A 144179-nucleotide genomic window follows, 5' to 3' on the forward strand; every position below is an offset into this window, starting at 1 on the left:
CCATTCTCCTGACTAAAAATTCTTATCTTTATTAAAAAGCAAAATCTTTTCATGGAAGTACTGGATAGTTTTGAAAATCAAATAGAGCAGTTGCCAAGAATAAGATACAGAGTTATCATTCAGGCAAAAAGAAGGAGAAACAATCATATTTGTCACAACATCACCAAGCAAAAAAGGAAGCATGTTTGTTCATGACTAAGTTCCATATCTGGGATTCACCAAGGACCAGAATAGATTTAAGAAAAGGAAAATCAGAGAAATAAATGATCCAGCATCCTTATGTAGAAGCAACAGCTACTTCCACATATGTCCCCAATGATTGCTATTTCCTATTTTTTTATTAAGATCAAACAGAAGTAAAGAAATAATGTTAAAAGGCGAATTCTAAAAACAGCTTTTGAGCCTCTAATGTGCTGGCTTCTTTCACATACTTTATAAAATTTCATTCTCAGAACACCTCTGAGTGTTATGTATTATTCTTACTTTATAGTCAAGGAAATAAAGGCTCAGTGATATTAAATTGTCCAAAATCATAAACTTGGTAAGTAACAGAGAGATCCAGGATTCAAAGCTAAGGTTGTCAGTCTAAACCTTAACACCACTCTATCTCATTTCTAGTAAAATCAGAAAGCTATAGAGAAGCAAATGCAAACGCACACTGAACAATTCCCCCAAAAAGGGCCAAGAAAGGACTCACAGTGGCTCACAGGAGAAGGTTTTGCTCATGCTCGTTCCAATTTCATGTTTAGTGGATTTACGCTGGCAGCTTGAAATCAGCCATCAAGGCAGCAGTTATGCCACCGAACTCAGCAAAAGCTACAAATCAGGACATTTTTTACTCAGATAGCCAACTTGACCAGCACAAACAGCAGAGCCCTTAGACATTCATCCTTGGAATCCAAGAATGCCTGACACCAGTGTCTGTGAGCCACTCACAGGTTTTAAATGACTAGTTAGCCCCACTCCATCGGCCTGCAAGGAGTGCCAGTCTCCCATCACCCAGCAATGATTCCTGCCATCAATATCACATTGAGAAAAAAATCCATCAGATCCCTTCCTGAGATCTGGTCTCAGTGGAGAAAGGACTAGCAAGATATGGAGGACTCTGGCTTACAGAAAGGAGGGACAAAGAAGACTCATGTGACACACAGCCTTTCAAAAGGGGGACCCTGGGGCCACCACAGATGCACTTTGCCTGCCTCAGGGCTGCCCATGGCCAACTCTGGCTGCATGACTTGAGAGGGAGGATCAGAACATATGTTTCATGTACTACTTCTTCATTCAATTATGCCTTTTAATGATACCTTCATCTTCCCTCCATTTTATCGGTAGAAAAACCAAAGTAAGAATAAGTGTAATCACTGAGGCCAATTGAAACAGATACAGAGCAAGATTTAGTTAGAAAATGTGATGCTGTGTTCCAAAAGGTTAGAAGGCTTTGGCAAAATGGTACTACTTTCTCTTCTGGTAAATAGAGGAAATGTCCTTCCCCAACCAAGTAGGGACATCCTGGCTTTTGCTGGATAAAATGAAAAGAATCTTTCCAGAGACCATCCAACCCGGCCTGAAGATATGAACCAGACTTATGGGAAGGAGAGGGCTGTCCTGCTCTCAGCAGCTCCTTCTTGCTGCACGAAGGGGAAAGAGAGAATCAAAAGAATTTGGTTTGCTAAAAGTGGCCAGGGATGTATTTCTTCCTGACACCTAGTATTATTCAAATGACAGCAGAAATGACCGAAAGCATTTATCACATTCCCTGACTCACTTTAATCTCCCACAACGAGTAGCTGCGCCCAGCGTGCTGGGCAGGGGGGATAATGAGGCAGCAGACCAGGCTGCCAGAGTGGGGCATTGATTTTAGGTGCCAAAAATAGAACCTGCTACGGTTTCCAGCCGGCTGCCCCATGTCTAGAAGTGGATTATCAGCTGAACAGCACGAGCACTGGGAGATGTTTCCAGGCAATCAGATTGGCTTATACACAGGGCATTAATTCTCCAGAAATATGCCATGTTGACCAATCAAAATGGCTTCCTCTTTAAATAAAGCCTGTAGTCTCTAAGGCAGCATTCACAGCCTCAAATAGCAATAATAACCTCTCGCTTGCAGGGCATGTTCCAGGAATTAGCACCTGGCTCGGGTTAATGGTATAAAGCACAGCTTCTCCTAACTGGTCATTAATCCCAAGTAAATACCCGGCAACTCGATTTCTGTGGCTTTAGGATAAACCTGAAATCAAATGGCCTAGTCGCACCAAGCAGATTTAATGCAGGAAAAGCTAATGACCACAATAGCCTCCCCCTCTGGGTCCAGGGGGAGGGGGGAGCTAATCTAAAAAGCATTTTCCCTTTCATGATGTTTGGTGAAACCTCACTTCCAAGCAACAGCTGAACTCCCTTAGTAGGTAGAGATACCTCAAGGACCCACAGTCAGTAAGGAATGAGCCGTGAGCTGTTTTTCTAGTTAGTGAAGACAGATTTTGAACCAATTCATTCATTCATATCCTCTGACCTCTCCCCGCTCTGAGCAAATCGTATGTGTCTAAAGAGTGGCTAGTTCTGCTCAGGCTGCTGTCTGACTAAGCAGTCAGCCAAGTTCACCCGCAATGGAAGGCCTGGCTGGGCTCTGGCCCTGGGGTAATGGGGCCAGCACAGCTACCCAGCTGAGGCTCAGAGGTGCTTAATCTTTCGAGAATGCATTTCTTTTAATTCTGTAATTCTCTGCAGTCATCATGCCTGATGATTTTCAAACTATATCTTGTGACTTTTAGGGTTTCAGAGAGGACGACTGTGGACTTTGGAGGGGTGTGGAGACATTTTGGGGGAGGAGGGTGCAGTATCAGACTCTGGGTTTAAGCTGCGATTGAATCTATACCCGTGTTGAATCTTTACCCGTGTTGCAGATTAAAGGTCTTTGTAAATCTTCGTTAGTAAAAATAGCTTTGCTACTAAAACTACAGTTCAAAAACATGATTCTAGCCAGCTTTCTCACCTTATAGATGAGGAAAGGCTTGCCCATATTCCGCAGCTTCGGCAGCCCTCCAAGCCCATAAAGCTCGGTGACACCCCTTCCCCACAGTTTGCACAGCTTTTATTACTCGCTGCACTTCATGGAAGTTGACCGCACTGCCTCATTTGGCTAATTACTGTTTTCTCCAAAAAGTTGTATCCTCCTCAATGATAACAAATATCTCATCCTTTGTAGTGCCTCACCCACTATTTCATACAGGATAAACATCAATTCCTTGGGGAAATAATCAATTAATAACGGTAGTGAAGGTGTTGGTCAAAGAACTGTAACATCTAGCTAACAGTTTAAACAGTTTGTTTTGCAGTCTTGTTGACTTGGGAGTTTGGTTTTGTTCATATGATGTTTTTGTTTCTTTACATTATCGTGAAGCATTGATAACGGTGAGCTACAGATCTGCTAACATTTGTTCGTTGAGTCAGTGATGGCTGAATTTACCAGTAAATGCCCTCTCCAGAAGTCATATTCGGGGTTATAATGGGCAGTAGGCAGGTAGAAAAGCGAGAAGTTGTACCAAAACCTGTTCTTAAAAAAGAAAATGTTTTTGTCCCAGAAGCCGACTAGCATAACTTCATGTAAATCTCTGTCAAGAACTGAAAAAGTTCTAAGAATTTACCCTACTTGCAAGCCCACATATTAACCCGTCACAGGTTCATGGATGTTGGCAGAAAACATGAAACTCCTGGCTCATTGATAAAGTCCTTTATTATCCATGGCAAAGCAAGCGTCGTAAGTATCAGCCTATTTGTATGGGAGCAAAAGACCCTCTTACTCCCAAGTCCCACAAGAGTGACATCAGTGGGACCAGAGAGATGCCTGCACAGGAAATGGGTTGCATTACAAGACAGAAACCCCCAGCTTAGGGAACCCCAGTCTTTTAGAATGGGCACTAGGCATGCCTGCTATTTACTTTAGTAGTAGATACTATTTCCATCTTCCAAGGCTGAGCTCTACACATTCTTGAAAAAATAATCCAAGACAAAGGACAATCAGTACCTCTCCTCCTAAGACATGCAGAAGCATGAGAAACCCATGAAGAATTCTCTCAACAAAGTCTCATGAACCAAGACTAGGACCTATGGCTATGCCTATCTGTATTTAAACCTAGTGACAGAATAATTTTCCTTTGATGACATAGGGGCAATGATATTTTATCCAAAAAGAAATAAGTACTATCTTAGCTCACTAGACAGCTCTGAAGGTAAATAATATTTGCAGTTATAATAACACAAATTCTGTTTGTTTTCAACTTTTATGATTAACCCATAGCAAAATCATGAAAGTTTTTTGATTACTGGAAAAAACAGAAAATATCATTGACCAAGGTACTTCTGAAATGGTATATTAAACTAACATTGAGATATACATGTACTATCAGTTCAAACACATTGAGAAAGTTGAATAAAATACAACAACTTAAGTTTTTGGAAACATACCTACACTAAACACCAAGAAAGAAAAATCCCCAAGTTCTGGAAACAAAAGGACCTGGAAGTCACAACAATAAGAACTAAAATCAAAAGTGCTTCACAGTTTTCTAGAAATCAAAAGAGGCTTTAAAAACTAGGGAGGGGCACCTGGCTGGCTCAGTCCATTGAGCATCTGCCTCTTGGTTTTAGCTCTGGTCATGATCTCAGGGTCATGCTTAGCATGGACTTTCCTTGAGATTCTCTCTCCCTTCCCTTCTACCCCCTTCTGTTCATGCTCTCTCTTTCTCAAATAAGTAAATCTTTAAAAACAAAAACCCACAAAACCCTAAGGAATGGGAGACTGAGTCCTGCAGAGAAAAAAGCCCATGCCATTACCTTTAAGAGCATAGGGACCGAGAGTTATGCTACTTGCATGAAGCTAAGAGTCACAAAAACTTGTCCTACTTGTAAAACAGGAATCTTAAGAAATACCACTTGACACTGAGGGATGTGACAAGGAAGACTTCTATCCATTTAAGCCCATCTTAAGGAAAAGTGTCTGCATTGAGGCCAATACCATTTGCAAGGTGAGGTGTCTAAATTCATACTCAAAAGATACATGAATTACAAACCAAGGAATTTACATTAAAAACTGATCCAGATTTTATCAGAAACTAGTATAAAACTTACAGCATTGTAAGGCTGCTTCCATGGGTAAGATTTATAGCTACTACTTTCATGGAAAAAGGCCATCACTGAATCTGATTTCACAACCAAATATTATAAGTAGTGTTAGGAAATAAAATGTAATTGGAAACAATTAGGAAATGTAAGTAGATGAAAGAATGTGCAGCCAAAAAATTTTAAAAAATAGTCAACCAATATGAAAGAAGATCTGAAAGTATTATGTTTAAAAAGTTTTAAAAAGATAGAAGACAAATAGAAACCTAAGGCAAACACAGAATAGTATGAAAAAGTTGGCAGAGTTTTAAGAAGCAGAGGGAATTCCATAAATGAACAATACAGTCCGTGAAATTAAAACATAATAAAGGCTTTATCAGTACAGACAAAAATAAAATTAATGAATTGGAAGAAAAATCGGAGAGAATCATCCATAATTCAGCACATAGGAAAGATAATTAAGAGATGTATGGGCTAGAGAAAAAACAGGCACGACACACATCAAAGAAGCATTCCTGATGGGGAAAATAGAGAAAAAGAGAGAATTGTTATTCAAAAAGCTAATGAAAAGGAATTTTCCGGAATTTAAGAAAGACACATTAAAAGAAGCGCACCAAATCCCCTGCAGAATAAAAAAAAATAAATAAATTACACTTAGCCATATTATAGTGAAGCTGTAGAACATCAAACACATACACAAAATTATAAAAATAGCTGCATTTGTTTGGGTACAGGCTTAGCTACCAACTAAAGAAAGAAAAATTCAATGGCTTCAAAAAGACTGGAATTTATTTTCTCAAGTAATGATCTGAAGCACCTCTGTCCAAAAGAAGTCACATATATAATTTTAAATATTCTAATAGCCAGCTTTTAAAAAAATGAAAAGTTATGTCAACCTTAATATTTTAACTGATTTAATGCAACACACCTAAGTATTATTTTAATATGTAATCAACATAAAATTATAATAAGAAATTTCACATTGTTTTTATTAAATCTTTTCAATTTTTTACCTTTATATCAGGTCTTATTTTGGACACTATATTATTATTGGAAATACCTGACAGTAAATAAAATTTACTGTCAAAAAAGTAGATTCGCAACTGCTCCATTTTTTAAAGTTTTCAAGTTCTAAATCAAATATCAGTGTTTAAGCTTGTTAGTTAAGGGTAAAGGGGCACCTGGGTGGCTCAGCGGTTGAGCATCTGCCTTCAGCTCAGGGTGTGATCCTGGAATCGAGTCCCACATTGGGCTCCCTGTATGGACCTAGTTCTCTCTCTGCCTATGTCTCTGCCTCTCTCTCTGTGTGTGTCTCTCATGAATAAATAAATAAAATATTTTTTTACAAAAGGTAAAATTTCTTTCTTTACATGTATTAGGCACATTTCAAGTATTCATGGGCACATATGGTGGGCAGATACCACTTTCAACAGAATAGTTTTAGAAGTAAGTGCACTAGGATGAGCTGCAAATCTGGTCCTGGACAATTCTTCACAGTTCTGCAAGTGAGAAGGGGGAATGTGGCTAGGTATCCATGTATACTTTGTAAGAGCCTCTACAAGAAAGGGGTATCCTCACATCCCTTTGAACAGTCCCTAGAAGAGTGTGTGGCCATAGTAGGTGCTCAGATAACATTTGTCAAAAGAAAGATTGTATAGACACCTTCTTACCCACCACTAAATTATAGTCAGGTTAAAAAATTCTACTTTCTCGGGACACCTAACTGGCTCAGTTGGTAGAGCATGTGATTCTTCATCTCTCGGGATCATGAGTTGGAGCCTCTCACTGGGCATAGAGATTACTTGAAAATTCTATTTTCTTGGTCATCCTAAGGAACCTACTACTCTACTATCTCATACCTAGCAGGGTTAGACAATTTTCTTCTCTGTCAAAACCCGTAATGGCTCTCTTAGGCGCACAAATAAAATACAAATACCTTACTATAGCTCATAAGACCATCAATAATACAACTACTATAACTACTTTTGGTGTGCGTGTATGTGTGTGTGTGTGTGTAACTACTTTCTGTAACAGGACAGAGCCTGCAGTTTGGGGAGGATACTTATTTAAAAAGATAAGAAATGCCCTTCTTCAGTAAGAGAATTCCAGAAAGTAGGTGCATGTGTAGACTTCTCATATCAAATTTGCCGATAGCATAAAGATCATGAACATACAGGAATCGAAGTTTCCTACAAAAAATTCCAAGTAGCCCTGTTGGATATTACAGATTTGGTTTTCTGATGGAGACTACATTATCAATTGTGCCAACTCAAATCCACACATGAATCTGGTTATACCCACTTAATAGCAGTTTTTATCTATTTTTAAATAGAATATTCATCAATATTAATATTAAATAATTTGATTAATATTAATTTAATATTAAACAATTAAATGATTCATGAAACAAAAATAGGACCTTAAACAAGAGAAGAACTGCCACAATACTTTTAACTCTCTCTCCCCCAACTGGCCACAAACCCTCCTTCTGAAGTTCAGCTTCTAAATAGTGCTCCCAACACATTACATGCTTTCCCATATATATATATATATAGGAAGTATATATATATGTATATATATATATATACTTGCTATATATAGTTATTGCTCTTGCTAACCTATCTGCCTAAAATTTCCTTTCTTGACTGATTGGACAAAATTCTATCTTTTCTTTTTTCTTTTCTTTTTTTTTTTTTTGGTAGTCAGCTCAATTATGTTCTCTTTCCCAAAGTCTTTTTGTGGTTTATCAAATCTGAAGTAATTGCTGTCTAATCTATTATTTATAACACTATTCTATGCATTTTTATTGAGGCATAATTGACATATACCATTATCTTAGTTTCAGATTACAATATAATGATTCAATATTTGTATATATTACAAAATTATTGCCACAGTAAGTCTAGTTAACATCCATCACCAAACACAGTTACAAATTTTTTTCTTGTGATGAGAACTTTTAAAAACTACTGTGCTAGCAACTTTCAAAAAAGCATATTTTTAAAACTTGTCTTTTTCCCATAGTTTATAATTTGTATGTCTGTCTTCCTCTCTAGATTATAAATTCTAGTAGTACAGGTAATATATTTTAGCAGTCCCTATGCCCATAAAGAGCAGATAATAATGTCTACATTATCTGCACACTAAGAAAATGATAAGGATCGAGAAGCCATGTAGATTGAAGTGTGTTTTAGAAAGCACAAAGTGTTCTAAAACTGTGGATTATGTTATTATTAATATAATATGGGGGATATATTAGATATACCAAAACATCCCTTATTAAGTGAACTGTATTTCCTACAAAAGCACTGAATATAGAAGGTACTACTCCAAGAGTGTCTGAGGATAGAATTGATCTGAAGAAATGGCCAGTTTCTCTTGGGGGGCAGAGGGGATGGATTTTGTGTGAGATCAGAAAGCTGAATATTTCTTCATGTGACCCTTCCTTGTAACCCTCTCTCCACATAAGCAGCCTTCATATCTTCAACAAAGTTACTAAACACCTGGAATGATTGAAAGTAAGATGATAGGGTTTGGGGCCAGGGGATCCAAAGTGATGGAATGTTTTGCTCAGATCTGAAGGGCAACAGAACCCTTAGGGGACCTTTCCGTTGCCTTAATGTTGGTTTTAATAGTAGTCATGATGGCATTGATACCTACCCAGAAACTAGTTCAATGCTATTCACATAAGTGGCTCATATTTTATTAAATGAGGAACAGTCATTCAACTAAGAAATATGGAGAAACTCCTGAACAAAGTGGTTTCACTAATGCACTCATTTTCCAATCTTCCTGCAGTGAGGCTCTTTACAAATAAAATCTTTGTTGATGTCCCTTACATAAACAGTAACAAACAATGAACAGTTCCCTCAGAAGGACTGATCTCTATAGTTTTGTAGATTATCACTTTATTGTTTGGGTAATAGGATGTAAATACAGAAGTTTCAACTAAAGGATCCTTATGAATGTCACTTATATTTATAGCAGATGATTGAGACAAAGTTCCATAAATCTTGTATTGCTCTGAAAGATTAAACAGGTTCGGAAAGTAGAAAAAGGATTTGTGACATTCTTTAGCGAGAGCTGTGGATCTGATGAGTCTTTCCCTGCAAAATGGGGAGGAAGGGCAAGACTGGCAAAACAGATGTTAATAATTAATCCAAGAAGTGAATAAGATGGAACTTTGAAAGCACTTTCTAGGGATGCCTGGGTGGTTCAGTCAACTGAGCGATCAACTCTTGGTTTAGGCTCAGGTCATGATTTCAGGGTCTTAGGATTGGGCCATGCATGGGTTCCATACTCAGCAAAGAGTCTGCATGTCCCTCTCTCTTCCCCTCTGCTAGTCCCTTCTGTTCTCTCAAATTAAATAAATAAATAAATAAATAAATAAATAAATAAATAAATAAATAAAATCTTAAAAAAAAAAAAATAAAAGCACTTGCTGTACATTCCATGCAATCCTAATGAAGCTAAAGTAACTATCCTATGGCAGTAGGAAGAGGGGGTGTCATTAAGATTTCTATATACTTTTGTGGTCTTTCAAGAAAAAAGATTAAAACAGTTTGTCCTTGAATCAAATATGGACTATTCACAAGAAAGAGATCTGGCCCATAGCTCTTTGAAATCCTGCCCAAAATGTTTCAATGGGAACACAAGAGAACAGCAATTGGGATAAACCACCAAAGAATCAGGTGATGAACAGTATGTGACAGCTTGAGAAATAGAATTCATCACCTGTGTTTTAGGAGTTGCCAACTACTGGCAGGTCTGAATAATCTCTTAAAGTACCAAGAGGGAGTCAACTCCAACCATTGGCCAGGTCTAGGGAGCCTTGAAATAGCCCAGTCAAGCAAGCCTGCCTTATCCCTTAACCTATTCTCTTGTTCCCCATCCAGGAACCCAAAATAGCAGAAGTTGCTAGCATGTAAAAGAGTGAGTGTAAAAGAAAGAAACCAACCCTAAAGGAAGCTATAACCAACTACACACTGAGGGAAGGGAAAGGGAGAGGGAGAGGGGGAGGGGGAGGGGGAGGAGAAGAAAAGGGTAGGGAAAGGGAAGGGAAAGGAGGACACTTAGTGGAAGATTGAAGAAAATTGATTAATATCTTGGATCTGATGCATTCCAGTTACCAAGAAAAAGCAGTGTTTGTTTGTTTTTCCCCTGTGATCATATGAATGTCAGTTTCCTAAGAATGAGCAGAAAAAGGTGAGATATGCAAAATTTTCCATCTAGAATCAAAGAAAAATAACTTACCCATGGAATGATTGTTAATGGAGTTGGTAAAAATCAAGAAGGTATTTTGATTACATCATAGTTCTACATTCACCATACCAGTAACATTTGCAAAAGTCCTAGGGCATCTCTTTAAAGCCCCCAAAAGATTAGAATCCAGAATATCAGGGTTTCAACAGAGGCCATTTAACACTCATCATTTATTCAATAATAACCATTATAGAGTGCTTACTTTGGGCTGAGCACTACATTAGAAGCTTCTACCTAAAAAATGAGTGGGAAATATCAGAAAGGGAGACAGAACATGAGAGACTCCTAACTCTGGGAAACGAACTAGGGGTGGTGGAAGGGGAAGGGCGGGGGGGAGTGACTGGGTGATGGGCACTGAGGGGGGCACTTGATGGGATGAGCACTGGTGTTATTCTATATATTGGCAAATTGAACACCAATAAAAAATAAATTCATAAAAAAGAAGCTTTTACCTATACATGTCCTTCATCCTTGTGGCAATACACACTCTCCAGTGCTGTGAGAAGCCAAGGTTTTTTCACACACACAATCTCACTTATTCCCTTCCAATACACTGTGAGGTAGTCAGGACCAAGTGGTCATCTCTATTTTTCTCTAGGAAAAAAAAAAAAACTAGAGGAGTTAGACAACTTACCAAAAACACAGTGCTGGTGGCTGTTGGAGTTGTTCCTCCTTATCAGGGCACATGACTCTCTCTCTCCCAGGCTCTGTCCAATACAGGGAGCATACTCAACTTTGTTGTCTATCACTTCACATGCTTTTTGTGAATATTCTCTGTAGTAGGTGCTCATAACTGACTGCATTCTTTTCATTCTACCTTGCTTGATAGATCTTCATTTATAAACTACGTCCCTCATTTTCTTTTTCTTTGTTGCCCATTGGGTTAGCATTAGTGCAGAAGTTTGGCTTTCTGCAAAGTGATCATGATAAAAAGAAAAGTCTGGAGGTTATATTTTCTCTTTGTAAGGTTATAGATGTGTTTTCTTTGTTTTGTTTTTTTTTAACCCATATTTGGATATCAATTATTTCAAAGGACTCTTTAAAAGAAGGTAGACATCTAACACAATGCAAATTCTTAGAAAGCAATCATTTCAATTCTAGTATACATCAATCACTCTTAAGTTAGGAAACTATTCGTTCCTGCATTTGCCAGTATATTATATACAATAGGTAATATATTCGTCTACTTGGGCTGCGTATTAGAATATCATAGACATAAACAGTAGAAATTTATTTTCCCACGGTTCTGAAGGGTAGAAGTCCAAGATTAAGATGTCTCTAGCAGGGTTTGGTTGTGGTGAGACACATTTTCCTAGCATGTAGATGGCCACCTTCTTACCATATACACACATAGCCTTTCTTCTGTGCACATGCAGAGAGAGAAGGACCTCTCTCATCTCTTGTTCTTCTTTTAAGGACAAGAGTCCTATAAGATTAAGGCTCCACCCTTGTGACCTCATTTACAAGTCCTGTCTCCAAATACAGTCACATTGGGAGTTAGGATTTCAATATATAAATTTGGCAGGTAAACAATTCAGTCTGCTTCCAGACAGGTAGGAACCAACCCCCAGTGCTGCCCCAGAATGTAGTAAATCCAAACTAATATCCCAAACACCCAAGCTGATATTCAGAAAAGGACTGACCAAAGAGAAAAAGAGAGAGTTCGGTTTTCAGATGGGGAGGGGGAGGGAGAGAGAGAGAGAGAGAGAAGACCCATGTTGTACAGGTGCAATCTCACCATAACTCTATAATCAAGAACCTTTCTCCCCTCTGAAACGTGTCTACCCAAATAGCCTTCCCTGGAAGACTGTATGACCTCATAAATAAGTGGGCAAGCTCTGGACACAGACTTACTGTCTCTATGTTGCAATCTACCATTTAGATTAGCTAGCTGCATAAATGGAACTAGTTGCTTAATGTCTATCACTTTTTACTCGTTTGTCTCTCATTTGTCTCTCAACTTTTACCTCTTTAATGAGGATATCAAGGGTATTTATTTGACAGAGCTGTTGTGTGGATTAAGAGACTTAGTATGATTTTCTCTAATCATCTTTCCCACCTCACCCTGAAATGCTCCTATAATCAAGCCCTCCTAGGATGACGCTACACCAGCACTTAATTGACCTGCATGGTAACTCTTCTGAAGTAACCTCCAGATCCATTCTCACTAAGATTTGACTCTACAAACAGAGAAAGGACTGATTATGTGCAACCACTCACCCTCAGTAGAGGGGTGGCTGGCAGAAGATAGACAGAAAGGCAAGAGCCCTTCTCCAGCTATGATTACTTCATAATTTTTAAAAAATGAAAGACATGACTTCTACAAGGGGCAAGGGATCCCCATATGTTATTTGTCATTTTCCCCAGGGCCTACCATGAATTGGAAATATGTTTTAAAAATTTTGTGTTGGGACACCTGGATGGCTCGGCAGTTGAGCATCTGTTTTGGCTCAGGTCATGATCCCAGGGTCCTAGGACTGAGTCCCACATTGGGCCTCCTGTGGGGAGCCTGCTTCTCCCTCTATGTCTCTTTCTATTTCTCTGTGTCTCTCATGAATAAATAAATGAAATCTTTAAAAAATATTATTGAGGGAAGGAAGGAGAAAGGAAGAGAAAAAGGGAAAGAGGAAGGTAGGAAGGAAAACAGATTTTTTTTTTATCTTAGACACTTAATATCTAACATAAAATCAAATGAGACACAAACTTGCCAACCTTGATTGTCTCATCTAGCTCCTCATGTAGTTCTTTTATCAAAGAAATTTCTAATTTTTTTAAAGTAAGATCCTTTTTTGCAACAAGTTGGAGACATTTTACAAAGTAAAGAAAGACTTCCAGTTTCTGGCCCAGCTCATAAAGACTTTGGAAGTCATTGCTCCCATTCTCACAACAAGGAAAATTCTGAACAAACTGCAAATCAATAAACTTTCTTAGATCCATCAGAAAATCAGGGCTTCAGGGAAAACTGCTGCTACTAAATTTGGAGACAGACAGAAAAATACAGAGAATTATAGCTAAACAGAACAGAAGCCCACGAACAGAATCCCATACAGAATCCAGTATTGATAGGAACACTTTAAAGTATAATTGACAAATTACTAGAGGCTGAGTAGGGCCTAGTTTGAGAGTTGTGAACTTGGAAGGGGGTCAATCAGAGGAAGCCCCCAATACTTTTATGAGTTTTACCACTAGGAGCCCTACCATGTGTTCAGTGATTATAGCTTTTGCTTAAGTGAGATGAGTGACAGGAACATTACAAGTGACAGGAAAGATATGCTAAGAAAGGAGAGAAAATGGGATCATACAAAGTACTTGATTAAAATCAAGGCAGAAAAAGAGTGGGAGGAAAAATGAAACAAAAATCAAAAGCAACAAATAAAACACAAATTACAAATATGGTAGATATTAAGCCACCTATATCAATGGCACATTAAATACCAATCATGTAAATCAATTAAAAGACAGAGGTTGTGAGAGTGGATAAAATAATAAGATCCAGTTTTATATTGTTTACAAGAAAATTTTAACTATGAAACACAGATAGATTAAAAGTAAAAGGATGAATTGGAAAAAGTTATCTTCTGTTCTGTAGGTTTCTTTTTCATTTTGCTTCTTTTGCTGTGCAGAGCTTTAAGTTTGATATAGTCCCATTTGTTGATTTTTGCTTTTGTGGTTGCTTTTGGTGTCATACCCAAAAAGTCATTGCTGAGACTCATATTGAGGAGCTTTTTCCCTTTGTTTTACTCATGAGTTTTATTGTATCAGGCCTCATGTTTAAGTCTTTGGTCCTTTTTGAGTTAATTTTTATGAGTGATGTAAAATAGGGGTCCGATTTCATTGTTCTGCATATGTTTATCAAGTTTTCACAACAACCATTTGTTGGAGACTATGCTTTCCCCATTAAGTGTTCTTGGCTCCCTGTTGAATACTAGTTGTATATGAAGGGATTTAGTTCTGGGCTCTCTATTCTGTTCCACTGGCTAATGTTCTTATTTTTATGCCAGTACCATCCTGTTTCAATTACTATTGCTTTCTAGTATAGATCAAAATCAGGAAGTGTGCTGTCTCTAGCTCTGTTCTTTCTCGGGATTGCTTTGGCTGTTCAGGGTCTTTTGCAATTCCACACAAATTTTAAGATTTTTTTCTATTTCTGTGAAGAATATCATTAGAATTTTGATAGGGATTGCTATGAATATATAGATAGTTTTCGGTAGTATGAACATTTTAACAACATTAATTCTTCTAGTCCATGAATACAAAATGTCTTTCCATTTGTTTGTATCTTCTCCAATTTCTTTCAGCAAAAGCTTATAGTTTCCACTGTATAGATATTATACAGCCTTGGTTACTCTTACCCCGATATTTTCTTGTTTATTAGGCTGTTGTGAATGGCGTAGTTTTCATTTCTTTTTCAAATGTTTCATTATTAGTATATAGAATTATAACTGATTGCTGTATATTTATTTAATGTCCTGAAACTTTACTGCATTTGAAACCATTTGTCAGATAAGAGGTTAATATCCAAAATACATAAAGAACTCATACAACTCAATCACAAGCAAACAAGCAATCCAGTTTAAGAATGGGCAAAGGAGATAAATAGACATTTTCCCAAAAACATCCTTAGTGACCAACAACTACATGAAAAGATACTCAATGTCACTAATCATCAGAAAAGTGCAAATCAAAACCACAAGGATATATTATCTCACACCTGCACACCTGTCAGAATGGCTGTCATCAAGTAGACAAGAGATAATAAATACCAATGAAGATGTAGAGAAAAGGAAATGCTTGTACACTATTGGTGATACTTTAAATTGGTACAGCTATTAGGGAAACCATAGGGAGGTTGCTCAAAAAATTAAAAATAGATCTACCATATGATCTGGCAATTTAATTTCTGGGCATATACCCAAAGGAAATGAAAACAGGATATCAAAGAGATATACGTATTCCCATGTTTACTGCAGCTTTATTCATATTAGCAAGGATATAGGAACAACCAAGTACTCATGGATGGATGAATGGATAAAGAAGGTGTGACATATGTATAAATATGTGTGTGTACCTATATGGAATATTAACCAACTATGAGAAAGAAAATCCTGCCATTTTCAACAACAGGATGGAATTTGGGGACACTTTGCTAAGTGAGATAGTCAGACAGAAAAAGAAAACAGTGTATAATATAACTTACATGTAGAATCTAAGCAAGTCAAACTTGTAGAAACAAAGAGTAAAGTGCTGGTTACCACGGTATAGGGGTTAGAAGATAAAAGATATGTTGTTTTAAAGGTACAAACTTGCAATGTAAATAATCCTAGAGATCTAATGTCTAGTATAGTGAATATAGACAACAATATTGTATTATAATCCTCCAATTTGCTAAAAGACTAGATCTTAGTTACTCCAGCCACTAAAAAGAAATAATTACGTGATATAATAAAGGTGCTAATTATTACTATAATGGCGATCATATTACAATATATAAATGCATCACACTAACATATTATACACCTTAAATTTATACCATGTTTTATGTTAAATATATATCAATAAGAAAAGGAAAGGTATGGAGAAAGATATACCATGCTAACACTAATCAAAAGAAAGCTATAGTAAGTATATTAATTCCACATAAAGCAGAGTGATGAGAAATTATGTCAGATATTCACTTAGTTGGTAGAATATTAGAATTCTAATCATAAAAAAAATTCTAGTGCATTTCAAATTAAGATTGTATCTTAACCCTACCTTGTCCTAATACTTCTTTTTTTTTTCCTGCTCACCTTAAAAGCATTTTTTTAGTCTCAAAGTGCCAAGACAAAGGTACTAGATGGTTTGTACTGATTCCCCAGTACATATATTATGATTCCATTTCCAAACCAGTCCAGATTAGGGTGTCCAAAAATTTTCCAAAACATTCTGATCCTACATAGCTAATCTAGGGTCGACAAGAAGGAATATGAATCATGCCTACCACCAGGTTGTAGCTAATACTCTAGCTAGAGGCCCAGTCTCCAGAATCTGAAATCTGCTCTGAATGTTTAACTTCATACAACCACTGGACATATCAGTCAGCCACATTCAGCTGATGTATAGGACCTGTTGAACTGACTATAGAGAACTCAGATCAAGGAAGGATCCAGGCTTTGTGGGACCTGAAGCTTTTACCACTTTGAAGGCCTCCTTTAAGAAAAAAGCATACAAAATTAGGGCACACAAATAAATAAGGAAATAAATTATAACAAATTATAAGATTTTTTTAAGTTGTCAGATGCCACAAACATCACAGAAATCCAAAAAATAACATATTTTCATTAGTTAACTTTGTAGCATACATCTATAATATTTTCTCCCACAGTTCTGACTGCTTACTCTTTGATCACCTCTTCATATGATAACAATGTTAGAAAAAGAATTTTCTATAAAGAGAATAAAAAAAATAATTGAATCTTTCATTTAGCTTTGGTTGCTCAAAATTCCCTTTCATCACCAATAGTTTAGAAAAGTTTCAGCATCGTAACTCCATATTAATGATGTCACGTATACGTTTAAGATCTCCAAGTGTGGAGAAACTTCTTCAAGCTTCCTTTATATTGAATTTGTAAGATTGCAGGGCATTTTAAGTTTTCTTGTGTAGTGACTACCTTAAATCCTCCTTTAAGTGACAACCTTCTAATTACCCAGTTAACCCTGAAGGCAGCACAGTTGGTGGTAGTGTTCCTAGAAGCCTATACTGGGTTGACTTGACAGTGACTTAACTGAAGGGAAGGAACAGATAATCACATAAATGTAGTTTCAACTAAATATGTCTTCAACTCAACTTCCCTTAGGGAGATCCTTGAAATACCCAGTCAGTGGGGACAGTGGTTTACTGGGAAAGTTGAAAAAGAAAAAGACTATTTGCAGTTAAAAATATCTTACTTTTACAAATTTTCCAGAGCATGTAAACCATGCAAACACAGTGCTGGGACCTCTCTCAGAGCCTTGGATAGGCTGTATTAGCTTTATGGTGTATCCTTCCCTAGGTCAGAATTCAGGATAATGTAGTTTTAATGGAAACTGAATAACGTGGGGGTCTATTTCTGTGTGGCCAAAGGGCCAAGGGTGGAGCCAAGGATGTTTTTACTCTTGATCGCTTGCAAAGGTCTATCTTTATATTCTTTAAAACATCCAGGTCTACATTTTTATTCCTTCCTATTTATAATCACTCTCAGTCTCTTCCCTGTGGAGCCTTTTAAAATCCTTCCTACTATTTCACTTTTCCTAGAATGGGGCAATGAGTTTTGTTTTAAAATGCAGACTGCTGATCTCTAACTGAGGGGGAGAAAAAGAGCAAACAATGGAAATGAAAGGTCAAAGAATCCCTCAGGTGAGTCACAAAGCTGTTTGTGTATTTTTTAAACTTTATGTCTAAGATTTGGCTGAAAAGTGACAATTGGGAATGGTGGAGCAGGAGGGTATGAAAAAATCACAATTCTGTGATGTGACTTGGGCTCCACATCCTGCCTGTCAGTGACTTACAGGATTGACGAGCAATGGAGAGTGGTTGAAATTAGCAAATCCTGGCCCTGAAAAAGGCAAGATTGAGGTAATGATGGAAAATGACAAATAGAGCCATTGAGGTAGAAGGATTTGTAGGGACAATTCTAGATCATGGCCCCACAAGTTGTCCCTGGGTGGGTCCTGGATTAACTGCAGGCGGGAAGAGGGCAGAAGAGGCCAAGTTGGAAGCCTTGATGTTTTGAGCCAATGGGGAGAAAGTGCTAGCACAGGAACAAGCACTCTTGCCACTAGAAATAAACTAACTAAAATCAAATGCCAAAAATTCCCATCCTTAAAAAACTGTTAGGTTTTTTTAAGGTTTGGTAAGTAAACTCACCTTCCCCAACCTCTGTTTTAATAAATGCCTATAACCTTGAGGAGGTCTGAACTCATATTCACTACAGACTCCCCACAGACACACTCTAACTTAGAAAAGAGATTCTAAGAAAGGCAAGATCTCAATGTGGGTGTGATTAATGTTGTCTTTTTTTTCTTCCCTCCCAGCTTTGTTGGAAGTGTGGAGATGCACATTCTAAACAGAGAATAGTTTCATGGGATCATTTTCAGGGTTCTGGCATGAGAGATGAAATTACTTTAAGGGCCTGATTTCAGCATAGCTAAAACTTGCTAGGGAAGGCAATTCAGGTCTCCACAGTCACCGAATGCCACACTGACCCAGATTCAGAGCAGAGTAAGCACCTGAGTGTCACCAGGCAGTTTGCTGATTGAACAGAGATTCTATTTTAACTTTTTTAAATTGCCATTTCTTTAACCACACAACAAAAAAAAAAAGGCCCCAGGGCATGCAAAGAGTAAAATCCACCAATCATTAAAATATTTAAATTCACCAGCAGCAGTGATTAATAAAACATTCAAATAAAACAATTTACAAAAAAATAGTCTCAAATTGTCTAGTCTAAAATACCACGGGCAACCCAGCCAGCTCATTTTCCTCACCCCTTTCAGCCTTTGCCCTCCCAAAGTTTCCTGTAATTTAACAAAAATAGGCTAAACCCCTGTTCTAGAACAGTTGCTCTATGGTTGGAAAGATGATCACATGCAGTTCTCACTTTCAGCGTATTTATAATCAATAATCAAGACATTATATTCCTTCTTGTATCATTTATCCCCAAAGTCTATATATATAAAAGTAGGGTCATAAACCAGGGCTATTGGACAAACACAGCCTTCAGGCAGATTTTTGGTTAGCCCACACAGTTTTCCAAAAATATTTTAAAATATTTACCAATATTTTTCAAACCTAGTGATCACACACACACACACACACACACACACGTGCACACATACACACACACACACGATTGGGTTCAATTTCTGCCCCATAATCTGGGTTCAATTTCTGCCCCATAATCTGCCCCATAATCTGCCTGACTACCAATTAGATGAGAACTGGAGAAATTCACCAGTCTTCATAATTCCCATTTTTTCACCATTTAACAACCTCCTTTATTTTGGAGAGTAATCTGGCTCCTTCATAGATTTGAATTTGCAACCTGTGCTGGAAAGATGAAAACAAAATGCAGTCGGGGTTCCCCAGAATGGACAGGCAGTTGGTGGGTAGGAGGAAATTGGGATGCATGGGAGGAGGCAGTGTGTAAGTCAGGTGTTGACAGACAGGCAGGACTGTACAGGTAGGAGTGAAGGAAAAAGATGTCCCTAAAGGAATGAACCATATTGGTAGCATGACAAAGGCAAGAAAGAGCAAAGATTATGTCTGGTAGTCTGGTATGATTGCATGACTCATACATTGAATAGGAAATAAAAAAGCAGGAAGCATAGGTATCAGCCAGAGAGTAGATGCCTCTACCTCAGTCTGATGCTCTAAGTTTCAGAGTAAAGAAGCTATGAAATCAGAACTGTGCTTCTGGATAACTTTCCTATTAAACTCTAATAATCTATAAGAATCTCTTGAGTTACTGTGACAACTATCCCCAAACAGTAGAATTCTTGTCCTTAATTGTATTCTATGTCCCTTTTTCAGTATGAATTCATCAATAACATCACATTCAACTGGCAGTTTAGAACGCAAGAAACCACTTTTCTCCAGGGTATGGATAGAATATGGATGTAGTGGGGAGGATATTGAACTTTCCTGTCAGAAGACCAGGGCTCTCTTATCAAAGTCTGCCACTTACTATGTGCTCTTGGGCAAGTGGCTGACCTTTCGTGACATTTCCTGTAAAATGATGGTGATAATAACCTTCTTCATAGAGGTATTGTTAGAATTAAATGAAACAAATTGTATAGTACTTGAAAGTACTTTGCAAACAATGTAATGCAAATACAAGTTATATTATTATAGACATCAGGTTGGTCGGATTCTAGTCCTTTCCCTAAATTCTTTGTCTTCCATGCTCCCCAAGAAGACTATTTGTCTCCTGTGTGTTCAGCCCCTTTATTTTATTAAGATAGGCTTTTCAGGATCAGATTCAGTTGGGTCACTTGATGACATCCCAGAGTTTGGACCTGAATTCTGGTCTCAGCTGGTTTCCAGTAATCTAAGCCACTATCCTTCCTTGCACTTCCCTATGGATCTACTCAAACTCATTCCTTACAAGTTTCTAGTATAACTTAAAATACACAACTCTCCTTTTCTGGACTCTGGCTTTATTAGCACAATCCTTGTTATTGTTAGTAATACTCAAGTTTCTCTAACCTCTTTTCAGAGACCTAAGATAAAGCACTGGATAAAAAATTATTCTGATAGATGATAGATAGATGATAGATAGATAGATAGATAGATAGATAGATAGATGATAGATAGATAGATAGATAGACAGATAGATAGATAGATATTAACAAACAAATAAACAAGGGAGAGAGCTCAGCCCAGTTTTTGGAAGAGAGACAGTAAGCAGAGATGGTTAGGTGAATATCAGGATGCCAGACATGTGTGTGCCCAGAGTGAAGTTGCTGATACCACCAAGTTTGTGCTCAAGTAGATGATGTTGGCAACATGGAGCTAGAGATTTGGAATTCAGGGGGACTTCTGGAGACCCTCTTCATACACAGCTGAGGCCCGCAGTGGCACTCTATCAAGTTAACCTAAACAGTTCCTCTTCTTCCCCCAACTACTTCAAGGAGGGCTTCCTTGGGCAGGCCCAAAGGGGAAAGGAAAACTGAGACAAAAGAAAATGAAGCCCTCCCTGGTAGCTGCCCATTGGCTCTTGGGAAATATACAATAATCTTGGGTATCATTAGCAGGTGCTGCAGGCGTGGGCAGGGGCTCCCCAACCCTGAACTCAGGCCATGGTGGGTCAATCTGAAGGTGCTTGTCAATACCAGGCAAGAATAAGCAGAAAGCCTCTCTACCTCCACAAAAAAAAACTTTTTAAAAATAAGAAAGAGCAATCAGTTATATTATCATTCATGCAAGAAACTAAGGCTGCACAAGCATGAACAAAACCACAGATGGAAGAAACAGATCTAACAACAATTCCGTATATTTGAACTTAGGCTGGTAGGGAAGGACACGCACATATACAAGTAAAATTAAAAATAGAGCAATTTTCAAACTGAAAGACATATAGAATGCCACTTAGGTGGGAGAAGATTGCCTTCTGTATGGCAAGGCTTTGTATCATAATCACAGCTCTACTATCTGTGTTGTTCCAGGACAGAGGATGCTAAGAGGTCAAGTGGCAATAGATACAAAGCAAACACTGAGCCAGGTGAAATCAAGGGATAGGGTTGTACCCTACCACCTGCTAGTGCTATCAATGTTTTCAAGCTTCAGTATCCCTATCTGTAAATGGGACAGTAACTATTTAAAGGAAGATTTTGAGAGTTATTTTATACAAAAGCTTGACATATTATCAGTATTTATAATGTCACCTGTTTCTGTTAGAATTTTTCAGGCAAGTATGAAAGCGTAGATTTTTATTGCAATTACATAGGATACTGTTTTAGGAAGTGGGGCTGACATAAATCTTCTTGCACCAACTACAAAATCCCACCCAATTTCTGGAAACTAAAGAAGTACAAATTCAAGATGGCAACTGAATTGCACAGGAAACACCAAATAACACGCTTAAGCTCATAAATTCAAATCTCAGAAACTACAAACAAACCAATCTCCTGCTGGATAGTTTTACCTCCAAAGAAAATGCCTGTAGTATGGACAATCAGAAGCAATCCCAGAAAGACTGAAATCTCTTGCAATTTTAACAGGGCAGGAAACCTCCAGAGCACTGAGAAAGGAGAAATCCAAACTGATCAGCCCAGAGGCCCTAGTCCACTGGGTTCTGAGCCTTCCTCCTCACTGTAGTAACCAATCAAGTGAGCACAGAGCCACTGTGATTCCAGGGTTTCCTCCACCTGTGATCACATCACTGTCTACATGGAGAGAAAGAATGAGTAGCAATCAAGATAATGCAGCCTGAGTCATTTCTAGCTGGTGCCCTTATAAATATGCTTCAGTTGTCCAGAATAATTGCTTCCGGTAAAGGCCAAACATACAATTCTGACAGGGATGTCCTTATGAGTTTGTGTTGCTTGTAAACCTGTCAGAATAGATGCCTCCTTGTATTTCCATCTTTAAACCAAGCTAACAAGTCAGGTTATTTTTCAGGAAATTATTCCATGTGTTCCATTCAAAACCAAGCTTGAAAGCTCTATGAGCTCCCAGGTACCTATGGTTTTAATTAGGCTGGCTTCATGTTTTCCTCCAACATGGTAGGCATTCAGTCTCCACTGTTCTCTCTTGCCCAAACCCACTCCCCCTTTAGTATATTCTATTTTAGTAAAATCTACTACTAGATACTTGGTGCCACGGGAACCTGAGAGTTGTCCTCTGATATTCTCTATTCTGAAGCATCCACAACCAACTGGCCAGCTATCCTAACACTCTAAAGATCTCAAGCCTGTGACAGCAGCTCCATGTGCATGGTCACTGCCCATTCAGGCCTTCAGCATGTCTCACCTGGGCTAAATCTAAAGGTCTCCTCACTGCCCCTTAATCTCACCTCTTAGAACCACCCTCTCTCAACAGACTGATCATTAGAAAACTGAGACTTGATCAAGCCACTGTCATTCAAAATCATTCACTGGATCTCATCACCTTCAAGAAGAAATTCAAGCTCATTAGTATTACACACAAGCCCTTCCAGTGCATCACTTTGTCTCTGATCTATCTCTGCCCCCACAGATCCTCCATGCTCTGTGGCTGTATAGACCTACTTATCAATCAGTCAGGACACCAGGACCTGTCACCGTGCCCCCACCACACCCCCTCCCTCCCACCCACCATTTGAGTGGTTTCTCTCCCTGGAGAGCTTTTCTACACATCCTCCCTCCCATTCTTCACTGATTCACTTAGTTAACTTCTAATCATCCTTCATGACTCAACTGAAACATTAAATCATTGGGAGGCTTTTTGCTATCTTCCCTTTACACTCATGCAGAATTTGTTTGAAAGCTAGATGAGCCTCCAGGGACCTGTAGCTTTAATTAGGCTGGTTTCATGTTTTTGTTGTTCATATAAGTTAAGGTCTTTCAGTTTTATCACTATTGACATTTTGGGCTGGATAATTCTTTGTAGGAACTGTCCTGTACATTTCAGGGTGTTTTGCAGCATCTCTGGCCTCTACCCATGAAATATTGGTAGTACTCTCTGCCCAACTTGCAACAACCAAAAATGTCACCAGATATTGCCAAACGTCCCTTAGGGGGAAAAATCATTTCCATTAACCACCAATACAATATTATATAGATACCACTCCATTGCTCTATTAGAATTGTAGCTTATTTGACCATCCTCCCCATTCAGAAAGACTTCTTTGTTGGCAGAAGCTTCCTTTTCTTCATCAGTATAACCCCAATGCCTATCATACCAGTGCCCATCACATAATAGGTACTTGATAAATATTTGTTGAGTGAAATCAATGAATAAGCAAATGTTAAGCAATCATCAGATGGCACTGCTCTACATTCTCAGATTATACCTCTAAGAAATCTCATGATATAAAGTATGCAGCTAGGGGCAAAGAAAACAAAATTCTGAGGTCTTAGAATCATAGACAGAATAAAAAGGGATTTGGGAGTCAATTATCTCCACCATTAGTTTATTTGACTTGAGAAAGCAGAGGCACGAACATATAAAGTGGCTCTGCATATGCCACATAAGGTATATGCAACCGAAACTCTGAGTCTCCCACTGACCCTGGCAAAACTACTTGCTTCATGGTACATACAAACAGGAAAACTCATCATATAAACTTCATCTTGCCAGTGTATAGAATCTTTAGCCAGCATCTTTGAAACTATCCTGACAGCATAGCTGAGATTTATCTATGATAATTCTGAGATCCACTTGGAACTCTGGTTAAAACTTCAGCCGCTTTTGGGCCTCTCACTTTGCATGGGTATTCATCTAAACTGTTTATGATATTCCCATTTTAAACCATCTTGTTCTGAGTTCTTCACCCCAATAGTATGTTCTGGTTTAAACATGATACTCAAAAAAAAACAACAACAACAACAACAACAAAAAACACAATACTCTAGGATACTGAAGATGAGAGGCAAGTGCTGAAGATGACATATTCCAAGACTCGATTGCTCAGCTGGAGGAAAATAAACCAATCTAAACAAAGCCATAAAATGCCCATTAGACTAGAGATTTCCACCTCCCACATCCATAACAATGATATGCTGCCTTGAGAAGCTCACTCATCACCTCAAGCTGTGAGAACAGCTCAGTTTCTGCTTTTCCAGGACTCAACATTGCAGACCAAGTCCAAGTTGTAAGAGTGATATACCTTTAAACTTAAAATGGACAGGTAGCACCATTAGGCATTTTCAAGGCCATACAATTCATATTCTGGTAACCATGGGGATGAGGTAGCTGTAGCATTCATAAAGTGCTGACAGCAGAGCTGCTTACCCAAGAGATGGGTCCACTGAACGGTGACCTCTTTTATTTCATCTCCTCTGTTGTAAAAGCTTCCTCTCATGTGTGCTAGCAAAAACACAGATTGTCTTTCATTTGTGCTTATACAAGCTCCTTGAAATGGGAGGAGAGAGGTTTTTGTTACCTAGAGGGTTTGACTGAGATGAGATAATATATTTCCTCCTCTTCATTTCTGGGACAGAAAAAAAAAAGTTAGAAGATTATGGCTATAGAAACCCAAGTGCTTTTTGAGAGAAGATAACATAAAAAAATGTAGAACTAAAGGAGCCTTCCAGACTGTGCATGGTTTAGTGATGATGAAGATGAAAAGCAGATGATACAGAGCTTTTCAAATTGCCTGGGTCTTGTCCAAATCCTAAAATGGGCTTTATGGCCCAGCTGAGGCAAGGCCATCTCAGTCAGAACTCCAGAAACTGTCTGAAAAGGATTCACTAATTGCCACTGCAATGTCCAATAAAGAGTAAAATTGACCTTGGAAACATCCATGGTGTCAGTATTTCTGAAACACCTCTCTTTTTCAAACACTTGCTATTCTGCTAATATTAATCCCTGTGGTTCCAAAGCTGGCTCTACTTGAAAGGGGAGTCCCACCTATGATGTATTAATACATAATGAATCTTTATAATCTTGTATTAGAAAGTCCTTGGAACCACCTGGCATTAGAACTAATTACCCTGAGGCAGGAAATCAACCCCTTACTAAGTAGAAATATGTAAGTAGAAATATGCCCATCTCTTGAGAGATAGACTGATAGGTACAGAGTTCTCTTTGAAGTTTGTTTTCCTTCTTTGGATCTTCATGCATTCATCTTTATATTTTCATCTCTTTTTATGGTATCTTGCTGGACTTTCCCTGATATCAGTTATTCTTGCTCAAATGAGGACAAATAAATTGAGGTATGGGCTTGTTGTGTAACAGATAATATAAGACCCTTCTGCAGTGTAGCTGATCCTTATCTAACCCCTTTTCTCTTCCAACTCCACACATCCCCAAGGACCTCAGGCATTATCTCTACACTGATAAATGCCAAATGTGTATATTAAGCCCAGATCCCTTGTTTCAATGTACATGCTTCTCTATCCCACTAGGATGATCAAAGGACACCTCAAAGTCAACACATGTAAAACTAAACTCACTTATCCTTTGGATTCCAAATTTCTGTGCTCTGTAGCTCAATGAATGACATGTTAATCCATTTTTTGTGTCCAAAACAGAAAACTAGGAGTCACCTTTGACTCATCTTCTCCCTTATGCCACATCCAACAACAAATCACAAGTCCTGTAAGTTCCCCCTTTTTGATGTTTCTCCAATCTGTCCCATTTCTACTGCCATTAAGTTCAAGCCACCATCATCTCTTGCTTTGTCTGCTGTTTCCCTTCCTTCATCCTGACTACCTCCAAATCAGCCTTCATGGTAGAGCAAGGGCAACCTCCCTAAAAAACAAGTCTAATTGCCTGCTCTGCTTCAAACTCTTTTATTACTCATTACTTTCTGTAACAGTCCCTTCACAATTGAGCTCCTGCTTTCCCTCTCTGCCTCAAGCATTACCTCTCTTCACCTTTAACTCTATGCCTTAAACATATTGTACCACTTGTAGTTTGCCAAAAGACCATATTTCTCTACTCTTAGCATCTGTAGATAGTTGCTCCATTTACCTGGAAAACACTTTCTTGCTACACTCCTCCTCCCCTATCTAGGTAATTAAAAAACATTCCCCAAGTGCCTGTTCAAATATAACCTTTTAAAAGAAGGAATCTGCAGACCACTGATTGTCGCTGATGCCCTCACCTCCAAGGCTGGACTATCTGGCACTCCTATGAAGCATGCTCTATCACATAACCTATGGAGATCTCCTTATGAGCTAAGACACTGTACTAAATGCCTGTATGGGTCATACCAGAGATTCTAAGCAAAAGCCTATGGGTCAAAATTTACTATATGGGTATTTAGTTTGATTGAACTGAGTTTAATATGTTATTAAACATGATTTTTTAAATCAGGATACTACAAAGGAAAAATCTGGATTTATAGCTTCCTTTGAAAAATATTAAATCTGGCAATTCCTCATTTCTAAATGTGGCAGCAATAAGCTATACTTGAATTGTGGCCGTTCCCCTCAGTGGCTGTGTTGGTTTGTTAGGGCAGCCATAACTATGTACCACAGACTCTGTGTTTTAAACAACAAAAATTATTTTCTCACAGTCTGGCAACAAAAAGTCCAAAATCAAGGTGTCAGCAGGTGTCTCTCTTTGGCTTTCAGAGAGGCACCTTCTATTTTATCCTCACATGGAATTTCCCATGGTTTCTCCCTGTGTGTCCAAATTTCCTCTCTTATAGAGAGGAAATCAGACCAGATTGGGGCCCATCTTAGAAGCTTCATGAACCTAAAGCCCTATCTCCAAATACAGTCACATCCTAAGGTACTTAGGGTTCAACATATGAATTTGTGAAGGACTCAATTCAGTCCATAACAATGGCCTTATACTTCCAATTATATGCAGTCCTTACCATACCCTATGTCAATCAGACAAGCAGTTGTATACCCAGCCCACTTGACTCATTTGAAGTTATTATCTCAGCTCCTATAGTCATTCAGGTTCATGAGCCTGTTATCTTCTCACTCATTTATAAAACTTTTTGAAATTAATCTCACTGTTTTGTGAAATAAGTTCTCTGACTTCAGGTCTCAAGCTCTTAACTTATACATTACACTAACTTCCACCATGCAGTATTAATGCATTTTCCTTTTATCCCCCTAGATATGAGTATCTTAAAAACAAAGACTTGATCTTATTCATCACAGCAGCCTTAGGACCACAAGGTAGCTTAGTGGCAAAGAGCAAGCTCTGAAGCTGGGGTGTTGGAGTTTGAATTTTGACTGTCCTCCATCATAGCTGCATTACTTTAGACAACTTATTTAATTTCTCTGTATTTTATCTGAAAAAAATAGATAATAATGGTGGGGTTTTTGAGAGAATTAAATGAGTTAATATATATAAAATATTCAAAATGCTACCCGATACATAATAGTTACCTAATAAATGTTGACAGTATTATTAGTGATGTAATGGCTTTTTATAATATCTCCACCTATTTATTCACTAAATATTTTGGGGGCACATGTTATATGCCAGGTACTCAACTGAGCATAAATATCATAAATAATGAGAGAAATTGAGAAAGAGAGAGATTATTAAATATGAACTCTGAACTCAAAGAAATTAATTACAGGTTTGAGTTCAAATGACTATTCAAATATCCAATGAAGCTCTTAATAGGTATTTGCCACATACCCATTGGCCTTTAAAAGACATTCATTTATTCATCGAACACAACCCCAACATCTGGGAAAAAATAAGTCGAAGAGAATTTCACCAAGGTGGTGACATAGAAGTCTTCTGAATTTGCCCTCTCCAATGGATGTGCCATATATCCAACTACACATGGAGCAATTTCCTTTGTGAGAAATTCAGAAACTAGTTGAGTGACTTCTACATATCAGGTGACTGGCTAAAGATCCACACTGAAATGCGTAGGAAGGGCTGAAACACACTATCACCAAAAACCCCAACCCCCAGCATGGTACCATGCAATCGAAAGAGAGCCCCCAACTCCCAGCCTCTCCCTGGGGAGCAAAGTGTTCAGGCCACACATCTAGTACCCAAAGTTTTGAGGCTGCTACTGAAAGATGGGCTTTCAAATCACCTATTTCTAAGAGCTAAAAGGACATACATTCATGAGTCCAACAGGACTATGGCAAACAAAAATAGCTTTCAAATCAGCACAGAAGCACCCTTACAGCTATATACCTGAGCAAGTAAAAATGTCCATTTCTCAGCTTCTCTTTGGAAGGGTTTGAATTCATACTTTTGCAATGGCTTCCTGAGGGTTCTGCTTCTATTCAGCCTTTAATCTAGGTTATGACTGTGATCCTTCACCAAAGCCTAAGAGTTGTGGGCACTTCCCTCCATTCTCCCTCCAACTCACTCCACAATAAAACCAAGTCCCAGCATTCCCCTGGAAGGAACTTATCCATACATCTAGAGCCCCAACTTTTACAGCTGCAACCTGAAGAAGAGTCCCTTCAATCACCTATCTCTGATAGTTCATAGCACCCAGCATTCAAGGGTCCCAAAGGACCTTATTAAACAAACAAGCAGCAGTTTTCATATAGGTGTGCAAGTACTCTTTGCAGCTCTCTTCCCCAGACTCAGCATATATTGAGCAGGCTAAAATATCCATTTCTCAGTTTCTCCCTGGAAGGGATTTCACTGCCTATTTTCCCAGCTACTACCTGAGATTCCATAATCCTACATGGGGAAGTTAATGAGGATCCTCCTAGGAGACTTACAGAGGTGATGGTAATGGTTTCCCTACCCCATATTTCCCCAGATCACTCCAACAACAAAACCAAGCCTCCAGCCTCTTCCTGAAAGGAACTTATCCACACATCTAACACACCAACTCTTATGGCTGCCACCCAAGGGACTGGATCCCAAATCACCTAGCTCTAGGAGCTGACAGAGCTTAGCAGTCATGAACTCCCCCAGGACCACACAAAACAAAGAAACAGTTCTATTTGGGTGCACACACACTCCCACCGACTATTCAGTCTGGCTCAGTACAGAGTGAGTCTAGGAAAAAAAAAAGGGGGAAAAAAAAGGAAAAACAGCTCCTGGTTTATCCCTAATAGGGACTAGACTGTAAATCTAACATTCTGCAGCCCATCTTCAGTCTGTACGTTGGGCTTCCAATTATCATGTATCAGCGAGGTAAAGGGATAGGCAATTAGTAGCCCTCCAGGAACTACTAATGAGCATTTCCCATGCCTTTGGGACTCTGATGGGCTTTGGCACATCTTTAACTACAGGAGACACTAAGAACAAAATTGGCAGCTTGGACAATCACAAATGCTTGAGAGACAACCAGGAGCTTGGGTCACCCTGACTGAGAAGTCCATCTCCTACACAAGACCAGTCCTTCAACACTGAAGAGGTGGTTCTTTTATTTTATGTGCAGAAACCAACACAGAGAATTGAGGAAAATTAAGAACCAGGGGAATATGTTCCAAATAAAAGAATAAGATAAATCTCCAGAAACTAATCTTAATGAAACAGAGACAAGTGAATTTACCTGATGGCTCAAAATAAAAGCCATAAAGATGCTCATGGAGATCAAGAAGAGCAATGCTGAGCAAAGTGAAAATTTAAATAAAGAGATAAAAAATGTTATGAAATACCCCCCCCCCAAAAAATCAAAGTTGAATACAGTAACTGAACTGAAAAATTCTATAAAAGATTTCAACAGCAGACTAGACAATGGGGGGGGGGGAGGATGGGCAAAACAAAGATCAAAAAATAGAATTCACCCAATCACAGTAAGAAATAAAAAAGAATTAAAAAGAGAGACATAGGCTAAGGGATTTATAGGACACCATCAAAAGGACTGGTATACACATTATAGGGATCCCAGAAGGAAAAAAGAGGGGGGGGCAGAAAACTTATTCAAAGAAATAATGCCAAAAGAGCATCCCTAACCTGGGAAAAGAAACAGATATCCATGTCCAGGTAGCCCACAAAGGGGAATACACAAAGGGAAAAGCATAGTCTCTTTAATAAATGGTATTAGAAAAACTGAATATCCACATGCAAAAGAAACGAGACCCTAATCTTACACCATACACAAAAATCAACTTAAAATGGAATAAGAGTTGAAGATAAGCCTTGAAACCATAAAACTACTAGAAGAAAACATAGGCAGTAGGCTCTGTGACATCAGTCTTGGCAGTGATTTTTGGGATTTGACACACACACACACACAAAAAGGCAACAAATGCAAAAATAAAGTGAGACTAATCAAAACTAAAAAGCTTCTACATAACAAAGCAAACCATCAACAAAATGAAAAGGCATCTACGGAATGGGAGACAATATTTTCAAGCCATATATCATCCAGTAAGGAGTTATTGTCCAAACTATAACAAGAAATTCCTATAACTCAGTTGCAAAACGAAACAAATAACCCCAGTTACAAAATATGCACAGGATCTGAAGAGACATTTTTCCAAAGACCTAAATGGACAAAAGATATACAAAAAAGGTGATTAACATCCAAAATCATTAGGGAAATGCAAATCAAAATTACAAAGAGACTTCACACTGTTAGAAGGTCCATTATCTGAAAGATAAGAGATCACAAACTTTGATGAAGATGTGGAGAAAAGGGAAATTTTGTGCACTGCTGGTGGGAATGCAGACTGGTGCAGTCACTGTGGAAAACAGTACAGAGGTTCCTAAGAATTCAAAAATAGAATTGTCATATGATCCAGCAGTCTCATTTCTGGGAATATACCCAAAGAAAACTAAGTCATATCTCAAAGAGGTATATGTACTCCCATGTTCATTGAACCATTATTCACAAAAGCCAGGACATGGCAACAGCCTAAGGTTCCACCGAAGGATTCATAGAAAATGAATACACCCACATATGCAAGAATATGGAAGAGAAGGAGGAGCGGGGAGAGGGGAGGAGATGATCCTACCATTTGAGATAACATAAATGAACTTGGTAGGCATTCTACTAAGTGAAATAAACCAAACAAGAAAAACAAATATACTGCATGGTAACATTTATATGTGGAAGCTATATTTTTAAAAAGTCAAATTCATAGTAACACAGAGTAGAATGGTGGTTGCCAGGGGTGGAGGAAATAGAAAGAGGTTGGTAAAAGAGTACAAACTTTCACGTATAAAATAAATAAGGTCTGAGGGTATAATGTGTAACATGGTGACTACGGTTATACTTATTGTATAATTTAAATTTACTAAGAAAGTAGAAATTGTGTTCTCAAAAAAAAAAAAAAACACACACACACACACACACATAAGTATGCGAAATAATGATGTGTCAACTAATGTGATGGTGGGGGGAAGCTGGGTGGCTCAGTCTGTTAAGCGTTCAACCTTAACATGACCTCAGGTCTGAGGTCTCAAGATCCTGAGATCTTGTTCATGACCTCAGGTCTGAGGTCTCAAGATCCTGAGATCAAGTTCCACATTGGACTGGGCATGGAGCCTGCTTAAGGTTCTCACTCTACCCCTCCCGCCCCTCCTTTCTCTCTCAACCACTAATAAATTTTTTTTAGTTAATTCAATGATGAGACTCCTTTCACAATATATACAAACATCAAATCATCCCGTGTACATTTTAAATATATTACAATCTTGTTTATAAATTATACTTCAGTAAAGCTGAAAAAGACGAAAGAAAGAACAAGGAGTCGGCAAATTCTCTCTCTGAACCCCAAACTAGGAAATTTTATTATTTTATGAATAATTTTTTTCATTAATGTTTCTTAAATTGCTAAATCGACAGTATTTTGATGTCAATTTTCTCCTCTCTGGTCTATTTCTAATCAAGAATTATCAGTTCTCTTTCATGTAAGTGATTTGCCTTCTGGTTGTGTGGTTGTCTTTTACTGAAATGTCAGAAGAGACAAAACAAAAGGCTATGTCCAAAATGAAGGTTATAGGAATTTCCTATCATTAGCCTTGCCTTATCCTAATCCTAGGATACAAATCTTCTTCCCCACCCCCTTCCAAACTAATAGTGTCTACTTGGGATTAAGTTTCTAAACTCTGACCTGCGATTTCAGCTGGCCTTCAGATTTTTATCTAGGCCATGTGTTCAGTTGGTTAGAACATGCTGATCATGAAGCCAAAAGCCATTTTCAGAGGTTCATCCTAAGAGATGACTCTGCAGTCATGGATGGTTTCCCTTCCATAGCCAGTGCTCTCATAAATGCCTGTTCCTGATATCTGGGAGATTGGTATCACAGTGAAGCACAATTACCATTAAAAAACAAACGCAAAAACACAAACAACAACAACAACAAAAACAGAAAACCCTGGTCATATCATCTTAGTCAACAACAATTACAATGGCTATCACTTACCACAAACTCACTTTGTGCTGGACACTCTGATAAATGCTTTTCATATATGATTTCATTTTATCTTCACAACACTATGAGGTATTATTCCAACTTAACTCTAGAAAACCAAGACAAGTGATTGGCCAAAGGTCAGAGTGGCAGAGCTGAGTGGACTCCACATCTGACGGGAGACTTCAGAGCCCTTGTGATATCCTCACAGCACCTTTTTTTACATTATCAGCACCACAGGGCAGCAGGAAACAAAGAGATCCAGGACCTTATCTTTGCTGTGTCTCAGAATTTTTGTATGACCCTTGAAAAGACTTGCCCATTTAGTCTTGGGAGCTGCAGCAAATGGATTCACTGTGGGAACATAGGATGCCGCCACTGCTTTGACAGTCACAAAGATCACTCTTCCAGTCTTGATGTCTCTGACATCTTCCCTAGCTGCACACTGAGGTTCTGAATATTCTCTTAAGCTTCTCTGCTTGAAGAACCAATTGGACACGTTTCTCTTTCAGTCTGATGCTTACCCTTCATCTCCACTGCCAAAACAGCACTGGTCTCCTGCATATCTCACACTCCCAGAATCTCATCCTGGAAAGAGATTGGGCAAGTCAGTTTCTCTAAGTATCAGTTAACTCCTACTGAATAAGGGATTTGGACTAGATTAACTGTAATGCACTTTTGAGCTCCTATGCCTTTTCATTAATAAAATGATTACTAGAATTCTTACAGAGGAAGCCTTCCCTTCATGGAGAGAAGTGTACACATATACTTCAAGCCCTAACCCCAGATCTTACTTGGTGACAGCAGCTATACATTTGCCTACCTACCTGTGAAGTACATAGTGAAAATGGAAGGAAGTAAGGGAGGGAGGGAGGGAGGGAGGGAGGGAGGGAGGGAAAGGGAGGAAGGGAAGGAGGGAAGCAGACTTTGAACCCTGCCAGGATCATCTTTTCTTTTTTTCACCCAAATTTCAAAAACAAGCCCTATTGTTATACTTTAACAGGATGACTTTTGTCTTGAATGAATGCTCCCCAGGAACATAAAATGGAATAAAAAATAATGAGAAGGCGGGAATCAATTTAAAGTAATTCTGGTTTTATATGATTGTATTTAATCAATTTTTTCTACTCATTATTGTACATTCAATTCAAAGTTTTCATGACCAAAAGGGGGAAAATGCTGGAAGGGATTAATTTCCCCTTGTTCTGCTAATGAAACAATTTTCCACTTGTCATTCTGAATGTCTCAAGTGAGGTAGCATTTTCCAACCACAATCAAGTAGAAGTGGAATTGATTGGGGTGTAGGGGAGAAACCAGGGTGCATGACGTGCCCTGTCTCCACAGAGCTCCACCTTCCACAGGACTCCAAACTTCAAGTGCATTCTGTACTTTTGCGTCTATAAAAGATATCTGAGAGACCTAGAGTCTCCCTTGGCAACTTCCTCACAGCTTTCTGGAGACAGATCTAAAGGCAGTGACTTTAGAAACTCTGGCTCTGTCACTTACCAGCTTATGAACTTGTCCAAGAGATGTAATGTCTCTGAGCCTAAGTGTGTGTCTTCAGACCAGGAGTGATGATGGTAACTATCTCATAGGGCTGGTACAGGAATCATGTGAAATAATGGTATAGACCTGCTTCGCAGGCAGTAAGGCAGAATGATCAAGAGTCTGGATGCTTGGACTGTGCCTCCTAAACTTAACTCCCAATTCATAAACATGGATATAAACATAGGTGATTTTGCTTACTTCTCTATCCAGTTTTCTAATCCATTGAATAATAATTGCACCTATCACAAAGATTAAATGACATAATGCCATCAGTTCCCAGCATAGAACAAAAGATCAGTAAATATTAGTTGTTATTCAGCACAGAATCTGGAAAGGAGCACTGAGGACCAGATGGGTCAGCAGGATTTCTGCAGGTGTTCACATGTCCTCAGTACGTATATTAAGTGGCAAGGCGGGGGAGGAGAAAGAAAATAAATATTTTCTTAGACAGGGTAAAGAGGGAAAAATCTAAGAGTAAATTGCCCTTAATTAATGTGCTTGGCCAAGGACAAAGAAAATAAAACACTTCTTGTACCTAATGAGGCTTAAGGCACCCAACTTCTGTCATTCACTACCTCTTAGCCTTGACCCTCTCTCTCTCTCTCTCTCTTTTAGTTCAGTGGATTTTATTTCTACTTCATTCTTGAAAACAATCAACTGAGGAAATTTAGAAGGAGTCTCTCTATGAGTTTTTAAGAGTGCATCAGGGTCATAAAAACAGAGTGGTTCTATCTATATGGAAATGTAGATTTCAAATATATCCATTCTAATAATCAAATTATAAGGGAAATGGTCCTCTAATAGGGAGCTAATAAAAGTTGATTCTTAAGGCTGCCTGGAGCTGCAAGCAATAAGGAACAGATTTATAATGTGAAGCTTTGTTGTTTTCTTCTGTCCCCCCACCCCCATCCTCATGATCCATGCCAATCACCCAAGCCTGGATTAGAAGGAAAGAGATCAAGCAATCCAAGGGCTCATTTGACCAAACTTCCCCACAGCAACCGTACACACACACACAAACACACACACACACACAGTTATTTTTAAAATATTCATGTAAGGGTTTGCCTAAAGATGCTACATTTACTTCCCAGTCTGGCTAGAATTTTCCCCTTCTGTACATTGCATAAATGTTTCCTATGGAATTATTGATTAGCCATTGAGACTGTGCTTTGGATAACGCGAAGACTGTTAATAGAGCACAGGAAAGCAAATTTGGCATTACCAGCTTTTATGTAATACAGAGAAAGGGAGAGGCAGATTTTTTTTTAACCTCTTAATTTTCTAGATGCTTTCTCTGAAAATGTGGTCTTTTAGACCTTAACCAGCTTAAGGAGAGTCATACATCTGTTCTGCATAGAAAGCAAGCATGAGAACAGAGAGATGGAAATAGATCCCCAACTCAAGGGTTATAATGAATTGTTTCCTGGATGAGGAAATATAATCACCAGCCACACGCCTCTGGCTGTGACCAAAACACAGATTCTTCTCACTAGATTATGGTCATGCTGGTAGTAAGTCACCACAGCCTGAGTGGCAGTGCAAATAGGGGCAACCATCCAGCCCTTCCACCCAAATGATCTTCCTAAATGCCAAGGATAGAACTCATGCACAAGGCCATGTATAAAGCATCTTCAGCCTGGGAAAGACATTTTCCACTCTGACTTGTCATGTGATAAAACCACCCACCATCATCAAGGAGGAAAACATCACAGGTGTTGTGTTATGGTTCATGCTCAAAGAGTAACACTTTAATGGTGAATTTCAACAATAGTGCCCCAAGCTGTTGACACCAGAAGGTAGGGATGGCATAATGGTGTGGCAGAGGAACATTAAGACACTGTTATCAAAGCGTTCAAGTGCCAAAAAGAACACAGGCATATTGCTTAGGTTATTTGGAGGATAAATACTACCCCAGTAAATATTTGGGATGAGCACACAGTTTTTATTTTTCGGTTTTGTTTTTAATTTTGAATTTAGGTCAGGCCTACCTTCTCCAAATTCCCTTCAGGTTCAATCAACTTTCTTAATCTTATGCATGTCCAGAATTCACACATTTATGTCACCTATCCTTTCCTTTAAGAATTTAAGTTGAAGACCTTGGGAGAGATGGGCTATAGCTATATACTTTTAGAACAGACTTAAAAGAAGCTATCCCTTCCCCTGAACGCCGCTGATAAAAGAATTAGGATTAGAGCTTGCTTTCAGCAAGTACATGAGTAAAGATTAAGACTGACTCATCAAAGCTTGAAGCAAGAAGTCCTGTGACATCTACAGATGAGAGGATCAGCCTGCAAAACAGTAGTTACTCATGTGGCCCTGAAGCAACTTGCAATGTGACAAGTCCCAATGGAGATGTGCTACAGCACCAAACAAATACACACCAGATTTTAAAGGTTTATATTTTTTTTTAAAAAAAGGTAAAATATCTTATTAATAATCTTTACTCTGATTACAGGCTGAAATGACCATGTTAGACACCTGGGTGGCTCAGTGGTTGAGCATCTGCCTTTGGCTCAGGGCATGATCCCAGGGTCCTGTGATCGAGTCCCGCACTGAGCTCCCAGCAGGGAGCCTGCTTCTCCCTATGCCTATGTCTCTGCCTCTCTCTCTCTGTCTCTCATGAATAAATAAATAAAATCTTTTTTAAAAAATGACCATGTTTGAGGCATATAGGGCTAACTATATGATTATTAATTTTACCCATTTTTATTTTTAATGTGACTACCAGAAAATTTAAAGTTATATTTGCAGCTCACATCATGTTTCTATCGACGGCCCTGGTCTGGAGGGAGCCATCACCATTCCCTTAGGTGCATAGACTTATTGGTATGTCTGAGAATGTCTTTAGTGAAGAGAAATTAGAGACTAATATCAAAAACCATTATGTATAGCTTATAGCTATAAGCTATATGTACATGTGGTAAATCATATATAGTAATCACTATACAGAATGGATTCAGGTATCCTTAAGGAGTTTAAAAAAAAATACTCTGTAGTTAGTATATGTAGATCCTTCTAATGGATGGATTCTACTGAGCTAATTAGTAATAATTATAGAATCCTAACTAAGTTCATTTACTCATCAGAGTGTACATGTCATCCTTCTTTGAGGATTGAGAACAGACCTCGGCTCTTGAAATAACCCTGTGACCATTCTGCAGAGGCAACATTGATGGCAAAAGGGAGGAAGCCCTGAACTTCCAGTCTGATGACGGAGGCTCATCTCCAGGCTTTACCTGACTAAGTGTGTGACCGGAGGCACTTCATTTGCCTCTCCGAGACTCAGTCCCTCCACATATAATAAAGTTGGGGCGGTGATGTCTATTCCATCAGAGTTTCTATGAGGATTACAGTGGACAAATGTTTAAAGATGCTTTGTCGATGGTTTGATTTTACCTGAAAGTTGGTTCTGTTAACGTGAGCTGGAGTTTCAGTCACACCCTCCTGCAGGAGCGGAGCCTAAAGCATGCCTCTGATCACACAGCTCTCAGGTGATGGTGTTCCTTTGCAAACTGCACTCACTCTGGCAGCCTGTCAGCCAGACAATGTCTGTGCGCCACCAAACGAAACCTGCTAAGAAGTTTGAAAATGCTGTAAGGTAACCAGTTGTTCCATCTTCGGTGTCAGACAACGGATGAGATCAAACTTTTAAGTTGGACGATATTTTGCAAAGTGGATCAGGTTCTGGTGGTTGTTTTTACATCGTTCAGCCAGCCTGCCTGCCTCCTCTAGGCACACCAGTGGCTCTGTCTAAGACACCATGAGCCTTTCTCTCGTTTCTGTTTTCAATCTTTTAAGCTGTGGATACTCAACTTTCTCTGCATTCCAGTCTCCTCCCACCATTAAAAAAAAATCACCTTCAAGTTAACTCTAGGTCCTAGCTTCTTCACTATAAACAATTGTCCCCTGAGACAGTAATCATCTCTCCATGGAGATACCAGTGATTTTAATAATCCAGTTCTATAATACATCATTTATGTGGCTGCTGCTTCTTATTCCTGATTTCTCCTTCATAGTTCTGGTATAGATTTCTTCCTCCTTTCTCTGTCTTCATGATCCTCAACTCCTTAAACACATTGGTTTGATTCCTCGGCAAGAGACAACGTGCCTCCTACCCACAAATGTACCCAGTTAGTAATACTCATGTTATAGGAATTTGCTGGTATGCCTAGTAGTTGTCCCTCTTCCTGGAAGTCTTTCCTGAGCCTTGTAAGAAGCTGAGCAACCTTACACAATTTATGTAACCTCTTTGTGCCTCCAGATTCTTTGTGGAATGGAAACAGCTCTAGCATCTACCCCAAAAACTTGTCATGAAAATTAAACATTTCCTAGCATGTTATAATCATTCAATAAACACTGGACACTCACGTGGTATCAGTTGAATCCACCTCAAAATTTTATTGAATACTCCTCTCTAGTTACCATATACTACATTTATCCCTAACATGACCATGCTTATTATGTTGTAACATCCTTGTCTGCCAAATTAAAAATTACATTTATCATTTATTAAGAATTTGCTCTATATACTATAGGCACTTTGCTTCTGTTGACTGATTTCATCCTGCCCAGCATTAGGCAATAGATCAAATCATTTTCATTTTCTCAGAAGAAAGTAAGAGAGATAGAGCCATATGCCCAGGGGAACACTTAGTAAATGAGAAAAGCAGGACTTGAACTTTAAGCCCACATTCTCAGCAACTTACCACACTTGACCACCTCCCTTGAAAGCCCATGTCAGTGTGCCCCAGTGGCTAGTACAGTGCTTGTAGCATAAGTTTGCCTTCATTCCTTGGTTCATTAATATAACACCTTTCCAAGGAAACGCATAAATATTTTCACGTTTCAACTAAATATATTAAGACACACAAAAATGACATGAGTGTCACATGGATCTGTGGTAGCTTTTGAAGCTTTTGAAGGGTTAAGCTGACCCAGCTTTCTCGTTTTAGAAGTGTTGCCATTTCCTCTTCAGGAAGGAAAAGACATAACAGGAATAAATTGTAGGCAGATGTCTCATTTCTCCAATTTATTATTCTGGGGTGAAAATATTGAGTGACATAATGCATCACAGGACTGTCATGACTAAGTATGGGACAATACATCAAACAGGCATGGCTCTTGGAAAAACTACCAAACAGACCTCTGCTAATGATGGATTAAGTTGTTGGGATGTTTTAAGGTTATTAACATTATGGGGGATGGGACAATTATTTTAGGAAAGATTGCATATTCCTAAGCAGAAGTAATATGTGTTTCAAGTCAGGCTCAATGTAGGATCTCTGAAAAGTCACAGAATACAGATACCCTTCAATAATAAATGTAATCTGTTGGGTTCTCTGCCAACAAATAGTTTCTGAAGTGAGTATTTCAGGGTTTGTGGAAAGAAGGGAGCAGCAGAAAAATGGGCGCTGGGTAGGCAAGGAAAAATGGACTAAGGACCTTGACTAATATGTCAAGGAGCTTGGCCTTCTTCCTATGACAGCAGAGAGTCATCACCTTTTTGGGGAGAAGGAATGACATTGAGGTGCCACATAACTCTAGACGAAGTAAGGGGGCATTGGGAAAAGAGAAATTTAGGGGCACTAGGAATGTAAAGAAGAGAATAGATTTAAGGAGATATAAAAGAGGAAGAATCAACAGGACTTAGTAGCCACTTGAATAACAGCAGAAAGGAGAACAAAACAACAGGTGGAAGACAAGAAAAGAAGCAGGAACACATTTGGGAGAGAAGGGAAGATAATGATGTATTAGTGTGGTTGGGGCAGGGGGAGAAGGATGGATGGAAAGAGAAATGCACTTGAGGACCAGTCCTTGAATATGATAGCTTATGTGCTCCTAGACTGAGAAAGAAAGATAACCCCTGGGGTCTCTGACCATGTTGGTTTTGCTGCACTCACAGCTGACCCCATAAATATCTGTTGTTGGTGCTGGAGACACTAGAGGCAGTAAGGAATTGGAAATCAATCATACATTATCTGTGGGTTTTTTTAAGATTTTTAAATTATTATTCAAAGAGACAGAGAGAGAGAGAGAGAGAGAGAGGCAGAGACACAGGCAGAGGGAGAAGCAGGCTCCATGCAGGGAACCCGACATGTGGGATTCAATCCCGGGACTCTGGGATCACGATGTGAACCAAAAGCAGGTGCTCAACCACTGAGCCATCCAGGTGTCCCCATACATTATCTGTTGATATCACTTGTACCTCTGTGTATGCGGCTTTTCACTTTTTGTTTGTCTAGGCCTGGCTCCCACCTATGGAGTTAACTCCATAGGCATCGCTGCCAGGGATTCAGTCCAGGGCCTTTTGCATCCCCTCAAGAAAGCAGCTTTGTTCTTGTTCTCCTTTCTGCTCTTATCCAAGTGGCTGCTAAGTCCTGTTGATTCCCTGTGCTCTTTTCAAAAGAAAAGTAACCTACAAAGTACAGGGACAAGTGTTCATGATAGTAGTCTGCTCTGCTTCAGGTGATGTGGGTAAGGGGGAAACAAAATAAAAATGTTGCTGAAGGCATCACAGGAAGAGACTATTCTGAATGCCCTGAATGCTTTCTAAACGGGAATTCCTTGGGTTTTATCAGACTTAGGACAATGTGATGTCTTCTTCAATCCTCACTAAACAAAACACAGTCTCCCTTCTGAAGACTCCCCACTGAACTTATGCAACACATGTTCTCCAAGGGTTTAAAGAGAGACCTCTGGCAGTGCTTCTCTTAAACTTCCCCCATTGATGAAAGTTAGTGAGAGATAGTGTAGAGTCAAAAAGACTCAGATTTAAATCTCAGTTTTACCCCCAAGGCCTATGGGTACCAGAGCATTATACTGAACTGCTGTGAATCTCAGTTTTCTAACAGTTAAAATGGAGAGAATATCCTTTACCTTCAGACTTGAGTACTTAATAGATATTGAGTACTAGTAGGCCGACCTAGAGTAAGTGCCTGAGAATTCAAAAATTCAAAACTGCAATTATTAGTACCTGGAAGGGCTGGCTGGCTGGCTTAGTCAGTAAAGCATGCAACCCTTGACCTCGGGGTTGTGAGTTTGAGCCCCATGTTGGGTATAAAGAATACTTTAAAATAAAATATTTGGGGATCCCTGGGTGGCGCAGCGGTTTGGCGCTTGCCTTTGGCCCAGGGCACGATCCTGGAGACCCGGGATCGAATGCCACATCAGGCTCCCGGTGCATGGAGCCTGCTACTCACTCTGCCTATGTCTCTGCCTCTCTCTCTCTCTCTCTGTGACTATCATAAATAAATAAAAATTAAAAAAAAATTTATAAAAAAAAATAAAATAAAATAAAATAAAATATTTGTAATCATTATTATCTGGAAGATGTAATTATGTGAGCAATGACCAAGCAATATTCCCCCTATATTGTAGGGCTGTAAAAAAAACAACCAACCAACCAACCACAGACCTAGAGTCAAGAGAGCAGGGTCTCTCCCTCTTGCTCAGCCTCTCTCTTAAATAAAGAACTCACCAGAAATGTGTGCTGGGCAATGTGAATAGAAGCATAAGGCACAGAAGCTGCTCAGCATGGAACAAGGTGCTACTTCCTTCTCTTCTACTTGGTTCTCTCATTGGAACCCAAATTATCATCGTCACCTGATTCTAACAAATGCTATTCCTCACAAGTTATCTACTCTTTTTTCTTTTCTTCTTCTCATTCTCCCATTAGTTATAGAATAAAATGTTCTACCCAGGTCCTGTCAACTAAAGGCCAACACTTTCTCTGGTCACTTGGCACTTCCGGTTCCCTACTCCAACCAGCTGGTTAAGCTAGTGCCCATTCTAGCCTCCACAACTCTGCATTTGAGCTGCCTCAGATCTCATGGTTCTTCCTTAAAATAATAAAAGATATAAGCTATTTGACATACATTACCAGTAATCGTGACAACACCATCACTATCTACCTCTTCCTCCAAGGAAACCAAAACTTAGAAAGGGCAAGTAACATAGGTTCGGGAAGTTAGACAGACAGGTCTAACTCAGGGAGCTGAGATGCAAACATTGTCCACCTGCAGGGCTCCCATTCTTCCCACCTACAGAAGCTGCATGCTGGCAGCCCACACATGTGTTTGGTTTTAGCCCATATAATCCTAGCCTTATGGTATTTCTCAAAAAAATAGGAATTCATTTCCAACATTTTTTAAAAGGTAGATTTATTTTTAAAATCCCCCTTTTTTTTTAACTTAAAAAAACATATCGGAAGAACTGGCAACACTGAGCTTGTTTTCCTCTGGGAAACTATTTGGTGGAGCTGAGAAGCAGCAGCTCCCTTCACACAGACAGGATACATGGCTTCCAGCTGGCCACAGTCCTCACCACTCCCTTATGCTTCTGCACACCTCACTCCCTTTGCTCTTGAGTTTCCTGTTTGGTCCTATAGGCTTTTGACTTTGTCCTCTGTGTGAAGTCCTGGTCCTAGGGGAGAGCAGGCCTGCCTCCTGTTGTGGGTCTCACAATGAGATACCCCCATTCCAGTCTCTGCACTTGGACCTTGTGCCTTCCCCACCATTCTCCTTCTCCTGTGGTGACTTCCTGATTCTGTCTGCTTGTCTGACACTTCGACGCATGCCTAGCCCTACGTTGTCATTGCTGAGATATGCTAAGCCCCACATTGGCCTGCAGTCAGGGTCTAATTCCCTAACTTGCTCTGATCATCCATGTTATATTGAGCTCCCATCTGAATTCTTCAGTGAGTCTGCTCTCTCATTCATCTTTAACTAATCCCATTCTACCAATCCAGTCCAAGACTCCCCTGTCATCCCAGACTGCTCCCTCCTACCTGCCCCCACATAACCAGCTAGCAGTTGCTGGCTGGCTCGGAAGTAGTTTCCTTCTTGTCAGCTCTCCTGTCCCCCACCCCCATCATCTTGGCTTCCCCAGCAATGCCCTCACAGCAGAGCCAAGAAAGGGGCTGAAAGACAAGAAAGAATTGATAAGTGTTCCCTGAATAGTACAAGCCAAGGAGGTTTTCAAAGCCCTCTGGACTTTCTGCATTAAGGATATTTCATAGAGAACTTGACAAAGACTTGCAAAATAAATTTCATATAAGAAAAAAAGTTGAAAAGGGCAAAAAATGCTGCAAGTCTGACAAGAAGAAAAAGAAAAAGGTACACACCAAAATATTGGGACTGAAAACCCTGTTGAAAGCAAGGCTGCCTCTGACCTCCGTGCCTCCCTAAATGAAAAAGCAAACTTCTCCTCCTCCTCCCTCATCCCTGAGTTTGTCAAGCATGATTGATGACATGGCTTTGGCTAAGGACACTCCTGAAACGTTCCCACATATAAAACGAGAGCTCACGTAGCGCTTATCTGCAGAAGAAAAGGCACGCTATTGTAAAAGATAGAGGCCTGGCAATTAAAGAGAAAAGAGTGGAAGGGAACGGGTTTGCTGGCAGGATGACATGCCACCTAACTGATGTCCCCCATCAGACTTCACTGTGACAGGCGCCAATATTTAAACTTTGCAAGCAAGAATCATAAGGACACGGTCCTCGGTACTCTCCAAATAGACTCTGTAGTGTTGAAGAAAGAACCCAGTGATCTCCCTTTCAAATCTAAGCTATCACATATGTTCCTACAACCACCTCCTAGATTACAACTGGACCCTCATCTTCACCACTGAATCTTACCCATCTTTTAAGACTCAATCAAATTCTACCCATTTCTCAGTTATCCCAACCTCCTACACCCTCTCCCTTCTCTAAATTTAATGAAAAATGCAACCTATGCCCACATCATTCACCAACCAGAGGGTAAGCATGTTAGAATCAAAGAAAAGCCCTGCCATTTCATTCCTACTCCTGTGGTCCTGTTGGGTAGCATTCAATAAATATTGAAACCAATACGGCACTCTGTGGTATTCTTCATTACTTCACTTTGAATATCTTTGTTAAGTCCAATAAGATTACACGTCCCTCGAGGCCAAGGATAATGACACCTGGTATTTCTTTGGTAGTCTAGATATTATCAAGCCCACAGTAGGAAAAAATATATTTACTTGGCAGAGCTGGTTGATTGACTAGAAGGAATTTTGAGCTTTCAAAACAAGTTACCCATTGTAGTGTGAGACATCCTCCACTGAAATAGGAAATATCACTTTATGACTAGCACAAAATTATGCAGGCTATGGACAGCCGCACCATCGTTCAATGCCATAATTTCACTAAGCTCCAGGGTAAAGCCCTGAGTTTGCCTCTGGGATTTTCAAATACCACCTCAAAATGAGTGACTGGCATCTGAGCAGCCATCCTAGGAATCTTACTTCAGAGTTCCCCAAGCTCATCCTCGAAGGGAAGAGCACATCACACTTTTTCAGTTCACACGTCAAAAGGCAGTTTTGTTTTTTAAATGCTTATGCTATGAGTTCCACCTGGGACTTGCAAATCCATATGAGATCTTGATTTGCACATCATTGTTGGATAGAGGACTCGGTGATGAGAGCTCAGCTGTCAATGGAAAGTGAAGCAGAATGTCAGCCTGCTCCTTCTTCCCGGCTCCCCTCCACCACCCCTTGAATCTCCTGGGCAGATTCAGGGGGAAAGTGGTGAAAATAAGCAGAGAGGATTTGAAGGCCTGGGATAAGAATGCATGTGGAAAAAGAAAGACTGTCATTAGGTTGTTTTGCTGTCTGTAATAACTGCTCTGAGACCATCAGCTTTAAGTAATAAGTTTTTGAAAACCAAAAATTTTAGATACAATTTTGTATAAGCAAATCATTTGTGTGCACAAAACTCTGTATTTTCTTGTGCAAACAGCATTTTCACATGCAAATTGGGCCGTTAGAGCTTGAGCTAATTGCGCCTATGCGTGGAATTCAATGCTTTTTGCAAGCACAAGTGGGAAGTGAAACTGGTATAGCTACAGAGAATGTCTGAAGATGAGGCTGGCCGTCAGCAGTACCGTCTGCCTTCAACTGAATGGCCCGGTCTCCCTGGAATGCTACAACACTCTTGAGAGGCCCAGTTCATTTCAGACAAATTGTCTGAAATGAATACATTTTCAAACAAGTTGCTAGTTAATTATCACCAACTGCCCTCTGCATCAACTGGGTTCATTCCAGGCTCAAACTCCACATGCCACCTGAGTTAGTACTCTGACGTGGCCCAGAAGAAATGGCCTTGACGGGCTGCTCTGGAGTAAAGGTAACTGCTCCAAGCCCTTCCTCCATCTTAGAATTTGCATTAACCTGGAAATGCCAGCATGCTGAAGTCAGGTACCAGAGGAGAGTGTATCAAAGGCACTCTTTACAAAGGAATGGGCAGGGATCAGGAGAGGCAACAAGGTTTTGTGCAATAGCTCAGGATTAGTAAGTGGTTGCAGTCTCTAGACCTGCAAGGACAATGAAAGGAGTCAGTTAAAAGAACCTGAAGAGACAGCTTTAAAGAAATAGCCACTCAACAGGACCTGTGACCTGTCAGTTAACGAAGGCAGACAACCCATCATGACCCCAAAGGAGAAAGCCAGAGGGATCAATACTATGACTTCATTCCTTGCTCTCCTTCTGGTGTCCTGCCAACATCTCCCATTGACCAAATCCAGCTGGAAGGCAGAAGGCTAAGGCCTCTCTTGATAGTGTCTATACTGGTCAACCTCCCAGACATGAGATGGGACCTAGAAAAGGTATGGAGGGACAAACCAAAGATATCCTGCCCAGGTTCCCCAGGGCCAAAGATTCTGCAGCAGACATTTTTCTTTATTTAATATTTCTGTATCTCTAGGCCCTGGGCTCCAGAACGTCTCTGAGAGCTGCATCACAATTATACCTTACTCAGCACTATTCCCTAGCCTCAGTGGTAATTTTCATGATTAACAATAGTCTGTCCTATAAGGATCATTCTTAAGATCTCAACAATTTTAGTTTATAATGCTAATGTGGAAATGGCTGCAGGGTTCATAGATGGTTATGGAATTGATCAATTTTCCTTTATTCCCTAATCGTGGTCCAAAGCCATTGCCTGGCTAACAGAAGCCAAATATGAAGAGGGACCTCTTCTTGTAATTCCTCATCTCTTCTTCTCCTTGGTACGTTTTCCTATGAATCCTGTTCTCATTAGTTTCACTTTTTAAATGCCTGTTTATTTTTTAAATCATCATCACCACACAGTTCAGATTTAATTGTGTAATAGTTCTTTACTGTGTGCTGTTTTTTTGTTCCCAGTCTAACCAAGAACTCCCTGAAGGAAGAGGACGTGTATGATATTTATTGAGATATCTATAAGGGTCTCAATAACTACTTTTCCTTTAATTCCTCAGTAATGTGCAAGTCCTGATAATGAGTGTTCATAGGACATTTTCTTTCTATGTACCTAGAACTCTGACAAATTGTAGACTACTTGTAAGCAAAACCAACTATGCTTTATCCCAGGACCTTAGTGCAGACAAAGAAACTTTCTATATAGTAATAACTATAGTTGATCCTTGAACAATGTAAAAGTTGGAACACCAATCCCCCAAAACACAGTCAAAAATCTGTATACAAATTTTGACTACCCCCATCAAAATTAACTAATAACCTACTACTGATGAGAAGCCTTACTGATAACATAGTCAATTAACACGTTTTATGCTATGTCTATAATATACTTAATTCTTACCATAAAGTAAGCTATAGAAAAAAAATGTTATTAAGAAAAATCATAAGATGGGGTAGCCTGGGTGGCTCAGCAGTTTAGCGCCACCTTCAGCCCAGGGCCTGATCCTGGAGACCCAGGATCGAGTCCCAAGTCAGGCTCCCTGCATGGAGCCTGCTTCTCCCTCTGCCTGTGTCTCTGTCTCTGTCTCTGTCTCTCTCTGTCTCTCTCTCTCTCTTTCTCTCATGAATAAATAAATAAAATATTTTAAAAAAGAAAAAATCATAAGAGAAAATATGTTTACAGTATTGTACTGGAAAAATCTGCATGTAAGTGGACCCACACAGTTAAAACTTGTGCTGCTCAAGGGTCATTTGTACCCATGAAGGTTGCACAAAACAAGGCAGAGAACAGAAGAGAGGGAGAGAAGAGAGATAGCTAAACATGCTCCTTGTCTGTAAAGACACTTTCTGCCTTAGGTGCATGGGCAGTGGTCAGATACAAAGCAAGCAGATTGCTGGAGAACAACTTGATCTATAACCTAACCCAGTGGGGTCACCTAGGTGCTGTGAAGATAATTGGCTTCTGGGTATTTAGAATATTGTCTTTGTCCTTCCTTTTATAGATGGTTCTATACATCTTTATGTATAAAAAGCCAACTTGATGTGGGTGATACCATAACTCTGATATGTGCATCCTAGAAGTTATAAAGAGATGGCAAATATATGTATAAACACCTTTGAGAAATTATGTAATGAAGAAAACTTCCTGACAAATTAGTCAGGGCATCAGAATGCAAAGCTAATGATGTATTATTAACATCAGCTCATTGATGTAAACACTGGGCAAGAATGGTACTAGGTTGAAATTAATCGGTCTAATACAATCTGGAAATTTTAGGGAAAAAATCATTTCTTAAGGAAGATATTTTTCAAAATATATTTATTAAGACATAGCTTCATCTCTCCGTTCCACTTTGGGGGCCCTGCCAACACAAGCTCTGAATTAAATAGCAGTCCTGAGGGCTAGCTGTTCCTTAAGGCACAAGATTTGTCAGCACTGCCAGTATGTTTTCAAGCAAACTACATTTGAAGATAAAAGTTTCCGAGGAGGCAAAGAGCTGCTCATACAGTGATTCTCCAGCCAGTATTCTCTGAGACAATCAGTATTTCATGAAATTGTACTCATTTCAATATATTCAACAAATTAATCATAGAACAAAATGTGATTTTATTCATTCACTTTCTTAAGATTCTTTGAAACAAACTATAATTCAGAAAGCAGAAATTTTTGTCAGATCATGTGTCAGAAGTAGTTATTACTGTAACAGAAAGTTCACCCAACTTGAATAGGACACACATACCACCACTCCCTATAATTTAAAAACACAAATTGGATCACACTCTGTTAAGTTTCAAGTGTTGGAAATGAAAGAGTTAACAAAACAGGGAACCCTAAAGAACTTTTTATTTCAATACCGTAGGGCGACTCTGCCTTCACATAGAAAAGTTAATTCTAAGTCTACCTCTGCTCCTTCTATGAGAATGACGGCACCCATTGTACTAGCCTTCCGAAATCAATATCAGCCATGGACTCTCTAATGCTGCGCACCCTGCTAATTCAATCTCAAACCTCCAACCCTGTTCCATCTTCTCCAGGACCTGCAGGGCCTCATGACATGGATACAGCCTCTTGCTGCCCCTTCTGGGAAAATGTGTGTGTGTGGAAGGCTGTTGCTGTTGTTTGTTTTGTTTTGCCATTGTTTGGAGAAGGGAGATGTGAGGATCAGTGGTGGACTAGGCAAAGTAAGGAAGTGGATCGTTATAGTTGCACAGTCTGGCCCAATATGGTAGCCCCTAGCCACATGGAACTATTTAACTTAAATGAAAATGAAAATGAAATAAAATTAAAAATTTACTTTTTCAGTTGCAATAGCCACATTTCTAGTCCTCAACAGCCACATGTGTCTAGTGCTGACATGTTGGATATCATAGATATAGAACATTTATTTCTATCATCACAGAAAGTTCTTTTAAAACAGCACGGCACTATGGTATGTTACTAAGCCTTCTGGAAATCTATCCTCCTGGCTCAAGTTTCTTTACCATTTATATAGATAACAGTTTATATTCTGTCTGGCATCTTCTTCCTTCACTGTGTCTCAAATGACCAACATGTTTATGAGCAGCTAATGCTTTTATAGTTTCCTCTGTATGAAATTTGCTCTTAATATTACCTCAGATACTAATTAAGTAGGATTTGAAAGTGAGAACACATCGGCACTGTTAAGGTTAATAGCTTAATCCTTTAGCATGGGAGACAATTTCAAAAGCTTGTTTGAAAGATTTTTATGAAAGCAGAGGCAATGCACTGGTTCATTATCCATGAGCATTGTCTATTCTGCTCTCCTTAGGAACTGTGCCATCTATATGTCTTTCAAGTAACAGATGCTTAGAAAATGTTTATAGGGCTTACCATTGTTTATCAGAAAAGTAAACTGCTAATAAAATAGATTTTTTAATCTATTTCTCAAATAAATTTGGAGTATACAGTTGATTTTTATTTGGGAAGAGTATATAGGTAAAAGATAAAAATAGTTGATGGTGTATCAAAAAATAATTTCACTGGTTGCCAGGAGCTGGGGGATGGGGGAAATAGAGGTCAGTAATGGCTATAAACTTTCAGCTATAAGATGAATAACGCCTAAGGATCTAATGCATAGCATGGTACTATAGTGGAAAACACAGTTTTTTATAATTGAAATTTGCTAAGAGAGTAGAACTTAAGTATTCTCTCTCTCACACACACACAGATTGTAAACCATCTCAATAATATTGTTTGAGGGAAGCCTGGGTGGCTCAGTGGTTGAGCATCTGCCATCAGCTCAAGGTGTGATCCCGGGGGTCCTGGGATCAAGTCCCACATCGGGCTCCCTGAGAGGAAACTGCTTTTCTCTCTGCCTATGTCTCTACCTCTCTCTCTCTGTCTCTCATGAATAAATAAATAAAATCTTAATAATAATAATAATAATTTTGTTTGGATTACATAGTGAAATAATATTTTACAACATTGATTAAATAAAATGCCATTAATTTTTTTAAGTAACGTCAAAACTGATTGTTATAATAATTCTAATTCTTGTATTTACATGATTAAAATATTTACAAACAAAAATTCAAGGGCATGAGGGGACCGGGAATGTTGAATCAATAGTTTGGAATAAAACTATTCTATTTTTGGTTGTTTTAAGACATTGCTTGTTTTTTTTTTTTTTTTTTTTTTATAAGAACTACCTGGGGAGCTTGCAAACCTGGGCATTCTGTAAGTCTCAAATGACCATATAATTTACTGTCCAAACCAGGGCACTTTTTAAATTTTTTTTTTATTTTTTTTTATTTATGATAGTCACAGAGAGAGAGAGAGAGAGAGAGGCAGAGACACAGGCGGACGGAGAAGCAGGCTCCATGCACCGGGAGCCCGATGTGGGATTCGATCCCGGGTCTCCAGGATCGCACCCTGGGCCAAAGGCAGGCGCCAAACCGCTGCGCCACCCAGGGATCCCTAAGACATTGCTTGTTCTTTTTGAAACTTCACCAACACATGGAATACATATGATATGTTAATCGTGATGAAAGTGTCAGATGCTTTCTAAGATATGCATCATAACTAACTTAGACAAGCACAATGGTGTATCAGACAAGAGAAATGAGGAAAGAGGTGGATTGAAGGTGCATATTCCCACCACACAAATACACACATAACCCAAATTGATGCACCCAAGCTGCCAATTTGTGACCTCCATATCTTAGAGCACCATTCATTGTCCTGTATTACCCTTGTTCTGCAGTTAACTAGCATCTGTATTAGTTGAGAACAGGCTTCATGTCCTATCCATCTCTTGTATCCTTCATTGCATCTATCACAGAGATAGGTTCACCAAATGCTCGCCAAGGACTGCTAATTGTTGGCTGATGTCATAGGCAGAATAGTGCCCCTCCCCAAAGATGTCCACATCCTAAACCCCAAAACCTGTGAGTATGTTACATAGCAAAGCAGAATTAAGGTTGCAGATAGAATTAAAGTGACTAGTGAGCTGACCTTAAAATAGGAAGATGATCCTAGATAATCCTAAAGCATTCAGTGGAATCATGAGGGTCTTTAAAAGGAAAAGAGAAAGGTAGAATAGGAGTCAGAGTCACAGAAGGACATGAAGACAGAAGCAAGAGTCTGAGTGACATGATGTGAGAAAAGTCTCGACCAACTTTTACTGGCTTTGAAAATGAGGAAGAGGACCACAGCCAAGGAAAACAGATATCTCTTCTAGAAGCTGGAAAAGGCAAGGACATAGACTCTCCCCCTAGAGCCTCTAGAAAAGAATAGAGCTCTACTGGCACCCAATTGTAGCCCAGTTAAGACCCATGTTGGACTTCTAAACTATAGAATTGTAAGATAATAAATTTCTGTAGTGTTAAGCTACTAAGTCTGTGATCATTTGTTATAGCAAACATGGAAAACAAATATAATTGAGAATCTTTTTTCCCTTTGATTTCTTGAAAGAAATGTCAATTCATTATACTTATTTCTCTTAACCACTACTAAATATTCAGTTGTCTGAGGAGAGTAGAATGTTGACAGAGGTATATGCCAAAAGAAAATCTGGAATTGTACCCAAAGGAAAAGCTGCCTCACCAATTTAAAATAGTATCTCATGTCCTACGTCCAGTGATTTGCTTATTTAAGAAAATTGTCCATCTAAAACTCCTTTGAGGGTGGGAACTCAGTGCCATGTAAACATTTGTTTGCTACCATCTCTCTCCCAGGGCCAAGCATCAGCTTTGCACATGGCTTATTCAATTGATTGTTATTAAATAAAATTGAAAGAACCATGATTAGCAGACCAATTGTTGACTAGTAGTTATTTGGACTTGTCTCCAATGCAAATGTCTCCTCTGCTTTTGGCTCAATGTAATCAGGCTTTTTTTTTTTTTTTTTGCCTATTATTTTTACTATCATTATTATTATCTTAATCAGAAATCCTTGAAGTGTTTCTGCAGACTCCAAAGAGTCCCTCATTGATATGACAATTTTCACTTGAAAGCTGGAATCTGAAGCTTTTGCCTCAGGGCAGGGAAAGGAATTTGGCAGACCTGGTTGTATTATTTTCTTAGCTTCTCTGGAGATAAGAGGGAACTGATAAAGCTAAAGAGAACTGATAAACCAGTTACCCAAGAAAACTATTTATCAGAGAGAAAAGAACCTGATAATCAAAACAGACAGGTGAAATTCAATATTGAGATAGAAATTTCTTCATGGTGTGGCATATTGTACTAGGTAGGGTCTATGATCTCTTACAGCAGAAGAATTCTTAGACTATCTGATTCTTGACATCATTCTGGCAACCTATACCTTCACCCTACCTTTTCCCATGTAATACCCCCTCTCTCATGGCTGTGGCTTACACCCCATACCTCACCTAGTCAGGGATGGGACTGTTTCATGACACCACCAGCCCTGGAGTCCTTTCTTAGTCCTTTTATTCCTGCTCACATTTCTAAACATCACCTCTTGCTTTGATAAAATCAACCTGGCACATGGCTTATAAAAATTTCTAGCCTCTACTCATGGAATTATAATAATAAGTAATGAGGCTGTCCCTTGTTACACCGCCTCTGCAGGTACGCATGGATTGTGCATGGATCACTCTCTTTGGCCTAACCCAGTCAGAAGTCTAAAGACAAGAGAGCTGGGTAATCCAGCCATTGAAGTCAGCCTCCCAGAGCAAAAAGCAGGGCGGAAAAGAAAAGAGTGGATTCAAAAGGGTGAAGCACAGACCTTTTTGTCATGAGCTATAAATTTCCACTTTTGGTCTTTATTGAAACCCTAACTCATCTTGATTACATTTCTACCATGTTTGGGGCACATCTTTCTCTGAAATAACATAGAATATAAACATTCTACAATTATCCCCTCCTCTTTTCTCCCTCCTGTTTTTCTTCAAGGGCTTACTGAATGGCTACTTTCTTCTGGATTTCTTAAGTCCTTTTACACCTACAACATGAATAAACCTGTCTCCCTTCACCAGTATATTAGATTCTCCTTCACATGCTGTCTACTCAACATTGACAAGTACGTTTGGCAAATGGTAAGCATGCAATAAACATTAGCGATCTTTATTTTTATTTCTCTTCTAAGCAATCCATGTCTGATTAAAAAAGAAAAGCCTTTGGGATAACAAGGACATTTGTAAGATTAAAAAAACATATATCTGGTTAATCTAATTAAGATTTTAAATCTAACTTCCAGCTTATTAAGAAACAGAGGAGATAGAGAAACAAGTTTAACATCACAAAGAAAAACAAAAGATCATACAAATTAAGAATGTGCCTCACTCTACAGGAAACCTGCTTAGTTTCTTCAACTAGGGATGAAAAGTCAGCATGGGAAAGAAAGGGAGTAAAAAATGGGGGGTGGGGGAATAAAAGAGACTTTCTAGATGAAGATTCAGCAAACTTTTCCATAAGAGCCCAGATAATAATATTTCAGGCTCTGCGGGCCATGTTCGATCTGTGGTAATTGCTCAACTCCAAACACCATAGATGGTACTTAAACGAATGGCCTGGCTCTGTTCCAATAACAATTTATTTACAAAATGGGCTGCAGACCAGATTTGGCTTGCTGCTGACCCTTGTTCTATATTTAAAGAGCTTAAGAAACATGACAATTTAACCAAGTATAAAATGGGCACTTTTAACTCAAAAGTTTTGAATAAGGTGCGGGAATCAGGGAAAGGAAATGGAAAGAAGTCAGAGGTTTCAAGGGCCTTGGGAAGCCAGCCAAGAAATGACGTCTACATAGTACTTTGCTGGAGGAAGAGCATACACACAAAACAACACCACCCAGTGACTATATTTGTTATTTATGTGTCTAGTGGCCCTGCTTTCACTTAGCTTCCTCTAACATCTTTCCATTATGGCTCTCAAAAACAGTAATGACAGCCTGTACCTTTTACACAGTTACTAAAGATGTAGAAATTTGGACGATGTACTGAAAGGGGACATCTGCTCTCCCCTCAGTCCTTCTCTCCCAAACCCCATCCTCAGGGTGATGGGTGTGATCTCTTCATTCCCTTAATCAATCCTCAATACCACCCCAGTTCCTCTTTATATAGTCAAAAAGAACCAGTTAAAATGGACACTTTTTCAGAACAGCAGTAACTTATGGAATCCATTAAACTCATCTGTCCAAAAAAGATTAGGACCCCAAATGGTGAAAGTCTCTTTTGTTCTTGCTTAATGTTGACCACAAATTTTAACATCTGGGTGTTTTAGTCAGTTCAGGCTGCCATAGCATATATCATAGACAGTGTGGCTTCAACAGTAAACATTTATTTCTCACATTTCTGGAGACTGAAGTCTGAGACAGGGTACTAGTAGTTCCCATGTCTGATGATGGATACTTGCAGGTGGCTATATTCTCACTGTATCCTGACCTGGTGGAAACCAGAGAGAGGAGACAAGCTCTCTCACATTTTTCCTTATAAGGGCACTAGTCTCATCATGAGGGACCCATCCTCATGACCTAACTACTCCCAATGATGCCATCCCTAAAAACCATTGTTCTGGGGACTCGAATTTCAACATACAAATTTTGGAGGGACATAAACATTTAGTCCTTAGCATTAGTTCCTTAGCCTCATTTTTGTTTCATTTGTGAAAGAAAGAGTTTGGAGTGGAATATACGGACTACATTCTTACATTCACTAGAAACTTTTAACTTCCTATACATACAATAAGAACTTGCACTTTCAGCAATAACCTAAAACTATACTAAGGTGTGCTAAGATTTTTATGGAACATTCATATATGAGAAATAAAAGGATCCAGATTTCTTTAATTATTTAGAGCAACACGATAAACATGTCAAAAAATGTTAAATAAAAACAAGATCAATGAGTCACAACTTAGAAAAACTTTGTACCTGTGAGCTCAGAATCAAAGATGCAACAAGAAAAGGGAATTGTTTCCCAAACAAGAAGCTGTTCTCAGGCAATTGAGAAAATAACTCAGTAACATGAACAATCTGCTTTGGAGGAAACATCCTTTGCTCTATCTAGACAAAGAATGAGAAAGAAAGAATAAGAAAGGTAAAGATAGAAATCATTCAGTCAAAGGAAAATAGAATCAAAATAGAGGAAATCACATCATAAAGTGTTTGGGGCAGGAAATGCATCACTTTTGTCTCACCTATTTATAATGACCATACATTAACTATCGGTGGGTTTTTCTTTTTTTTTTTTTTTTTCCGGTGGGTTTTTCTACAGACATTTTCAAGCAAAGTGAATCATGTTTCTAAAGTTGTCTGTCTGTACAAGGTCCATATTGGTTAGAAGCAAAATACTATGCGGATCTAAGACATAAATGAGTATCATTAGTGATGCTTTCTGTTAATTTTAAGATTAGAAACAAACGCTATTGGATGAGTTAGCCTTCCATTCTAGGAGACACTGGCATGATTCAGCAATGAAATATCCATTTTTCCTTTCCTTCTATAGATTATCTTCCATCCACATCTAAAAGCTGGCAGAGTATACAAACACACGCACACAGATTTTAAATGAAAACACTTTATTTACCATCAATTAATTAACATATCATGTATTATTAGTTTCAGAGGTAGGGTTTAGTGATTCATCAGTTACATATACTTAATGTTTTTAAACACAAAGTGGATGGTATGGTTTATATACCTGTGCTTGATTTTGTTTCCATTATTCTTATCTACTCACTAAACCAGGTCCTCTCTCAGGGCACCTGGGTAGCTCAGTTGGTTAAGCAACCAACTCTTGGTTTGGCTCAGGTCCTGATCTCAAGGGTGTGGAAACTAGCTCCTCATCAGCCTCTATGCTCAGTGGGGACTCTGCTTGGGATTCTCCTTCTCCCCCACCCTCTCCCTCCATCTCAAATAAGAAAATTAGTAAATCTTTAAACCAGGTCCTCTCTCACTTTCACACCCCATAGTCCTTGACCTCTCCTTATGCCTCTGCTGGCCCTCAGTAGAACTTGGCAGTAATCATTCAAGGCAACACCTGCAATGACACTGCTCTCTACCAAGACATGTACTATTGTCTCAATGGTGAAATCATTTTACCATTGGGCTACCACCTTGTTCCAGAGGCACCCATGCCCAATTCATCACTCAGGATGGTATTCTTTTTGCCCACGAGGAATTAGTCAGATCCAAACCATCATTTTATCCCTGCTTTCGCAGACTACTCTTAGTACCATGTACATTAGTTTGGATCTCCTGAGAAGGAGATGTCAAGACAGGATCAGAAGTATAAGAGATTTATTAAGGAAGAAACAGGATAAGGTAGGAGAACCTTCAGATTAGAATGCTGGTCTAAAGCGGTGGAAGGAGGGTTGGCAAGAAGAGCCTTGAACTTCTGCATGGTCCTAAGAAAGATTCAAGCAGCCTGTGAGGATGTCCAGAAGCAAAAGTCCTCTGTTGGAAAAGTCCTATAATATTTTCCAGAATGAACTTACTTTAAATCCTTTGCCATCCTCACTCAGTAGCTGAGAGCAGCCCACAAATATGTAGATTTGGCATGAATGTGGCAGTGGATCAAGAAGAGTCATTATTCTGCCCACAACAAAAGATCTACGTGGCATATACTCACCTTTTTTTTTCCCTGACTTCCCCTCGAGATCATCAGTGTCATCAAAACATGCAACAAGTTTCAGAAGTAAGCCAGATGAAGGAAGTGTAAGTGAGGTGGTATTTCGGAGGTACCTGAAGGACCCTCTTGCATGCATCCAAAAGTCCTTAATCATATATTTGCCTCATGAACTTCTATTAACCCAAGGTAAAGATAGACATTTTTCCACTTGAATAGTGTGAGCGTACAGTTCATTTCTTAAGCATATTTACATTTTATGGCTGATCTCTCAGTGAACTAGGGGATAGTTAATGTAGAGGAAAAAATCTTTAAAAATTAATGACTTTAAAACTAAGCTCAGTTTTGCACTGCCACAGATATACTATCCAACCTTGGGGAAGTTAAGTAATATCTGTGGACTCATCAGGGGTTCAACATTGAGTTAAGAAAACTAAGTTCCTGGTTCTATGCTAATTTGGGGGGATAGAGTCCCTGCCCCTTAGGAGTTCGGTTAAGAGAGCTCTGAATCAAATGTTCTCTATACCATCCTCCGCTTTAAAATGAACGGTATTATTTCACAGCTTTCCTTAAAAAGGAATTTTAGCTAGTTGGTGGGATAGCTGTCTATAGTATGTCACATGAAATCACTTGGAGATTAGATAATTTTGTTAAGTCTTGGATAATTGACTATTATCATCAAGGCAAGATTCTCCAGAAATCAGTCATAAATTCTTTTTTTTTTATTTTTTTTTCAGCCATAAATTCTTAAAGAGAAATTATGTATTAATTCATTTCTTACTGCAATATTCTGAAACAGTAAAATTTCTAGAACCAGGCATATATCACTAAGGCTTAAGAGTTCTGCCCATCATATAACAGAATGTTCTTCAGTATGTCTGAATCCATTTTTCTTTCTCCCCCAATTAGCAACAGAGCATTGGAAATTCATTTTTCTAAGCTTTCAATTTTTTTCATCCATAAAATGGGGATAAATATATTGGATACCGCACCGGGATATTTTGACATTTAAATGAGATACTACATGTAAAATTCTTAAAACAGTAGCTGCCAAAAGCATTTATTAAATAGTCTATCATTTTTCTCAAAAACTGCTGAGTATTTGCCTGAAGAAAGTGATATCTCTTAGCTGTATATATTGTGTTTGATTGGGTTCTCTGGAAGCAGACTCAGACAGTGATGTACATGCAGAAATTTTATTAGGAGTCTCTCTGGATCACTTGGGAAGTTAAGGAAGTGGGTATGAGCAGAGAAGGAAGCTGAACTGTAATGCATTAGCAACAAAGAATTTGGGCAAATCCAAAAGGTGCTCTGTAGCTGGGACCACCCTTCAGAGCTTCACATTGACCAGCCATTAGATGTGCACTGCCCCACATTCTGGATGTGACCTTAGAAGAGAAACTTGTGTCCTCTTTGGCTGAGGAAACTTCCAGAGAACAACTCGGCTACTAACACTACCAGCTTTTGGGAGAGTCAGTCTTGTAGGATAGATCTGGGCAGCATGCCACAGCATACACTGCAATCCCATTTATACCTCTTAGATCTAGTTTCTTCATGTACTAAGTCCTTAGAACAGACCTTCCAGGATTATGGTTGATCTCTTTCCCTAAAGAAATTTGTAAGAGGAAGACAAATGGGATATACTACAGTCACCACTTCTCAAGTGAGTCTCAGACTTTCCACTGATCCTCATCATTTCCCCTCTCTAGGACCCATTCTAGATTTCCCTCACCCTTGGCCAGTACCTCTCCAGAGTTAGGGGGCTTTTAAAGTGGAATAACCCAGAGTGTCAACCCTCTCAGCCTGTGACTACTGCACATGACCATTTGTCACTGAGATTGAAAACAGGAGAGGAGTGCCAAGAAATACATTCCAGAAGATCAATTGGATGCCAAACATATTCTTTGCTGTCCTGTTGTGTAACAACCTTACCCCCTTCTGATAATGAAGGAAAATTGCCTATGCCAGGATAGTCACTCCTTTCTTGCCTGTTGGTATCTTGTTATGAGGATCCCAAAATAATCAAGCAGAAGTCACAAAATAAAATGTAAAGGAACCTTTTCAATGTCCCCTGTTGTAAATGTTCTCTGGACCAGGATCTTTAAAGCCACAGAGCACATAGTTGCAGAGACAAGCAGTACAGATTCCTTAAGTGGAACACTGGGAATGATGATAAACTGCCACTCTCACTTCCTTCCACTTACCGGTTTCTAGACTCATGTCTTTTACCGTCTAATGGCATAGCACCATATAATGGTCATTGCCTCCAAATCACTGGTTCGTCTCTTCAAAAGATAGTGCCATGGTAGGAGCCCAGCTTTGACCTTATGGCTGACAAATTAGACAATTGGCAGAAATTGTAGCTTGACGAAGGCAGAAATTGTAACTTGATGAAGTTCGGTAAGTGGAAGCTATGGTGTTTAGCCATAGCTCACAATCTCATCATAGGTAATAGGAAAGGGAGAGATATCATTATATCACCTTGAGAAATCTACTTTGTGATGAGAAACATCACATCATTCTGACAGTGATGGATGACAGGAGTCCAACACATGATGTTGACTAGTGCCCTCTGGTTTTTTGTTTGTTTGTTTTTGTTTTTTTAATGCTTGATTCCAAATCCACCACTTCCTTCTTATGATAAATTGTTACTGGGCCTACCCTACCTTATGATTTGATGGATCTGCCAGCACCCAGGTCATGAGGAACAATTCTGGTTGCCTATTCACATAGCCCAATCCCCCTGGACTATGCTATTAGAGAGAGCAGGAGAACTAACATAGCCAGAGAGTAAGATTGTAAACGTATACACCATTTTCAACCCAAAGTAGATGTGAACTATTTCTGATTTTCCTTCTTGGTAGGAATGAAAGAGGAGTGCATCGCCATTGGCCACATACAAAGACCCTGTTAACTTTAATAAACATATCAGGCAGTGGGCTAATGCCATCTTCCAGGATATGATTTTATAGGGGCCAAAATGATAAATTAGTTCTCAAATGAGGACAACTACCCTTACGACTTTTAGAACTTTGATGGCAGCACTGATTTTTTTTTTTTTTTTACTTTTCCTTATTTATTGTTCACCATAAATATTACAACATTGGTTTTTGTTTCTTTCTTTTTTTTTTTTTTTTTATTTACAATAGTCACAGAGAGAGGGGCATAGACACAGGCAGAGGGAGAAGCAGGCTCCATGTACCGGGAGCCCGATGTGGGATTCGATCCCGGGTCTCCAGGATCGTGCCCCGGGCCCAAGGCAGGCGCCAAACCGCTGCACCACCCAGGGATCCCTGGTTTTTGTTTCTTATTTAATATCTTGGCTTGTGGGGTGTTTCAGAAGTTTCCACATGGCTTCCTCCACTATTCTCATGTCACAGGCATAAGAGAGCAGCCACCACTGAGTTTCTCAACAAATCTGAGAATCCTTTCATTAGTGAATTCTTTATCACCCCAATAAACAGTGTTTTCTGGGCTCTCCCAAGAAACATAGTGGACTAGTAGGCTACAGACTCTATCCAATCTAGTATGTCAAATTCCCTAAGCCTCTTGATAACTACTGCTACTGTCTTCCTCAGTAGCTCTGGCATTTCCAGCTCATCTAGGATGGCTATCACTTTCTCTGAGCTCTTAGAATCATGCCAACCTAGGTACACATTAATTCTATCTTCTAGAGTTCTTGCCAGTTTGATCTTGTATCACAAGGTGCTTCTACATAGATAAACTCTCCATTATCCAACCTTATAGGTCACAACCTACCTTGATCCAGCATTTCAGGGCCCAGTCTCATATGTGGCCCAGATGATGCCAGTATGTATGAGGTAGGTCTCACAATCCCTTCATCTTCTCTTAGCTGACCCAGCACTTCCCTAACCAAACTATGTTGTAATTTAACCCTCATTATATATCTGGCAACTAGGATGGGGGGGGTTTGAGAGGTTCTGAGGGGGCTGCATGTGCCTTTCAAAGTGGAGACCTCTGTGTTATCTTCAAGCAACATGACATCATTAGCCTGTGAGGTAAACCCTTAAGGATTTTAACAATAACCTTTAGTCAGTCACTTATGTGAGCCCAGGGAGTTCAAAGAGATTTGAAGATTTAAGAAATTCAAGTGCATCTAACTCCAACATCCTCATCCCAAGTCTGATAAAGTGTCTGATTTTATAGAGCAGATTCACTGAGCCTGAGAATTCACCCTTTCCTGGAGTTCTGCTACTCTTGTAATTAAGTGCTGGGCATAAGCCCCAGCTTTTTCTACACACTGGTGAGTGTACACTCTATAGATGCGGAAAGGAAATCTGGCTTTCAAACTTAACATTTCATTGTTGATCAATCACCCCAATTTTGTGTTTCCTAATTCTTACATTACCCCCATAAATCCCAGTCTTAATCATTATTCTCCATTCCAACCTCCCAGACATCTAAGATGCCACCTCCACCAACATCTAATCAGAGGTCAGCATGGTGAAGTTGTAATGATCACATCATTTCAGCATATAGGAAGCCATCTATGCCCCTCTTTCCAACAGTGACTGGGTCCTCATTGCCAGCTCCAAAAGCCCATTTTAGAATCTGCCTCCTCAGATAACTCTTGGCATCAACAGTTCAGAAACAGACTCTGAGATGAAGATTTGCTGGCAAGAGTCTTAGTGGGGGATGTCCTCAGGACCAACACAAGTGGGAGGTAAAGACAGGAGGATTACACAAGAGCTGAACTGCAATACAGTCACAACAAAGTCCTCTGCCAACCCAATGCTGAGTTCTACAGCTGGAATGGCCCTTCCAAAGTGTTCTGTTCAGAGATAAGGGGCCGTTAATTGTACATCCCCACATCAACCAGTCATTGGCAGTGGGCTGCCTCTGGGAAGGGAATTTGAGGTTGGGGGCAGCAATTCTCTTTAGTAGAGAACAACTAGTAGAGGGAGAACTCAACTGAGATTTGTCAACTGCCAACACTTTCAGAAACTGGGGAAATGAGTGCCTCAGTACTGCAGGGGGATCTAGATGGTGCCACACCATCCAATACACATAATCCTGCCATGGTAGGCAGAACAATGGGCTCCAAAGATGTCCACATCCCAATTCCCGGAGCTGTGAGCATATTACGTAATAAACATAATATATTATGCAACGCATAGGCAAAAGATACCCTGCAGATGTGATTAAGGTGATGTGGTTAAGGTGAAGGATGTTGAGATGGGAGGAGTTTCCTGGATTATCCAGGTGGGTTCAATCTAATCATATATGTCTTTAAAAGAAGTTTTGTGGGGTGCCTAGGTGATTCAGTCAGTTAAGCGTCTGCCTTCCGCTCAGGTCATGATCCCAGGGTCCTGGGATCCAGTCCCACGTCGGGCTCCCTGCTCAGGAGAGAATCTGCTTCTCCCGCTCTCTCTGCTCCTCCCTCGAGCTTGTGCTCTCTCACATGCGCACTCTCGTTCTCTCTCAAATAAATAAATAAAACCTAAAAAAAATTTAAGAAATTTTGTTGGCTGAGGACAGGATCAGGCAAACTAGCTTTAAAAATGGAGGAAGACACAACAAGCCAAAGACTAGAAGCTTCTAGAATTTGGAAAAGTCAGGCAAATAAATTCTTCCTTAGAGCTTCCAGTCGGAGATGCAGCCCTTCTAACACTGATGTCAGCCCAGTAATACCCATGTTAGACTTCTGACTTCGGAATTTTAAGATAATAAAATTTTGTTGTTTAATGCCACTGAATTTGTGGTCATTGAATAGAAACCTGCTTTGACTATAAAGGAAATCTTATTATCAATTTTTACATGAGTAGCTCAAGTACTTTATTATCATCTTGGAGAACTAGTTTTTATTTTATCCTTTTCCCCTCTTATCTGATGCTAATATCATGAACAGACAGCCTGCATATAAGATGACTGAAAATACTTTTATGTAATCCAACCATATATTAGGGGCTCTCAAACAGGTCTTTCCTAGGCTGAGTACCATGTTTTCATTATGAGTGAGGGCCTCCCCACCCCCACCCCACTGTCTTTGGACCTAATTTTATTTTTTTAAGATTTTATTTATTTATTAATGAGAGACACAGAGAGAGATAGGCAGAGACATAGGCAGAGAGAGAAGCAGGCTCCCCGCCAGGAGCCCGATGCAGGACTCAATCTCTGGACCCCAGGATGACACCCTGAGCTGAAGGCAGGCGCTCAACCATTGGGTCAATTAGGTCCCTGGACCTAATTTTAGACTCTGAAAACCATCATAAAAGATGTCAGTGGTAATCATCAAGAAATTGTATTGTTTTTAATTTTCTGAGAAAATTTAGAAAGGTAGGGGGATCAAGGATCTAACTTCACTGTTTATACTCCTAGAGCCTAGTTTCTCGATGGCACTATTCACATTGTGAGCCAATTATTTAGTGTTGGGGCTAACTCCATGAATTGTAGGATGTCCAATAGCATCATTACACCTCTACCTGTGAAATGCCAGTAGCAGCCCACGGTCCATCTTCCCTATCCCTGGTTGTGACAATTAAAAATGTCTCCAGGCATTGTCAAACATCCCCTGCAGGCCAAATCACTCCCCTCCCCTCCTAGTGAACCACTGTCCTATGGAGAGTGTATTACAGAATGAAGGATTGACAAGAGCCTTAGAAACAATTCAATCCTGCAATCTAACATTTAAAAATAGGAAGTACTTCTCAAGAGTTTATGTGACTTGTCCAAGTTCACCCAGTTAGTGGTATGACAGTGGCTACATACAAATCTAACATCTCCCTGAACCACTAGAATAGACTATCTGAAAACTAAACATTTCTTATAAGAGTATTAATTAGTTTCCAGAGCTTCCTTCACATATGCAGACAACTCAAATAAAGCACTGTGAGTTGACCCAGTTTTCTTATCCTCTGTGCTTTTTAAGGTTTCATTCTTCAGAACTTTTGCAGATAAAATTGCTTCTAATAGTGGTTGTCAGGAAAGCATTTCTGCTAATTAGTGGTGGTGACATGACAAAGATATATGGAGCCAAATAGGAAACTCCCACAATACCAATCTTCCAGAACCCCTTCCTTGAGCAGAAATGCCTTGTTACTGTGTGTGTGCAGGGGATAGGGACTGAGGAACCCTTCCTTTCTGGGCAAGGAGGTCATTCCTCAAACTTCCTCAGAGATTTGATCATCCAACAAGCCATCAGTTGCCGGAGGTTGGTGGGTTTTGTTAATTTGCAGCTCCATTTTCACTGAATAGAAAGGAGCATCAATAGAAGCCATGGAGATTTGTAGGTTGTTCCAATCTTGATTCTTACTTGTATTTAAAGGCATAACAATGTCAGTAGAATTAATTAAATTGCTGTCACTATTTCTCTCTCGTAAGTCACTCACTCACACACTCCTGCGTTAGCACACATTGAGATCAGCAGAATATACATTTACATTTGCACCCACCTACACACGAAGGAAAATATGCTAATACTTTTTTTCATCCGTATCTTTTATCTGTGGTTTTGGATCACTTTGCAAGCATATTTAAAGAACACAGAGATTGTGAGACAACTAGGATTTCTGAAAATGCTAAACATTTAAGCACCCTGAGGAGCCTGCTTCAGTCCTTCGAAAACACGGGGATTTACTAAATGATTAATCAACAACCTAATCAAATTTTGATCTATAATTCAAGAAAAACAGGATGCCATATCCTATTCAGTGTATCTGGAATAACTAGCCTCATGCCAGGGAGTTTGATCCCTGAAGAGAAACAGCATTGTGCAGGGTTCTCACTCGATTCAACTTTCCTGACTTAAATACTGCACAACATCAGGCAAGTTTCCAGTTGTTAAGCTCAGCTGAGGAACTGTCGGGAGATATATGCACTTATATATGGTTATGTGCCTCGCCCCCAGGAAATGCTGACTAATAATGCAGCTCCCCATTGCATTTTCACAAATAGACCCAACTGGAAGGGTAAAAACTTCTGTCTGAGATGATACATGTTTCTTTGCAGAACTGTCAAAACTCCTTTGGTGGTAGCGCTGCCCTCCCCCCCACCCCGCCCCAGTCTCAAGAAACCTGGCACCTGGGTTTCAATCTAAAACTACTTCAAATCATGCTCCGTTCCAGGCTCCTTCAGTTCTCCAGGGATACTGCATTTACTGGTAGAAGAGCCTAGATGCTCCTTTGCTGCCACTGCTAGTTGACACAGGTAGGAGCTCTGAGCTTTGTTTCAAGACTATAACATGCCAAATCAACACCACAAGCCTCTACCCCACAAATTTTTCACCAGCTACCTCTGAATGGCAGAGGTACACCCAAGAGTGTGATAGTCTGTGGCCTGAAAAGGTAAGGCATTCCCTTCTCTTACGTGACCTAACTTCTGCCCTGAAATCCAAGAAAGCCAACAGTACCCTATTTACAAAGAATAAGATGGACCATATCTCAAAACTTTCATTTGACCTCTGCATTGTGACAATATGATTGCCGTTGTGGTGTCTTTCAAATTTGTTATTATCTGATGCCCACGTCTTTCCTATAAGGTAAGTACTATTAGAAAGCATGCCATTTTTAAAAAGAGGATAGGATACAGCCTATATTTATCCAAAGGCTGATACATTTTCCCAATTCCTTTATTTCAATTGTCATAAAATTAGGAGTATCAGAATCAAAAAGGTCTTCAGACCCAGGGAATCTGGGTGGCTCAGTTGGTTAAGTGTCTGCCTTATGCTCAGGTCATGATCTTGGGGTCCTGAGATGGAGCCCGGCAACAAGCTCCCAGTTGAGTGGACAGTCTGCTTCTTCTTTGCCCTCTGTACCCGCCCCACCCCCCACTCATGTTCTTTCCTTCTCTCTCTCTCAAATAGACAAAATCTTAAAAAAAAGAAAAAAAAAAAGCTTTTCAGACCCATATTCATGGAGCAGAAAATAGCTATGGAAGTAAACCAATACCACTCTAACTACATTTTACAGCATAGGAAATGAGGTCCAAATTGTTAGAATGCTTTCTACATAACCGGAGAGCTGGAAAGATGTAAGGCAGTTCCCAGTTGCTATCCGACCCTTTGCTGTTTCTACCACCCCACCAACTATCAATCTGTAGCAGATACTGGCTTGTACTCTATCTTCAGTCTTCATACCATTCGCATGTGGGTGACTGGAATGAGTATGGCTTGTGCGATGTACAGCAGGTAGGGAGCAGTCTTGGATTTTTCTGATGGGTGGTCAAAAGGACTAAGAAAAGTTGTGAACTTATAAAGATTTTTTTAAAAGGAGCTTTGAAAAACATAAAATATCTATACAAATGATGTTATTTTTTCACCCATGGGAAATTCAAGTGTCCAACAGAACTTTCCAAGACATAAGACCTTGAAAACTCCAATTTGAAACATCCCCATGTATACTTCACAACTGTAACTGGTCCCCAGGCCCTCTTTCAATTTGAAAACCAAGGATTAGTACTGGAAAAATCCTTTCCTGCCATGTCCTTTTCTGTCTTTTATGGTTGGGCAACTGGGCTTTCATTTCTAGCAAATTGGGGAGAGACCCAAACACTCCCTCAGTGGGAACAAAAGCAGCTAAAGGACAAATAATGAAACTGCCTTTCACACTACAAGCTTCACATTTCACTTTTCTTTCCCCTTTCTCCATGTTTTGCTTCATTGGGGAAGAAAACCTATTTTTAAAAGCACCAAACCCCCTTTCTGTCAGGGAGCTTGGCAAGATTGATAAATAAGGGGAGTCATCTTAATGGGGGTGCTGTCAGCAAACTCCTTCTTTGAAACAAATAAATGTGAGAAATGAGAACATTCAAGAGGTCCCTGTGCTCTGTAAGAGAAAAGAAGATTCATTTCCACAGCAATACCAGCCTGGACTTGGCCCAAAGGAACCTCCCTCATTATTGAAAAGGCTTGCTAATTAGCATATCAGCACTAATCTGGTCCCTTCCCCCATATGCCACAGAAATGACTTTGACAAGTTCTGGGCTGTCCCTGTCTTTACACCATTCTCAGTCTTCCTATCTGTTTTCTGGTGGGCTCCAGGTGTTGCTGTCTGCTTCAACACATGTCTGGTTACCACAGATTTTCTGGGTTTAAATACGAATCAGACTGCTCTCGTTTATCTCCATGAAGACAGTGCCATTTGTCAAGTTCAAAAATGCCCATTGGTGTAAAGGATTTAGGGAGAGCAGAGGATTAAGTGAGGAACAAGAGACTGGTGTGGCAGATGAGCCTTTGAAGAAAACCAGTTTGATCAATCAACTGCTAGACAATACTGGTGCCCGTCTCCACCTCTAACAAAATCGTGCAGAGGCTGCTTCATGCAGCTTTCTCCACACAGAGTGGGCAGGCCACTCAATCTCCTCAGATAAAAGCAGTAGACTGGTCCATTCAATTGCAAAGAGGAACATTTCCACTTACTTCCTAACTGAGAGCCCTATGCTCTCAGCCTGATTAGAAAGAATCAGATCCCTGGCTCCAGTTTGAGTGGAATCTGGTAAGACTGGGGTCTTAGCTCCATGGGGGTGCCATGCTTTATCACTGAATGCTCCAGAATCTCCTGCACATGTGAGACTTTCTCAGTGACTCAGTGGCTTGCCTTTATATTGTTGTAGTTATTTCCAGGAAAGTCTGCATCATAACCCTTAAGGAGATTTCAAGTTGCTTTTAGTCTGTGTGGGAGAATTTCATTAAATGCTCATCAAACTTGTTTCTTTTTTTTTCTGCAGGCTCACAGTTAAACTACAGTTCCAAGCCTCCCTTGAAATTAAGAGAGGTCACGTGACAGAACTGTGGCCAAAGGAATACAGGCAGAAGTGCTTCTTGCCACATCCAAGCCCAGCTCACAACAGATCCCATGCAATACCCCCTTGCTTCTGTTTTCCCTTAACTGGTAACTGATGAAAAAAAGAAAAAAGAAAAAAATCCCAATGACTTCAAGACCCCAGGAGTTATGAAGAGGTCCCAGAAAGAAACTTGGATCTACGAATATGCAGAGCTTCTCCACGAACTTACACTGGGCCAGGACAGTGGTACAGAACAAACCCTTCTGAAATTAATCCATTGAGATTTGGGAGTTGCTTGTTATATACTTAGGGGGCCCTGCAGAGTACAAACAGGTGAGTGAAATATCTGTGTTAGTGGCACTACGTTAACACTACACTGTCATTAGCTTGAAGCAGGCCAAACCTTAAGTCACTTTTATATCCCCAGCCTCTAATAGAAAGTATATCATAGAACTATTTGGAGAGGTTGAGAGGGGACAGAAGAACAAGGAAACATCTATAAAATATGGTAACATATGTTATTATATGCCATATGGCAAAATTAGATTAGCTCTATAGTCGAGGTAAAATGTGCAGTGAATAAAAAATATAGAACAATTGTTTATGACAGAGAATCTAAAAAGCCTTCATAGAGGAAGTACAAAAGATAAGTAGGCTTTCTACAATTAGAGAAGTGGAAAGGGTTTTGGAGGAAGAAGAAACTGCTAGTTCAATAAAATCATCTGGAATTCTGTGGCTGTTCTAAGAATGGCAAATGGTCAGCTGGAGGAACAAAACATCTTTCAAAGAAATAGCATAAACTTTACCAGAGTTTTAGAAAAATCAACCGCAGCAATAATACAAAAAAAATGGACTTGAGCAGCCAAAGATTGGAGTAAGAAATCTGCTAAGAGGACACTGTAATTGTAAGTGGTGTAGGGTCCTCCCAGAGACACAAGGAACTCCCAAGTGGCCTCAGTTATAAGAAATTAAGTAAAGACATTTGGATTAGCCAATGAGTTGGCACTGGGCACAATAGAACCACCATGCAAATGTAGATAAAACTTAGCTGTGGTTGGAGAAATTTTAAACCTGAATCATGACTATATAGTTCAATTCATCATGAAGGCTTTTCACTATACATTCCTAGCACAGAGAATCTTTGACTTCCTATTAGCATTAACATTAGCTCCTGTGGGTACCAGCTGTGAGCTACCAATGAGGAGTACACAAGACCCACTTATCTACCATAGCATTAGTAAATGAAGCAAATTAATGGAAGAATTCAGCTAGATCAGGGTAATGCAATCCTCTAAGACAGTCTCTGACTTCAAAGCTTCCCAGAACTTCCTACAGCAATACTTCTCAGTTGGTGATTCTTGGACCCCCGGAATCTAAATCACCTGAAGTACCAAAAAGATATTCTCACTGTGACCTACTGAATTGTCATCACAGTAGGCAAGACTTAATAATTTGTATTTTAAACCACAGCCTCCCCTTCTCCCACCTGGTGATCCTTGATCACATTAGAGAAACCATTGGCTTATAAAATAATTCATGCTTTTCACTATGGTCCGTACAAACTCCTTCATAAACTTGCACCAGCTACCTTCTATCCCTCCTCATCCTCTCCTTCTGGTCCCACGTTCTAGCATACAGAATGAATAACCATTTTGGAACATGCTAGGCTTTCCCCCAACCTCAAAACCCAATGAATATTGTTTCCTTTGTCTAGGCAGCTTCCGAATCATTTGGCAAGATCTCATTTATTTCCATAAATGGTAGATACTATATTACTCTTTGAAAAACATTTAGAAATCAGTACCTAACGTTTTAACTGGATGTTTGCTACAAGCTTATGGTGATGCCTTAGTAAACTCCATATGCAAGGTATGAAAAGAGAATGGCTGAATTAGGCCTGGGTTCTCCATAGTCAAGCTGACTCAACTGTGTAACAGCAGTCTCAACTCTAGAAAGTCCTCTCCACTGGGTAGAGGTAGATGGGGTCAATAGCATAAGATAGGTGCTCGTCAGATGTTTGAATGAAAGATTAGAATAATTGTCTTGATCCCCCCCCCCCCCATTTCATTGTGGCTAATTTAAACACTTTTTATGCTTTTCAAAGTATGGCTAAGTCAGTTAAAAGCCTAAACTGTTTAAACATTCTGAATACTAAATAATGGATTGAGATTTTTCACTCTTCAACTGGGTAGGTTTGCTACACAGAGCCATGATCTAATATAGAACACAAAACTGGCCTTTTGTCTTTGCTGACCAGCCAATGCAGGTGCTGTTCAGATCTATGGTTGATTCCAAATAGGCCTGGATTATTTATACAGGTGGAACTTAGCCCACTGTGCCTGTAGCAAGCAGGTGAGACCATGGGGTAAACACCACGTGCACCTGTCTCCGTGGTTATGCCACAGCAATGAGCCAGCCAAATATGAAGAGGCCAAGAGTTAAGGAACTCTGCCCTTTCTCAGAGGATGCTCTCCTAGGGCAATTTGCTATAGCCCACAGCCTGCTGCTGGCATCACTGGATTTTTTTTAGACATAATTACAAAATAGAAAAATGTGTATTTGCTACACTTCTTTATTCTTCCCTCTGGCCATGGCTCTCACAATGACCACAGACTATACACCAAGCTTTGCTTTTACTTAACCCTACTCCATATCCAAAATTACTTTTGACTTTTACTCATTAGTGAAAAACATGTATCCCTTCAAATACTTAGATGTTAGGAGACAACCTGATTAGGATATTGGTTAAGACTCCCACACATTGTCCTCTCTAGCCCCATTGTTTCCCTCTTGCACATAAAGGTCATTCTAGCTCCTCCTATCTCAGCTTAAATGTCAGCTTCTCTCATTGAATCTTCCCTCTCATCCCACCTAAGGATGTGGCACTCTTCTCCATCCTCCATCAGGTCACCCTGTTTATTTCATACCACACCTACCATTGTTCAATTGTTTATTTACTTGTTTATTGCTCATCTCTTTTAGCATATGGTAAGCTCCATGAGAAAAGGAATTATGTACTATTTACTGCTGTGTTCACAGCTGCTTGTGTAAGTGCTTGGCACATAGAAGGCATCTAGTAAATATTTGTTGAGTGAATGGATGATTGGCATAGCCATCTCAGGAAGGACTTACATTTTTAGAACAGTAACTCCTTAACAACTCACATCAAGTAACGGTTAATGAGCAAAAAACAAGTGATTCCTTTTACACCTTCCCTTTTGCTATTGTACCTATCTTTGAGTTCACATTGTTCATGGTCGTGGATCTGTGTTACACACATACACACATACAGAGTCAATGTGGGTTGTGTTACCTAACACTGTAGAACAAAGTTTATAAGTGAGGCAGAGGTTATTTCTGTCCAGTGGGAAGTTGGGTTATGCCACAGCTGATCTTTCATTCCCTTTGTCTTTCTCCCTGCTACTGATTGTCTGGAACAGATTAACCATGGAGTGATCCAAATGGATTGCAGAGCTGGATGAAATGACTCATTTAGCCCATGTGCACATCGCATAAGTGTGCATACAGGCAAAAGAGTATGAAAAAAAATCCCCCTTAAATCCTCGGTTCTCTGCCTATTAATGTTGACTATCATTCAACCCTGATAATATAGAAGTAAAATATTAATGCACCTACTTAACACTAATGTCCATAATGATAATGAACGCCTTTGTAGCCAACGTAGTGCCTGGAGAACAGAATGTTATAAACATAATTTCTTAGTTTTGTTTTATGATAATTGGTAGTGGTTGGCATTAAATCATAACTACCCAGCTTCAAGACAGCATTGAAAAGCACCAACCCTCAAGGAGAATTGTCCTAAGGGTAAATATATGCTGGAGTCACATGATGAAAAACCTACTAAATAAGACAAACTTGCTTTTCCCACTTCTCCGCATATAAACACACACAGTTCAGGAAACAGACTACAAAGCATGTTAATGGAAAATCAAGCCTAACATGGCAAATCCCAGAGCTACCTACCATCTTCTCCACAGCTAGAAATCATCACACTATGCAAAGAATAAACCACCACAACCCACAGACAGGTGAAGAGTCTATCTGAAGCAGCAGCCAGAACAATAGAGAGAAAAAAGGGGAAGAACAGGGAACAGTGGCTACCTTCCTCTCCAATGAATAAAAATGAGCTTCTTAAAGATGCAGATAGGGGGACACCTGGGTGGTGCAGTTGGTTGAGCTCAGGTCTGATCTCAGGGTCGTGAGATTGAGCCCCATGTTGGGTTCTATACTCAGCAGAGTCTACTTGAGATCCTCTCTCCCTCTCCTTCTGCCCCTCCCACTTGCACATTCTCTCTCTCTAATAAATAAAATAAATCTTAAAAAACAAAAAAGATACGGGTCAGAAAAAGAGAGCTGCTTCCACCAACCTAAAAGAGACCACTCATAGCATTTCTCCAGGCCAATCCCAGCAAAGCCCATGTAGCTCTGCTCAGTGCCCTCTCAGGGTCAGCAGGATTTCGGCACTGACCTGCGTCAGAGGTTGGCACTCAATCGACAACGAGCAGTGATCCTCTCCAGATCAGCAGCAGTGGCAGCAGCAGAGAACTTATGTGAAATGCAGTTTCTCAGTCCCCTAACCCAGACTTACTGAAACAGAAACTCTCATCAGCAAGCTGTTTCAACAAGGCCACCAGGTGATTCTACGTGTGCTCAAATGGGAGAAGCACTGCTCTGGGCAATGGCAGAGTGTTATGTAACTCCGAGATCCAGGTTAGCCACTCCACATTTCAAATGGCCCTCATTAGGGACTGAATTGTACCCCCCTTAATCCATATGTCGAAGCCCTGACACTCGGTACCTCAGAATATGTCTATATTTTCAGATAAAGCCTTCAGAGGTAGAGGTCCTTAGAGCCAACTCTAGTCTAATATGACTGATGTTCTTAGAAAAGGAGATTAGGGCACGGGGTTCACCAGGCTTGTGCACACACAGAAAAGGCACCAGGAGAAAGCAGCCATCTTCAAGCCAAGGAAAGAGGCTTCAGGAGAAACCACAGCTACCAACATCTTGATCTTGGACTTTCAGCCTCCAAATTTATGAGAAAATAAATTGTGGATGTTTATATTCCCCGATCTGTGGGAGTTTTTTCTTACAGTAGCCTAGACAAACTGACACAGCCCTCTCCTCATATTCTCCCCCTGCAGCAGAGACCCCATCTTACAGGGAGTTCTCACGGGTTTCGCTCAGATTTTCTGTCACTGTGTTTAGCATGTTACGTGACAAGAACTTTATTTCCCCCCAAAGTTCATAGCAGCAGTGTCCACAATAACCAAAATGTGGAAGGATCCACAATGTCTTTCAGCAGATGAATGGATAAAGACGATGTGGTATAAAATATACAATGGAATATTACTCAGCCATCAGAAGGGATGTTTAATTACCATTTGCATTGATGTGGATGGAACTGGAGAGTATTATGCTGAGTGAAATAGTCAATTTTGTCTTTTGACAATTATCGTACAGTTTCATTCATATGTGGAATATAAGAAATAGTAAAAGGTACCATAAGAGAAGGAGGGGAAAATGAGTGGGGAAACATTAGAAAGGAGGACAAACCATGAGAGACTCCTAACTCTGGGAAACAAGCAAAAGGTTGCAGAAGGGGAAGAGAGTTGGGGGGATACAGTCACTGAGTGATGGGCACTAAGGAGGGCACTGGATGGAGTGAGCACTGGGTGTTACATTATATGTTGGCAAATTGAATCTAAATTTAAAAAAAAACAACACTTTATTTCAGCTCTCTCTGGCTTGCAAGACTGTCTCATCCATATTCAATTCCCCAATGCTCAGTGCTCACCAGCTCAGTGTAACCACTCAATTAATGCAACAAAGAATGATAGTGGCTTAGAGAATTACTAAGGAAGGCTTCATGGTCTACCATGGATCCTAATGTATACAACAGGGCATTCCGTGACAGCAAATTTCTAGAAATGCAGAATACCTCTGAGATTGAGAGGTCAGTGCTATATTTGCCTGTGTTTGACCATATTAAAAAGGCTGGGAGGAAATTCAGCTGACATAGACCAATGGATTAAGCAAGATAATTTTGCCAATGATTCAGTATCATTACCCACATAACTGACATTTACTGAGTGCACAGTCTTGATGAAAATGTTCCTTTTTAGAAGAAAATAATTTACCTAAACCCAAGGAATCTTATATGATTTCTGAAAATACAAATTCCATGGATACAATAACTTATTTCCCACATTCCCCTTCCTTTCCCTTCTTCTCAGTCTGTGTCACTTCTCATCCTCCCTGTTCCCTTCCTTTCTTCCCAAGATGACTGTGCATTGGTCTGCCAGTTTCCCAGTTTTTGTCCTCTTGATCTATATAAAATAAAAGAAATTTATGGTGATTTACTACAATCTGAAAAAGTTATTTTCTTTTTAAAGTAACAGAGGCAACTTTGTGATTCAACTGCCCAAGCTTGTTTCCATTCTCTTTACTTGTGAGAATGGAACAGCTGTTAGCAAGATGGAAGTAACTGAGGTGACATACTGGAACAAAAATAATACCAAGCTAAGTGGGAAGAGCCTGCATTGTGCACTGGCTCTTTCACCAACTTATTTTCCTTACCTGTAAATGGCACAGTGGACATTTTTTAAGGAGGATTTTTTAAAGGTTTTGTTGTTGTTATTGTTGTTGTTATTGTTGTTGTTTTGTTTGTTTGTTTGTTTTATCCTATTATCTTGCAATCAAGTGAGGAGCCTGGACAGCTCATGAGTAGCAGTGACAAAGAGGTGGGACAAAAGATGAGACTATGAACAATGAGGTGCTAGCTTCGTTCCTAATATCAAAGCCAGAAAAAGGGTGGGAAGCAGAAATCAATCAGGAGACATGATGATGGCTTTTAGTTATAAGTAAGGCACCATGATCTACTTACATATCCTCATCTATAGCTAGTGGTCACCTACACAGGTGAAAATCACATAACCAGGAGATATGTTCAAAGCAGAACTGTCACTGCCCATCAGATTCCCAGAAAAAGAAATCTAGAAGGAAATTTAACTGAATCAGGGATGCTCAACTGCCTCTACACTATCAGATGCATTTATTCTAAGTATTTCTGTACAATCATCAACTTCACATTTTTAGGCTTATATAATCATTGGGTCTTATTCATTATGATTACCATCTTTGTACTTTTCTCTAGTAAGTGAAATTAGCATTCTCTTGTGAACTGTAAATGCTAAATTGCTAATAACCTCCCTGGGGTTTTCTTCACATGATGATGCCTTCAATGATTTCATCATAGTGTATTAAAATATCACAATTTACACTCCTAAGCATAATAATTTCCCTAAGGCTTGATCTAAAAATGGTAGTATATTTTTAAATAACTCAGTAAAATCTTGGATAAACACTTATAAGTAACCAGTCTCAGAGAAATAGCCTTCTTTTTTTTTTGAAATGACATCATAAGCAGAAACTAATGATTCTTAAAGAATTCAAAATTGTGTAGCAAAAAAAAAAAGATGTCTGAAGTCTCAGACAAAAAAAAAGGGCAAGCTACAAAAATCATTTTGAAAGAACTGTTGTATGTTAATTATTGTCAGCAAGGGCCATAATGCATGAAATTTCACACTTTGTCAGACTAGTCTTGGATAGAAAGCACCATGGAATCTAATGTTTATTCCATTGGAAAAGTAAGAAAACAATTTGCAGTAAACCAATGGAAATAACTTCCCTTTTTCTCTACCATTTTATGGGCTCTGGGGAACCAAGATATACCGAAGGAGGTAGAGCGAACAAAAAAACAAATTATAGCACATGATCAGGGAATAGAGGGATGCTTATTTGCCTACAGTTTCAAAAACACAACTCTGCTGTGTTTGAAATCCCAGTGAGACCGAACTTCTAACTAAATTCTAGTTTAGGGGAAGAGAAAACTTTGGCAAAATCAAGTGTAAGCAATGTCAAAAGAATTCACATAAACCTAAAATTCCAAGAAGACTACATAGCAAATTGTCTTTTTCATATTTTCAACAAAGGGGGTTAGGGTGTGTGTGTGTGTGTGTGTGTGTGTGTGTGTGTGTGTGTGTGTCCCTTTCTGGAAATAGGAGAATCATTAAGAATTAAATTGTGTGTTCATTCACAAATTCATCCATTCACTCATTCAGTTTATATTCATTTAGAACCTGCTCTGTGCCAGGCACTATGCTGGGTATGAGAGATATAATGGTGGGCAAAATTGAAACAAACTCTTCCCTGGGAGCACTTAAAATCTAAATGTTCAGTGAAAGGATCGCCCACTTACTCTAACTGCAAAGAAGGAGGCATTTTGGTGCTTGGAGAACCTCTACTGATAATGCGACCTAATTAGGATGACAAGGGAGGTGAGCCCTTAGGAGAAATGCAGAAGTTGTCATCTCAAAGGAAAATAGTTTCCACCTAAATGAAAAGGGAAAAAGAGCATTTGAAGCTGGGAGCGTACAAGGAGGAGGCAGGAGAGATGGTGAGCCGGGCTCACTGCCCCATCCTCCAGGGACCAGTGACCTCCATGACAGGAGGACAATGAATGGAGAGAGAGACCTACAGTCTTGTAGGACTGAGCCCTTAATTAGCCTGTGGGATCTGCCACTATCTCTTGGAGATAGTGTCAGAACTGAGTGGAATTCTAGGACACCCAGCTGGTGTCGCAGAACTGCTTAGCTTGGGGGAAAGAACCTACACATCGGAACTGTTGTCAGAATAGGGAAAGGAGACTGCAAAATTTACTCTAGCTCTTGAAGCAAATAAGAAAACAGAGAAACTGAGAGGAAATGACCCATGCACTTGAAAGGAACCAATGAATTTACTCACCAGGAGACAGATAGTGAGATAGAGGAGAGAGCAATCAATGTGGAAGAATGACAGCTTCGTTGAATAGCAAGAACCTCAAAGGAGTGAAGACTATACCAGAGGATGGAGAAACAGATGTCTGGGAGTGGCAATAGGAAAGAAGAGGATATCCTGGAAAAGTGTACTCTCAAAAAAAAAATAATAATAATAATAATAGTATTTTTTTCAATTCATCTCAGAAGCTTTCAGATTCCCTATTGTCTGTTAGCTAAAGCCTAGATCTGAACATTCAAAATTCCTGGGGTCAGTCAGTCTCTGCTTTCCCTCTTACCTGTAAAACATTAGATGGGTTATTTAAACTTTCTGATATTTGGTTTTCCCCCAAAACAGAGTGGAAGTAATCGTCTTATCTCTCAGAACTGTCATTAGGCTAAAATGAGATTAGTAACGAATATCAGAATAGTGCCTGGCATAGAACAGGCACCTGGTAAATGTTGCTATTATTAACTACAATACTACTGAAGAATGCTTTATCTTTTAATAATAAAAGACACAGATTTGGTTTATCCCAATAAAGTAGAAATTTCTGCTAACGAGAAAACCTCATTTCAAGAGTATTTTGATTAAAGGGTTTTCCTGTGTATTTTGTGATGGATCCAAAGTAATCCTCTTCTGACTCAATCACCCCAAAGGAGATTATAGGATACTGCCACAAAACACTGTCCCTGGGATGCTCTGAGAATTAGGAGGGACTAGCCCCAGAGAAGATGGAATGGAAATGGACCTCGAACAGTACAAGGTCCTGGCACCTCTTCTCATACAAGAGAAGCTGGGGCTGCTTGCATGAAACCTTCCCCAAGTTCTGTGGCAAAATTCCATTTCTGAGAAGCACCAATATCCTACAGTGAATCCATTTCTAGGAAACAAGCCAACATAGGGGTGCGGCTTCAGGGACTCAGGTTAGCAACACTAGAGCCTGGCTGGCCTCCTTGGTCAGGGGAATCAGCTCAAACACCAGCAAGAAGGAGCAGCTATGAGAGTACTGCTATGAGAAAGGACTGGCAGGGGACCCATAGCAGGACAGGCCCGGTTCACTCAAGAGAAGGAAGATAAAAAAGGAGGAAGATGAACAAGACCACTCTGGAAACCCCCAGAAAGTAGTGCCACCAAACGAATGTACTGATCACATCCGAACCAAATTCCAACTGAAGCTCTGCATGTTTAGAAACAAATAAATCCTAAACAGAGACAATCCCCCAATGTAGGTGGGCCTTTCATCCTCCCTTACCTGGGACCATCCCAGTTTATAATTGCTATCCCACCAAAAGTATTTGTGGGGCCCTTTTTCGCCAACCGTGGCTTGAAAAGAGAAAAATCCTTGATTTCCTAGAGCTGTGGATTCTTCTAGAAAAACTGAAATCACTGACCAAATTCAGAGCCACTCAAGACATTCCTAGCGATTTATCAAGAAGAGACTTAAGAGAGAGAGACAGGCCAATGGCTGATACAGGACAGCATAGCCTCTTGTGCCAACAGGGATGCTTAATGTGAATGGCCCTCGGGGAAGCCTTATAGCAAGAGATTCTTCATCAAGAATCATAGCTGGTCTTTGAAAAGCTCCTTGTGCATTTTCCAAGTTATGAGGCGTTGTGATTCTATCAGTTATCATAACTTGATTTTGAAGAGTCATAGATGACCATGTATTTGCACGTGGACTTCTGAGGTCAGCCTAGTAGGAAAATCTTCTTAAGGGAATTGCATATACACAAGTGAGACTCACTGGAGGCAATCTGAGTCCTTGGTAGTTATTTCTTGCATATGTTACATTTAATTTCTTCCCAGACTTTCCATCAGAGAAGCAAAACCTGCATCTGGTTCACCAAGTCTATTTCTTGGCCCAGCCCAATATTCTATGCTTGTTACTAAACTAACTTTGATGCCCTCATGCCCTCACACAATCGGGGCACCTGGGTGGCTCAGCAGCTGAGTGTTTGCCTTCGACTCAGGGTGTGATCCCAGAGTCCCGGGATTGAATCCCACATCGGGCTCCCCTCAGGGAGCCTGTTTGTCCCTCTGCCTATGTCTCTGTCTCTCTGTGTGGGTGTCTCTCATGAATAAATAAATAAAAGTTAAAAAAAATAGAAAGTCACCCAATCATCCCCACCACTGTGATTTTCATTGGAATCACTGTAATAATTACATAAGGTTGAACATAATTTTGTTCCTGTCATTGGGAGAGAAGGCAGTTATTGCCTCAAAATGTGAGCCATGTCACTTGAGCACGAGACTCAGGTTTCAAGGCAACAACGGCACATCCAATCCACATTTGTCAGAGACCTGTACTGTGCTAAGCGCTTGCTCCCTCATCTTCAGGAAACTTACCATCTAAAACAAGTAATCATGGGACAATATTAATTTGAATGATAACTCATTTCATGTGAAGGAAAAGGACATTATACTGTAGATTTAATGGTCGTGACTTTTGGGACCCAGTCAGTTATGATTAGCAAATGAAGCTTATGTTTTTTCTTGCACTTCAGTTTTATCCCTAACTACCAAATAAAAGACAATATTGAGCTAAAACATACTTAGAGGGAACATTGACTTACTACTGAATTTTCAATATGTAAATACACATGCAAAATGTGATTAAAATAAAGCAACTTTTTTGTAAAAGAGACATATTGGAACAATAGCATCAATGGGTATTTTTCCCTTTAAAGTGATGGTTATGCATGTACCTACTCTGGTTATACTGTTATTGCTCAAATGCTTTGGAAATCACACTCTAAAACAGGCCTAGAGCAGCAGGCTCACTCTCTCAGAAATGCCCAGTGGTTGAAAACTTCCTACAGTGGTGACTGGCTTTTGGAAACAATCATAAGGCATAATGATGAGTAACTTTTATTGTAAGTAAGTAATCAGAATAAAGGCATGACTATAATATGGAAAAAATTAATTTTTTTACATTCAGGAAATAGTGACAAGTGGTAGGGCAAAAAATAATATCTGGGTGAAAGACATTAAACACAGAACTATTCAGAAGAGAAAATAAACCACCATTGGCTCCCCTGGATTTAGCATTAAAAACTGTAGAATGGGGATCCCTGGGTGGCGCAGTGGTTTGGCGCCTGCCTTTGGCCCAGGGCGCGATCCTGGAGACCCGGGATTGAATCCCACGTCGGGCTCCTGGTGCATGGAGCCTGCTTCTCCCTCTGCCTGTGTCTCTGCCTCTCTGTGTGTGTGTGTGTGACTATCATAAATAAAAATTTTTAAAAAAAACTGTAGAATGTTGAGTCCACTGGAGAAGAAAGCAAAATCTTCCATTTTTGAATATCTAGTGTAAAGCATAGTGAATAACACGGAGTAATCACCCAATAAATGTTTGAAGGATGAGACTTTAACAACTGGTTCTATCATCTTCCTGAAAGACAATAATTATGCCTCTAAATATACAAAAGCAATACAGATAACATTTTGCATACTACTATCCCATGATGTTGTTGGTTTACTCTTCATAGAGTCTCTTCAGTGGATTCAAATTCTCAATCACATTTTTAATTTAGAATTTGTCATAATCGGGGCACATGGGTGGCTCAGTCAGTTAAGCGTCCAACTCTGGATTTCGGTTCAGATCACAATCTCAGGGTCACGAGATCGAGCCCCCTCATCAGGCTCTGCAGTCTGAGGAGAGTCTGCTTGAGATTCTCTCTCTCTCTCTCTCTCTCTATCTCCCCCCACCCCTCCCCGACTGCTCACACCTGCTCTCTCTCTCTTAAAATAAAATAAACTTTTAAAAAATTGTCATGATTTTAAAATTCAAAAAGGTGCAAGAAATTATATAACAACCACCCAATCCACTCATCAACCAGATTCAACAACTGTTACTGTGAGCCATTTTTTAGGACTCAAACATACAAGAAAAGTCATAGTTTATATTCACTAATGTTGTAGTAGGCAGGACAAGTTAAAAGTAGCAAAAGTACACTTAGAAAATAGTGTCCTTTCCCATCTGATTGCCTCTGTAACTTTTTTTTTTTTTTTTGTACATTCTCCTGACTCTTCAAATTACACCTTTAAAACTTTGCTTTTACTTTGTGCCTCCGCCTGGCTCTTGGAAAGACTTTTGTAATTTGTTGTTAATGGCATATTTTGGACTGTAATCTCCATTTCACTTATTTGGAGTACATTTTTCTCCCAAATTTCTCTTCCTTTCCATTCGGCCCAAGCTGCAAATAATAATAATTTCCTCCAAACTCCCACCTTGACGGCCCTTTTATGCACTCCATCTTCTTCCCAGCTATGTCCCCCAATCAGGCCCTTTAGAATAAAAACAACAAAAAGCCTCTCATTTTAAGAGAGAATCAGGCCGTTTATGCCATGTTATTTTACTGTATTTAGGGACCATGTTTATCATGTTCTAATGTTCCATGCTACTTGGCATCAAAGAACATTGCTTTATTGTGACATTTTCAAATGAAAACTACATGACAGTAACAGTTTCCAAAGAACTCTCATTTACCTTGGCAGCATTTATGAGTGGTGGGGGGAAAATACATAAAACCACCGCTTTGAGCAAAACGCTACAATGATTATTTAGCAAACAAGCTCACATATTAGAACGGCGGAGGGAAGATTGCTTCTACAAGACTAAATTATACTTTACACACAGGCACTGCTGAATGGCTTTCTGCAGAGGTTACGTTTAAATTATAGCTCTTGCTAAGCAAACATCTCACGGTTTGTGTGTGAATTTGAATTATGCATCGAACAGGCAGCATGTTTATGGAAAAAAGTCAAGTCGATAGATTGCTAAATTGCTAAAACATTTGTAAGAGACAGAAATAGCTGTGGTGTTGGACAATGAAGAAGGTTTGAGAGAGGTCCCGCTTACTCTCCAGTATGAAAATGGGTTGGCAAGGCTGGACCACAGCGAGTGATCAACCTTCGGCTTCATTCAGAAGCATCCAAAAATTGCTAGCATTTTCTCCTTAGAAATCTAAGTTGATATCTTATGCTGGGAGATTCTAAATCTGGCAAAGTGCATTGTGTGACTTCCAATTTTATTTTAATTCCTAGAAATAAGGCAAATCTATAAGAGCTGTCCTAATTCAGGGGAAATACACCATTAGGTAGCCAAAACAGGCAAATTAGGTAAAAGATGTCAGGGAACCAATGAGCTCCATAAAGGGTTTTCAACCTTTCCAGAACCTGCCAAGCTCCCCAGTACCTTCTGGAGAACAATGGAGTTTACTGCAGCACAATGAGTCTTATTTGGGTCAGTAGGTGCGCATCCACCATAAAGATGCGGGAAGTGACTAATGGCCTTTACATTCCCATAGAACTCGAAGAGTGTGTGTTTCTATTGCTGCTTCATTATGCATTTTTCCATCCATAACCCTTGGGAATTTTATGATCTTTCATTTCTTAAAATTTACAACTCCTGCACATGTTGCAAATCCCAGTCAAGTTTCTGCCACACTAAGCAAGGGTTTACCCTGGAGGAGTATGGCGGTAGCAAAGCTTCAATATACTAACCAGAGAACAAATATTTCTCATGGTCTCCAATTCTCCTTGGATAAAGAAAGTAGGAGAAAGAAGGAAGAAGTGTCAGTGACTGACACTATATGGATTAGCAAAGAGCCCAGAAGAAGACAACTGGAGGAAGACAAGCTATAAAACTTGCCATTTGATGGTCTAGAAAATTCTCAGGTACATACAACTACGTGTGTGTGTGTGTGTGTGTGTGTGTGTGTGTGTGTGTGGTCTGTATGTGGGTGCCTGGGTGGCTCAGGAGGTTAAGCAGCCAACTCTTGATCTCAGCTCAGGTTTGATATCTGGCTTGTGAGTTCAAGCCCTGGGTTGGGCTTCACACTGGGTGTGGAACCTACTTAAAGAAGGAAAAAGTAGTCTGTACGATTTCATTAATAAAACATTCTTCAAATGACAAAATTATAGAGGTGGAGAAAAGATGAGTGGTATTCCAAGTGCGGAGTAGGGGGAAGGAGAAGGAAGAAGGTGTCCATGGCCTTAAAAGGATGCTTGCAGTGATGAAACTGTTTTTACCTGGAGTGTAGTGGTGGCTACACATATCTACACATGTGACAAATCACATAGAGCTTCTTACGGGGTAAAATGCATCCCCGAGAGAGATATGTTAGATTGAAACCCCCCAATATTTCAAAATGTGACCTTATCTGGAAATTATATTGTTGCTCGTGCAGTCAGCAAAAACGAGGTCATATTGGAGCAGGGTGAGCCCCTCATCCTGTAATGTAACTGGTGTCCTTAAAAGAAAAGGAAAATCTGAACACAGAGACAAGATGATGTGAAGCCACATAGGGAGAAGGCATGTAAAGACAAAGGCAGAGACCAGAGCCATGCTGTCACAAACCAAGGAACACCTGGGGCCACCAAAAACTAGAAGAGGCAAGGAAGGATCCTCCCCTGGAGGCTTTTGGGGGGAACACAGCCACACCAACACCTTAATTTTGGATGTCTGGCCTCCAGAATGATGAGAGACTAAACTGCTATTGTTTTAAGCCTCTGAGTTTGTAGTACTTTGTTATGGTGGCCCCAGGAAATTAAAATGCCACTAAATGCACACCCATGCACAAACAAATGCTAAAACCAGCATTTTAAACTAGTGAGCTCTGATAAGGTCAGTGGATTGTATCAAGGCCAATTTCCCAGCTGTGATACTGTACTGTAGCTGCGCTAAGAGTTACTGTGAGACAAACGGGGTGAACGTATACAGAGTCTCTCTATTTCTTATAACTGCATGCTAATCTACAATTGTCTCCATGTAAAAGTGTAAGAGTGGTCTGGCTTCTAGTTAAGTTGGCTCCTTAGCATAGCTTCAGGAAGCAGGCCAGAAAGCTAAATCTAGCCCCAGTTTAAAAAATGAGAAAACTGAGGCTCAGAGAAATTAAACAGATTTCCAAAATTCATAAGCATACCAAGAAATTCAGTTCTTGAATCTACGCCGTGCAAAAAGCAGTCCATCTTGTTTAGCTATGCTGTGGTTTTCAGAGGCATAATTCGATTAAGTTCACTCGGCATGACAAAGGTTTCAAAGTGAGAGGGAGGATTGCACAAGGTCATGGAACCACTGGTGATCGCAGAAGGAGGATGAGAAAGAAAAACTTGAGGGAAGAAATGTAGCGCATCCTGCCTTTTTTCCCCCAGAGAAGGGAGGTCTGCTACGTTTTGTAGATATTTGAGTAGGAATGCTGAGGAGGAAGCTGGCTTTAAAGCTGATCCCTAAGAAGAGGCATTGCATCCCACCTGGCCTATTTCCTTTTACAGTGTCAAGAAAGGAAAAGTTGACTTCTATGGGTATAGGTCATGTGAACATCCCTCTGGAAACACAGCCAGATTAAGACAGGAAGCCATAAAGACCCAGTGGCCCAGCGGTTTAGCGTCGCCTGCAGCTCGGTGTGATTCTGGAGACCCGGGATCAAGTTCCACGTCGGGCTCCCTGCATGGGGCCTGCTTCTCCCTCTGCCTGTGTCTCTGCCTTTCTCGCTCTGTGTCTCTCATGAATAAATAAAAAAATAAAATCTTTTTTAAATAATAATAAATAAAAAATAAAGAAGAGATAGCATCTAGAGTTTATTCACCACCAAACCCTAGCAGTACTTACACAAGCCATAACTTCTTAATTGCATTTAAAAGCGTCAGAAACAGGGAGCGATTTGTCAGCCTTATTACTTGCATTGGGCAAACTATGGTGCAAGCCTCTGGGGCAGCCAGAGGGGTTTATATGAAGTGCAGAAGACACAGCAGACAGCAGCAGCAGGGCTGTAATTCTGGAGATCAATGACTCAAGGGATGAAAAGTTTCCCACTTCTTGCCTAGGCTTAGCAGGAAAATGGGGAGAAATGCACCAATTATGTTCGCATTAATGTGTAGATTAGAAGTAATGGGGAAAAGACTCCAGCGATGCTGGCTACCTTGAATTAACATAGATCTTTTCATCCCCAAGAAGTGTGATGGATTTGGAAAGCCCAGATTAGACATCTTGGAGCCAATGACTCATGGGGAGGGAGACGGTGAAACATTTCTCCTGAGGTGGATAAAAATTATAAGTCCTCATAAACCAGAATTTGAGAAAACCCTTTTGGTCTCTTGGGTCTCCGTAGCCATCATCTAACCATGTTTCTGGAAGTCAGGATTTATTGGATGGCAATTCAGCTCTGTTGGTCAGCTGTCTACTCCAGGCAGCGCAGGGAAGCTATTCGAATGCAGGCTGCAAATACTGAGCTGGCAGGGGAGATCCAGAACAGATTCCTGTGGACATTTGTTTCTTTTCCCTTTGAGGAAGCCCCTTTATTTTCCTGTAATTGTATCTGATGAGAGGAAATACAGAAGTAAATGGAGCAGAAGCCAATATGAATCTTTGCTTGCAGGCTTATTGTTTATTGACTTATAAGCTACCTGTCCTGAGACAAATATAATTATGGAGTGATTATACTATGTTCCTGAGTGAAAGAAAAAGATCCACGGATGTATTATGTCCTGCTGTTCAAATTTACAAAGTTTACAAAGACTGTGTCACATAGTCTTGGTTGCTACATTAGGAAAGAGACTGGACAATTATGCATGTTTCCCTAAGAATTCAATTGTCAATTTCTCTTACACACCAGTATCTCTCAAAATTTAATGGGCAAGTGGATCACCTGGAGATCTTGTCAAAGCACAGATTCTGAGTCAGAAGGTTTGGGGTAAGGCCTAACGTACACTGTACTTCTTTTTTGTCATGGAGGGATTTAAAAAAAATTACTGAAGTATAATGGAAATATAAGTTGTGATTACCACAACCGAGCTGATTAATATATCTATCGCCTTATTATTTTCTTTTTTCTGCGTGTGTGTATGTGATAAGACCTAATTTAAGATCTACCCTGTTAGCAAATGTCAAGTAAATTATACAGTATTGTTAACTATAGTCACGATGTTATCCATAAGATCTCCAATCTGACAGATCTTCATCTGACATAATTGAAAGTTTGTACTCTTTGACCATCAGTCCATTTCTCTCTCTCCCACCCCTATTCCCTGGCAGCCAACTTTCCATTTAGTTTCTATGAATTTTACTATTTTAGAATCCACATATAAGTGAGAGATCATACAGTATGTGTCTTTCTGAGTCCAGCTTATTTCACTCAGCATAAGGTTTATCCATGTTGTTGCAAATGGCTGGATTTCCTTCTTTTTAAAAGCTAGATAGGACAGCCTGGGTGGCTCAGTGGTTTAACGCTGCCTTCAGCCCAGGCCTGATCCTGGAGATCTTGGATAGGGTCCCGAGTTGGGCTCCCTGCATGGGGCCTGCTTCTCCCTGTGAGGGACCTGTGTCTCTGCCTCTCTCTGTCTCTGTGTCTCTCATGAATAAATAAATAAAATCTTTTTTAAAAATCTGGATAATATTCGTGTGTGTGTGTGTGTGTGTCTGTGTGTGTGTGTAGACAGAAGGGAGGCCAGGGACTAGGGTGGTACAGACAGAGGCAAAGGGGAAAGAAAGGGGAGCACATACAGCAAAAATGTTGACAGTTCTTGACTCTAGTGGTATTTCTACATCACAATCTTTAACCCATCATTCTCTGACAGATATCAAGGTTGTGGTGACCAGTCAGCAATGAACGACGCTGGGGATTCGCAGAACTACTTTGGTTACCAAGGCTCTAAGCGCACAGTATCTGGGATATAATTCAAGTACAAGGGAGCTGTGTGAGTTGGCTTCTTTCTCAGCTAGGTCCTTTAGTTCCCCCAACTTCATTATGAACATGAAATATACACAAAAGTTGGAAGAATAATACAATGAACCTGTACACCCACAACTTGAGTCGAGAACTGTTGACACATTGCCATATTTGCTTGTCCCTCTCTCCTTTCTGCCTTTCTCCATCCACCTCCCCCCGCATATATATATATTCTCCGAACCATGTACAATGGCAGATATCATGACAGTTCACCCATAAATACTTCATCATGTATTTCCTAAGAGAATAACTTCAATGTAATTGTTCCACTTTAGAGAAGAAATAAGAATTCCAAGTCCATAACATTTACTAATACCCAGTCCACTTTCAAGTATCTCCAATTGTTTCCAGTATGCCTTTTATAATTCCTTTACTAAAAAAACAAAGGTCCGGTCAAGGTTCAGGCATTGCCTTTGTTGAAAAACACTCCCTCAACTTTCGTGGGTTTTTTGTTCGTTTGCTTACTTTTCATGACATTGACTTTTTTAAAAGTTCAGGCTATCTGTCTTTGAGAATGTGTCCTAGTTGATGTCTACCTAACTTTTCTCATAGCGTTATTGAATTTTGACTTTAATTGAAAATTAGGCCTAGACACTTGAAGGATTCATTCAAGTTAAACACTTTTAACAAGTTAAACATTTTGGGCAGGTATAGTTCAGGGGTGTTGCATACTTCAGATTCCATCCCACCAAGTAATTCATAAAGTCAGGTCATCCCACTGTTAATGATGTTAACTTTGTTCATTTGATTGCACTAATAAGAGACCCAGATGTCTCTATTTTAAAAGTGCATTTTTTTCTTTTGCATTTGGCAGTCAGTAATTAATCTGTGAAGTGATATTTCAGCCATTTGTGAATATCCTGCTTCCAAACATTTCATCCAATGGCATTAGCACTGATTGCAGAGGCTTACTTGAACCAGTGAGTCATTTATTTCATTGGGGATTGGAAATGGTGATTTTCTAATCTCTCATTCATCCTGCATTTATTAATTGGCATTCCTCTGTAACAGTCAGCCCTTCTCTCTTCCCTACCTTACAGCCCCACCATGATAGACTCATGACATTTTGTGGATTTAATGCATTGTAATTGATAAAAGGCATTATTGTATTTGATGTTCAAATCGTCCCAAATTTTCTCAGTGAGCCCCTTCAAGCTGACTTTTGTGTCTCTTAGACATAATCTCATTAGTCTTTGAACATTTCCTTTTTTTTCTGGCACAAAATGTTCCAGGCCTACTTGTTCTTTCCTGCCCAAATTGGAATCCACTATGTCTACAAGGAGCCCTGGTTGCCTCTAATGAAGAATGACATTTAGAACCAAGATCTAGGCAGTAGGTGTGCACATTGTTACTCAAGCATCATTGTTTCCAGGTATGTTCAGTGACAAAGCTTGGAATTGTGGGTGTTTTTATAGTGAGAAGTTCATATTGATATGTCAGATTTGAATTTCAACTACAGGAATTTTTATTTTACATTTTATTTTCTTATAAAAACTTGAATATTTATGTATTAATTTGCTTTAATCCCACAATATATTTTTTAAAGTTTAAAAATTACAACTGTTACTGCTAACCATAAATTACTATGAGAAGTTTGAGATTTCTTTGAAGTCCTTTTTATCTTAAAATATATTCCACTAAAAGTGTTCAAAAGTTATTCGCAATAATTATTTTCCTAGATTTGCATTATTTTATTTGTATTCAATTTTCGTTGAGTTTTTGAATCTCTAAAACATGTGTGGCTTATATGTAAGTGATGAATCACTCAATTCTTCTCCTGAAACTGATATTACACTATATGTTAGTTGTCTAGAATTTAAATAAAAACCTGAAACAAAATTAATTAAATTAAATTAATAAAAGTCCAAACTGAATTCTCAAAGAAGTCTCAGCCCATTTCCATCTGCCTCACCCCATTCCCTCACCCACTATTGTCAACTATTTTCATTAGTTGCTAGTCTAACCTTCCTGTATTCCTTTTTGGAGAAAAAAAAAAAAGAGTAAATTTATTTATTTACTCTATTTTCTCTCCTTTCTTACACAAAAGGTAGCATATTGCATATTCTGCTTTATGACCATATTTGTGGAGTATTGTCAGGATAGACTCATGGACTCTGGGTCATAGAATATATACATAAGCAATTTATCAGATATTGCCAAATCCCTCACCTTGGGGATGTACCTTTCTAGAATACTGTCTGCCATGAATGAATGCATCTTCTTCCACAGACTTGCCAACCCACTGTTCTGCAGACCATTGACTATTTTTAAAGCATAACAGATGAGGGGCACCTGGGTGACTCAGTCAGGAAGTGGCCAACTCTTGATTTCAGCTCAGGTTGTGATCTCAGGGTCATGAGATCAAGCCCTGTGGACTCCACACTCAGTGGAGAGTCTGCTTGAGGATTCTCTCCCTCTTCCTCTGCTCCTCCCCACCATTCATGTGTGTTCTCTCTTTCTCTTCCTCTCTCTCTTTCTCCAGCTGTCTGTAAAATAAATAAACAAATCTTTTTTGAAAGAAATTTATAACAGATAAGAAAGTGAATCTCCACAGAATTTTTATTTGCATAACTCCTAAGAGGTTAAGATCTTTTCATTTATTTAAGAGCAATTTGCCTTGATTTATCTGAAAAATGTTTTCTTGTCCTTTTTCCTATTACGTCTTTGATCTTTTTCTTCTAATTAATATTGCTATATGAGTATCAGACAATGTAGATACCACTTTGTGGCAAAAAAAATCAAACAGAAATTTTAGAAAAGGATATTTCTTAATGATGGTAGGCCCATTTTACCTCAGAAAATATGACAACTCTAAATTTGCATCCACATATTAATATTGCCTAAAACCAAAAGAACTGGCTGCAGTCAAGACACCTACAACCTGAGTGGGAGATCCTAACACACTTCTCTCTGTAAGTGATACAGTAAGAGAAAAAAAGCCTCAAAACTGTAAAAGGTTTAAACATTGATACTAATAAACATGATCTGATTGACATATACAAAATTCTGTATCCACACGATTGTAAAATGCACATTTCTATATTAAATAAGTAGTGGGGGAGTTCCAAACAAAATTACACACAACGTGAGACTCTTCTCATAAAGTATAAGATGACTAAAGACATATAATTTTAGGTGTACATGAAGACATAATAAAACTATATGGGGCAGCCTGGGTGGCTCAGTGGTTTAGCGCCGCTTTCAGCCCAAGGCGTGATCCTGGGGACCTGGGATGGAGTCCCATGTCGGGCTCCCAGCATGGAGCCTGCTTCTCCCTCTGCCTGTGTCTCTGCTTCTCTTTCTTTCTCTCTCTGTCTCTCATGAATAAATAAACAAAATCTTTAAAAAAAAAAAAAAACTATATGAAGAAGAAAGAAACACATAGGATCCAGGATGATGGTTATCTAAAGTACAGGAAGAAAGGGAGACAGGTTATAAAGGCCACAAGGTTAGATGAAGAAAGTCCAGATCCTAGGTCTTATTTGGGATAATAGTTTTATAAGAGCTTTATATTAAATAAAAAAAATTAAACAAAGAAACCTGAGCTGATGGTAGGTCATGAACCAAAACTATGCTTAATCTTCTTTTATGCATCTGAGATCTAGACAGAACCAACAGAAAAGAAATATATTTCCAATCCATGAAAACTAATGAAGGAATAATACCCAAAGAAAGAAGAGAGATTAAGATAAAAATAGACATTATGAAATGAAATAATAACAATGAAAACAGTAGAAATGATCAATGGGAGAGAAAAGTGTGTTCTTTCAAGAGATCAATAACAGAGACAATGCTCTGGGGAATCTGATCCAAAAAAAATGAGCAAAAGGGTCAATACTGTGCTAGGACATATACTAAATATGCAATAAATCAGAATTTGTCTCACAAAAAGACTATTCAAATATTCTGGTCTACTGAGTAGATTGGTAGAGAAAAGAGAAAGAAAAAAAGATTTTTTTTTTTGGAGCCAATAATCATAATTCTACCTCAATTGCTCAATAGCTATTTTTTAAGTGATTTCCAAACATTTTGTATATCTCTACATGCATACTGGTTTTTACACCTTGGTCTTTAAGTCAGCCTTGATGCCATTGTGGTGACTTTAGAGACCATGGGCCAACTCTCAGTCCCCAAGCATTTGGCTCAGACACAGATGGAAGGAGGGGAAGAAGTTTGGGGGTTTATCAAAGGAATTCCAAGTAATCCTTGTTACTATATTTCCTTTTACTTATTTATAATGCAAACAAGAAGTTAAAATCATAATTGCTTTACCTCTGCCCATTAAAATATGCCATTAAAAATCATCTTAATGAATAGATATTACTGTCTGGTGATGACTACTCTGACCCCCTGTCTAACAGGCTCCATTTATGTCTTGTTTGATGGAAGTTCTCTGCATCTGCAAAGCAAAAGGGCAAACTGATTTATGAACAAGACTTATTGTCGCAGAGGCAGATTTGTATAATGAGAAATATATTAAATCTAATGAAGGGAGAGCGTGCCTACCAAGGCAGAAAGTGCGTTGTGATTAAGTGATTCAATATCCCTCAATGGATTAATTTAGACAATGCACTGGGGTACGTAGCCACTGCCAGACCCCTTTGCTCTAATGACAAATGTTAAGCAATGCTGCATACTTGTGCATATGTATTGGCTTTTTAAGGTGTGATGACAAAGTAAGGTGTCACCCTCAGACCTCTACATTAACAAGATGAATCCCAGAGATGCACATGTCCTACAGATAGAGAACCACGAAAATCTATCAAAAATGTCATCTTTTAATATCTGCTTACAGTAAAGCATTTACTATAAAATAGACACACTCTTACCTTTTCAACCAAGGCCAACTTACAGTATCTGACAAACACTAAATGCAATCCATGTTAATTCCCTCTCCGGTCCCCAGCAGGGCCCAAGTCAGACACAGGACAATCAGTCATGGGCTGTGGTTTCCAAATAGGAGCATGCCAGCTACTGTTTAATTGTCTACATGTACACACTCAATACAATAAGCGATGTCATTTGCAAGATTTGAAAGCCACAACGAACCTGTCAGGGCCCAGCAGTCACCTTCCTACAGTTTGGAACAAGTCCAGTTTCCAGTTGTGACTACATAAAGCAAAACCCTGTAACCTTCAGTGACAGCACAAAAGGAGCTGAATTCTGCATTACTAACAGCAATGACCCCAACACAATGCTCTTGGGACACACAGGTATGCTCAACCTATATCCCACAGAGGGAAATGAGCCATCTTAGGCTCTCAGTGCCACAAGGAAAAAATATTCGGCGCTCTGAGGGTCTGCAGGTAATGGATTCAAAAATTCTAACACTTTTTGCACCCTTTTCTTTTTCTCTAGGAGAAAAGTATCTCAAGAGTACTGGCACCAGAATTAAGAAACTAGGAAAAAAAATAGCCACTTATGTAGTGTCCAGCAGCCTTAATAAGGAAAAGCAGAATTTCCATCACCTTGGGCATCCATTCTGATGACTCAAGGGCAGAGAGGAATCTAACAAGCCCATGTTCCTCTCTTTATAATAACTGAAAGAAAGAAAGAAAGAAAATGTGACTTCTATACGAGGCAGGTGGTGAAAAGAAAAGGCTGTCCCACACACCAAAAGTAAAGGTGAAGAGGTTTCAGCTTCTGTTTTTGGATTCCCCTAGACTACTGGATCCCTCTAGGCCTAATGAAACTATGTGTTTGCTGTGAAGAATATAAACAACAAGCTGAGGTCAGAATCCTATTCTGCAGCGTACTGTCTATGTGACCCTGGTGGTATTCTCTGTTCTTTAAGGAATGATTATTCCTAATAATTTCATCATATCAATTACTTATATTAACATAATTAAAAAAACACTATTAATAAGTCCTCAGTGAGCTTTAAAGAGGGTGGTTTCTTGTACTAAAGAAGCCTTTTTGATGAGATATGGGGTAGGAAAGACATGCAAATGAGGAAGTAGAAGCAGGAAAAGAGATAAATTGCCCTGCATGAGCCACTTGTAATGGCTTGAGAAGCCTTGGAGAAGATGGTGTAAAGCACACATACTGAAACCACAGGGACTCTGAGGTGAGTCTGCTGTGGAAAGACATAATTTACAAAGAGGTGACCGGTGACCAGCATACACCATGAATACCACCACATAGGGCTGTAAATAAAAGAGTTTCAGAAACAAGAAGTCCAAAGGAATAACTAACAGGTGTTAGGCGTTGCCCAGCAGCATGATTCTTCTTAGGAGCTGGACTGCTTATCCAGAAAGGCTGCTGTTCCTAAGAAGATATGTGTTGATTTGAATAGAAATTTTCATATTTTTCCAAGTCACATTCATTTCCTATTCACCCCAGGAAACTGTAAGTTCACTTCCAGATGTTTCTGAAAGCAAGTTCAGGTGCTAGAGGTTCAAACCCATCAATGTTGGGAGCTTGGTCCCAGGGACTCAGTAAGACCTTTCCCTGTAATCAGATATAGCTACTAACACAATGTATTTTATTTTATTAAAGATTTTTTTATTTATTTGAGAGAGAGAGAGAGCATGGGGTGGGTAGAGGCAGAGGGAGAGAGAGAATCTCAAGCAGACTCTCCACTAAGAGCCAAGCCCTACACAGGGCTCCATCCCAGCACTCTGAGATTCCGACCTGAACCAAAATCAAGTCACTTACTGTGTACCAGACACGATTCAACATGCTTTACATATTTTAACTCACTTATTCATCACCACAACCTTACGAGGTAGACAATTACATTTTACCGGTGAAGAGACTCAGGTATGTAAAGATTAGATAATCTTCCCAAAGACTCAATATTTGGTGGAATGGGATTCAATCTGAGCTGTTTGAATCCAAATGCTGTGCCCTTAAATGCTAGACTAGACTGCCTTTTCATATCTATATTAATATAGGCAGAAAGGGAGATAGGTAAGAATATAGTTTGAGATAGATACATAGATAGAAATAAGGATTAGATAAAGAAATACAAATATAGGGATCCCTGGGTGGCGCAGCGGTTTAGCCCCTGCCTTTGGCCCAGGGCGCGATCCTGGAGACCCGGGATCAAATCCCACATTGGGCTCCCGGTACATGGAGCCTGCTTCTCCCTCTGCCTGTGTCTCTGCCTCTCTCTCTCTCTCTCTCTCTCTCTCTCTCTCTCTATCATAAATAAATAAAAATTAAAAAAATAAATACAAATATAGAACAAATATAGATATTAATATGGGTATGGATACAGAAATACAGACACAGGCAGCAAATAAAAAGAACTAGATTAAAGGGTTACTGAGACAGACCAGAAGTTACCATGTGTTCAATCTCTCAAGAAGCTTGGTCTTACATTTGAGACTTTGCGTTTGTATTTGTTTCCATTTTGTACACATGAACACACCAAAAAAAAAAGTTTTTTCAGGATATGATGTCTCATAAGATATGATTAGATCTGAAAATGGTAGAATTTGGAGATGAGAGGATTAGGGAAGTTTCTTCTGGCTACGATGGAGTGGCCAGACTTTCTCTGCTGCTGTTAACAACTAGAAAATTGGACAAAATCTATGAAACAAGAGTTTTTAAATGTTGAACAACAGATGACACAGAACAGTGACCCCTTAGAGAGCAAAAGCACACAAGGTGAGTTTTCTAAGCACCCCAGCTTTGTTCCAACAGGTACTTTATGGTATAAGTCAGGGAAGGGAAGCTCACACAGAGCACAATAGTGTCCAGGGACACTGAGGCAGCTGAAAAATTATGGGATAGAGTACTAACAAGAAGGAAGCTACAAAGAAAGAGATCCAGAAAATTGCCCACTGGTTCCCCATAAGTCTGTTGCTGAGAACTGAGCTGTGTTCGTGCAGGTAAAACTCCATGAGGCAGGACAAAGAATTGCATTTAACTTCTCATATGTCAGAATAAAGAGGCCTCACTGAACACCAGGTTATTCAGGAGATCTGATCAGGTCTGGGTAGGAGTAAGTACTACACTTTGGCCCTTAACAAATTTATAGACAAGTATAAAAATGTATTAGGTTGATCTGTAAATAGCTTACCTCTCTACCAACATAAACTGAAGTTATTTAAAGGAACAACAAAATCCAGATACTCAACAACATAAAAATAGCCAGCATACATTTTGCAAAAATAACCATGCAAAAAAAAAAAAAAAAAAAAAAAGCAAGAAAATGTGACCCATAACTAGAAAAAAAACTGACCAATAGAAACAGCCTCAGCAATGGCCATGATAATGGAATAAGCAGACAAGAACTTTAAAATCATTATTAGAAATATGATTAAAGACAGAGAGAAAAACATCATGAACATAAGGAGAAAAAAATTACATTTTTAAAATGGAACTTATATAGCTAAAAAATACAATGAAATGAAAAATTCATTTGAATGAGATTAAAAGCAGGTTAGACACTGCAGAAGAAACAACCAGTAAATCTAAAGACATAGTAATAAAAACTATCAAATTGGCAAAAGAGAAAAAGAACAAATGAAACACATACACACAAGAACGAACTATATGGCTATATTAAGTGCGTCACATTTATGTAATTGTAATTTCTATGAAATAGAGAAAAGAGGGGGCAGGGACAGAAATAAATGAAGACATAGAAACAATTTTTAAAAGGTCCATATGGTTTCCGAATTTGAGAAAATGATATTTGATGAAAACTTTTGATGAAGTTCAATAAACTCCAAGCAAGATAAACACAAAGAAACCAACATATACCAAGAGACATCAAAATCTTAGGCAGCCCCAGTGGCTCAACAGTTTAGTGCCGCCTTTAGCCCAGGGTGTAATTCTGGAGACCAGGGTAGAGTCCCACGTCAGAATCCCTGCAGGGAGCCTGCTTGTCCTTCTGCCTGTGTCTCTGCCTCTCTCTCTGTATCTCTCATGAATAAATAAAATCTTTAAAAAAAAAATCTAGTGACAAAAAAGTAAAATAAGAAAAATAAAATAGAGAAGAGCCAAAATAAGAAATAATAAAAAGTAAAATAAAATAAATAAAATAAAATAAATAAAATAAAATAAATAAAATAAAAAGTAAAATAATAAAAATAAATAGAGAAGAGCCAAAATAAGAAATACCACTGAGTTCCTGTTGAAAAAATGCAAGTCAAAGAAAATGGGGTACTTAATATAGGTAGACAAAAAATGTCTGACAGCAATAGCACCAAAGCCATTATCAGCAGAAATTCCATATAAACTCCATGGAATATTCAAAATACAGTGATTCATGATATTTATATTATGTACATTATACGACTTATATTCTACTTTTATTGTCTATATACTAATGGAACACTAAAAATAGAAAGGAATAGTGATCGTTATATACAACAACATGCAAAATTTCAAAAACATTATGCTGAACAAAAGAAACTGACACACAAAAAAGTATATACTGTACAAAATTCTAAAAAAGGCTAATTTATAGGAACAGCAAACAAATCCAGATTTGCTCAGGGTCGAGACTAGTGTGGGAATTAACTGCAAAGTAGCCCCACAGAACATTTCGGAGTAATGGAAATGTTCTGTATTGATTTGTGTGGTGGTTACATGGATGTAGACATTTGTCAAAACTCATTGCGCTGGATGCTTAAAATTGGGTCATTTTGTTGTATGCAAATTATACTCAAGTTGATTTTTTTTTTTTTTAAGTTCCTAGGAGATCTTTAACTGCCATTTCCCCCACTCTCCCTTTTTCAGTGGGGAAGCTGGAGACCAAAGAGATTTAATAATTTATCCAATGTCACATTGTCACATTAAGCACAGCTTAGAGTGGTGTTTAAAACCTGAATGTAGAGCCCATTCCTCTTTACAGCCAGGGTCAGAACAAGAGAAAAAGGAGGGGAAATGGAGTGATTATCTTGGAAAATAAATGTATCACAAAAGGGAATGAAAAAGCCCTGGATTCTGTTTGTTGGGGTGGCAGAAACAACTTTTGGGGGCAGTGGTTATAGGTATGAAGAGTTTTGTTAGACCAGTTTGCCTCACAATGTCTTCACCAATTAACTCCTCATGTTGGCTTTCCTTCCCTACGTCCCAAAAAGACCCCACCAAAAGTGTCCTTTCTACGGCGACAGATGGTTTTTACACTCAGAGTCATTTATTTTATTACGTGCTAAAATATTTGAGTGCAGTATATCGGTGTTTTCAACTTTCTTTAAAATGATTTGGCAAGATCAAATAATACGCATATGTTTACACACATATATCTCTACATATGTGAAGAGAGAGAAAGAGGAAGGATGAAAATGAGGAAAGAGATGCGAAGAGAGTTGTAAATAGAATATTGGAAGTGGCCAGGGTCAGGGCAGGAAGAGAAGAACCAGCAGAAGGTAGTTTATTTGTTAGAACCTCACACTCCTTGCAGAAGAAGAAAAGGGTAGAAAGAGTTTAAGGTGAAGGATGGAGGGAAGAAAAGAGAGGGGTGGGTGTGGGGGGGTGGAGGGGAGAAAGATAGAAAGAAAACTGGGGGGGGGAGCACACTCCTTGCAGAAGTGCAAAGCTGTCCTCCTCCTTGTAAGCACTGGCATTGCACACACCATTCTTCCTATAAAGAGTGGCACAGGCATGGTGTGATTAGATGAAATGCTCTATTTTCCAGGCAGAGATGTGCCTGTACCCTTAAATTGCAGAATCACTGAGGGCCACATCTGTGCTCTTCTTGGAGTAATTAAAGAAGGGCTTTGGTGCTTTCCCAGATAGGCTCAGAAAATGCTCAGCTCCCTGACTCAGATGAGTGTACCCTTTTTTGGATGTCTTCAGTGGTGGGAAGCCCCAGTGCTACCTGCAAGAGCCAGGGTCCCACCTCTCACCACCTGTGGGTGGCTGGTGGGTCTCAGGGAACAGCCAGGCCCAGTGCGAGGGGCTGGCCCTGCCCATCACCTTCCTCCCCCCTCTCCACCCCAGCTCACCCCGACCCAACCAGCTCCCTTCCTGGGAAACAGAATAAAACAAAAGTCCTCTTAAACAATAGAGCTGTCGGGGAGAGTCCAGAAAAACGAAGGCTAGAGAGGCCAAACATTGATAAACTTAATTAAATTTCTAATGAAACCAGACACAGCCTGTAGTGATTACTCTCTGTAACTGAGACTAATATTCCAATTAGGCTAATTCATCCCCTGATGCTCTAAACATAGTTATGGGCTCAATCCATATTTCTTCCCTCTTGTCAACAATAGATATCCATTATTTTAGGAGCTCCGGTCTCAAGTATAAAAGCGAGGGCCCTCGGTCTCCTCTGTGCGGTTTGTGCCCGGCTGAGGGCGGCCGGTGCCTTCAGGGCAGCAGGGTGGGTTTTCTCTTGCCTCCCTTTTTGGAAACACCAGAATCTTTTTGCTGCTCTCAAAAGCCCCATTTCAGATACCCTTAATCTTGTTTTCCTTCTCACTGCCAAGCTAATCCTCCTCCAAAATATAAAAATAAAATAAAAATGTGGCAGAGAAAGGGTTTCATTCTTTCCACTGCCTGTTTCTTAATGCAGTGGGGCCAAGGGTACTCATCGGGTACTCATCAGAAAGCACCCCTGTCCTCATGGGGTGCCCCAGGCATAGGCCACGGCACTGGCAGCCACCAGACAGGGCACAGTGAGCCCCTGTGACAGGTAGGCGTGGGCCGGGGCCACCTGCGTCTGCATCCCTGCTGCTCCATGTACGACCGGAGAAATTACTCAGTGTTTCAGAGCCTATAATCCTTCATGTGTAAAATGAAAACATAAAAGTCCTCTCAGGTTCTGTTGGATGGGCTAAATGAGACAAAATAACAACTTTTTGTTGCTTGTTATAGATCTAGGATAGCAAAAAGCACTTTACGTACATTATTGCATTTAATCCTCTTAAAACCTCTATGAGAAAAGAAATCACGGCTTTAGAAAGGGAAGACCAAGTTCACTGGCAGACCCAAGATGAGAACTTGAGTCTATTTGATCGTCCCCTCAGCCACCACCTTCCAGATCCATCCATTACTGGAAAGGCCCAAACCACAGGCCATCTTTAAAAGCACTTTCATTACCTTCAGTTAAATACATTTACTTGAACTGATCATTTTGAAGTTGTCAAGCAGGAATCTTCCTCCATATGCTTTAATGAGTACATAAAAGTCATTTGTAATGAGCACATTGTTTATATGTCAAAGGTATTACGAAGTGCTTGAAAATAGTTTGTTTTCTTAATTAGATTAAACAGGCTTCCTGCAATCTTCCTTACTTTATTGATTTACTTAATGAACCTTTTTTTTTTTTTTCATAGATAGGACAAATGTAAATTTCAGCCTGGCCTGTGAACAAATTATCTGAAATTCCGAATCGGTAGGGCCTTAATTAATGAGGCTTTACTCTATATCACCAGTGAGGCACAAAGATTTATTACGTTAAAATAGTCATAATGAGAACAATTCTCCACATGTGGCTGAGGAAGATGGCCTTGCTCAGGTCACCGCGGAAGGAATGGCTCCCCTCCCGCCTCCACCCTGGCTACGCGTGGTGGCTGTCGCCTTGTCACATAAAGGCTCAGTCAGAAGCAACATGCATGAGCCAGGAATCAAAAGATACGAGCAATAAGGAAGGCCCTTCGAGAAAGATAGGTTAAAGGAAGCGGGGCACCAAGAGTAAATCCTGGCAAGTGCTGTGTCTTGATCACAACAGGAAGTGGAACTCATGGAGATCAGTGTTTCTGGCTGCAGAGTGAAACCCTAAAGTAAAAGGGAAAGTGTAGCAGGTTCGGACCCGCAGGTGGTTGGAAGCCAAGGCAAAGAATACAGTCCTTGAGATTTTTAGACGAGGGTAACTGAAGTAAGGCTTCAGCTAAGGGGTAGAAACATGAAGATGGAATTACGAGGCTGCCCCAGCTTCAGTTGTTCCCATGAGCAGCCACCTGGGGCTTCTGTGGTTCCAAACTATCAACCCCACTGGGGAAGCATCACCTTCTGGGGAACCTCGGAGGCCCCTGGAGCACGTCCAAATGAGGTGGACATCCAAGACGTCAGCCACTCACTTCTCCTCACCTCGAGGACATTGATTGTCTAAGAGCTAAGCCAGACCATGCCCCAGGATACTGGTAGTAAAGAGAAGTCCAGTTATTCAGAGAAGGAAAAAGCTCCATAAAAAGACAGTCATCCATTAATACCAACCATTCCTGGACTGTTTTCTTTGTGCCTGGTGATGTGCTAAATATCTTACAAGGATTATTTAAGCCCCACCTTCACCCAAATGTATAAATCTTACTAAACCATTTTACGCAGAGAAAATTGAAATTTAGAAATGTCAACTCCCCCTCACTCCCACCCCAGGGCCACACTAGCGGCAAGCAGCAGAGCTAGAATGGATCTGGCTGAAGGCTGACACCAGCACCCAAGTGAAACAACACAGTGATGTGCTACTGAGAGAGAAGGGGTCTGGAAATCCACCACCCTCAAGTACAGTTAGGGAGCCATGAGGACTTCAGGAAGGTAGAGCATCAAAGGAAGGCTTCCATGGGCCTCAGACAACTATGGTCAAGGGAGTCATACGTGCCAGCCACTGGTTTGACCCAAAGTTAAAGGTTTGACCTAATGTGGCAAACGGTTGTTTGTCTCAGGGCAGGACCCTGTGTCCATAGGAAGGCAGACCTAGACTCCACGGCTGAAGCAGGGAACTGTTGTTGCCTGGGTCCCATTCATTTTGCAGATGCCAACGGGACCAATGGGATCCCGGGAATTCCCAATAGGTGGCGCCGGAGGGCCTCTTTCTGCCCGTGGGAAATGAGCTGTCCAGGCCATTACCGATGTAAAACTTCACCATCCTTTGGAGTAATAAATTGCTTTATAGGAGGTAGTGGTGGAAAACTTGAGTGCCAGTGGCTCTCAGGCCTAGGCTCAAATTCTCTTTCTGCCAGGATTCATTAGCTGTGCGATACTAGACAAGCACCTTCACCTCTTAACGCTCTGTATTCCACTTTAAAATAGTGAGACCAAAAATAACAGTTGACTTCATAAAGTTGTCCTAAAGATTAAAATAAATCATGTATACAAAATGCTTAGCCAAGTGCCTGGTACAGAGTGCTCATAAATGCTAGCTATAACAATTATTTATGCTTTTAAAAACTCTTTCACATTCACGGTTTCATCTGAATTGGGGAAATCCGGTGGCGGACTCAGCATACAAATATGAGAGCATGTAGAAGACATCAGAATTTTCTTGGCTCTGTCTCTGTTCAGTTTTTTCAGTAAGTGATATTTCCAAACGGAGCTGGCAAGCCAGGAAATAGCATGCCAGTGACCATTTACTGTTTCCTCTGCCCAGGTGGAAAAAGACAACAGTGAGGACATTATTCATTGAACTTTAAAGTGTTTTTTGTTGTTGTTGTTGTTGTTTTTTAACCACTAAGCACAATAACCTTATGTTCCAAGTCGTCTCTTGGCATCGATGCTGAGTAAACACAAGGGAGCAAACCCAAGCTGGCCTTTAGGAATTCTGATTCCTTACCTTCTCAGTACTTACAACTTAGCAGGATTTAGAGCAAGTCCCTTAGGCTTGTCTGTTGACACAAATAACTGACTTGTGTCGTTGCTATTTTAAGGTAAACATGTACTGTCTCCTCAACATATTGTAAACTCCTTGAGGACTAAAACTTTGACTTTCCACTCTCTTCTTTATCCCTAGAGCATCTAGAATGGTGCTGTGTGCATTAAAAAGTGCACAATAAATATGTATTGATTCATTAATAGAGAAACTCAATATTCAGAAAACAGATGCAATTTCAATGAGGTGGAAGGCATCTGTGAAGTCTTTGTTTACCCATCCCTAATAGCTCCAGGTAATCGGTGTGTCTAATTAAGAACTTTATGGGAATAAACAGGAATAATTGGAGTGCTTTCCCAATGCCTAGTCCAATTGTACGAGAGAATAATGTCCTGCCAAAATGCCTGGCCAGCATGGCACGAGGGCCCTCCAGGCCCAGAACACTTAAGTGTTGATTCAAGCCCAGTGACTTCTCTGTGACTCAGAGCAACCACCACCCTGGCTCAGAAGAGAGAAAATGCTGTCAAGTGCTGACCAAAAAAGCAGTTCCAGGAATCTTCGAGGATGAGATGTGACTGTCACAATCAGTGACTCAAAAAGCAATCAAATCTCTTTGCCAGGATATGGGTTTCAAAGAGCTGACTGCAGTATGGAAGAATAGATGGGCATTGGGAACCCCTTCTAAGGCCAACACCACAATTGTATTATTTCCCTGTCTACTGTAGACTAGGGAAGAGACTGACACCAAAACTGAAGCATCAAATAAAATTAAGCACCTGAGAGTTGAAACTTTTAAAAGAGCCATTTGGCAACTTCTATCACTTGCTTGTTGACAGTGTAAACTTTGCCTGGCAAGTTGAAAAGCTATACCAAACACAAACCCTATCTCTGGCAATTAGAAGCACTTAAATAAGCTAATATAATCAATTATGTCTTTTAATTTTCCAGACAGCATTTACAGGGTTTAATTTTCTGCTGCTACACCTTCCAAATTATCTTCAGGTGGTGTTCAGAATCTAATGGGAAGATATATTGTGGTTGCATTGATATTATCTTTGCCGAATTCCCCATATACCCTTCTCTCCTCCCCCCACCAACACCCTCTGTATCCCAGACCTAGAGGTGAAATGATTGTAAAGAAGAAAAGTCGGGACACCCGGGGGGCTCAGTGGTTTAGCGCCACCTTTGGCCCATGGCCTGATCTTGGAGACCCGGGATCAAGTCCCACACCAGGCTCCCTGCATGGAGCCTGCTTCTCCCTCTGCCTGTGTCTCTGCCTCTCTCTGTGTCTCTCTCATGAATAAATAAATAAAATCTTTAAAAAAAAAAGAAGAAGAAGAAAAGTCATAAGAGGTTTACTTAATTTCTTATTTTACAACATTTATGTCATCCTCTTATCACTTTTCCTATATAAAAATCAGTTGCAGTAATGATAGAATCCAAATACAGAAAGATACAGTTCAAAGGGAACGTGTGATACAAAAAAAAGAAAAAAAGAAGGAAGGAAGGAAAAATTAGATGACGGGATCTCTCTCTCTCTCTCTCTCTCTTTTTAAGATTTTACCCATTTATTCATGAGAGACACAGAGAGAAAGAGACATGGGCAGAGGGAGAAGCAGACTCCCTGCAGGGAGTGTGATGCAGGACTTGATCCCAGGACCCCGGGACCACGACCTGAGCAGGGGCAGACACCCAACCACTGAGCCACCCAGGTGCCCCTGGATCTCTTATCTTGAGCCAATATCATTTGAAAAGAAAGTTCCCTGGTAAAAATAATAATAATAATAATAATAATAATAATAATAACATAGAGGACGTCAGTCAGCATAAAGCAGACTTATTGACCTATTTGATGTCTTTGAGTGAACCCTTAAAGTACTAATACCAATTAGATGATGGTATTGAAAGTATCATAATAGCTTAGGAATTTAACATAGAATGTGGATAAAGGACAACGGTCTCCCCACAAAAGAAGAATTACTTCTTAACTGAGGGACAAGATCCACAAATAATTCTCCCCTTCTATCTGGAAAGCACTAGAGTCCACATATAATGAACAGTGGTGCTTTCCTATGTATCATTGGAGATAAGCTACCATATAAAAGTCAGACCAGCTATCCTCTTAGAAAACTGCAACCAGATGGAGTTGGAATGGTAGAAATCTGTGGTAACTTAAAAAGCCTTAAATAAAGGAAAGGAAGCAGAATTTATCGGTGCTTTTTCTAGTTCTCTCCATGGACTGCAAAGACTCATATATTTGACATATGTAAATATTTCAGTCCACCCAAAAGATATTTTATCAAGCAAAAGTTAGAGCCCTCAAAGGCCCATCACAGTCAGTCTGTATCATCCGCAGAAAATGTTTCACCTGGCTTTGTCAAACTAAATTAGTTATCAGAAGGTAGTTTGACAAAACTTGGAAGCAACCAAGAGGTCCCTTAGTAGGTGAGTAAATTTAAAACTGCTGGTACATCCAGACAATGGAATATTATTCAGCATTAAAAATAAATGAGCTTTAAAAAGCCATGAAAATGGAGGAACTTTAAATGCATATCACTAAGTGAAAGAAGCCAATCTGGACAAATCCATACTTTACGATTCCAACTATGTGGCATTCTAAAAATGGCAAAATTGCAGACAGTAATATCAGTGGATGTCAGTGTTGAGGATGAGGGAACGGATGCATTGGCAGAGAACAGAGGATTTTTAGGGCATTAAAACTCTCTGTACAATACTATAATGATGGATGCATATTATTATTCATTTGTCCAAACTCATGAAATGTACAACACAGAGAATAAGCCCTAAGGTAAACTATGGACTCTGGATGGTTAAAATGTGCCAGTGCGGGTTCATCAACTATAACAAATGTACCATTCTGGTCTGCGATATTGATAATGGGGGAGGCTGTGCTTGTGTGAGGGCAAGAAGTTATATGGAAAATCTCTGTACCTTCTCAATTTTGCTGTAAACCTAAACCCACTCTTTAAAAAAAGTCCTAAAAAAATAAAAAGTTAGTGTGTTAACTTAAATTGCCTGGCATCTTGACAGCAAATAGGGAATGTCCTAAAGAGAAAACTTCAGAGCTCAATTTAAAATAGCTGAAATGAGGGGCATCTCGGTGGCTCAGTTGGTTAAGCACCTGACTCTTGGTTTCAGCTCAGGTCATGATCTTGGGGTCATGAGATGGAGCACTGAGTCGACTCCACACTGAGCATGGAGCATGGAGCCCTCTTAAGATTCTCTCTCTCCCTCTGCCCCACCCCCAAACTCTCTCTCTCTCTCTCTCATAAGAAAAAAAAAAATAGCTAAAAGGAAAAGGGAGTCCAAAAACCTGAGTCTGGTATCATTTTGCCAGTCCTAATCATGTGACCTTGGAAAGTTACTCCAACCATTCTGGAGTAAGAACTCTTCCAGCTCATGGGTCAATGAATCACAGGGATCCTGATCACTGAAAATGTATTGTCCATCTTCCAAATTAATTGTTGTCTTTGTTTTCATTGAAGCCAGTCTCTTTTTTTTTAGTTTGGTTTGTGACAGCCCATCTCCCAGAGTCCTGTCTCCTTCTCAATATGCTGATGAAATCAAGTTTCTGAATTAATGGTGGAACACTAGACAGCTATCCCAAAGTCACGCTGAAGGAGTTCACAAGAAATCCCAGGATGAAACAAACAGAAAACAGCAAAAATCTCAGGGAACCAGCTGATAAGGCAGGGAAGTGTAGGAGACGTTTAATGTAAGTTATACATTATATGACATATATATAATGCTCTAGTCTGAATATGTTCCCCCAAACTCATATGTTGAAATCCTAACACCTAAAAATGATAGCATTAGGAGATGGGCTTTAGGAGATGATTAGGTCATGCAGATGGAGCCCTCATGAATGGATTAGCGCCCTTAGAGACCCCAGAGAGGTCCTTCTCCCTTTTGCCATGTGAGAACACAGCAAGAGGGCGTCAGCTATGACCTGGGAAGAAAACTCTCACCAGAATGCAGCCAGGCTGGCACTTTGAACTTGGACTTCTCAGGCTCCAGAACTATGAGAAATAAATTTCATTTGTTAGTTAGCTACTCAGTCTGTGGTAGTTGGTGATAGGAACCCAAACAGGCTATGACCAACATTATTTTATATATTTAATATATATAACTTTTTTGGAAGATAATATGTATTTCATATATTTGAAATCCATATTTGAAATATTTCATATTTATGAAGTCTAAAAATTGAGAAAAAAATCATTTATTCCACCCATTATCACTACTTAATATTTTGCTATATATCCATAATCTTTTTGCTATGCAGAGATATAGATGCTTTTTTAAAAAAATACACTGGAATCTACTCTATTGACTGTTTTCTTCTCTTAGTAACATCATAAGCATTTCCTGATAGCTTTAAAAAATTTCTTGAGATCATTATTTTTAATGATTGCACAGTACTCTGGATATAGATGTACCATAATTTATTTAACCAACCCCCTATTGTTTGACATTTGGGTTATTTCTACTGTTTGCTATTATTTTTTTAAATGCCTTGAAAAAATATCATTATACATAAATCCTTGAGTACATCTCTGATTATTGCCTTAAGATAAATTCCCAGGCATGGAATTTCTGGGTCAAAGGGTAGGCATGTGCTAAGGCCATTGATATATATTGCCAAATTACTCTCAGAGAAGCTTATTCATGATTACAAGCCCATCAGTTATGTAGAAAACTGCTGAGGAATTTTGATAAATGCTTAGTGCAGATAAAGAACCCCAGACACATATTAGAGAAGAAATGCATTATTTTAAATGGCCTGCAACACATACCACTTATCTTATTCTCACTTGGAATTAATTCCAGGGAAACCTGGTTTCAGGTACATTATCTTAGTGGGTGGCTTAAACACCAATACCGGTGGATTATCAAAAAAGATAGTCTGAGTTATGGGAGACTCTGAAAGTGCATTAGTTATCACTTATGATTTTGTGCCTTGAATTTTTCCTTCCACGAACATATTTTGCTTTTATAATGAAAATTGAATGAAAAATACCTTTTAATTTGCTAACAATATTCCATAGCTAAGTTTATAGAACTAAACCTAGTCCAGAAAATGAGGTATATCTGTTTACATGTAAAAAGCCAGGGTCAAAGCAGTACCTTGCAACTTATTATATCCCTCAACTGCTTTGGATGGCAGAAACAAACTAATGTTAACATTCTCATTGTCCAAGGAGAGAAACTGAAACCTGGAGATACAAACTGACTTTGCTAAAATCATCGCAGATAGTGGAATCACCACAAAGTCTGATTTCTTTATTGTAGTAGGGTATCTGATGATACTTTAAAAAAAAAAAAAAAAACTCAGAACCCAAAACCTAGCAATACCTGTGTTACACACATTTAACAGAGAAAGGTCTTTTCCAAGGTGACGGACAGCTGGCAGGAGCAGATGGCTGGGGGGAGAAATGTTCCAGCCAGGGACTCTGAAGGACAGATGGGTCGCAATGCCCTGAGTCACTCTACCACATGCTCAGGGGTCCACAGGCTCTAGGAGCTTTGAAGAGGTTGTTGCTGTCAGCTGGCCTGGGGTTTGTTATTGTAGAACAATGGAGACTCCAAAAGCAGAAAGCAGAGTTATTATTGGCTAGAAATGGGCTGTCTAATTGGAAATGGACCTTGTTCTCTAGCAAGATCCTAAGAAACATAATTCAATTAGAGGTTGATATAACTTTGATCACAATGCTGCTTTTGCATAAGTGTATCACTGTCCATTTCTGCATGTCAAAATCCCAGCTATTTCTCCATGTTCACCTCAAACACTGTCCCTTCCCAGATTCCCCAGCCAGAAGTCATCTCTGCTGTCCCTGGCCTCTCAAAGCCCTTCACCTCTATCTCTCATTATACTTAATATTTTCTATCTTGTATTAAAATGACTTATGCATGGGGTGCCAGGGTGGCTCAACTGGTTAAGTGTCCGACTCTTGGTTTTGGCTTAAGTCATGATCTCAGGGTCATGAGATCAAGCCCCAAGCTGGATTCCATTCTGGGCATGGAACCTGCTTAAGATATTCTGTTTCTCTCTCTCTTTCTCTCTCTCTCTCTCTCTCTCTCTCTCTCTCTCCTTCTGCCCCTGTTACCCACTTGTTCTCTCTATCTAAGAAAAAATAAATAAAAATAAAATGACTTACACATGCATCCTATCTTGGCCTCAGTGAGCTGGCAGTCCAGCTAAGGAGAGTGCTGCAAACTTCGTCACACACGACCTACTGCATTTTGCATAATACATTGGAACAAAAACTTTTCAATAATTGTTTATGAAATACCTGAAAGAATGAAACTGTATTATGTAGTCATTTCCTGCCGATTCTATTAAGTAGCTCAGATGCTAATCACCAACTCTCTCAGACTTTTAAAAGTTGCCTCATGGGCCAGAGGGGAATTATTATCACAACATAGATTTCTTCTAAAATACAAAGCTTAATTAGTCTAGCTTTACTTGTTTTGTTTTTATTTTAAAAGGGACACCAAAGGGAAAGATGAGAAGTGATTGATAGCACATTGCACTAATAAATTCACCATTCTGGGAAGTTTTCCTCATCTGGTTTTCAAACAGCCAGATTTTTAGCATTATAAATATTAATGAAGTTTTCCATACTTGTCCAGGAGGGCTCAAGTGTGGTATCTCAGCTTAGAGACAGTCTTAATGGTAAAAATAAAGCTACTGCCCGTGTCAAAATGGATATGCCTCTTCTAGAAACAGCTGTTACTATCCACCCCGTCTCTTTGGTAGGACTAGCTTCCCAGTGACTTAGCAAAGCTTTATGCCTTCAGCTGAAGCCAAAAAGCTGGGTAGATATCTAGAAAGACCGTCTACAAAGTAATATTTCATTTTCAAATCACAAGATATCTTTGAATATTCTTTAAGTAAAAATGTTTCAGTCTATTATTGAAAATGACCTGTGATTGGAAAGGGAAACATCCAGAGCCTATTAAGCACCTGGTCAAGCATTCAGCTGATTGGAGCACGCAGATAGAGGACTGGCAAAAGCAGCAGTCCTCAAAATGCGTGCAACCACATTCATGATGGGCAACCACATTCATGAAACACATTTGTAGTGCTATACTTACAGGGTGGTGGGGCCAGAGCCATTAGATTAGCACCCAGGAGATGTCAGCACAGAGCTGGGACAGTCCGGTCCAGTGTGGGCAAAAAGCTGAGCAGGGGCTTTCTGTAAGGGAAAAGGTGTTTTGTTGGGTTTCGTATTTTGGTAGCTCTCCTTTGCAGCAGTAATCGTGTATGGGCAAGATAGCTGTGTAACACAGAATAGAACCAATCAAACAAACACATTTTACACGGTGAACACTCAGAGGGCTGAGTATGAAGATTTGGGAAAATTGTTAAAGCCACTGGAGCCCTGGTCAGAAAACCAGTTAAATACAGCATCTCTTGTAGCATTAAGGAAGAGCTACTCTGTAGCCACAGTCCTGTGTGCACTGAGAAAAAGCCTTGTGGCTTAAAGAAATGAAGAGCTGGGATTCAGGAGATATGGGTTCAATTCCTAGTTCTGTTTCCAACCAACAGGAATACATCCTCATCCTCTAAAGCAAGTCTTTGTGAGTTAGGAGCTTGTTGCAGAAGATCCAAGGAGCTGGCTGAGTGTGCCAGCTGTCCCTTACAAGCCCAAGTGCATTATAACTGAAAGTATTATTACTAAAATAATCTTTGAGAACTGATTTATGATTCCAGGTTTTCCTTAGTTCCTTTGCTAGAAAATGGTAAAATTGGTTATAACTACAGCTGCCCAGACAACTGTAATCAGAACAATGTTTTCTCTGAAATAACAATGGGAAAGGTAGTTTGATATTGAAAGGAAACTTGTTGATGCTGCCAATATAATAATACAGCACTCATTTCTTGATCCAAAGGTTTTCAGACTCTAGTTGATGAAACTCTATGGTTTCGGGGAAACTTGCCAAAATTATGGGGTAGAAGCTTCTAGAAATTGCTGATTTTTTCCACACAGTAAATTTTAGGGAAAGTGTACAACCAATTTTTAAAAATACTCCATGGATTTGAATGACTATATGCTTCTGTAAGTATACATGTGAACACCCTCATTATTTATATTGTAAAAACCCAATGTAATTTTAGTTATTTTTTTATTTACATCACCTGTCATGGAATAAGAGCAGTGCATTAGAGATTCTTACTACTAGAACATCTGTCAAGTTCTCATTTATTTACTGTCATTTTAGCCTTAAATACTTTGATGCTGTGTTTGTTAGTATGAAGAGATTAATAAGTTTTATTCTCAAGGTAGGGTATACCCTTTACGAATACAAACTATTTATTTTGGTTTTATGTAGTGCTTTTTTGTTTGTTTGTTTTAAATTCACTCTTCTCTAATGTAGTTACCACTCCCGGTTTTTGTCACCATTGCTTATTTTGGTTTGGGTGTCAGTTTTTGTTGTCTGTTTTCTACATGCACGTATTCATCTGCCTGGAGTGACTGTGCCTCTTGATTTATATTTGAATTTTTAGAGTTATTTTATTTTAATCTGCCCCTCATGTAACCTGAGACATTTGGTTTTATGAAGTGGATTTATTCCATTTATAGTGTTTTTTAAGAAACATGTTGAGTTTCCACTTTTTATCTTATGTTGCTGTTGCTGTACTTCTCTCATTTGCTATCTTTTCCTCACGGTCTGTATTTTCTTCATGTTAATTTCTTGCTCCATTCTGATCATTTCAAAGACTTGTCAGTATCTTTTTCACGTTCTTTATAACTTTAAATTATATGCTGCAACCTCTATTTATTGACTTATCAACTCTGTGCAAGGTCTTTTGACTTCCAACTATGAAAGACAGGAAATAAGCACACCCTCTTATATTTCAACTTCCCCCTCTTCTTTGTCTTCCTGCAGATTTTCTGGTTATGTTATTATCACTTTACATGGTCAAGGTTTATATCAGTTACATCCCTTTCTGTTACCAAAACCCCCATAGCTTTTTTTTAAACTTCCTTATGTATTTAAATGAATTCATTGTTTACCTCCAGATTTTTCATACTGCTGCTTCCCCGTCCCTGAATCCTTTATCTAAAATAATTTCATTTAGTTGGCTGCTGGTTTCCATCATGAAGTAATTATTTCCAAAGGGTTTATGAACATTACACTTCTCAGTTACTTGCATGTTTAGGAATGCCTTTCTTTTTTTACTCAAAGGACAAGTTGGTATGGAATACAATGCTTAGGTCGCCTTTGTACTCCTCTGGACATTTATCCATTCCATTTTTAAAATTAAATGACTAAGGTAAACTAGACTCAACTTATATCTTCTCCCTTGCTCCTTCTCCCTGGATTTCTATAGGATTTCTCCTTCCTTTGAAGTTTACTAAATTCATTAGGCTACATCTCTATATCCATTGTTCTACATTATTTTTCTTCTCTTAAAACAATACACCTTTTAGGACAATGGATCCTTGGATGTTTTATTAAATGTGTATTTTTTTTCTCTTATTAAAAAGGATTATTAACATTGAATTTTACTCCATCTCACATACCTGTTTTCATCTTTGGAATCATCTTTATATTTTGGTTCTTCATTTGTGACCTTCCCAAGCACATTCCCCACATCCCTGACTCGATCTATTCTGTTTACTGTGTCCAGCATGGATGGTTCTCCAATCTGGTAAAATGTTGATGGTTATTTTCAGTTCCTTTCCTAAGTTCTGCCGTCCACTGTCTTTGTTTTTGTTTTTGGTTTTTTTGTACTTTATCTTTGATTTTTTTTAATTTTTATTTTTTTAAAGATTTTATTTATTTATTCATGAGAGACCCAGAGAGAGAGAGAGGCAGAGACACAGGCAGAGGGACAAGCAGGCTCCACACAGGGAGCCCAATGTGAGACTCGATCCCAGGACTCCAGGATCAGGCCCTGGGCTGAAGGCAGGCGCTAAACTGCTGAGCCACCGGGGCTGCCCCTATATTTGAATTCTTATATACATTTATGTCAGTATTTTCTTTTTTCTTTCTCTCTAGAATAAAAACATACTAGCTCTATAATCCTCAGCAAGCCAATTGCATAAGAAAACAGTTTTCTTGTCCCTGTCATAAAAGACAGTGGTATCTCCCTACCTAACTACAGACTTGTTATGAATATCAAAAAAAAAAAGATGTCCAAAACACTTGTTAACCTATAAGATACTTTACAAACATAATCTATTATCCATAAATGGCACATCAAACCACACAGTAGTACGTTTGTTCATAACCACTACAAAGGTTACTGTTACAACTGCTGTCACTACTAGCCACCATTTACTGAGAACTTAAGTACCATGAGACATATTTATCACAAAGGTCATTTAATCTTACTAATAACACAATGAAACCAGTATTGGGATGTATACAGTGCATGTTTTATAAATGGGATTACTGAGACAGAGACTTGAGCTATTTTACACAAGGTCATAGAATTTGTAAATAACAGAACGGGGATTCAAATGAATGTGTCTGATACCAAGTTCATGTTCTTTCCATTATTCTAAGCACAGATAAAGAGAAGCAAACAAACAAAAATTTAATTTCAAATTCTATATGCATCATAACACCCTCTAGTATCCTCAAATTTCTTAATTGACATTTATCCTTGTACTCTAGGTCTTGTTTTAATAGACTTTATGTTTTATTTATTTATTTTTTAAAGATTTTATTTTTTATTTATTCATGAGAGACACAGAGCGAGAGAGAGAGGCAGAGACACAGGCAGAGGGAGAAGCAGGCCCCATGCAGGGAGCCCGATGTGGGACTCGATTCCGGGTCTCCAGGATCACACCCCGGCCTGCAGGCAGCACTAAACCGCTGTGCCACCAGGGCTGCCCTAGACTTTATGTTTTAAAGCAGTTTTAGGCTTTCAGAAAAATTAGAGAAAAGTATAGAGATTTCCCATCTATCTACTCCTGCCTCCACTCATGCAGAGCCTGCCACAGTATCCTGCGCCAAACTGGTATGTTTGTTGCAATTGATGAATCTACATTGACATCTCATGACCTAAAGTCCATAATTTGCATTAGGGTTCACTCTCGGTGTTGTGTGATGGATTTGTACAAATATATAATGGTCTGTATCCATCATTATAGTATCATATGGGACAGTTTATTCCCAGAATCCTCTGTGTTCTGCTCATCCTCTTCCTTCTTCTTGAACCTCAGGCAACCACTGATCTTTTTACTGCCTCCACAGTTTTACCTTTTCCCAGAATGTCATAGAGATGGGATCATACCATATATACCCTTTATGGATTTCCACTTAATAATATGCACTTAAGTTTCCTCCAGGCCTTTTCATAGCTTGGGACCTCATTCCTTCATGGAACTGAATAATATTTCATTGTCTGGATGTATCAGTTTGTTTATCCAGTCACCTACTGAAGGACATCTTCATTGCTTCTGAATTTTGGCACTTTTATGATTTATACTCTGTGTAGAGTTTTTTGTGTGGACATAAGTTTTCAATTTATTCTGGGTAGATATCGGGAAGCTTGGTTGCTGGATTATATGGTGAGAGTACGTTTAGTTTTGTAAGAAACTGCCAAACTGCCTTCCAAAGTGGCTACACCATTTCACATTCCCACCAGCAATAAATGAGAGTTTCTGTTGTTCCATATTATCACCAGCATATAGTTGATCAGCTTTGGATTTGGGTTATTCTAAATAGGTATATAGTGTGTCTTGTAATCTGCAATCCTTAATGACATGTGATGTTCGGTACCTTACCAAATGCTTATTTGCTATCTGTATATCTTCCTTGGTCAGGTGTCCAAATTTTTTTGCCCATTTTTAAAATCAGGTTGTTCATTTTCATATTGTTGAGTTTAAAGAGTCTTTTGGATATTTTGGATACTAATGCTTTATTGGATATGTCTTTTGCAAATATTTTCTCCTAAGTCTGTGACTTGTCATCTCACTCTTTTGACAGTGTAGTTCACAGGGCAGAAGTTTTAGATGTTAATAAATTCAGTCTATCAATTATTTCTTTCATGAATTGTGTGTTTGGTGTCACATCATTACTAAACCCAAGATCATCTAGATTTTTCCTGTGTTATCTTCTAGGAGCTCAAATTTATACTTTATTGTATAAATAAAGCACTGTGGGTGGGAATGTGAAATAGTGCAGCCACTCTGGAAAACTGTGTGGAGGTTCCTCAAAGAGTTAAAAATAGATCTGCCCTACGACCCAGCAATTGCACTGCTGGGGATTTACCCCAAAGATACAGGTGCAGTGAAACACCGGGACACCTGCACCCCGATGTTTATAGTAGCAATGTCCATAATAGCCAAACTGTGGAAGGAGCCTCGGTGTCCATCGAAAGATGAATGGATAAAGAAGACGTGGTCTATGCATACAGTGGAATATTACTCAGCCATTAGAAATGACAAATACCCACCATTTGCTTCGATGTGGATGGAACTGGAGGGTATTATGCTGAGTGAAGTAAGTCAGTCAGAGAAGGACAAACATTATATGGTCTCATTCATTTGGGGAATATAAAAAATAGTGAAAGGGAATAAAGGGGAAAGGAGAAAAAATGAGTGGGAAATATCAGAAAGGGAAACAGTACATGAGAGACTCCTAACACTGGGAAACAAACTAGTGGTGGTGGAAAAGGAAGTGGGTGGGGGTGGGGATGACTGGGTGACGGGTACTGAGGGGGCACTTGATGGGATGAGCACTCGGTGTTATTCTATAAGTTGGCAAATTGAACACCAATAAAAAATAAATTTAAAAAAAGAATTTTTTCTTTTGTTTGTGGGAGTTGGCATCCTGATTCTAAAATGAATATAGAAATACAAAGGGCAGGCACCTGGGGGGCTCAGTTGGTTAAGCTTCCAACTCTTGATATCAGCTCAGGTCTTGATCTTGGGTCATGAGTTTGAGCCTGCATTGGGCTCCATGCTGGGCATGGAGCCTACTTTAAAAAAAGAAAAGAAATACAAAGGACAAGAATAGTTGAGGCAGTTTTAAAGAAGAAAAAAATCGGAGAGCTTTAAGATAATGTGCTATTTGTGCAATAGGAGACACATACATAAATGGAATGGAGAAGAGGTTCCAAAAATATAAGGATTCATAGTTTGATTTTTATTTTTTAAAAAAGGCACTGTAGAGTAGTGGGAACAGTATATCTTCTAAACCAATGACACTAAGCCAGTAGAATAGACTGTTGAGAAATGTTTATATTCTGTGAAGTTTGGATAATAGAAACCAGATGGCATTAACCAGGAAGGCATTATGTGGGGTGTGCCCGTAGCCACTTCATGCAATGAGAGAAAATCACCAGAAAATGTCACCTGTTGAGGTTTAGCAATTATTTATTGAAAATGAGGTCAATGTTCTGTTGCAAGATATTTATTTGGGAACATTATGTTGCTCTGGGACCCGCAGACAGAGGTGGATAGTTGGGTTTGGGGAGAGAGACACACTGTGGGTATTTGTATGGAAGTGATAATAATGCTGGATCATGGACTCCAGGCTGGAGGATGACAGTAAGCACCGATACCTAATGAGAAAATGCCCCAAGATTTTCTTTCATGGGTGGTTTGAAGGCTTTAAAAAGGTTTCTGATGCTTCTAAGACTGAAAATGATGTATGAGGCTTAGCTTGACCACAGGGTAGTAAGGATGGACTGGGTGCTTAAAAAAAAATCAGTCATCCCCACTACCTTTCTTCATTCCTCTGCATTTTTCTGATTCTTGTTTTCCTCTTTTCCTTTCCCTCTCTCCTATCTTTTTCCCTTACTTTCTATATTCTCGACTTCCTACTTCTCAAGCCTAATTTACTGCTTTTCTGATTCTCTTTCCTTCCCTCTTCTTCCATCTCCTGATTGAACCTTCTGCCTTCGGGCCATCTGCCTGGGGAATCCAGGCAGTGGTGATGATTGGGACTAGGGAATAAAGGCTCTCTGCATTCCTTGTCCTTCCACTACTTTCATGCCTTCTATTCAACTGTTATTTTTGTAGTTTGTCATTTCTTTTTAAAGAGTAGCTGGCTGAGGCACGTGGGAGGCTCAACTGGTTAAGCGGCTGCCTTCGGCTCAAGGCATGATCCCCGGAGTCCTGTGATCAAGTCCCACTTTGGACTCCCTGCCCAGTGAACAGTCTTCTTCTCCCTCTTCATCTGCCCCTTCCCCCTCGTTCATGCTCTCCCTTGCTCCCTCTCTCTCTCTCAAATAAATAAAACCTTTTTAACGAAATAAATAGTATCTTGACTATACATTGCATTGCCATCTTCAAAGGTTCTCACACCCATTACCTTGTGCCAGTCCCATATTCTCTCACTAGCAAGTTCAAGGCAGCCTGTGCCTTCCTGTCTTGTGCTCAGCAGGGGAAGGAGAGCTCCTTTGGACACTATCCTCTGTAGACCAGCCATTCCCAGGTCTTTCAGAGAGTTAATAATTTGCCCCTCGGCCTTAATTTAAAAGTTTCTAATTCATTAACAGTGCAATTTTCAAAATGAGGTTTGGTATGAGGTGCTGAATAACAAAAAGGCACTATCAATCTCTTCCCCCTTAGAACCTGGATGGGGCTGGGGGTTCAGAGAGCCCAGCTCAAACACAGCTGAGCGGGAATTCGAACTCAGCCTTCAGCATCATCCTGACACTACAGTCTCAAGCAGCCCTTTACAGTTTATGAAACACGTCCATAGGCACCATCTCATCTCATCTGGCAATACCTTTGCTGTAATTAATAAGTGTGGCTGTGGTTTTCCCGTCTGGCTTGGAGTAGGCAGGGTTAGCCTAACCCAGGCGGGGCCTCTGGCCATAGGCTGTACATTATGCTACACTAATGATGCAATTAATCCCTACATTAGCTGACACATCATTCCTTAAAGTAAAACTTCCAAGTAGAAACCTCACCAAAAAAAAAAAAAAAAAAAAGTTGAAAAGGCAAAGCTGAGGGCCAGCTTAAAAAGACTACACAAGGAATCTTAATTCATTCCCAGCTTCTGCCTATTATATTGACAAATACACTACTTTAATCTCTCCCTACCAGACTTTGTACACAGTGGTCAAGAGGCCACTTTATTAGAGTTTATTTTTTTCATCCGTTGGTTGTGAGAAAGGTTATGGGTACAAATACCTCCGAGCCAGTATTAAAAGGACATACTGGCAGGAAAAAAAATTATATAGTCAGTCTTGCTAAATTAGTTTACCTAAAATTGTATGTGTGAGTGATTTTAATCAAAATCTAATTTCCCCTCTTTTTAGAGTAACTGAAATGAGATTTTTCTAATTTACTTTTTGCGGTTCAAGTTTCTCATAATTCTTCTATGGTCGTGACAGCACCGTGAACGCGTCTGCTTCTACAAAGCATTAAAAAAAAATTAGATTTTCAAATTGATGTGCTAAATTAAAAATGTTTAATGTTTCTCATCAAAAGGCACAGGAGTATGCAAGGGGCCTCCAGTACAGTTAAAGGCGCGGTATTTTTTTCATCTGTTTCTTTAATTCACAACCCAGGGCAACTGTACTGTGAAAATTAACAAGCTCTAAGTAAAGCAATCCTTGTAAGCAGTGTCCTCTACAAAGCTTCTTTTTAATTTCCTTCCATCCCTTGACATGGTGACCTTAAGGATGTCATAATAAAAATGGATGATGGTGCCTTGGGTTTGTTTTCTGTTTATTTGCTCGTTGTTGCGTACGGTGTGTGGGGGGGTTTGGATTTTTATTTTTTTAATTTTTTAATTTTTTTTTGCCTTCTGCCCCAGTTGGAGTTTGCCAGATGTTATTAGGGCTTGTGAGCCTCTGAGTAATTGTAACTCTCAGGCTTGACTAGCTAATTCCAATGATTTAGAAAATCATATTACTTCTGTAAATTGGCTCCAGTTGTTATATTAAAATCCAAGCTCCTGCCCATCGTCGATGTCTGCTGCCTTGCTTGGGGCAAAGCTGGGCATATACCAGGAGCACAAACCCAGACTATAGAAGATGACTCAGTGGGTAAAAAGGCTTGGGAAAGGTTCTAGACATGCAGCCTTTTATTCAACTTTTACACGATTCTCCCACAAGTACAGTTCAGAACCCCATGTTGGTATGAAATTAAAATTCATTTATTTCTGAGATAATGAAGCGTAAGACCCAATTCTCAAATACCACAACCTTCTCTACTTCTACAAACCACAGGTCTACAGGTTTCAACGAGGGAGAAGGCAGGTACTCCCACACTGCTCCTCTCTCCACCACTCCTGGCATGGATAGTTAAAGACACTGGATCTCTACAGAGAGGAATGTTTGCCTCAGGCCACACAGTAATTCCCCAACAGATCCAGGCCAAGGACCTAGGCAACCTGGCTGTTCAGCCCCTATGAGGAGGAGAGTCCTTTGCTGCATTTTGGCTCATAGCAAAACAAGCAAGTGTGCACAATGCACATTTCCATTTGATGCTGAGGGACCACAGCCATATTTCTTGATGAGGAAAAGCAAGAGGACAGAAAGCAGAAACCATGCTTCCTCCAGCCCCTGGATGACTAAAGACTTCAACACGTTTTTCTAAAGCCACCAAGACTTTACAACAGCCTTAGAATTTCTCTCCTCTGTCTCCCATGCATACTGCATTAAACTTTATAAATTCCCCACTTTTTTTTTTCCCCAGCTCACTTTTCTCCCTTAGATGAAACTAAGCCCTAGCGGGCTCTCTAGATAAGCAAAGCCCTGCTATAGAGAAACTACTCAAGACATTAACCTTCTAGGTGATAAGGTCTTAATCCATTTACAGAATAAATGTCTTCAGAAATCGGGGCACCAGGGTGGCTCAGGGGTGGAGTATCTGCCTTTGGCTCGCGTGGAGATCCTGGGGTCCTGGGATCAAGTCTCACATTAGACTCCACACAGGGAGCCTGCTTCTCCCTCTGCCTATGTCTCTGGCCTCTCTCCGTGTGTCTCTCATGAATAAGTAAATAAAAATATTAAAAAAAAAAATACGGGTCTCCAGAAAGCCCCAACCAGCAAACTTGAACAGTAGGGATTTGAGTTGCTGCTGGCCAGGAGGAGAACTATCACATGTCATCTTGACTTTGAGGTCTAGGGTCACACTACATAGACAGCAGGTTTGGCGCCTCTCCTTTGTCAACAGGCAAAGCAATTGGTCATAAACAAGTGTGTCTACAAGACAACTTGTAGTTGTCTTTCTAACAACTTTGGAAGCAGTGAAGTGTTTTAAGCACTTTAGTAGGTCAGCCCAGACTCTGTTTTCATAGAGGGCAGTGGAGACATCCCAGTTCATGGGTTTGTTTCCTCCCTCATGTGGTCTGTCAGTTGATGCTGCCAAGATCCTCCGCCCTCCTCAACCTTCTAACAACTCAGTTTAATTTTTGTTTCAAAAAAAAAAAAAAAATCCCATTATTCTTTCTCCTTGTTCACTTGTAGGATTTTCAATATATCATTAGGCTATTTTGCAGTTTCTAATATTTTATAAATTATTTGTTTTGTGGATGTTGCAATTGAGCCAACCAATATTGTCTTGAGGTCATTTCTCCCTTCTTATAGTTTAAGGCTAATGAAAAGCATGCCTTTTGCTGTCACCAATGTTGAGAAGGTGATAGTTTCTGTGGAGTGCAGTGGCTATTAAAGACAGGGGACAAAAGAAAAAGCAGGTACCCTAGAAAATAAAAACATAATTATGAAGGGATTAGCCTCCTTTGCTTGGTTGCAGACAAGCTCCTAAGAGCAGAGCTGTGTCTTACTCACTTCTCTTCAGTTCTCTGTAGTTTATTCACGGTAGGTATTCAGTGAATAGCTACTGGCTTAATGAGGACTTCACTTTCTAAGCTGCAGTGCTTTGCCCTGAAGAGGTTGGTGTTTCCTGGATAATACTGATGAGCTCTGGAGTTGAGGTCCTATGGGATAACAACATAGGAAGGGGGCTAAGGTTCTAGTAGGTATTCAGAAACATGGGACCTGAGGGCTAAGGGTGCGGGAGCAGGAGGGATGGCCAGTAACTCACTGAGTAAAACAGGTGCAACTGCAAAGAAACTCAGAATTTTCAACATAAGCCTGCACATCAAGTCAAACCAGACAAGGAAGTGAAACTTCTAAATCAATGGCCTAAACATAAAGATGAGTCTTGCAAAGAATTTAGGATTCCGGGGCTTTAGTGTGATGCTCACATAGGAGAAATATACATCCAGGAAAATCTTGTAAAAACCACCTTGTCATCATTCAAAACAGCATAAATATCACTTATCTTTAAGTTTTGATAAGTAGGGGAAAATGTGAGTTCAGTTTCACCTTTGCCCCAACAAATTTCACTTAGGATCTCATGAAAGCATGAGTCTGGGGGCAAAGGTACTTGCTAAACCACTTAAGGGAATAAAGTGGTTTAAGCACTTTAGTAGCTCACACTGATGTATAAACAATAAAAGTTAATTACATATCATTTTGATACATTCACACAAAGATCTATATTTGGCAAAACATCTTGGCAACATTTTGTTAGCCTAGCATATTTATTGTGCCCATTTGAAAGTAATAAAAATGGCATTTCTGAAAAAGTATCTCATAATTCAAACTACTCACTGCCCCCTGTGTGAGCACTAACCATGGAGCTTTCACTGTAAATCTTGAGAAAATTCTCTGCCTAATAAAGTACTACAGGCTGATGCTTTAGGTTATGGCAGTACAGGGGTTGGGGAGTATTAACTAACCAGTCACAGACTCTTAGACTGTGACAACTAGATTGGGAAACTGACCATTTGCTCTAACCCCCACATAATACTGGTAAAGAAGTTTCGGGAAAAGTTAAGCAGTTTGCCCAAAGTCAAACAAACACTAAGCTGAGGAGTCAGGACTCAAATCCTTGTGCCTCCTATCTCCCAGACAATCCAAGTTCAGAAGATGGCAGATCCTACACTTTTTTTTTTAAGATTTTATTTATTTATTAGAGAGAGAGTGAGAGAGAAAGAGAGTGCAATTGCTGGGTCATAGGGCAGATCTATTTTTAACTCTTTGAGGAAACTCCACACATTTTTCCAGAGTGGCTGTACCAGTTCACATTCCCACCAACAGTGCGAAAGGTTTCCTCTTTCTCCACATCCTCTCCAACATTTACTCCAAAGATACAGATGCAGTGAAACACTGGGACACCTGTACCCCAATGTTTATAGCAGCAATGTCCACAATAGCCAAACTGTGGAAGGAGCCTCGGTGTCCATTGAAAGATGAATGGATAAAGAAGATGTGGTCTATGTATACAATGGACTACTACTCAGCCATTAGAAATGACAAGTACCCACCATTTGCTTCGACGTGGATGGAACTGGAGGGTATTATGCTGAGTGAAATAAGTCATTCGGAGAAGGACAAACATTATATGGTCTCATTCATTTGGGGAATATAAAAAATAGTGAAAGGGAATAAAGAGGAAAGGAGAGAAAATGAGTGGGAAATATCAGAGGTGATGGAACATGAGAGACTCCTAACTCTGGGAAGCAAACAAGGGGTGGTGGAAAGGGAGGTGGGTGGGGGGTGGGGGTGACTGGGTGATGGGCACTGAGGGGGCACTTGACGGGATGAGCACTGGGTGTTATGCTATATGTTGGCAAACTGAACTCCAATTAAAAAAATATGTAAAAAAAAAAAAAGAAGAAGAAGAAAAGAAGAAGAAAGAGAGTGCACGAGACGGGGAAGGGTGAGAAGGAAAGCAGATTCCCCACTGAGCAGGTTCCGTACTGGGCGTCAGAAATCATGACCTGAGCTGAAGGCAGATGCTGAATGACCTGAGCTGAAGGCAGATGCTGAATGGACTGAGCCACCCAGGTGCCCCGATCCTACACTCTGGGCTGTTATCTTTTAGCCTGTAACAAATAATCTCGAAATAACAGAGCAGACCGCTGTGGAACAGAGACTCCCACTGACTGTTGTATTCTAACTGCACAGTAATCTCGTCTTCCCCTGTTCCATTCTTCCAGAGAACAGTGAGACATACTGTATTCCTCCTTTTCTGAAGGATAGACTGAGCTTCTGTACCCTCCGTGAGCCTGTTTTGTGGATGGGGCCAATCTACAGAGGAAAACTTCCTTCCTTGCTTGATAGTTACATGGGGAGATAATGTATTTTTTCCAACTTAGCCCCAAAGCAATCAGTTGACAAGTCCAGAGTAGACCCCTGCGGTAAAGTGAAATATAAAGACTCTCTGGGTGGCAGGTGTTTCCCTTTTAATGACAGCTTAACTGGTGAAGTGTTGCGGCTGGCAAGGCCATTTCTCCCTGCTGTCTGCACTGGGCTGGGAGCCAGCACAAACCTGCCTCGGTGACATTTCAGGTCAGACCACTATGTCAGGAATCTCCCTCACAGCGCACAGAGCAAGGGAGGGCTGTACCCTGCACACTTGTAGCCAGAGTCTGAAGAGGAGAAATCCAAGGGAAGGAGGACACTCTTGGGGCTGTGATCCATGCTGAAGACTTAAAGGTGGCAGACTAGAACAAAGGGTGGGCTTTGCCTGAAAATGGTGGCCCATTTACAAATATGCGGTTAAAGAGGAATGATATTTTCCAGTAGGTGATGGGATGAGTGGAGAACAAATGGAATTACATGTAAGGCTGCAGTGATTCTTCCTCCTGTTATTCCTTCATTCAATAGATTTATTCGGCTCCTGTGAGTGGCAAGTGCCTGCTGGAAAGCTAATATGTTTTAACTTCTACCTTCAGTCAATTTATAATCTGGCAGAGTAGAAAAGACATATATGAATAACCTTAAAGCACAGCAAAATACGACCTAAAAACAAGACTTTTCTAGTTTATAGGCAGCAGGTAATATGTTCCTGATTGGGGGGTAAGAGGAATCTCTTAAAAGAAAACATGCATTTGCTTAAGGAGCAAAATTTCTATAGGAGAAATAAAAGAACTTTCTAAGTTTAGCAAACTGGGTAAACCAAAGATTAGCACATGTTATGGAATACCAAGAAAGAGAGAGAGATACAGAGAGAGAGAGAGAGAGAGAGAGATCGCATTTTAATGGGAACGGGGCTCTGTGGAGGGGAAACATAAAAAGTAAGCCTGAAAATAAAGGCTTGGCCAAGATGGTGATGTCCTAATATATCTGAATGAGAAGTGTTTGCTTTCACTGGGGGATACTAAAGTTTTGATCAAAAGGGTGATGGCAATATCTGCATTTCCAACCAAGGAAAGCAGAGGAGAAAGGAAAGAACAAGACAAGATGTAAGGGGAGGAGGTCAAAATGAGGTTGAGTCAGGTTGGATTCATAATGAAAAAGAAGAAAAAGTAGGAAGTGCAGGTGTCTTAAAGGATGAGAATATGTAGGGCTCTCTTGAGGGAACAGGAAGATGCATAGGGCACAGATGAGTGGCATCTCAGAACAAGGCAAGTTCAAGCATTGAAGGATGCTTCAAAGCATTTAAGTCCAAAGGAAACAGCAACCAAAGACAGAAATGGCACAGAACCAAGGAAAGCTCTAGAGTGGCAACATGGCCACGAAATAAAGTAGTTGGGATCAGAATGGTAAGCTGAAGGGCCAAGAGAAGACCTTAAGAAAATAGAAAGGGAAGAGAAAGATCTGCTGCTTATGAGCCTATTGCTCCAACTATGATATAACAGACCCTGAGGAAGGTGTCTGATGACATGTCAATAATTGGTTGAACATGACAAGGAGAGGGGGGAAAGGAGAATAAATTTCATGAGCTCAGTTCATCAGCTCTTTTTGTATCCATGAGAGACAAGATGAAAGCTGAAATCAGCGAACAGCAGGGGTATTCAAAACTAAGCAGCCAAAGGCAAGAAAGAGTTGGTTTGTAAGGCATTCTTGCAATGTGTCAACTCAATGGGTATAGAAGAAAATGAGAAGAGACTACATTCTGGAATGGCTGAGATGCTGCCTCTTGCATTGATTTCAAATATAAGCAGATCAAAAATAAGAGCCAGTTTGTAAGAGGAAAGTGACAAATTTGGCCTGAGTCATATTGGGTTTGGGAGGCTAGCAAAATGTTCAGATGGTGACGTCTAGCCAATTAAAATTCATGGACTGAATTTAGCCCAGGAGAGAAAATGTGTTGTATAAAAAACTTAGGCTTAAAAGTGTTCCCACATTGGTTATAGTTGATGGGGGTTGTGGAGAGACAAATGGAAATGAGTAATCACCCAAATTCAAATACATGTTCTAAGTTAGTACAGGGGAACCACAGTGAGGTGACCCAAAGATCTGAGAAACAAGCCTGCCCTCAGAAGATTATATCATATATTGACAAACAAAAAATAAATGCAAGAAGAGAGATGCCTGGGTGGCTCAGTGGTTGAGTGTCTGCCTTTGGCTCAGGGCATGATCCTGAGGTCCTGGGATCAAGACCCATATTGGGCTTCCTGCATGGAGCCTGCTTCTCCCTTTGCCTGTCTCTGTGTCTCTCTCTCTGTGAGTCTCTCAGGAATAAATAAATAAAATCTTTAAAAATAAATATATAAATAAGCCCAAGAAGAGATATTTTGAAATCTGAAAAGGATAGAGTGATTCCTAAAATGAACGACGTCCTCTACCTCTAGAATAATCTTGAAACATAAAAGATGATAAACAGATGTTAGGCTCTTAAAGAGGAATAAGAATTAATTTGATTAGATTGAAGATCCATGTCTAAGGAAAGAACATATCAGTAAGAAGTTAGATTGATCAGAGGTAGAATAATGAAAGGGCAGATGTTGAACGTACCCATCTAGAGCACCTGATCCTTCTCTGTGGCCCCTGGGCAGGCCGACGCCTACTGCGGAAATGAACATTCGAGGCTATTTCAGACATGAACTGCCAGGACTTCGCTTTATGGTTGAGTGTTTAAAGGCTTCAGGCTATTAAAAGCAGAGAACTCTCCTACTTACTTATGTTTTGAGGCACACCTGGAAACCTGATTATAATTTGGCTCCCATGCAGCTTTTCTACAGGGAGAAAATACCTGTCAAACAGAAATGAATATTTGTTCCCTTTGGTCATTCTGTTTCTCACCGTAAATTAATAAATTGCCATTGTGTTTAACATATCCATGTCTTATGACCTTTGTATCCTGAGTCTTCCAGCATGGCTAAATACAATCACTTCTGGGACATCAAATAGATCAAGTATCAGGTTTTGCAGAGCTGAGGGCAGGACACTGGACCCCTGGGAATCCAGCAAGTTCACAGTATTCTGAAAGACCTCTCAGGAGCCAGCCTACTGACATTGTTTAATTAGCTGATGGGATGTCCTATGCTGAACCACACTACATTTTTGGAAAGTTAAATTGAGGTTCGGTAAATTTTAGCCAACTTCCTAAGACCAGAAATAGATGAACTTTCAAACTGGCAGTACAAGTATTTCAAGCCTTTCCGTCCTGTATTGATTGAAAGAAAATCATAGCATAGTATATTATGAGATTGTGTTCTGCATTAGATACCTGAGCTCCAACCCACCTCAGCCACTTACTGGCTGTGCAACCTTGAGACAGTAACTTGATGTCCCTTGCGTTTTCTTCATCAGTAAAACTGAGGAGATATTTATTTATTATTAAATAATTATCAAATTTTTATTACTGTTATTTATCATGAAGTATAGACAAATACTAGCATTTATCTCAGGGTTAAATGAGTTAGTATTTATAAACATTTCAAATAGCAGCTGCTAAAATTTTAAATTGACAATAGCAAGCAATTGACAATAGCTGGCAAGGAGGTGGAGTAACTGGAATTCTCATACATGACTGATAGGAATGCAAAATGGTGCAGCCATTTCAGAAGACACTTTGGCTTCTTCTTATAAAGTGAATATAAACCGGGGCACCAGGATAGCTCAGTTGGTTGAGCATCAGACTCTTGATTTCGGCTCAGGTCATGATCTTGGGGTCCTGGATTCGAGCCCCACATTGGGCTCTGTGCTCAGCAGAGAGTCTGCCTGAGATTCTCGCTCTCCCTCACTTTCTGCCCCTCCCCCAACTCAGGCTCTCACTCTCTTGCATGCTCTCTCTCTCTCTCAAATAAATAAATAAATATTTTTTAAGTTAATATAAACCATATAACCCAGCAATCTCACTGCTAGATATTTACACAAGAGAAAGGAAACTTTCTGTCCACATAGAAATCTATATGCAAATATTTATAGTTGCCTTATTCATAATTGCCAAAAACCAAAACAACTCAAATATTCTTCAGGTGCTGATGGATAAACACAACATAGACTATAGTAAATCCATACAATTGAATGCTACTCAACAATGAAAAAGAATTGATCCCAAATACATTATGCTAAGTAAAGAAAAGCCATACTAAAGGTTACATACTATATGATCGCAATTATATAACATTGTAGAAAAGGCAAAAACTATAGGACAGAAAACAGATCAGTGGCTTCCAGGACATAGAGGTTGAGGGTGTAGAGATTTACTAAAAAGGAGCACAAGGAGATTTGCAGTGATCAGAGGGTAATGAAACTCTTCTGTGTCTTGGTGACAGTTTGTACTACTATATGTGTCTAACAAAACTCATAGACCTGTACTCCAACAATAGCACATTTTAGCTAAATTAAAATATATATAAAAGAAAGGGAAACAGGGAGATAGGGAGACAGAAAATTGTGTCTGGCATATAGTAACATAGTAAGTGCTATAGAAATGTGTATTGAATAGAAATTAAATTTCTTACTTTGATGTGTTTCATATAATAATATGACTCTACTCTAAAAAAAAGAGTGGTAGAATTGTTATTTCCTAAGTTCTTACAAGGATGATATCTCGGGCAGATCATTAAATAAATCATTTGTGATCTGTATGAGAAAAAGATAGGATATACAGATAAGTAAAAGGAAAAACAATCACCTATAATTCCACCATCTAAACATAACCATAGTTGAAAACTAACTTATAGCCTCCCAGACTTTTTGCTATAGATGAAAACAATTTTTAAAATTAGAAAATGGTTTCATACCATACATTTTGTTTGAAAACTACTTTTCCACTTCGCAATATATTCTGAAGAAATATGGATCTGCATTATCAGTTTTAATGATTGCTAATTTATACTACCACATGTCTCTTGCTGAACATTTAACTTGACTCCAATTTTTGGTAACGTAAACCGAATCATGTGGAATATTCTTGATATACTCAATGCATCTTTACTGACACAACATTATTTCTTCATGGTAAATTCTTAGAATGGGAATTGAAATACCAAAAAAATGTACATTATACAACTTTTCATTCATATTACCAAATTGCTCTCCAGAAGATTATATAATTTGCTTATAGCAAATTTGGAATGGGACTTGGAGCTATGTTTCAGTGGTCCTTTTCTAACAGATCTTTTTTCTTAACTACTTTGTAGATTTTAAATGTTCATTTTTTCAAATGAAAATATTTTTAAGTCAACCTTAAGCACTATGAAAATGTGCTGAATTTTTGTTGGGTATCAAGTGATGTAAAACATTACTAGGAAGGCAAATCAACTGAGCATCTAAAATTATTCTGAGATTACTTGAAAGTATCACCTACTCTACTGCTGGCTACCTTTACTGGGTAGAACTGACTTCATTTTGTAGGTAGGGACACTCCCAGAAAAATGGTAGCATTCCACTATGATTATCTCTAGGACAATCAATCATGACACTTTCCAACTTTACTGTTTAGCATACTTATAAATGGTCTTGAGTTATACTCATCACAGTGACCTTTTGGGCAGCGCCCTAATTCAATGACCAACTACTTCCCTCTAAGGTAGACAAATGGATATTGTCTACACTTCCTTGGTCTATTTAATCAAATGTTTTAGAAGTCAGTGAAAAAGCACCACCCACTGCAATCCCCCTGAAGCTAGAAACAAACAGAAATCCGAACTTCATTCTGCACAAAAGATCTATTCCTAAACTTGCAAAACATAGGTTTCCTCCCCCTACTCAGTCCCTCATTAAATCCTAATACGGTTTTGCAAGTCACGTCTAGGCTTAGTTCAAGTCTTGGTCAAGGGAAGAGAAAGCCAGTTGAATTTCAACAACCCTGAAGATCAGAAACAGTTAAATGAAAGTGACTATAAACTTACCTCAGACAGAAAACTAGGTCGTTTCAGGGAATTGACCTGTACAACTGCTAACCTGTAGCTTTCTAAAAATATATTACCTTTAAGATCTTGAATTACTTTCCTTAAAGACTGAACTTTCCAGATAACCAGATTCTAATTCATGCCACCTTAAGATAATTCGGAAGATGTACTTATGAATTACTCCACTCAGATGGAAATAGTAACCTGATATGAACACTTGCGCAATATACTTATTAATTATATAACACAATTAGGATTGCATTTCACTTAGTGTATATTAACATCCAACTATCTGCCAGGCATTGTGTTAGGTGCTGGGGAAACCGCCTGCTCCTGCAGCAACTCTCCACAGCTCTCGAAGCGGGAGACAAAGTTCCTTCGTGCCCCAGGGAGCCTCCTGCTTGCCTGTGATACAACAGTGACTGAACTGAAAGCAGATCCAGTGCCTCTCTTCCCAGGCTGGTCACTCTGCCCCATAATGCCTTGATTATTGAAACATTTTAACTCCACCTGTTCTGGGAAACCGACTTGCGCTAAGATACTTTGGTTGTTTCAAAAGTGATAGGACAGTGTGATGGAAACCATTAATGCTAAACATCTCTCAAATAACTAGAAGCAATGCTTTCTAACTGCACCAGGCCTCTCCTGAGAGGAGGGGAGGCTGGATGGCAGTTGAGGGGCCAGTCACTTGTGAGGGTCCCTAGAAATCTCACACTGGAACCTCCTTCTTTGGACCTTGGAAAACTGCCAGGCCTTACACATGTGCCTCTCCCTCCAGTTCTATGGCAGGAACAGTACCTTAGCCTGCCTCCCACTCTACCTTCACCCACAGCCAGAGCAATGTCCTTAGGACTGACCCAAGCAGTGGCTGGGGGTGTGGGGAAAGGAAAAAAAGGGAACCAAGTCTAAGGAAAAACATAACCATTGCTTCCTAATTACCTTTTTCGGTAGTTCTAGATTATCACAGCCTTCTATTTGCTTTTCATTACAGTATTTCTCCCCAGGATATTTATTCATGGCGTCCAACTCTTGATTTTGGACCAGGACATGATCTCAGGGTGGTGAGATCAAGCCGCACATTTGGCTCCATACTGAGTGTGGAGTCTACTTGAGATTCTCAGTCTCACTCTCCCTCAGCCCCTCCAGCCCCGCACTCACTCATGCTCATGCTCTCTCTCTTTATCTAAAGAAAGAAAGAAAGAAGAAAGGAAAGAAAGAAAGAAAGAAAGAAAGAAAGAAAGAAAGAAAGAAAGAAAGAAAGAAAGAAAGAAAGAAAGAAAGAAAAGAAAGAAAAAGAAAGAAAGAAAGAAAGAAAGAAAGAAAGAAAGAAAGAAAGAAAGAAAGAAAGAAAGAAAGACTTGTGACGTCCTAGAGCTAAGTGGTGTCTTAATGTCTTAAGGGGTGTCTAAATCCCTCATTTTATAGAGGTATTCCCTGGCCTGCCCCAACTCACATAGCTAGGTACTGAGAGAAATGGGTAGCTCTTGACCTCCTGAACCCCCATCCAGATCTTCCAATAGTACCCAGACCTTTTTTCCCACTGTTCTCACTCTCAAATCACTTGTAAAGTGGTATCACTTATAAAGCCTTAAGGGAACTATACCTTAACTCCTTCAAAGAGTGCAACCTATGTCTAACAATATAATCATAGCTCTGTTAACATTACTCAGAGGTCAACTTCAAATTCCCACACTGAATCTTCAGTGCCAGTCAAAAAGCAAATTGTTAATAGTCATCAATATGATAACAAGAAAATACTTAAAGGTAAAATGGATCACTTGTAAACTAAAAATATTTACTCCATAGATTAGCACTCTTGGGGTCCAGTAATTTATATAACCTAAAAATGCCTAAACTTAAACAAAAAAAAAAGGAAATACTTTGAGGTGCATTCATTCTAGTTTTAATTGTATTGTGACATTTAATACAAATCTTGGAATAATCTATAAAGATGTGTAAATTCTAGCATCTGCTTGAGGGATTCATAAGCCAATAGAGAAGACGTGTACAAAAAGTAGAGAAAATAAGTCTAGGATTTTCAAGAAGGAAGAGGGGTCTCTTTACTGGGGTGATAAGAAAATGCTTCCTGGCAGAGGTAGCATTTATGCCAGGTCTTAAAGAATAAGATTTGGGCAGGAGACACGCTGATGGATGGGTCGTTTCAGATAAAAGGAAGAACCTGGTAACAGGAAATTACAGGGTTTGCTTAGCTAAAAATGAGTATTCAAGGTGACTGAGTTGTAGGATACACAAAGTACACAGTGGGAGAAAAAGAGTCCAGTTGACATTAAAACACTTTGTGGAGGACATTAAAGGCCAGATTTCCGGGTTCTTTTGCTTTTTCTTAATTAGGTGGGCATTTCAGGCTTCAGGGAGGTTAGGAGACACTTAGAGTACCATTTTGTTCCATTTACAAAGTCTTGCCCCAATAGAGTCTGCATCCTGGGTGGAGTTGCATTGCTTTATCAATTAGCTAACAATTACCTCATTTATGTGAGGGTGGACAGAAATTAGAGAGTCTTCATTTTATTTTGGTGTAGTTCAAAGTCAATCTGAACTCTTCTGTGGCTTCCTATTATAAGTGTCCAGATGCTTAGTTAACGGGAAGGTTTGGCCATCCTTATCTGAAAGAAAGACTTTGAGAGTTAATAGATTAGGTTTCAGCATTTAACTGAGCTTCATCTTTATAACCTTTCAAAAACTGTTGTAATTTTCACTTTCAGCACTTTAAATAATTGACGATAAATTGTTCCAAATCCAGGCTATATGGAACCTCAGCCTAGAGCTTCAGAAAAAACGCAACCCTCAAGTCTATGCCGGAGGACTCCTATGACCCTAACGTAGGGACAGACTTTTCCAAACATTTTTCTGGATCCTGTCCTGGTTGGGATTTATCTGTTCTCCAGGGAGCTGACAGGGAGTAATGCTTTGTGTGGGAGGTAGAGGACTGGTAAATCCATCTGTGTCTTATCACTGTTTTCTTTTGCCACACTGATGAGAGCCCTGATATGACTCAGTTATTGACACATGCATTATTATCTCCCAACGAACCACGGGAAACTCACCCACATCCGTTCTTCCAGATTCAGTCCTGCATCAGTCTCAGCTCTACTTGGACATGTCCATGAACTTCTCAGTCCTTCCTTAGATTTGGTCCTAGACTGCAAACCCCTTTGCTGGGCAGGAGATGGTATTAGGTTTTCCCCTATTTTATGGCAATTCTATTCATTCCTCTTCCTCCTACATCAGTTTTTCCTACCTTTCCGGCACACAGTACGCCAATGGAACTGAAACATCTAGGGGAAAAAAACACCCTGTAGAGAGCTAAGCAAATTATAGGCTACTTATGTGCCAGAGAAGCCTTTGGCCAACTCAATTCAGCTAGAATAAAGCTGTCCAGGCAATATCTTCAAAGGAAGAACACCACTTTCTACAATGTTCTAATTGATCTCAATCAAAGTTGATTTGTCTGCATAGATATCTACTTTCATCTGCTTAGTTGCATATGATTTAATTTATATTGGATGTTACAGAACAGGAGATAGTATGCTTAACTCCTACTCTACCAATTGCATTGCAAAATATCTTTAGGCAATTAATTAATTAAGGCAATGCAAAATACTGAGCAGGTTACATATTAAATCTGAGATGATTTCTGTATCCTATACTAGATTGAAGATCATATATTGTTTGCTCCCTATGCTAGAATAATCCAGCCAGTTATTTTCAACTCCATGGTGCAAAGTAATACCAGTTCTCTTTATGGGTGTGTGATGTGAACTATTTACAAAATTACCCTGCAATTACTATGTGGAGTTAAGGTAATTACATAGCAATTGTCCTATAATTATTGGATTTTGTATCTGATTTATAAAATGCAGTATGAATTACATGGTAATTAATACTGGGTCTTCCTGGTGTAATTTAGTTATTATTCATTAGTTCATTAGTAAATCCTATATCCACAGAGATCTGTGTGTTTCAACAATAGCAGTCAGTATTTAAGCCTCTGAGACTTGGGAATCTGACTCATGCATTAAATAACCTGAAAAACTGGTGTAAAACTGTATATGGTTCAGCAAAATTAACCAAAGTGTTTCGACATGATCCTAAAACAAATTACAATATTTAGGAACTATACAATCACCCCCACCCCCACCTCCTACACATATATTTATACTTTATGTTTATTTATTTCTGTGAACTACCACCAGTTTCACATCTGTTCCTACCAAGCTGATGAATGTGGGGTAAGGCTTACTACAAAGCCAGTGAGCAAAAAAACATCCTATCAAACACCACTCAAATATTTTCATAGAGTTGTCTTCAACCTTGATCAGATGTTGTAATCACCTAGGGAGCTTTAAAGCACTGATGTTTGGATCCACCTCCAGAGATCTGATTTAAATGACTGGGTAAGAGCTAGGGCATTAGAAATTTTAAGAGCTCCCCAGGTAACTACATTGTATACCCTAGATTATTTTTATTTGCAGCCCAGATTGAGTGCCATTAGCTTTGAAATATCACTAGAGACAAGACCAAAAGATTGCTGAATATTTGCAATTTCCAAAACTCTGAAGTGAATTTTTGCTGTATAGCTTACATTTTTGGACAAGAGAGTCAAAGAATGTTAATCATATCACTGCTGGTAATAAAACGAATATGGCTTGCCTACCTTGCTAAATGTGTTCTATCACATATTAATTTAATTACTCATTTTAAAAAAATTTTAAGATTTTATTTATTTATTTATTCATTTATTTGATGAGAGAGAGAGAGAGAGCACAAGTAGGGGGAGCGGCAGGCAGAGGGAGAGGGAGAAGCAGGCTTCCTACTGAGCAGGGAGTCCAATGAGGGACTCAATCCCAGGACCCTGAGATCATGACCTAAGCTGAAGGCAGACGCTTAACCAACTGAGCCACCCAGGTGCCCCTAAAATTTTTTTTATCAAAGCATGCATGTGCATACTTTAAAAAGTCAAGGAGTACCACGGGACTTCTAATGGGAATCAATAGTTTCGTATCTTACTTTTGCCCCACGCCAGCACCCTAATCCCCAGAGACAATCAATGCTGCATCTAAATAATACACTTGCTCTGCTATATCTTGATTTGACAATTTGATACCTTATCATTTGATGTCTATCAAATGATAGACACAGTTCATTTCCCCTACTACAGACACACACACACACACACACACACACACCACCCTCTACCAATTTCCCAAAACACTTAAACCACAATGTTAGTTAAGTCAATTGTTAATGCTTATATAATTATGATGGTAAATAGCCTTGACATCTGGAATTTGTACTATGAAACTGTAATTGTCTCACAGAGAGGTCTATTTGCTCAAAATTCCATGCCCTCTCAGTAATTCCTCCCCCAAAATATCCAACAGAACTCTAAAACATTCTTAATAACAAAAAGGTAATGACAACTGAGTGAGCACTCATGTACCAGAAGCTATTTTAAGCACCCCACATGTATTAATTTAAACCTTCTCTCAACGCTATGTGGTAGAACTATTATTACTTCCATTCTGCAAGAAAAGAAAACTGAGTTAAGGGATTGGCTGCATGGTAAGTGATAAAACGAAACTGAAACCCATATCCTCTGGCTTCTTAAGGCTGAGGTCTCAACCCTCACACAGTGCAGGTCAATGAACGATCAGCCATCAAGCTTTGCTTTCCCCTCTGGCTCTGCTTCAATCTGGAACAACTGCCCTTCCGAACCCTGACACCCTCTCTCCTCTCTCCTATTGGCCTCTGCTTCCTGGACCCCACTACAGACTGTTTCTTATGCTGGACCCTCACTGAGTAGAACCCATTCTCTAGTAAACTCATGATCAAAGGGAAAGGAAGGTAAAAATTTTGAGGCATGAGTATCTAAATGTATTTTGCCTGCGTATTTTGTTAATAATCTGGCTGGTGTGCTGGTTTCTTCTTGTTGCTGTAACAAATAACCACAAACTCAATGGCTCAAAACACAAACATAGTCTCTTTCCATTCCAGAGATCAGAGGTCTGAAATAGATCTGCAGGGCTGCTTTCCTGGTTCCAGGGAACAATCCATTTCCCCATTCATTGCAGCTTCCAGAAAACATCTACATCCTTTGGCTTGTGGCTCCCTCCCTCTATCTTCAGAGCCAGCCCCATCAAACCTCTTCTCCCTGTGCCTCTGTTCCATCTTCCCATGCTGTTCTGGAGAAGCTGATTCCTGATTTGGTTGTGCATGTGACTTGGGAAACTCTCAGGATCTCTTTCTGACTTTTCAACGTACAGTGAATGTCATGTGCAAGAATTTTTCATTAATTATACTGAGTACTCCATAGGTACCTCATCTATGAAAAAAAAATCATGCTTTTCAGTTCTGAGAAATGTTATAGAAATATTGTTGCCTTGCTATACCCTCTACATTTTCCTTAATTCTGAATTTGAAATCAGGGCTCTTACATGAACCCCCAGTCCACTATCATTCTGTCATTTCATATACTCTGGATGATTACTTCAACTTTATCTTCTAACTCAATGATTTGTTTGTTTCTGTTATTATATATTTACATTCTGAGAGCTCTAACTTGCTCACTTATGTTGTCTTACTGGTTGGTTCATTGTTATTGTTGCTTTTGTTAAAAACTATCCTAATTTTGTCTTATGGATATAATATCTGGTTGTGTGTATCTGAGAGTATAGATCACAGCTATGTTTGTTGTTTTGTGTGTTTTATCTTATTTTCAACATTTTCGTTTGCTCCCTGCCTTGTTTCTTTATTCTCAAATTTCCTGTTAGTCACTCCGGTGGGTTTCTGTCACTGTTTTCCGTGTTTGGGGCTTTTCTCAATTGTGCGGTGATCCTTGGCTTACTGGAACATTTAGGACCAAGGCACTGAGGAGCTCCACAAGACTTCTGTGTGGGAGGATGGGGTGTCAGTAAGTAAGCTGCACTCTAATATGTCAGGGCCCGACCTTTTCACAGGAGGGCATCCAGATGTCAGTGTCTGTAGATCTTTTGTCTAGGGTCAGCCAACTTCTGCAGAGAATGCTCCAATCTTCTGCCCTGCCAAGACAATAACCATCTGTAACTGGCTGCAAGGGTTCTTGGAACCATGAGGTCTGGGAGATGAACACAGGCAGTCTGACATTTTAGAGTATGGACTTTCACTTCATGCCCCCTGTTATCTTTAAGGCAAACCTCTCCAGCTCATTTCCATATGCCAATTGTCCCCAAATCCATATTCTCAGGGATTCAGTTCCTCTAGAAAAATCTATCTTAGGCAAGAGTTTAAAAGGCATTGTAGGGATCCTGCTGCCCCTAGCACAGACTTTCACTCATACCTCCTGTCTTTATCCTTCATCTCTGCCTTTAGGTCCCTGGTGCCTTGGTTTCCTGATGTTCTCCGTGTGGTCCTGCAGCAGGACCTCACTTGTTCACCACTTTGTCAACTCTTAATTTCAAAATATTCTGTTCTCTTCAGATTTCTACACTTCCACCGATACAAATGGAAAGTGTCCCATCTTTCAAAAATATTGTTTGATTCCTTTTGTTATCTTTCACATGATTTTTACCCAGATGGGTTCAAAGCCATTTTTTCCCCTAAAAGTGGAATTTCCCAAGGTATAAACAGATGTTCAGTTTTCTGTGTTTAATAGAAAGACTCCAACCTTTCAGCCCAGGTTTTGGCAGGGAACAGAAGACAAACTGGAATTGGACAACTGAAGACAGTTGAATGAAGTGTCTGGACACTTCCAATGATGGCATGAAGCCATTAATTACCCCCAAAGAATAATAAATAGACAGAGAAGTTACCAGAATCCAAAAGAGAGCTATATGGATAGAGTTATTAGATGGGAGATGTGACTTCTGCTAGATTATCTAAAGAGCCACAATTCTCTACTTCTTCCCATAACCATGCCATTTGTGGTGTTGTAGTTCTTTTTACTAAAAGCCAGAGTCACCTCCCTCTACCTCTTGAAAGCAGGCCAATCTCATGTGACATTAGCCAATGGAATGCAGCAGCAGTGAGGGCCAGACAACTCCAAGGAAAGATGGACACTTGATGGCTTTCAGCTTGCTCTCTTGAAACCCTGCCCAGCTGCCATGAGAATAACCTTGAGCTAGCTTGCTGGATGATAAGTTACAAATGTCCCTTTCTCCCCTGTGGTTCCAACTGACAGCCAGCCAACTGCCAAATTCTGAAGTGAAAGAGTCCCAGGGCAGCCAGTACCCAGCCAACCAACAATGTGAATGCAGATTCAGAAAATGACCTGGCCAAGCCAGGCCCAGGCCAGAATTAGCCAACTGAGCCCAATGTAATTTTCAACCCCACAGAATCATGAACCAAATAAATGGTTGTTTAAGTCACTAAATTGGGCAAAATTTTTAAATGCATCAATAGCTGACTGATGCCAGCTTTTAATCAAGGGGAACAGCCAACATGTAGCGACAAGGTAGGAAGAAGTCATAAAAAGAAGTGCCCTGACCCTAGTCTTCCTGTCCTTCCAATGACCTGTGGACTGCGGCTGTTCATCTCACTGCAGAGTGAGAGAACACGTCCATGCATCTCATGTGGGTCAGGCTCCCAGCGCAGAGAGCAAGATGGATGCTGAAGTCGCAGCACCCACCTGGAGGAACCAAAGAGGAGACATTCACCATATCTGCTCATCTATGTTTCAATTCACAGAATGTTTGGAGATGTTTGCCGAACAACTGCAGTTACACTGGCGACTCCAAAGAGATTCCTAAAACAAGATCTGGAAACAAAAACTTTTGAGCCAAGAGTGGTAGGAAATGGATAGGAAAGACTGTTTATTCCAAGTGTATTACACCAACACTACTTTCTGGTACAGACCAGAACAAGCATTAATATTTCCTACTGCCTTCTCAACACATACCTAGTAATAAATTATAAATCCTACACCCAAGGTAGGAAGCGTTCAAAATATTCAACCCTCAACTAAACAAAACCCCAGCTAATCTAAACAAAATTCCAATCAACAGGATTGAACAATCAGCAGTTATACTTAATGTTTAAAAAGAAAGAAGTATAAAAATATTAATCAGTTTGGGTTAGGTATAGTTGTAAGAGAAAACTGAAAATAATGTGAAATAAATAAAAGAGAAATTTATTTCTCTCACACATAAATGAGGTCTAGAGACAAGCAGTTCAGGGCTGGGCTGGCCATCCACTCGGGCTCATTCTAACTTGGTGCTTCACCATTCCCAAGGTGCAGCTTCTACATCACCATCCCAGATGCCTGTAAGCCCTGTTGAGCACATCTGCATTCCAAGCACTAAAAAAGGGAGGCTAGAATATGTGAAGAGCAGATCTGCCCCCATGAACATCTGTCTTAAGTGTATATCTCTTCTATTTACCTTCCATTGTTCAGAACTTAGTACCCTGATAGGTCCTCTCTAGAAATAAGGCTAAGAAGGGCAAGTTCTACTCCATAAGGCCATGTGCTCTGCTGAAAACTTGGGGCCTAGTATAAGAGAGAAAAAAAAGAAAGAAAGAAAAACGAATAATGGGGAACAATCAGTAGGTAGTCTCTGCCTCACCTTTTATTAACTAATATTAAGTATTCACTCAATACACAGCTTCCAAGGTCATGTTATAAAAGATTTATAGTCTACTTGATAGTCTCTGTACACAGAGTCTACAGTGAAGTATTTGCTGATGATCAGATTGATGATTTGGAACTTATGAGCATCTCCAATTATCAAAGGTTTAACTTTTTGTGCAACATTGAATTTACTAAGTCAGGAACATGGACCAGAGTGGTTTGGTGTGACTTTGTTTTAGTAACAATGGTCCGACAAGGTCTTCTATTTAATCCACTGTAAACATTCAAGATAATTTTGGCTGGAAGTCACAAAATAGTGGCTTAAACTTTGTAGAAATTTATTTCTCTTCCATAAAAGTCTCGCAGTGTATAGTCCAGAATGCGAAGATGACTTCATAAAGACATCAGGAGCCCAGCGTCCTTCTTTCTTTCTTCTCTGCCATCCTCATCTTGTGGCTTCCCCCTCTGGTGCAAAACAGTTTCTCAAGGGTCACCTGTCATGTACATATTCCAGCTGGCAAGAAGTAAAAGGAGACAAGGACAAGTGCAAGGCCAGTGAAGGCTGGTGGGTATGGAGAGTGGGTAGAGGCGAGTAAAGAGACGAAATAAGATTCATCAGGTATCGATAACTATTAAAGCTAAGTGGTTGACATGTAAAGATTTATTCTATCAGTCTGTCCACTTTTGTACAAGCTTGAAATTTTCCACAATACCAGAGATAAAAGTTAGTAAGATAAAATAAAAAATATATCAAATGGATACCCCTGGATACTGCACATTGCTCCTCTTCACATATCAAGAGCAAACCTTTATCACATGCCCACATCTGGCTAAAAGAAAGGTAATTAGTCCTCGGGTCCATGAGTCCAACTACAAATAGCTTTATCACATGGAAAGAAAGGTAACATCAATAATGGGGGAAAGATTATGGGTCCAAAGTTAATAATTAATATCTGTGTCTCTCCATCCCATTAGTAATATGAAGATGGAATACTGTCCAGCATCTATATAAAATGATGTAACGATAGCAAGACTAAGGCCAGAGTAGGGGCCAGTAGCAGATACTTACCATTATGTTAACTTCCTTTCCCTAATGATTTTGAAGACCAAAAAGTCATTGTATTATCAAATACAAATAACTTCACAATTATAAAAGAGTACTTATCTTCCATGAATTAGGAACCTTTATCCAAGAGCACTCCTGTGTCTCAGGGTGTGAATCATCACAGAGCTTTCACACCTTATTTTTAACAGGAGTTCTCAAACACTGGTGCGTAAGAACCTGCGAGGTGCTGGTACAACGTGCAGATTCCTTGCTTTCACCCCAGACCTACTAAACCAGAATGTTCCCAAAGGTTTTTAGAAATCTGTATTTTCACAAGTACTTCCAAGGCAGTTGGTTTCCAGCAGAGGGATGCTATGAAAGGGTGGGCAGCGCAAGTCCTGAGCTGCCTCCAAGATGCTAGGAAGAGAAACCGATTCGTTGATCTTCAGATTTGTTTTCCTAGGACTGTAGAAACTTTGCTTTTGTGGTGCGTTAATTTCCCAGGAAAATTCTAGCACAGCCTTGGGAGAGCAAGTGCAAACACATTACATGACCCCTGGAGTGCCATTTACCCTTTGTTGAAGCACTGGTCTCCAGACCACACTTTAAGAAACACCACTTTAAAATAAAAGTATAGCCATTTAACTTTATCTCACTGAAAACTTGCTGTGAGCAGTCTTGCCATTGACACTGGCTTTCTGATTCTGTAATTTTCACAGAGAAGGTGTTGTGGGTGGTGGAGCCCTGTGGTGTAATTTTAAAATTATTTATGAGTACAGAGAAGAGTCCTTAAGCAAATCGTTTAGAAATAAAGCCGTTGAAGTTTTTCATACCCTTTCCCTGAAATGCCAGGTATCATCGCACCTCGAGGAGCACCTGACACAGCATGCCAACAGCCACACCTGCTTCCTTTCCAGTTGTGTTTTCTCCTTCTGGGGAAGAAAAAAGCTGTCTAACCTGGGGACTCTGGCTGGGACATTCAGCGAATGGCATTTTGCTTTACATCAAGTGAGTTCTTCCTAAGAAATCATCACTGTTACACGAGCAAGACAATTAGGAGAGCAGTGAGAAAGATGTGATTAGTACTGCTTCCAATTTTTCCCATCTAACAAGAATGTGGGTTTTTGTGCTAGAACTATCCAGAAGTTTAGGTCCCAGGGGCACCGCAGTGGCTCGGTCAGTTAAGCATCTGCTTTTGGCTCAGGGCATGATCCTGGAGTCCTGGGATGGAGCCTTGAGTCAGGCTCCCGGATCAGCGGGGAGTCTGCTCCTCTCTCTGCTCCTCCTTTTCTCCCTCTGCACTGCTCGTGCTCTCTCTCTTTCTCTCACACATGCACATTCTCTCGCTCTCACAAATAAATAAATAAAATATTTCTTTAAAAATGTTTAGGTTCCAAATGGGTGCATCAGCGTTGGTGTCTTCTAATATGTGGTAGACTCTAATCTGTGTAGCGGTATGCGTATGTGTGTGTGCATTTCTATGTATACTTTAATTGCTTTTCATAAATCAAACATAATTAGGTGTATATTTATGCATAGTTTCCTCACCACTTTGCAGATCTGCAGGAAGTGTTAATTGCACAAAGATTCATTTTGTTTCATTGCAAATGGACACTAAGTGTGTACTCAGAAAGAAGCTGTTCAGACAAGGAAGCGGGTAACCCATAGACTGCCCTGCTACGAAAAGCCTCAGTACACTCCATGATAGCACAAGTTGTTGTGAAACCTCAGTTTACAGAGCTTCTTAGCTACAAAAAGTGTATTTTGCAAACATACATACATGTATGTGCACACACACATTAGAGAAAATGTTTTCAATTCGGCTAAGGGTTGCCTTACAAACATAATTCTCATTGTGAATCTTTTTTAATTTACTGTCATTTCCTATTCTTTGGGAAAAGTCTGTTTTTTTCTGTGTTCTTGTAGCTTAAAAAAAAACAGAATATCATAGGACATTCTATGGGCAATTTTATGTCAAAATAAGATTATGTGCTTTTTTAAATGTCCCCTATTTTGGGGGGCTCCAGCGTTACACATTTCATTTGCAAAGACTCTCCAACAATATAATGAGAAAAAAAAAAAAAAAAACCAACCCTAGGAACAAATCCCCTGGAATACCAATGTCTTTAGTAATCTGACTTTTAATTATGAGCCAATGCTTAGATACCACATGTAGATTGCTTTAATCATTAGGTCTTGAACTCAGAAGTTAGCATGTATCTACCACCTGTGCTGTTTAGTACACTACCACCCACCGAGAACCATTTCTGTTTAACTGGCTTCCTCTAATCATTTCCCTGATCTCTTTCTCTGTCTCTCTCTCTCTCTTTTTCATTCTTTCTGAATGTGCACAGACGCAACACACACACACCCATACCTCTTCTCTTGTCTCCCAGTTACCGTATTTTTTTACCTAATTTTTGTCATCTCTTACCACTCTTAATTATACAGCATATGCACATAGAATCCTGAATGATGGGATAGGTTTTGGATGAGCCTTATGGGAGCAGTCTCATTTCCATATGGTTCCATTTTTTTTCTTTATTTCCAGCTTTATTCACATATAACTGACCTATAACATTGTGTAAGCTTAAGGTATACAATGTGATGATTTGATATATGTGTATATTACAAAATAATTACCACAATAAGGCTAGTCCAGCATCTCCATCACCTCACATAATTACCTGTGTGTGTGTGTTGAGAATATTTAAGATCTACTCTGTCTACAATGTTCAAGTATATAATACAGTATTGCTAACTATAGTCATGATGCTATATATTACATTCCCAGAACTTATTCATCTTATAACTGGAAGTTTATGCCCTTTGGCCAGTACCTCCCCACTTCTGGCACCCATAGGCCCTGGAAGCCATCATTCTACTCTCTTCTGCATAGTTATGTTTTAATGTATATGGGAAGGGATAATTATAAGTCTACCCATTACCCTCAAACATGTGCAAAAAATGAATGTTACATGGAAAATATAAGATCCTGGACTGTTTTAGTTTTCATTGTTGTGCAACAAAACACCCTAAAATATACCACTTTAAAAGAAACATGATATTATTTTTCATAATCCAAAAGTTGACCAGGTGGTTCTTTTATGCTCTCTGGTAATGGTTCATGTGGTTACATTCAGCTGGCAGGACAGCTAGCCACAGGGCTCCACTGAGACAGCTGGCATGATTCAGCCTCTCTCTCTCTGTAGCCTTTCACTGTGGGCCTGGATATCCCAACAACTCAGGGCAACATTCCAAGAGGAAAGTCCCAGAATGCAAGTGCTTGACAAGGCCCTCTTTGGGTCTCATTTGTGACATCTCATTAGCCAAAACAAGCCAGTGGCCAAGTTCAGAGTCCATGTGGAAGAGGAATGTGTAAGTTCTTGGATCCTGGAAGGTGTGGCTCCCTGGAAGTCATTACTGTAACAACCTACCACATGACCCAATATCATATGGTTGCCCAAAGATATTGGATATTGTCCCTTTATATACAGGATGAGGCATCTGAACACAGACAATCTAAAAACCTCTTTATGGTGTGTTCTCTAGGGCATACTTTACCTTGAAGACAAGCTAACCAAATGAAATTCATTCCCAGGTTATTAAAAACAGCTGATAGCTTCCTTAACACAGGATACACACACTTCCTGCAGTGAATAAAAATGAGAGAGAATGAACAAGAGAAATGTGAAGAAGACACTTCAGGATGGATTTCTTTCCTTTGTTAACTAACATGCCCTGTTCCTATGCTCCCTCTGTTCCAGCCACTGTGACAGTTTGTCCTGGTATTAAATTTGCAGATGTCCCGCTCCAGCTCTTCCTCTAAATCCAGCAGCCTTACCCTAGAATGTGAAACAGTTGTCATTGAGAGAAGGAGCCTCTTGAGGATAAGGAAAACAGGCTAACGAGGTTCCTGTTTTCCAGGGAAGAGGAAACTAAGAAACCCTGAGAGATTTAAGCAGCCAAGTGGTGTCTGGGGGTTGCTCATGGAGGAGCAGGTAAGCTTCTTATTGGATGGCTCTCGGCCTGACTTATTTCCCCGGGGGATGTGCTTGAATTGCTTTGTGCCTCTCTGCCCTTCTCTGTCGTCCTCCAAGGACCAAGGGAAGGTCCATTGTCTCATGAGTTATTTGAATTTTACCCAAAGAAGCAAACTTCATGAACTGAACCTAACACCTTCATTTCTAAGGACATGTGGACATCATTTATAAAATTTTTAATACCAACCCCACAAGGGAAGGTTTTTCTTGGCTAGCTTTTTGAGGTTACCTCATTAACAGGTGCACTGCCATGACCTTCTTTGCGAGCTCGTTTGAAGCATTGCTGTAGCTCTTCTGTAAAACCAAGATCTTCCAACCCAACACAAGATGTGACATGAGGAAGGTCTACTCTGAATGTATTTCAGATGAAAGTCCCTTCTTGGAAACAGCCTGCGGGAGCAAACCTTTCCTCTCTGCCAAATCTCAGATCCCAAGCATAAGCAGCTAGAGCCAGGAGCTTGGGCTGAAAGCCTATTTTAATCGAGTGGGCCATCTAATCCTGTAACCAGATACTATCCACTGTTAATTAAGTATTAAATACAGTTAGACTCCCTCAGAGGCATAAACATCTGCTGTGGCATAAGACTAAATCTCTGTATTAATAGAAAACCAGACTGAATGGAAAATAATCAGGTGGTCTGGATCACGAAGGATAATTTTCTTGGACTATGAGGTTTGACATTAAAGGAACTAGAGTGAGTTGATATTTTAGCCCAGCAATATCAGTGTATGGTTTATGGAGCCAACTCTACATAAAACCTTGAATTAATATCAAATCTACACTTAAACCTTCTAATAGTTAGATCTTGGGGTCCACGCTATCAAGTCCATGCCTGTCCCAGCCATGCCAAAATATAGCTGCTAAAGACCTGAACTCTAGTTCTGCAGTACCATCTGGGCCCAGACGCAGTGAACGCCCATGCCATCGGCATGGACTATTCTTTGTACTCACTTGTAAATCCATTCTAATCCAGCTTTTGTCCCATCCATTCTTCCTCAGCAGCTCTCCCTAAATACAACAACAGCCACATCCCAAATTCACAGATTATATTTGGTCTTCACTTTATCTGACTTCTCTATTGACCATAATCTCTTTCTTCTTTGGTTTTGTAATCTATTTTTTAATTAATATGTAATATTTTATATTTCAGATTTTATATCTCCCCACCTCCTTTATCCAGTGTTCCCCTTGAACATTCTTTCTGCTTAATGTGAAGCCAATGAAAACAATCTGTAAGTTACAAAATCCCAGCCCCAGCATCGGAAAGTAAAGCATAGGAGAATGGACCTGGGGTTGAGATAATAACAGCCTGCCAATCAGAAAGAAGGAAAAGTTTGTTCTACGTTATTTTTTTCTAGTACTTATTTGGTAGCATGCTCAGATGAAATGATTTAGGTATGGAGTTTTCTATGTGGGAAAGGAAACAGTGGAATTGATTTTTTTTTTATAACAATATAACTTTATTTCTTCTTGTATCAGTTTTGGCAAATTGTTATTTTTCAAATATTATCTCTTCAATTTTAAAATATTTATTTATGTAAAATTATTTATAATATCTCCTCTTCTTAAATGTCTATCAAAAATGTAATAATGCCCGTTTTCAAATTCTTGATATTGGTTTTTTATTTTTTCTTCTTTTTTATCCTTGATTGATCTTCCCAGAAGTGTATAAATCTATTAATGTTTTGAAGGAGCTAATTTTTGAATGTGAATTTAAATATGCACTCATGTATATGGCTTTATTAATTGTATTAATTTCTGCCCTTTTTGTTTTATCCTACTTCCTTTGGGCTTAATTTTTTAATTTTTTTCTAACCTTTTTGACATAAAGACATACATCATTGGTTTTAGCCTTTCTTTTTTATTTCAATGCATATATTAAGCCTATAGAGTTCCCTTTCATGTAATTTTAGCTCTACCTCACACATTTTTATAACTCATATTTTCATCCTCTTTTTAAGTTAAAAATAATTTCCAATTTTGATTGTGATTCTTGTTTGATCCAAGAATTCTTAGAAGCTTCTTTTATACTATGAAAATATTTAAGGACTTTTCCAGTTATATTTTATTATTGGTGTCTAGGTTAATTTTTGCAAATAGTCTAAGTGCAATTGAAAAACAGAATAATAGGAAAACATTGTATAATGTGCTACAAATGTAAATTACATCAGCCAATTAATGATCTATTGAGTTCTAGGGCCTTACTGATACCAAGTTTTCCACTTGGTTTATCACTTGTTGAGGAAAGTATACTAAGATTTTGCACTATAAATAATGAGTTTATTAATTAAGCCTTTTAGTTCTATCTTTGCCTGCCATCTTAAAATATACCTTATAATATAAACTTAGCACTATTATATATTTCTAATGGACTGACCCTTTCATCTTTATAAAATGCCCCTCTTTATATCTACTGATGCATTTTAGTCTTCTCTTATTGTTGTGTCTTAGAAGGAAATGTATCTTTTTTCCCCCTGATTATTTTATGACTTTATCTTCATCTCTTGTTTTCAGCATTTGAGTGTGAATAGGTGTGATTTTCTCTGCATGTATCTTTCTTGCATTTGTGGCTTGATGCCTGTAATTTCTGGAAAGTTCATGGCTGTTATCTCTTTAAAGATTGCTTCCGTCCATTTTCTTTGTCTTTCTGGGATTTCAATCGCATGTATGTTAGAAGGTTTTACCTTGTCCCAATTTTCTTTCCTGTATTTTCTATCTCTCTCTTGCTTTTGAGCTCAACCTTTCAGCCATTGCTTTTGAGGTAGCAAATGTCTTTAAGAGGACAATGATGTCATGTGTGACTTACTTCTCTGGGCTTTTCTTCTATCTGAGATCCTATGCTCGCGAGTCCGCACTGTCTTGATAGCCCACCACTACTTTCAAAGAGATTAATTTTTTTTCTGACATTTTTAGTTGTTCTTGGTAGAAGAATTGATATGAAACAAGCAATTTTGTCATTGCTTGAAGCAAGATTTCTACAATATTAATACATCAGTTTTTTTTTATTTTTCAGCTTTAGGTATTTTGATTTTTCCATCAAAATTTATTTTATGATATGTGAATTATTTAGTAGACTTTTTCAAAACTGTAGGG

The sequence above is a fragment of the Vulpes vulpes genome, chromosome 7 (genome assembly GCF_048418805.1).
Source record: "Vulpes vulpes isolate BD-2025 chromosome 7, VulVul3, whole genome shotgun sequence".
Taxonomy (NCBI): Eukaryota; Metazoa; Chordata; class Mammalia; order Carnivora; family Canidae; genus Vulpes; species Vulpes vulpes.